Raw genomic sequence first — 144,179 nt, 5'->3', positions numbered from 1 at the left:
GCAGCCTTCAGCAAGGAAACTCCCTTCTTGCACTGGGATTGCATACACAAGTAATTTTAAACTAATCCCCACCTATAAAAGTCGAGTGGATTTATATCAAAGTCAAAGAATACACACAGTTTAAGTATTACATATGTGAAGTTTCATGTTCCAGTGTTGCACAATTGGATAGTTTCATTTAATTTCGAAGGCTCACTGCCTTCATTCACTAAGGGTACGGCATCTAGAGCAGAGATCTCTTTTTTAATCGGAAAACAAAAAAAAATTGTGCGATGTGGAAACACAAAACTTCATGCATATGAAGTATATATATTTCATATCAGTTGAAAAAGAGCTCCAACATGGATATAACACATTTCTGGACCCATGTTCACATCATCTAGATGTGAGGAATGTTTCCCTAGAGTTTTCACGTGCTTTTTAGTTAAATCTTATATACACACTACACATTACACATTCAATTTTAACTGTCCGAACATAGAAAAATATAAAATTTTCCTCGATTTTACATTTCCCGCATTTTAAGTTCCTTCAGCTTGGTCCTCTGAAAAACTTGAAATCAAGGTTCCACTGTATATGCTTCTTTTCATGCCAGTACAATATCAGCTCAAATTTACACAATATTGGCCAGCATTTGTTGCTTAACCTGTAGCCACCTGAACCTGCTTCGAATGTAACACCCTTGCTGCCAGAGCTGATTTTCAGCAAAATGCAGTTTTTTATAAAAATGACTAGATCGGATGCTAATAGCCATAGACAGACAAATGATATATCATTTTACTCGAAATGAACCATAGATTCGGACTATATAAAATTTATGCACATTCGGCGTATACATGGAGGGAGGGGGGAGGAAACTGAAAATTCCAAAGAATTTTTAAGAAAAAATGGGGGTCGACTATAAGCCTTTTGGAACCACTAATGGCACTTGAACAGCTCGTTCCCACAAACTAATTGACGAAGTCATATAACAAACTTCACAGAGGAAAAAAGCCAACTGATGCACGCACGAAACAACAACCACCACCGCTGAGCTACGGGATGTTGCTAGAACGATAGCCAGGAACGGGGTGACGAAAGCATGCCCTTTCTTGCATCTGCGGCACCTTTCTATTTTTTAGACAATGCAGGTGACATTGCAGCAACTTGAAAAACATGTGCTTGGCAACAAAGACCTATTTTCGTCTTGCTTTCGAACTTTTCTTTGTAATAGCGCAGTTTTCCTCAACCCCTCCCCCCCCCCTCTTGTGGCGACATGGGGAAAACTCCTTGTGACCTTGGGTACAGAGAAGCAAACTTTTTACCCATCTAGTTTCCAGTGGTGGAAGAAAAGAATTGCTAACAAATCTGGTCTTTGTTTGTCTGAATTCTTTTGGATCGAGATGCTTGGGATGCAAAAGGTTAAATTTGAAGCAATATTTGCTTATGTCTACTGGTAAGGATACATTTAATATTTACCCCACAAGAGTTCTCTCTCTCAACTTTATGTTCACAAAAGATCATTGTCAAGCACATCGTTACAGTTGTTCACATTTTGGAAATGAAGAATGTGGTAATTGATCTTGGAAAAAATACTTACGCAGAAAGAAGTATGTACATTGTTTGTTGCTTTTTATAACAAAGACTTGGATTTTATTGTAACATTAACATGAAAAACTTCAATTATTATTTAATATCTAATTTTAATTACATTTACATGAACAAATACTGTATAAACAATATTCTCCCTTTTTCCACACACACATTTTACACAATAAATACACTCACTGTCTTTTTTCCTCATGTATTTCACAACAAAGTGAAAGAATGTAATTCTCCTGACACTATGTCTTTCTAGGCTTCACTTTCCTCTTTCCAATTTGCTCCACAATCACGGTATCCCCACCACCATTGTTCCTCACCGGGGTCACAACCGAGTGCATCATGACGCTCACCTGGCTAACAAAGGGGAGGATTTTCTGGTGGTTGAAGGCTAGTATGAGCAACATCACAATCAGGGGAAGTGCAAAGTATGACCCCTGGACCATATCTTGTTCCATAGGCTTCAGGACTGGCTCAAATTTCACTTTGAGATGCTTGTAAGACACGTTGGCATGGAAGTGGATCACGATGTTCTCGTACACATAAATGGAGCGTGGAAGGCTGGACTCCAGCTGGAGGTAGTAGCTGCGCCCGTCCTTCAACAGGGCTGGGAAGAAGATCAAGGTGCTCTGCTCCAGGCGGACGACATGCAGCGGAGAGTCGGGAATGTCTTCCCTGAAAAGCTTCATTTTCAATGATTTCAAGTGGTCTGCACTGGTGTACACTCGCACGGTCAAGTCCATTTGATTGAAGTATCGGAACACAATGAACTTCATGTCTCTCACATCTTCTGCTTTCACCTGGAGACAAAAAAGCACCATCAGTCACAACTGACATCATATGGACAATGGTTAAATATATAATTTCATTCAAACATCCCCCCCCCCCCCAAACAATCAGCATCCTGTAACCATTGCTGCTTTCTTCTCCCTCCCTTAATGCAGTGTTCCTCAGTTTTGCTGTTCTACTATGTTTCTACCAACTGCTTGGTAGAATTTTTATGGGATAAAGTTGTCTGAGAGAAACGCAATGTTTGGAACAGAATAAAACAATGTGACCAAACAAGTATCTCAACAAGGTATTGACTGAAATGTCACAACTAGAATTCAGTTGGTCACAAGATCTTGACATGCAGTAATGTTTATTTCAACAGATTTCTACTTCAGTCATTTTATGGTACATGTTCTACTTCTGGGGTTAATCGTGACAATAAGGTAAGGTAAGTACCGTGCCATGAAGGCACATTTAGGGGATGTGGAGGTAGCACCCCACCCACATTCTCGATCTGCCAGTTTGGAGGTGATGTGATCAGCACCATGCTCCAGCCACCTTTACACCCCAGTTGAGGCTAGGTGAGCCCCAGAGCCACTTTAAGCAGGCTCAGGGATGAGGCCAGAAAAATTCCGACATTAGATCACCTTTTATGTAATATATAATACAATGAAAGCCCGATTTTACATTTTCTGTATTATATATTCGATCTTGGTCGCAACATAGCAAAATGTTATAAAATTTTGCATTTTCCCACATTTTAAGTTTCAGCTTGCTCCCCTGAAAAACATAAAATTGAGGTTCCACTGTACTTTGAATATAATCAATGTCCAATGTAAGAGGTAAGTGAACTGATGTACACACCTTGACTCTCCGTGACTGAGGGGTTGCACGTTCAATGTGGGAATTAACATCGTGTCCCTGCTTCAATTGCACTTCGTACTCACACTGCAAAAAAGACAAAAACAGAAACTGATATAGATTCCAACATATTTTGGTAATAACTATGGGGCATAAATTAACAAAAGTGTATTTTCTCTCATATAAGGAAAAACAATTATTTAGGCTGTGTTTGTAGTAAAAGGACTTCATATTCTAATTGTGATGAACCAGTAGGTTTTTGTTCATGTTGGCAAATATTAATTTTTACGTAACGAATGTTCCATTTACTAAGGAGAAATTCTATACATTTCCCTGCTCCCACAATAGCTGCAGATCCTTGGTTTGAATTTCACCGTCCCCTTTCCTCCCTAGCAACAGGGATTTTCTCCTTTATGTACAAAAGAAAGTTAAAGCAGGGTTGTTAAAGGTTTAGGAATTTTATATAAATTCAAATCTGGTCCAGGAGAGAAAACCAGCAAGTGTAAATGGGTTGTAGACCATAAAGAACCTTTTTTCTGAATCAATTTCAATACAATCCAGGAACTGCAATAAAGCAATACACAACTTGGACTGAATTTAAATTGTGTGAGAAAAAAGGTTCCATTCCTGTTGCGGAACTCTGTAGAACCCATTAGAATTTACGGGTTCCTGGACCTTGGAACAACCTTTAACCCCTTTTACATACATTATTCTCACTATTACTGTAAAGTTCCCTTTCTCAGAAATTTATATTCCTCCTCATATTACACTTAACCTTCTTGATTATAATAAAATAACACACCACAAAACTTTTTCTCCATACAGTGGTGCCTTGAATAACAAATGTCCTGGTCCCTTATTCACACGTTTACTTGACCTATAGACATAGAACAGAATGCTAAGTACCTTAGGCTGTAAGCCTCTGATTCGGAAGTGGCCGTTCTCTTCGCTCACACTCTCTTCCTGCAGTTGAACACAGTAGTCGGCATCCGTGCCTTCGGACAGACCCACCACCTCCACAACAATCCCTGGTTCAGGCTCTCCGCTCAAAGATGTCACAGTTCCAAAACAGCTGAATGCTACCCTCTGGCCCCTGTAAAAAATAACATTATTATTCCATTGGCCACCAAAATTAATAGAACCAACAATGATGATTTGTTTTGCATATAAAGGAATAAATGTTTACTGCATTTTACGTACCTTGAAACACGAAAATAAGAGTTTCTAATTCATACTTTTGTACTCACTACAGAGTACTTGAAATTCTGAAATTAATCAAGTGCTTCCGACTTCAAAGAGCTTTGTTACTTGCAACAAAAGACTTAAAAAGTTTCCTTGTTCTACTTAAAACCTGAAACAAATTACAGTTTTTCTCTTTATTGCAAGATTGATGGCTATGGGTAAAAAGGACAGTTAGCAGACCAAAAAATTCACAAGCACATGGGTCATTCTGCACAATTTCAATCAATTTTAAATTAATTTGCTGCTTCACCATTATTAAAAATATTACAAATTTAACCACATATTTCATTATCCTTTAAGTGTTACAAACCAATATTGACATTTTTCAAGGCTTGCATTTGGATCTGGTGGCCATTTTCAATAAGCCACATACATATCCTAATTTTAAGGTTTTCAGACGTTTATGAAAGTTGCTGTATTTTCCATTCTGTAATTCCAAATGTAATTATTAAAAAAAAAAAAAAAAAACATTTTCTTCAGAAATAAATGCTCTTCTTTTTTGTTCATAATACCTTTTCTCTTAAGATTATACTACAATGAATCTCATGGACATTTTTCACAATTTCTAATTTTTGGGGTAGAAAATAACCATGAAGGAGGACACAACACCCTAACTTATGACATATTTGAGATGCTTGGGGGGCCTTTTCTTTTCAACCTTTAAAAAAAGAATTGTCACTGACTAGGTGATATAGGTAAAAAAAAAGCTTAAGCTGTACAAGTTTGGCAGTACTTACTTCACTGGTACCTGCACTGTTGCTCCTTCCTTCACTTCGATTATCTTTGACGAAGGATGAAACTGGTATTCCTTCATCATTGGCCGCAAAAAGTATTCACCAGGGCTCAGTGACTTGAAAGACATTTTCCCGTCTCCTCCTGTTTGCGTGTTCTGTCTGTAGCTGTCGCCACCTGACAATGAAAGGAGGACTCCAGGCAAGGGCTTTCCATCATCGTCCACCACTTCCACTATTATCTCTGCCAATTTGTATGCACCGAACGTGCCATATTTCTCAAGCTGCGTCAGCACGTAGCCTTCCTTCTCTGCAGAAATGGAATACCTCTTGTCGCCATGGAGTGGACCCACCACATATTTCCCACTGCCGTCAGTTTCAATTACAATTGCAGCATCCAGAGATTCGCTGGTGATGGTGATGGCAACACCTGCCAACGGAGGGGTCACATGTCCAGATATGAAGTGGCCCTTTTTTGCCTCAAATGCAACCACGTTCATCATGCAGTCATTCTGGACTGTAATCTGAACTCTTGGTGGATAGAACAACAATTTTGTGGTTTGTGGTTCCAACGTCAGCATCTCGCCAGGAGTTCCCCAAAAATCAAATAAGTATTCATAAATCCCATCTCGTAAGTTGGGCTTCAAAGGACCGTATCTTGTGGAGCTTCCATTTTTAGCTTCAATGTTGATGTAAATGTTCGGATCTTTCTCCTTAGACAGCACGGATCCAGTTATTAAATGAGCAATTGCCACGAGTTGAACAATGGAAGGTTTCCCAGATTCCCACTTCACTCTTGGCACAGAGTACCTGTGGCATCCAACTGGGGTGAACATGTAGGTTCCAGGGTCCGAGATGCAGGTCTTCGAAGCACCTTTCTGGACGGTCACCCTTCCCATCTTCCCACGATCCGAAGTGAAATCAACGTTGGTCTCGTGAGATGAAACGAACGTTACAACGAAGCCAGTATGTTTAAAAACCAAACCACTAGTTTCTGCTGAATTTACGGCAACCTGAAGTTCCTTGTGGTCCCAGCACCATTCTTCTTTCTCAACGTGGAGTTTGTAGTTGCCTGGAAGAACATCCTGGAACGCAAAAGCATCCTCCTTGGTGGTGGTCGTCTTGGGTGAGATGTAGGCATCTTCCATGGAGGTCAGGACAACCGGAATTCCGCTACAAGGACTCATGCACTGGACTTTCCCTAACACTTTGCCTCGGAGCTGAGTAAATTCAATGTTACTAATTGGCTCATCCTTAACTTCAACCTCTTGAAATGTAGGAGAGAACCTAAAATAAAATTCAGTAATAATTATTTCCAATTACAATAACACAGATTTCAAGCATTCCAAATACATAAAACTTGAAATACAATCTTCTTCACAGTATTTGCCAACCTCCGTGGCAGAATGGTTAGCAGAGCACTCTTATGATGCCAGGACACCCAGGTTAGAATCCTGGCCTGAGTGTGGGCGTTCTTTGTGAGTGTTCCTTCATCATGTCATCACTCATCCTCATATTTGTGATTAGCCAAAAGTGGCAGAAAGTGAAGTAAAATAAAACAAAGTAATGAAATCAGGGAGGAAATGCAAAATAATATGTAGCATTTCTTCAAAGATGCACACACAGTAGGATAACATTTCTCACTCCTCTTGCCTGTTTGTCGCAAAGCGGGAAACATTTCAAGAATTCCAGTCACCAGAACTAATTCAGGAGAAGGATATCCGGATATTTTACAACACTTTTCTACCTCCAAACGTAATTGCAAGAATGAGAATGGCTGTTGAATGGATGAGAAAAAACAAGATACACCCACTAGTGTACATGGAATTTGCTTTTGGAGGAAGCTCGAATTGTGCATTCTAGGCAGAGGAGGAATACACTATAAAATATTTTGTACATTTCTTTTAAAAAGGTTGTTAAAAGACAAAATGGTAATTGGAAGCAATTTTAAGGGGGTTTGCATTCACCACTTTGGTTTTTCCCAAGTTTTTAACTGCTTTCATTTTAACATTTCAATTTTCTCAGGATTTCAGTAGGGGCTGTATCGCCACCAGCTCCTCTTAGTGTAAGCCAGTGGATGCAATCCAAGGTTCAAACCTGCAACTTCTTGCTTCGTAATACGAGGCGTATTCGGAAAGTAAGTACCGAAATGGTGTAAAAAATAAAGTAAAATAGTTTCGTACCGTTTTTTTTTTTCCATTGCATTCTACAGACCTTAAACTACTTTTCTACGTAGTTTCCACCATTGTTCAAGCATTTGTCGTAGCGTGCCACTAGTTTTTGTATCCCATCATCATAGAATGTTCCCGCCTGTGACTAAAGCCATCCATGCACTGCTGCTTCGTCGTCGTCATCCTCTTCGAAACGCTGACCAGCAAGAAACTTCTTCAGATGAAGAAAGAGATGGTAGTCACTTGGTGCCAAGTCAGGGCTGTTTGCGGATGGACAAATTATTTCCAGCCGAATGATGTGATGAAATTTTGAGTTTGTTGGGCCGTATGCGGACGAGCATTGTCGTGAAGCAACACAATGCCTTCGCTAAGCATTCCGCATCTCTTGTTTTGAATTGCACGATGCAGCCAGATTAATGTGTCACAGCAGGCATCTTTGTTGGGGGTCTGTCCTCTAGGCAAGAATTCAACCATTCTTGCCTTGAGGAAACAAATCACAGACCGGACTTCACAGTCGGCAGGCCGATTGATTTTCTTGAACATTTCAAACCTTCAGAAAACTACGAAGAAAAAGCATGACCTGCTCCCACGCGTGCCTGTGGCTAACTAACAAATGAAGGACGTCGGCGAGAACTCACATGGTCGCGACTGCATCGCTACAGCAGCAATATTTGCAAACGGTACTTACTTAATGAATACGCCTCGTATGTTACACTTACCACTCCACCGCGGAGGCTGGCAACTTGAAACTCCATGAACAACATACTCTAATATGCATGATATCATCCAACCAATTCAGGATTAAAGCTACGTAAGCATAAACTCACTTAACACCCTTCTTGAGCTCCTCGCTAGAGACAACCACCTGCAGCTGGTAAATGCCTGGAGCCAAGTAAGTGGTGAAGCTCCCCGAGCTATCTGTCTCCACCACCGTCTTGTCCTTCAGCCGGGAGGCGATGGCTACGGAGCGTGGCCCCTTGTAGACTCCTGCCGGAAGCTGCTCCTGCACCACCTGCCCAATCACCCTGAAGCTTGCGGCCACCACGTCGGGAAGCTGTGGGGTATTTGGTGTGATCTTCATGGAGACTTTATTAAATTTAACATCATCTGAAACGGCATGGAAAAGAAAGGTAGTGTTCAGAATGTTCCTTGCCGTTAACTAGTAGCACAAACTTATGGCAATAAAAACTGGAAAAAGCAGTAAAAAAAATTACATCAGCAGTGCAAAACACATTGTAAAAAATATATTTTTTGACATTATTCTGCATGATAAATTAGCACAACATACAAAAATGACTATTGGAATGATTATGTACTTTCTGAGATGTGTAAATAACTTTTGTGCCTAAGTCTATAATTTATTTCTTTAATCTGAAAGTGATTTGAATCATTAATAATATAAAAATCTACCACAGGACTTAAATTTAAATTTAACAGCATTGAAAAATTTAAATTTAAGTCGAGCAGCCTTGAATTTCATCAATCAACTATAAATTTTTATTCTAAATTAAGTTCTTTGTTATTGTCTTTGTTGCAACAGTGTTCATGTTATGATCTTTGATGTGGCAAAATCAACCCTAGAGGAAGGGCTCGGGTGTAAAACATGGTAAGTGACATTTTGGTCATTTCTGAGTTTATTCAGAAAAAAAGGTTATTAGAAGCTATACTGTAGATAAATTGTTTTCGTATTATGTTTAACAACTTCACAAGGCTTCACTGAGTCCAATGCAAATTGTATGACATGGCAATTTCACTCAAAAATTGAAGGATGGCACATTTTACTTTGTAACTTAAAAAATTACCAAAATGTCACTTTCCATGTTTCTCACACCGAGCCCTTAAAATAATTCCTTCTAAAATTAATGCATCACATGCATCAGTAGAGCATCTAACAGAGAGTAAAAAAATAGTGCAATTGAATGACTTATTCTCTCAGCATTTTTAAGTATTAATTGAAATGTAACATTTGAAAGTAATCTCAAGAATATTCAAGTGATGGTATGGTAAATGTACTTTAGAGGGAGTGGAGAGTTTAAAAGAAAATCACTTCTACCTGAAACAACATTAAGGAAATAACTGCCCGTCTGCATGTTCTCCAGTTGGTAGCTTCCATCAAACTTTGTCTCGCACTGGAACTTCCCGTTGACATAGACCTTTGCTCCTCCAATGCCCCTTCCTCCTGGTTTCGTTGTTACTCTTCCATTCACACTGAAGCCTTTTACCTGCCACAAAAATTGCACCCTTCAGTTGAAATCCTACCACTGCTCTATTACAAGATAACTGAAACTCTGATGGAGAGAGAAATTTTCCATTACATCTTGTACAGTAAAATTATATATACACTTCAAACTATAAAAGGAAGGTTACCAATTACTAAATTTCTTATGCATGTTTCAATTAATGACTTTTAGAAGTAGTATGGGAGAAAGGGAAGGAGTTTCGAATACTGGAAATGAGTGTGGAAGTTTAAATACTATTAAAGTTACAAGAAATTATGTCAAAATGTTGGTAGCACAAGTGACCACAGGCATAAATTTGCACTGTAAAATTTTTTGTATACACGGAAAATGTTGCATACACACAGGATTGAAAGGCAACCAATCCTAATCAACTCAAATATGTATATACTTATTAATATTACAAGGATGTAAAAATGCAATTATAATGGTAAGAGCACTAACCTACACATGTAAACAAATACGAGCAGATTGGAAAAATCATTCTGCACAGGAGATGCAGTAAGTAATCAGTCTGTGCTTATGTGCTGATGCTATTGGAATTATATGTATGTGTTTAAGTACATTTTATGCTTGGAAGGGTTAATCAAGAGTGAGTCTACTTTTAAAGTGCAAACTACCTCCACCAGGAGACTGAACATTATTGTACACTTGATTGCATTACAACTACACCATCAGGCAGGAATTGGAACTATGCACCGGCACTTGGACTAACGCTCTTCAGAGGTCCAGAGTTTGAATCCTGAATTAACTGCAATAACAATGTCTAATGCTCAAAAGAATGTTGATGTTCAAAAACAAATATCTGGGTGCCTACTGACTCAAAACATATTACATTGATGGTAATTCCACAACTCTATTAAGTTCTTCTCAATATATATACTCACCTGAAACTTGGTTGGTAGGGAGATGCTATCCTGCAGCACTGAGAAGTCCAGCTCGGATGGCCTCACATCGAACTTTATGTTCTCTCCCTCGTAGAAAGGAATGACTTTGTAATTTCCAGGGGTGAGAATCGGAAACTGAAACATTCCTCCGTCATCCGACACAGCATGGCATACAATCTTCCAGGGGCCAACGGGAGCTTCAAAGCCTGGTATCGGGCTCCTATCGCATCCATAAGCAATGTTTTCGCCACCTTCTTTCGAAAACAGAACAAAACTCACTCCTCTGATGGGTTCTGCATCGCTCGTAACGTACCCCGTAACGTCAAAGCCAGCCACCACGAGCCCACTCTCGACGTTCGCATTGTCGTTTGCAACGTTTACAGCGACCCTGGAGTGGAGCATCTGCCATTTGGGATGAGAGGCTTCGACCACGTAGCTGCCTGGGAGAACTGGGGTGAACAGAAACTTTCCACCCTTCTCTGTCGTGGTCTGTTGCAACACTGCATCTTCCTTTCCAGTCCTCAAGACAACCTTTACACCAGCCGGACCATCGCTACTGCCCTGGCTTAACACCTAAAAACAAAGGGCACCTTGATAAAGACATCTTCAGTTGACAGCTGATAAACATTACATGCTACATTAAAACAAACTTAAAATCTCACTCAGCTGTACAAGAAAGAATAACAGGCCCAATAAGATTTTTAAAGTATCACGGAGAGAATGGAAAGCATTAAGAATCCTGGAAATGTGTGTGGAAGTTAGTATGAAGTTCAGATAAATTAACCAATTCATGTGAAAGGTGTAAATAGCACTAGAAAATTATGTCGTGAAAAGTAGGTTGTACAGTGACTGCACTTATAATTGCTAATGCATGGAAAACATTGTATGCACATGAAGGAGATAAAAGGAAGTGTGGAAATACAAGCCAACGAAACCAAATTATCTTAACTTACACTGTAAGCATAGCAGTGTAGTTATGCCAAGAGAATCAATCCTAGCCCACCTAACCTACTCATACAAGCATATTTCTCAGCTGAATGGGAAAAAATATGTTCTGCACAAAAAAAAACATGCTGAAGAAAACATACTGTCACCTTTCAACATAGCTTTCAAAATATTTGAGGCATTTGTGACATGTTGCATACTTTCAGGTTTCTATGCTGTACTTTTGTAAGTGCTCTGATAATTAGAAAACAATGTTCATGTACCTTTCCTGCAACAGCGAAACCCTTGAATTGGAAGTTGATATCCTTTCCTTGGCTGCACGAGTCAGCGGTGCCATCCACAAGCAGGTTCACATCATTTGGTTCAAAGCTCCACCCATAGGGAGGATCGATCTGAAAATGTAATTGTTAAGAAATAACATTTGACATGCACAGGGTGGCTACTCTACAACTCACGATAGAATTTAGTATAAACCTAGGCACATTTTCGACAATTTCAAGGCACGAAATAACAATTAATTTGCATCAACATTTTACACTGGTACAAATAGTTCTTTACACTTCTTACCAAGTGTGTATGTGAATAATGTATTAGCCCCTCTGAGATATAGAAAACAAATTGTTTCCTGCTGACCTCACCAGCAGAAAAAATAGTGAATTAATGCAAGTGTTTTCAATGATCACGACCATCTTCCTTGAAATCTGAATAAACAGATTATGTTGAAGATTTCCAAAGTAGTAATAAATTGTTCATTAAGCAGAGATACCATATCGACCAACCCAGACTCTATTTTTATCATCTGAAGTCATGACCCCACCCACTATCTGACGATGTATCAAAGCAACAATATAAATCTTCAATGAAGTTAAAGGGCAACAGCAAAAAAAAAAAAAAAATGGCCCCCTCAAAAGTGCATTTTGAATTAAGTATGGTTAATTTTCATGTCACTGAAGAAAAATGATGCTGCTGCGACGCCAAGGGTCCCGGGTTCGAATCCCGGTCGGGCTTAGTTGTTTGTGAATGTCCTTTCATCACTTTCATCATTTCATCCCTCATCCCCATCTTCGCAAATTAGCCAAGAGGCACAAAACGCGAAGTAAAATAAACTAAATCAAATCAAATCAGTTAGTAGGCAACCTGTACATGTGTGAAATTTGAATACAGGCAGTTACAACATGATGTAATAAACTTCCAGAAACCTCACATTTAGGTGATCTACTTCAATTTATATTTTCATGTTAGCTCTGTTGTGCTTCCAAAACAAGAATGTCATTTTAACTAAAATAAGGTAGAAGGAAGTTATTTTTTAAAAAAATAACAACAATATAAATTATTTTATTCGCTATTCATTACCTACACAGCACTTTCTTCCTTATTACAAGTTTGTGGAGCATCATCACTGGCAATAAAAAACAAAGAATGTGCTCCTTAAGGTATTAAATAGTGGTTAAAAAGTATTTTCCAGGACAAAGTGTAAAGTTAATAAAAAAACCTCATGTCACAATATACATTACATTTGAAATCAGGACATTCCTGTCTCAGGGACATTTCCCCTGCCCACCCCTCCCCCCTTCTCTCTCACACAAAGTAAAAAAAAGGTAAAGTGCTCCCCTGTGCTTAGCACAACGCCAAGAAGGCATATAGGGGGTGTGGGGGTAACGCCCCACACTTTCATGATCCGGTCGTGAGTGGGGGTGATGTGATCAGCATCATGCCCCTGACCGCCTTTACCCCCCAGGGTTTCGCCCAGGTACCCATGTTATTCGATGCTGGGTGGGCACCGGGGCCGCTTCCATCGTTAGAAAAGTTCCCGGATTTGAACCGGCCAGGGATCGAACCCGGGACCTTGAGCATGGTAGTCAGACGCGTTACCGACTGAGCCACTATGGCCACACCCTTCTTCTCACACATGCAAAGTAATATTTGCAGCTGGATTGCAAAGACTATACCATGTGAAGTCTCAAACACTGCCAAGAAGAGAAATAATTCACTATGAAACTAAATTTATATGTTCCTTGTTATTATATTAAAGTTCTACTGTAACCATTCTTTGAGTACAAAAAGGTGTATTCAAGTTCAGGTCCAAAAGAGGATGATCAAAGAAGAAAGGAGTGAAGAATTTAGTTAACCTTTAATGGGCAGAGCCCTGTGTGCTTTTCAAACTTGCTGTGAAGTACCAAAAAAAGGTAAAATTTTAGTATGCCCGAAACATATTTCTTCAATTTTACAGGAGAAAGCAGTGGAGGCTGGTAGCTAGTATGAAATCGAAAAAAAATCGCTAGCATATGTCATAGAAATTGAATGAAAGAGGTAATTTTAATGGAACTTTGTTTACTAAAATTGCAGATAAAAATTAAGAGTTCCTAAGATTGCTTTATTTTACTTCGCATTTGTACTGATTTTGGCTAATCGTGAAGATAAGGATGAGTGAACACCCACAAAGAACACCGATGCCCAGGCCAAGATTCGAACCTGCAATCCCTGGCATTGTAGCATGCTGTGCAGAGGTTGGCCAGAGTTTCTAGGAAATAAATGCGACTATTAAAATTTAGACACCTGCCACCTTTACCATTTCTTTGATATTTTTAAATAGAATTGATGTTTAAATCTGGCATGGGACAGCCAAGTTGTTTAACTTTTAATTTAATAGCGTATAGTACCTTGGAAAACGGTGTATGTAATAATGCTATAATCTGACTCATATTTCCTAACTACCCTTCCTTTCACACACCATCGGACACTTTCACTTCACTAAAAAGAAAAACACTGAACAATTAGAGACACCGAGTCGATCACGGTATTCTCGCCTTGCTTTGTTTATAACTTGCAACCCCAGCACGGCAGACGGTACATCAACAATCGGTGTTACTAACAACTGAAATATGATTATCTGCTAAATGAACTGTAGATCCACAATTTTTAGAATTCAATGCAAAATTATATCTCCAAGTGAAATTCTTATACTGATAGATTTTCCATGTGAGTTTTTACAAATATTAAAGTAAAAAATCCCCTGGTGATGCAAATTCCCTTTGATATTTAGGCAATTCTTTTGTACAGAAAATGTCTTCAATGTTGTCAACGTCAGTTGCAACACGAGAGTGTCTGTGTGTGTGATAGCAAGGGATATATATTTTCTTAAGGAAGAAATCAATAAGAAAAAAAGTCTGGATGGCTCTTTAGATGCATCTAATTAAATTGTTATATAAATTTGGGTAAGATATTACATTCGTTCTTGCCAAGTAGGCAGGAAAGTATCTTTCTCGCGAATTACTTCTCCAACGAGTATTACAAATCGTTCAGGATTAGTCACTTCTCTGTGAAGTTTGCAACTATGTCAACAGAATGTGAAAGCTCTCGCGTCATGCCAGTCGAAAAGAGGCATGGCCTCGCTTGTTTCCCGTGGAGAATTTTTCATGCCTCCGCGCATAGGCCAGATTATGCTGGCCCAGGGCAAGTGAGAGAACAGCTGGGGATGCGGCGCAGGAATTGAGGCGGCTGTAAGCTCGGACGCTTACGAGATTTGAATATCCTCGTTCGTAAATGTATTAATTTAACTATATTTTGGCAAAGCAAGTGCTTTTTCTTTTTCTGAGAGCAGAGCCACGGCACAGAGGGTCGCGCCGCTGCTGGGAGAAAGTACTTACCGAACTGACTTTCAGTACACGTGGAAGTGTTTTTTCCAATCGCTTAATTTATTTCGCTAGTAAATCATGTATTTTTGAAGATTAATGTCTCTCCAATGCACAAAAGCTGTTGCCTCTATGTCCTTCCACTACGTGAATCAAATGTTGTGTGAATTCAATGATGTAACCCCCAGTCAGTGTTTCCAACCACACCATTGTTTTCCAAGATGACAATTTTAACTATGTTTGCCTAACCTAACCTAACCTTGCCATGCATGGTTCGTGGGGCTATCAGTGAATGGTTCATGGGGCTTTCGAACCTGGAAAAAATACAAAATCAGTAACACGAAAGTAGGTATTTTTCGATGAAGAAGGTTGCAACACTGCATAACCACTGATCATGGATAACGCTAGTCAGGAATTCTCCGCCATATTGTGTGTAACGCAAGCGAAAAGGAACAAACAAGAATTACTCGTTATATTGAAAATTGAGATTATTTGCGTGAAAAAAACGAAATGGAACCTTCAAGAATCCTTAGGAATGCAGAATACGTAAGTACCAATGTGAAAAAGAAGAAAATAAAGGAATTTCAGACATTTCAGGGATACTAAACTTTTAATCCAAAAATAAAAAATAAAAAAAAATAAAAATAGTAAGCTCGAGACCTAATAGTCGTAGAGAGATGAAATAGATTTTGTTTTCTTTCATAAAAGCAGGGCTTTTTTTGGAGGTAAAATTTATACATTATGCTTCTCAATTATGAGTGTTAAAGGAAGAGGAAGAAGACAAAGATGAAAATTTTGATTTGATTTGTTGTTTTAAGTCCACTTTATGCACAGTAACGCTAATCGGGGCTGGACCTACAGTTTTAAGTGGGATCCGAACCACTTGTGCTACCACCTGGTATTGAACCTGAAAGATGAAAATTTAAATTTTCCAAAAAAATTGGCATATGGCATGCCTCTGTGGCCCTCACAATAAGACTAATGTCAATGAAAAATGTAGTATGTGGCAGCCATGCCAAGTTTTGCTGAAAACTAGCTGATACTTTCTTGTAAAAAAAATAATAATAATAATAATAATGTTTGAGAGCAGCAGCGTTGCCAGCTAACAGAAACAATTTCCTGAATTTTGCTTTTACGTTGGCCCTGTGGATGCTGGATGAACATAATCTGGAAGGAAGAGTTACAAAAGACCACTCTTTGACTATATGTAATGCCCGTGCCACAATGGTAATCTCTGCATTAATTGCTGCCACGTAGCGCAGGAAAATTTTAAAAAATTGGGCCTTTGGCCGCACGATCGGCCCTGGACTCCTAATTGTCACTAATTGCTAAAGTGTTGCTTTTGTTCAATATTTCTTGTAATGGTGAAATATATCAGAAATAAGTAGTGGTTTAGCTCTTTATAAAAATCTATCCCATAATATAACAAAGGCCTCCCAATAGCACAGTGGTTCGGATCCCACTTTAAATTGCAGGTCCAGTTCTGATATCCTTACTGTATATAAAGTGGACTTGAAACACAAACTCGCTTACTCACCCATAATATTTCAAGGGTAAGAATTGTTTCAATCTCCCCTTGTTAATAATAGTAACAATGGATATGTTTCTTAATTTGAAAATGTCGTACCTTTATATGTATTCTAATGAAAAAAAAGAGAATTAAAATATTATGTGTAGTTTTCAAGAAATGGTGCATTAGTTTGCTGCCACCCATCCTCATTGGAAATACCTGAGCAGGATATAAGTATCCCATCCGTCCACTAAAGGATAAAGCTGAACGTACCTTGAGAATATATTCTCCTTTATCATATAAAGGCAGAAAGTAGTATCCATTTGTTGGTGCACAATCAGTTTGATATTTCAAACTGCCTTGCTTTGTGTACCTAAAATGAACAACAGATTCAAAAAGCTATTTCAATCACTCCATGATGAAACACATCATCAAACATGTAAACAAAGATCTTTTACAAATACAGATATATTATAATTTTCAGAAAAAATTGCATATCAAAATACAAAATTAGTAAATTTACTACCATAAAGTGTTTAACAAAATGTTACCTAAAAATTATGGTAAAAATGTCATGCGGGAAATTGATTTCTTAAAATTTAGAGGAGAAAGTACTTACGGAATTGAGTTTCTGTGTAATTTTGTTTTCTCGCATTTTTCAAACTATTTTGCCGCTAAATCATGTATTTTTCTATAATAATGTCCATCTGATGCACGAAAGCTGTTGCTTGCATTTCCATCCATGTACTTGAACTGGATATTGCGAGCATCTGATGACGTAATCCCCGGTAAGTGTTTCCAAACACAGTTTTTTCACTATATTGCCCAACCTAAAGCAACCTAACCTTACCGTAATGGTGCGTGGGGCTATCGTGAATGGTTTTTGGGGCTATTCATGGATAGTTATAAGATCCAGAATGGTTTTTGGGGCTATGCGGGAATTTTTCTGTTAAGAAGGTTGAAACACTGCTTTGCCATTTGAAACACAACGCTAGTCAAGATTTGCCTGCCATTTTGCTTGTTCAGGAAGAGAGAAAAGAACGAACAATAATTACTCGATATGTCTACAATAGATACTAATTTCGTTGAAAAAAGCTAAATCCCTCGTTAAACAATCTTTCGCAATGCAGAATACGTAAGTACGAATGTAAAAAGTAGAGAATAAACGAGTTAGAGCGATTTCCCGCATATGACAGTTTTACCAAAATTATAAAAGTACAGTTACAGTCAAATAAAAAATGTATATTAAATTGAAATGTGTAAATTATTGAAATAATGTAAAAAATCAAATACAGTACTTAATTTGGTAACACTTTACTATACCGGAGATGGATTTCTTCAAATTTACAGGAGAAAGTACTTACGCAAATCATTTTCTGTAGCGTTGTAGATGTTCGGGAATGTAGTTTTGATCCATTTTAATGCGAATGCATGTAGTTTTCTACGAAAATCTATTTCCGACGTGCTATTGCTGCTGCCGCCATTTGCTTTCTGCACGAGAGCACAATACGATCTCGTATTGTCCGTATATGCTAAATTGAACGAAAGGAGTGCTAATGGAACCTAACCTAACAGGCCTAACCTAACCTTGTAGGCATACCTCGTCCCAGTGATGGTTCGTGGGGCTATCATGAATTTTTGGGCTAACGTCAATGGTTTTTGGGGCTGCCCGTGGAAGGTTTGTGGGAAATAAGGAACAACAGTAAGTACTCGTTATTGTAAGAAATAGACATTACTTTCGTTAGATATTCATTATTTCACCTAAAGAAATGTTCCACAATGCAGAATAGTACGTTAGCAATGTAAAAAATTGCGAAATAAATCATTTATAGGTGTCTCTGGTATAGTAAAGTAGTACCAATTTTTCTCCACAGAGATGCAAAATAATCAAACTTCAAGAACATAAAATCCATGGAGTGAAAACACGTAAACAGATGTCTTAATATTTTATGTCTTAATATAATAGACTATTAGTTCCCTAGTCTTCAAATGCAGAAACTTTTCAAAATAAAAAATACAACAAAAAAATGGTAACTCACAATTTTACTTCTACGCGAGAGAAATTGATGTCGACATCGCTTTTGACAAATCCACCACAACCTAGTATATCATCAGCCACAACGTGCCAAGCAAAACTAGGTAAAAACAGGTATAACAATTCGTTTCTTAAAATCATCTTTCGAGTTCCTGGCACTCCTATTACATATTTCTAAAACGGCATGACTATATGCGATAGAAGTGGTGTTAGTGAATATTTTCCGCCCTTCTTGCCAAAAAGTATAATCTGTGGTATAATCCTATTCTCGTTTCTTGCATAATAGAATTGTACCGGGTGTGGGGCACGTCCAGTTGCTATCACTTTGCGAAAATCAGTTTTTCAAACATGCCGGTTGCACAAATTTAACCATCCTAACCAACTTGTAGGCACTATTTTCAGTTTAAACAATTATGACGTTGTTAGATTAGGCATTTAGAGAAGGCCCGTAGCCAGGCAGGGGCCAGAGAGGGCTCAGCCCCCCCTGAAACTACCGTCAGCCCCCTGGCACAGAGGTCAGCCCCCTTGACATTAGGTAAAACTATTTTGTGTAATTTGTTTGCAGTGAAAATGTAGACAACAGAAATTATTTTGCTCACAACTTTGGTGAAGGATAAATTCAGGGAACATGAACAGCAGCTATTACATCCGCTCATGTTATTTATAAGAAGATGTCTTAAGTAGAGGCAAGTAATTTAGGAGATTCTCTTCTCTATACTTCAGAAAGTTTATTCACAGGGGAGCTTCTTTATCTGTACCTTCGGGGTGCAAGGGGTGATTATTTCACGTAATACAGCCAATTGTCAACCTCACTTCCACGTAGTACACCCTGGACTGCTTTTTGCAGACTAACGAGTCTCTGGCGACAGACCCTATGGCCAGTATAATTCTGTATGTTGTCCCTATATGTGCTCAGTTCCCAGAGGATTGGCGTGCATGTAGCCGCTGTTACCGCAGGTAACAACAAAATATAAAGAATTGAAGAACCTGTCTTAAAATATTATTACATACATAAAGTGGTAATATTGTCGTAAAGTAAATATTGCAGACTGACATTTTTTCTGACACCGTCAAAAGCGAAGAGGAGGACTGATCCGGTACCCTCACTATTCTATGCCCTCGGGATTGAGTCTGTGGTTACAGATGTGATTGTGTAAGTGATTTGTTGCAAGGATAATTTTGTGTTCTAACTTAGAATTTGAGACTTTATAGTTTACTGTTTGAATATTAGTGTCGTTCTAAATATATGTGCGACAATGTGAACATTAATTCATGAAAAAATCTAAAGGCCGTAAAGCCAAATTTGCTGGTACAAAACCAGCTGAATCCAACATGGACACGGACATTAGTGCCATGGAACTTTCCAGCAACGTGGAAATCATAACTTCTGTAGAAGAAGTTAATAAGTTGAATTCTCAGTGTAATAATATAGATTACACCCAACAAATTAGTAAATCAAGTTCCAAAAAAGTTTATGAGCAACAGGTATTGAAGTACAGAAGTAATCATTTAGGTCCGTATGAAATATTTGTGAAATCTAAACATCAGGATGCCTCAGGTGGAAATGGCAAAGGAAACATTGGTCAACTTCACATTTTAAAATTAGGCCAAATAGTCAGCAAAGAAAATATTAGAGGTTTGAAAGAGATAGATAGCCTTGGGAAAAATCTAGCTAGACTTACATTTACGACATCTAATTATGCAAATGATTTCCTTTCGAATCCATTACTGTTACAGAATAATTGGGAAGGTTTTGTTCCATCACACCGAGTACGAAGAATGGGAATTATGAAAGATGTACATCAGTCAATAAGTGAAGATGAAATTTTGCAAGATATAAATTCATCAACAGCCAAAATAATAAAGGTAAAACGCATTGTGAAGTATATGTACGAGGAGGGTACTCGCGTTGCTGTTCCAACTCGAACGGTAATTGTAACATTCGACTCGCAATCCTTACCACAATATGTCACACTGTTTTACAAAAAGTTTGATATTGATAGGTACATTCCCTTGATTAAACAGTGCACTAATTGTTTTTATTATGGGCACTTCAGGGCTAATTGCAAAAGTAAATTAAAATGCAAACGCTGTGGTGAGAATCACGAATCGTCCTCTTGCACAAATAAGATCAAGTGTTTCCATTGTAATCAGGAGCACACTGCAATTGACAAAAACTGTCCTGAAAAACAACGCCAAAAGGAAATAATCAAAATTATGACAGTTCAGAATGTTACGTTTAACGAAGCTATGAAGAAAGTCCCAAAAATTAACTATATGTATGGATATGAACAGATATCTACTGGCCATGTTCAGGAAATAGAAAAGACAGTAATGCCATTTACATATGCTTCGATATCTAACAATTCGAGTAGCACCTCATATCATAATAATATAATACAAGATCAATACAGTGTATCTAATAAAAGGCCATTGTACAGTTCAAAGAAAGCTGGAAAATATTTGGAAGAGACTGAGTCTTCTCAAGGAAAACGCCAGAAATCTTCTCAAACATTGAAACCATTTGGACAAAATGAATATAAAAAGAGAATGACAAGCCCTGATTATTCTTTGTCAGGATCTCGAAAAGACAATGCTCCGGATTTGTCGACAACATGCCAACAAAATAAATTATTTGTTCTTGCAGAGGCGGCTCAAGCTATCCAGCCAAATCGGGCACAAGAACAAAATTCTACAAAATTCCTAAATAATTTTTCATTATTTATAGAACAATTATGTAGCCTAGCAGGGACTTCGACATTGAACGTTAACCAGGACTGGACTTGCATTGCTACAAGTATTTTGCAATACTTATTTCAACAACCAGCATGCCAGACAAAGTCTTGAAAATATTACAATGGAATATACGAAGTTTAATTCCTAATAGACATAATTTACAACATATTTTATCTTATTTTTCTGCAGATGTCCTTCTTATACAAGAAACGTGGTTGAAAACTGACTTAACATTGAAGTTTAAAGGTTATAATTGGATAAGAGATGATCGTTTAGATGGATACGGTGGTTCAGCTATAGGTGTTAAAAGAAATATACAGTATGACATTATTTTGTTTCAAAATATAAACAGTCAAATTCAGATTACAGGTGTTCGGATTGCTGATACGTCTTATGTATCAATTTACTGCCCTCCCACAGTGCACCTCCCTGTTACAGTGTGGCAGAATATCGTTGGGCAGCTTCCACCAAACACTTCATTTGTGCTGGCAGGGGACATTAATGCACACCACCCTATGTGGGGCTGTTCTCTAACTGATCGATCAGGTAAAGATTTGTATAATTACTTGCATGATTCCTCAGCGGTATTACTCAACGACGGGACACCTACAATAATCTCAAGACCTAATGAACAGCCAAGTGCTCCAGACATAACTATTACCTCAAATGATATAGCTTCAAAAATCCATTGGAGTGTATTAGAGAAGTGTTACAACAGTAATCACATGCCAATTATGATAACCTTTCAACATAATAAAAATATAACGTGGTTTACTATGCGCTCTGAACAAAACAATAGTCAATATATATCAAGGAGGCAGGCGCGTATATTCTAGGCTACCTAGGCTATCGCCGAAGCCCATATTAAAATACAGGAAATAATAGACTAGCAAATTTAACCGATGCTTCACTCTCACGTAACGGCCACGGTGGAAAGCGCTAGTGTAAGGTCGTCTTTATTTATCGCCAGGCTTCTTCGTCTGAGGGAATAGTCTTTGAACCAGCAGGCGGTCCTTTCAACCCATGACGTATTTGTGCTGGCAGGGACGACCTTGGTGGTCCCTGGTGCTGGCTTCCAACCCCAAGCGCTGGAGAGTGAAGACTTCGCTGCATCCTGGCGATGTTGTAGTGTTGCCAACAATGGAAATACGAAATTCGCTAAATCGCTGGGGAAAAAAAATATAGGCGGGGGTGCCAATGCAAATTATTCAAGCTAGGGGGATGCCTCATGAAAATTACATCACCTCCCCCCCCTCTCCATCCCTTCGAGCATTGACCGTCTCTCTTACAGTTCCATGAATTTCGTCACATACAAGCATTATAAATCCGCCAAATTTAGTGATTTTCCCCTGAAGGTGGCACTCTGCTTCTCCATGAAATTCGACTGTGGTCGCAGCCGGTCGCTGATGACGTCAGCCATGTTGCCATCCTGTTTACTTCTGTTTCAAGCATACCCCCTCCCACATCCCCCCGCTGTCAAAATGTCAAAACCTTCGCCCTCGCGGTGGGGGTTTTGGCCCGAGTCATCCTAATGAAATACGTTTGGCAACATAAACAATCCATGTTGTCATAGCAACCATTCACGCACGTGTTTTCAACCACGCGGGTCGGTGGTGGTTTCCGCAAAAGGAAGGGATATATGGTCAAACTTGTGTCAGAGATCCGAGTTCTTTGTGTCGCCCGCGTATCGTGTTCATGGATGGGAATCCTTTTGTTGTGCTGTGTTTTTGTTCCGTGAGCGTGTGAAAATGGATTTAATCACCGAACTTGTCTCCAAGACGCGATTCTCACGGCTTCCTTACGAGGATAGGATGCAAATAATAGAGACAGGTAGGCCTCTTCCACCTCCTCCGGACCTTACAGTCGTGCAGAAAGACAAAAATAAGGTATATATTAGGCGTTTTCACGAGACCAGCTACCAAAAATATCTTTGGTTGACTGGGTCGAGTGCACTTAATAAGTCGTATTGCTGGGCATGTTTGCTTTTTTTCTACCGACAAAAGTCCTTAGAATACAACAGGATTTAGTAATTTAAACTATTTGGTAACTGCTTGCGATAAACACCAAAAATCACTTAGTCATATACGTGCGTTCAGTAACTTACAGACATTCGGTTCTCAAAGAATTGATCATTCCTTGAATTTGCAAGAGAAGATTGCCGACAGTTTGCATAAAGAAAAAGTGAAGGAAAACAGAATTATTATAAGAAGATTAATTAATGCAATAGCATTTCTGGGGAAGCAAGAATGTGCATTTAGGGGCCACAATTAGCAACACAGGGACAAGCGCGGCTTAGCAATTTAGCTATAATGTCTATTGAGAAAGGGGTTCTAATGAACATCAGAAATTCATGTGAGGACACATTCTTCGATAAAGTGACAAAAAAAATTCACGGAAAAGGAGAGAAGAATGGAGTTTACCTTCAAGTAAGGTAAGAAGTTAATTATTATTTCATACTCGCATGAAGGTCCTACATATTGCATGTTATAGACCGCTCCTCTTTATAAATAAGCATGAAATACTTTAGTTTATGTCCATTGCCTACTATTGTTGTTTTAATGGCAAGATATCGATGTAAACAAAAAAAATCGAAAATGAATGCGGAAGAGCCCCCCCCCCCTCTTTTTTGCCGGACACATTTTCATTTCAAATTCAAACACTACTATATTTGGAGATAGCCCTGATCTTGGTCTCAGCATACGCCACTGCAAGGAGGGTTGAATGGCAGAAATTCTCCGGAAATGTAAACAATGCAATAAAGAATGAATTGTTGAAACAAGAAGTATCGTATGACACATTGGTGTCTCTCATTCGACAAGAACAAATAAATGCAACAGTATCTAATTTTGGATCTAGAAGAAAAGTGACTCCGTGGTGGACAACGGATTGCCAGAAATGGGTAAACGAACGACAAAAAGCATACATAAATTATAAGGAGAATCCTACCATCAATCATTTTATTAGATATAAAGAAATTGCAGCAAAAACTCAGAGGTTCCTAAAGAAATCAAAATCATACTTTTGGAAGTCATTTTGCTCTACATTAACTAAAGATTCTTCTATTTCAGTGACTTGGAAAATAATAAGAAGTATGTCCAATACTAATACTTGTCATTATTTTGGAGGAGATATCAATTCAGCCTGGATAAAAGAATTTCACCGCAAGTTGACACCAGATACGGTTGAAACTAATCTTTGTCAATTGTTAAACTCTATGAAATATCCAGAAACATCTACGTTAGAATCGCTATTCACTATGGATGAATTAGAATATGTTGTTCATAAACGGAAGAAAACGTCTCCGGGTTTAGATGGTATTACATACGAATGTATTCAACACTGGCCTTTGAATGGATATGAAATTTTACTAAATACATACAATTCAATATGGAATAGTGGAGAAATTCCATCACAGTGGAAAGAAGTGGTGATAATACCCATATTAAAACCAGGTAAACAATCAGGAATACATACAAACTATAGACCTATTGCAATGTCATCATGCCTTGCTAAATTATATGAACATTTAATACTCAACAGACTCACATGGTGGGTCGAATATAATCAGAAATTACCGAAACATCAGATGGGATTTAGGAAAGGAATTGGAACAGTAGATCTATTAGCGACACTAATTTTAGATATATGGCTATCTTTCATACGGCGAGAATTTTGTATCGTAGTTTTTCTCGATCTAAGTAGCGCCTATGATTCTGTCCTTCCAAATATACTGTTACAAAAATTGGAGAAAATGAACGTTCCACGTAATTTTATAAAAAGTATTCTTGGATTATTATTGGCACGTAAGTTGTACATTCGATATGGAGGACAGTTATCCACCGCACGCTATACACATAAAGGTCTACCACAAGGCGCAGTGCTGAGTCCCATGCTATTTAATATGTACACGGCAGATTTAGGCTCAAAAATTCTTCAACACACTCGTCTATTACAATATGCAGATGATATTGTTATATACACTAGTAGTAAAAATATTCAAGAAGGGGCTCAAAAAATTCAAAAATCTCTGGATGAATTATCATCATGGTGTGATATCAATGGAATTGAAGTAAATCCAGACAAGTCTTCGGTGGTAGTTTTTGATAAGAAGAGATCTCATTCATGCATATCAATAAATATAAACGGAAAAACTATTAGTCAACAAAGAAGTCATAAATTTTTGGGACTTTTATTAGATGAAAAACTTAAATGGAAGTCACAAGTAGAACTGGCACAATGTAAGGGATCTCAAGTGTTTAACATAATAAAAATGTTGACAGTTAAGAAAAAGTGGGGTGCTGATCCTAAATTATTACATCAGATCCATAAACAGATGCTAAACTCAAGACTAGAGTATGGTTCCTTTATGTACAATGATAATTTAAGTTGGGCCTTTAACACGCTATCTTCTATCCAATATAGCAGTTTATCCAGGATTTATGGCCTTTGGAAAGGAACTCCAAAACAAGCAACTTTCGTAGAAGTGGGAGATCCACCATACAAACTTAGTTAAATATCTTGCGAGCAAATTTTTACTTAAGAAAATTGCCAACACGACATCTCCGATCATACCAAAACTTCAATTGTTAGACTCTTTGATGCTCAACAGACGTACAGCAAAATATAAATCCAGATTACCTATACTATATTATGCTTATAAGGACATTAATAAATTTCAAGCTAATATTATTCGTTTACCTAATGCACCATGCTTCATGACAGACTACTTTAATATGATATCTCCCATGAGGATTCATTTTCCTGCCTACCCAAGTAGAGTTTTCAGGACGACAATCCCTACAATTTCAAATAATATATATCAAGACTACATACATTCGAAATTACAATGTGAATATCACATATATACAGATGCTTCAAAATCAACGTCTGGAAAAACAGGAGCAGCATTTTACTGTGATAATTCTGCAGAATTCAAAATTTTTCCTTTGCCATCGTATCTGTCAATTTACACTGCAGAAGCTTTTGCAATACGACAGGCATTGCTTTATGTACAAAAGAAGAAGTTAATTTCAGTTCTAATTGCAACCGATTCAGCCTCTGTGCTAAATTCTTTACAGTTTGCATCATGGTCATGTCATACGGAATGGTACATTGTTAACATAAGAATACTCACACTGAAATTAACGAAATTGGGATATGATATCAACTTTATTTGGACACCTGGACATTCTTTAATAGAAGGGAATAATATAGCAGATACTTTGGCAAAATATGCAGCGAATCAAACAATCCAACGGCCGCTTTCAATAAAGATTCCGTCCGTAGTTTTGGAATCACACACTAGAAAAATACTATTTACTGACTGGCAAAACTTGTGGACAAATACTGGCACTCAATGCGGTAAGGCCTACTATTCTATACAAGAAAGAATTCCAAAGGAATGTTGGTTTAAACAGATTCAACTCTCCCGGAGTTCCCTCACAACTATAATGCGCTGCAGGTTAAATCACACTATCGCCGCAGCTCATCTGTACAAGAAGAATTTAGTGACTTCACCAGTTTGTTTGTGCAATGAATATACTGCAACTCCAAACCACATTATATTTCAATGCAAACTTTATGAAACTCACAGAGAACCATTTTTACAGGAATTGTACAGGAGTGGACATCAAGCGCCATTGACACTGCCTTGTTTACTGACTTCACCTTCATCCTCGGTAATCTATATTCTTACAAAATATCTTAATAAGTCTAATATAATTCTGTAAAAGTGTAATGAAATTTGGAAACTATTTATTATGAAAGGAATAATTGTGAGTAAATATTATGTGCATACATGTATATAATACCAATTGATAAATTGTTAACTGGTGCATGGATTTTGTCCACAACCAATAAATGTTTTATATATAAAAAAAAAAAAAAAAAAATATTCTATGCCCTCAGCTTGTTGCTGCGTGTTAACACCTGAATGTGCCCCGCACCCGGCACAAGGACCTTTATAATCTGTGGCTTGTTGTTGCTTTCTGTCCCTGTTCACCAAACACAAACTTGTTTTGAGTTTCCCAAAGCCGAAATAATAACGATGATGGTAATATATAATACGATGAATTTCAGTTGACATAGCATTACATGTTACTCTATGTTTTATAACAAAGCTTGATTCGTTAGCTTGTTATTTTTATAATTGCATTATCGTAATTATGAGCATACTCGTGATGACTGATCATTCTTTATGTCCTTTACATCAAGAAAACTGTTTTGGGTTTTAAAAAATATTGAGATAGAATTTAGAAATGCAATTACTACTTGCTGGTTTAGGGTAAGAGTCTAGTTTACGGCCTTTTCCTAAGGAATACGTGTCATATATCGTTGGAAAGGTTATTGTCTAAGGAATTCAACAAAGTAAATCCCAAGGCGAGGAAAGATTTCGTGGAGCAGAAAATCGAGAAAAACCGATGTTGTCCGGATATGCGTGATTGAACGTACTGAGGACATTTTTCGATGATGAAGCACATATTTAGGAGTGAAATGAGTGCTAATGGAACCTAACCTCGTAGGCATACCTCGTTCCCGTGAATGGTTAGTGGGGCCATCGTGAACAGAAAGTGTAAAAAGAAAAACTTACCCTAAGAGATGCAGGAGCGCCGGCTGTTTGCTACTCTAAGAGATGCCGGAGCACCGGCTGTCTGCTAGCATGGTTTTGAACGATCCACTGAATTATCACTGGGGATAAACGTATTTTACTCTATAGAAGTTTTTGGAACCTGTTCTTCTTTAACACGCATTCACAAAGCGGATACAAAGACGAGCATGCAGTGTTGTTAACTCCCATCAGTTACCACCAAAAGTCAAGAAGGACGTAAACTAGACTCTAGCCCTCAACTCTGACACATCAAATTAAAAAAAGTCGCTGTTGATCTGCAGTAGGGTCCCAAGTTTAATTTCGAACTAATGAAGGTACAAATCCACCTTTGTACGTGGTTGGTTTCTATTTATGTGTGCTAACTAGGGTGGACAGATGTCCTGATTTTCGCAGGATAGTCCTTTCGGTAAGGTAAATATGTGATATCGCCCGAACGGATTTCTTCAAATTTACAGGAGAAACTACTTACTGAAATCAGTCGAAGTTCTTCAAGGTATTTTTTTTTCACGGAAACTGAAAACTTCACCATAGAATGCTGCAGAAAAAGAAATAATTACTTTTTATGTAAGGAACTTGCATTTTCTGACATTATGCTGTTGTTTCCATTATGTACCTGCAGATGGCGCGAACGTCGAAAGTCACGTGGTCTCGCCAGTGTTTCCAAACGTGCCTTTTTCTTACAAGAATTTTTTTCTTTCTTTTTTTAACTATGCTTACCTAACCCAACCCAGCCCAACCTAACCTAACCTAACCTTTCCCGAAATGGTCCGTGGGGCTATCGTGGATGTTTTTTAGGGCTATCCGTCAATGGTTTGTGATGACATAATGAACACGAAAGTAGGTATTTTTCGGTTAGGAAGGTTGAAACACTGCATACCCACTCCAAATCGACAAAACACAAGCACAACGTGCAATGATCCATGACAAGTGCACGCCATATTGTCTGTTACCCAAGCATAACAAGGAAGACAAATAATGACTTGTAATATGAAAACTTGACACTATTTTATGGAAAAAGGCATAACTACACCTTGAAGAATCTTCCGCAATGCAGAATAGGTAAGTATCAATGCTAAAATTAAGGAAATAAACGAGTGAGAGGTGTTCGGGCCTTATCGGATAAGTACCATAACTAAATTTGGCCTTTTAATCATGAATCTGTTGTTAAAATGCCACGGACACATCTGGAAATTGTGAAAAAAGCTGATGTAAGTTGATTTATTTCTTTTTTTTTAAAAAAAAAAAGCTTTTTTGCGTTGTTTTACGAACAAAATTTTAACTATGCTTGCCTAACCTAACCTTGCCGGAAATGGTTCATGGGGCTATCCGTGAATTTTTACATGCGTCCACGGCATTTTAACAAGAGATTCGTGATTAGAACTTCAAATTTAGTTAGTATACCAAATATTAACGTGATTGGAGACATTCTCTACATTCTTCATTCATACCTTAAAAGGCACTGACAGTTTCAAAGAGTTAAACAATTTGTCTGGATATTTTGTTGGACATTTCACAGGATGCTGTTGAAAGATAGGATATATATTTGGTTCTTTTGGAGCAGCATTGCAGATCGCGGGTCATGACCCTCAAAGAAAGGACAGTAAATATGCGATATCACCCGAACACCTCTTACTCGTTTATTTAGTTAATTTTAACATTGATACTTACCTATTTTGCATTAATAATACCTACTTTCGTGTTCATTATGTCATCACAAACCATTGACGGATGATGTCCAAAACCATTCACGATAGCGCCAAAAACCATCCACGATAGCCCCACGAACTATTGACGGATAGCCCCAAAAACCATTCACGATAGCCCCACAGACCATTTCCGGCAAGGTTGGGTTAGGTTAGGTAAGCATAGTTAAAAAAAAAATTCTCGTAAAAAAAAGGCACGTTTGGAAACATTAGCGAGACCGCGTGACTTCCGACGCTCGCGCCATCTGCACGTACATAATGGAAACAACGGCCTAATATTACAGAAGATGCAAGTTCGTTACGTAGCAAGTGATTATTTCTTGTTCTGCAGCATTCAATGGTGAAGTTTTCAGTTTCCACGAAAGAAAATACCTCCAAGAAGTTTGACAATGCTACAGAAACTGATTTCAATAAGTAGTTTCTCCTGTAAATTTGAAGAAATCTGTTCGGGCGATATCGGATAGTTACGGTACTACTTCCGTTTGGTTAAAACAGCTATAACTCACTTATTTTGTCCTTTTTTTCATTGCTACTTACTTATTCTGCATTGCGGAACATTCTATGAGGTGTAATTATGAATTTCTCATGAAAATAATTTCAACTTTTCATGTTATGAGTAATTATTGTTGTTCGTTTTCTTCGCTTGCATGGTACACAATATGGCACGAGCGTTCTGGATCATCGCGCGTCGTGCTTGTGTTTTGTCGATTTGAAGTGGTTATGCAGTGTTTCCACCTTAGAAACCAAAAAAATACCTACTAATACCTAAAATGTGGGGTCGTATTACCATTCCCGAATAGCCCCCACGAACCATTCACGGTAAGGTTAGGTTAGGCAAACAGTTAAAATTTGGGGTCTTACCACAAAAATGCCCCACAAACCATTCACGGAAGATTAGGTTAGGCAAACATAGTTAAAATTTGGGGTCATATTTGTTTTTTTCATCATCTTGCAAAACAACGGCTTGTTTGGAAACACTAACACGGGGACTATGTCATGAAATGCACGGAACATCCGCTTCGCGTATAGGAAGTACCGCTAAAAAAGATGAAACAATAACAGAAAATACGTTCGGGAACATCAACAGAAAGTGATTCGCGTAAGTAGTTTCTTCTGTAAAAATGAAGAAATCCGTTTTGACTAAACAGAAGTGTTACCATTAACAGTATTTGCTACGCCCCTTGGGGGTACGTACTTAAATGTTATTTACCATGGCTACAGATAGCTTAATCTCAGGGGGGATAGGTTCTTTGTTTGAGAATTCCAAATAAGAAAGCGTTTTATAGCCATGAGGATATAGTTAAATGCGGATCTATATTCTGAGAACTATACAAAAAACAGAGAAAATATATAACGAAACTTGTATATACATTGAAATATATAATACATATATGTATAATTGAAATGAAATCTTCTTCTTCTTTTCTTCTCACAATTTTGGGGAAAAGGCTTCTTCTTCTATTCTTCCTTCTAATTTGGGAAAAAGCTTCTTCTTCTTTGATTATGGAAAAGGCTTCTTCTTCTTTTCTTCTTTGATTATAGAATAGGCTTCTTCTTTGATTATGGAAAAGGCTTCTTTCTTAATTTCTTCTTTGATTATAGAATACGCTTCTTCTTTCTTCAATTTCCACTTCTTTTCTTTGGTAAAAGGATAATCTTATTTTTCTTTCTTCTACCCTTTATGGCAATCTCTTTCTTCTATTCACAAAAAATAGTCATCCCCTTATATTCATCGCTGTTCTTATTTCCTCTCTTCATATCAGTTCTTATTTCTTCTTTCCGCAGCAATTCTTAATATCTTCTATATTCTGCCGCCGAGATATTCTTATATTCTCGATAATTTCTTCTATTTATTCTTTCCACAGCAAATTCTTATTTCTTCTATTCTTCTTTGCCACTGGAAAAAGTCTTATTCTCTCATTTATCGCAAATTTTTCTCTTTACCATATCTCTTCTCAATAATATCGACAAATCATTATGCTGCATTCCTTGTAGAGAATTGAACCAAAGCTATAGAGGATTTTTAGGAGCGTCTAATCTGACAATAGCGCCTCCTCCTAAAACAACAACCAAGGGAAATAACCAGGATCGCTAATAACAAGCGCTGCCAATGGCCCAGTGCAACTAAAAAGGAGCGCAACCGTAAAGTGCTTTGGGGCATCTAATTTGACAACAGCGCCACCAGGGACAAGCAACCAAAACGTGGCGACGTTCTCATCGCCAGAGAATCAAAAAGAGAATAGATTTCTGAATTCATTCGCTTACTTAATAACTTTCCTAAACGTTTCATATGCGGCCATATTCTTAATTATTTTAATTTACAATATACAACATTCTATTTATTTCTTTTATAGTATTTGAACTCTTCTTTTATATATTTCTCAATTTACTATAATATATATATAATCCCTCTTCTCCGCTCTAAGTTTTTTATAATTTCCTTTGCTCCTCTTTATATAGTGTGTTGCCATCTTTCGTCGATTCCGAGAAACCATTCCTCCTTGCAACTTTCATTGTGTCATTGAAACTGGCACGTGACATATTGTTAGTTTGCTTAGAAATACTTGTAGATCTAATAATTTTCATGCTCACTTTGCTCATGACCTTAGTCTTACTGTAAAGCTTATATGGTACTACTTTCGTATAGGTGAAACACCTAGAAATCATTTATTTCGCAATTTTTTACATTGCTAGTGTACTATTCTGCATTGCGGAACATTTCTTTAGGTGTAATAATGCATTTCTAACGAAAATAATGTCTATTTCTTACATTTACGAGTACTTACTGTTCTTCGTTATTTCGATTCTGTAACACACATTATGGCGATAGCGTACTTGTTCATCGCTCGTTGTGCCAGTGTTTTGTCAATTTATGCAGTGTTGCTACCTTGTTCACCGAAATATACATTCTTTCGTGCCTGGATTTGAAATTATGCTAATACCTCGCAAACCATTGATGTTAGCCCCACAAACCATTTCCCATAAGGTTAGGTTAGGCAAGCATAGTTTAAAAAAAAATTAAAAATTAAAAGTACTCGACACATCATGTTATAGTGAAAACACAGTGAGGTTTGAAACACTTACTGGGGATTACGTCATGTAACACACAGAACATTGTGCTCACGTGCAGAAAGCAAATGGCGGCAGTAGCAATAATGTGAGATATTTTCGCAGAAAAACACATGATTTTGCATTAAAATGGATCAAAACTACATTCCTGAACTTCAACAACGCTAAAGTACTTTCTTATGTAAAAAGTGCAAGGTCGTGGAAGTGTTTTCTCCCTTCGTTCAATTTATTTGGCCAGTAAATGTATTTTTCCACATTGTGTCTCTGATGCACAAAAGCTGTTGCCTCTATGTCCTTCCACTACGTGAACCCAATGTTGCGTGCATTTGATGATGTAACCTCCAGTCAGTGTTTCCAACCAGTCCGTTCTTCTGTAAGAACATGACAATTTTGAAGATGAAAATTTTAACTGTTTGCCTAACCTAACGTAACCTAACCTAACCTTGCCATGCATGGTTCATGGGGCTATTTATGAATGGTTCATGGGACTACCCGTGCATAGTTCATGGGGTTTTCGAACCCAGGAAAAAATACGAAATCAGTAACACCAAAGTACACTAGCATGCAAAAGTCTTTGCCCAAAGTCATTATCTGTGATTTATGTTGTGAAACGCAAATAAATATCAGTTTTGACTCTATTCTGGAATGTCTTTGATGTATATCAACAAGTTAGAACAGACTCCATTTTAATTCGGAGAATACACAATCGTATTTTATATGAAAACATAATCAGACGTCGTGACAACGAGGAGTTGAACCTTTATGTGTATACTGAATGTTGCACTTGTTCCTTGTTTCATATCAAATTTTGGTGTGTATATTGAGGAATCAATATATACTTAACATTAATTTACATTTAATGTACATTTTGTAATTATAATAGATGATTTGCAATTATATCTTTCTTATTGCTGGTGAAATAATATAATATTCATGAAATGAAGAAATGACACGAATATTCAACTGAATTGCGTGGTAAAATACAAATTTTATCAGAAGAAGGTTATACTCGTGCGAAAATTGCAAAATGTTTGAATATTCCAAGGAGAAGTGTTACATATACGTTAGCTCGTCTGAAAGCAACAGGGACAAATATGACGAAGAAACATTCTGGATGGCCCAAAAGCACAACAAGGATGGAAGATAAACATATTATCGTCATGAGCAAGCGAAATCGAAGACTTCCAGCAACTGCAATTGTAGAAGACATAAAGAAATAGAAAAACTCCAATTTCGGTTGATATGGTTAAGAGGTGACTACGTAGCATATATTTAAATGGTAGAATATCCTGTCGAAAACCTTTCTTGCGTCCTCAAAATAAAGTGAAACGTCTGAACTGGGATAAGACACATCAAACATAGACATTAAGACAGTGGAACAAAGTGTTTTGGACTGATGAATCGAAGTTTGAATTGTTCGGAACAAAAAGACGATTATACGTTCGAAGAAAGGTCGTAGAACGAATGCTTGACAGTTGTTTGAGTCACTCTACTAAACATGGAGGAGGTAATGTCACGGTCTGGGTTGGTTTTGGAGGAGGAAAAGTTGGAGATTTGGTGCAAATGAAGTCAACTATGGACAAAAACATGTACCATAATATCTTAGTACGTCATGCAGTGCCATCTGTAAAGAAGACTATTGGAAAGGGATTTATATTTCAACAGGACAATAACCAAAAACACACGTCCAAACTGTGTACGAACTATTTAAAAACAAAGGAGAGGCAAAAAATTGTCAAAGTGATGTGGCCTCCACAATCTCCCAATCTCAACCCGATTGAAAAGCTGTGGGATGAGTTGGACAGAAAGGTTCGTATGATGGCTCCAACGAATCTTCAAAGTTTGTGGCAGTGTTTAGAAGATGCTTGGAAAAATATTGGATACGAAACACTGCAAAATTTAGTGTCTCGAATGCCAAAGTTATGTCAAGCTCTGATACGTGCTAAAGGGGGTTTTATCGATGAGAGCAAAATATAAGTTTATTGGCGTTGTTTATGTTAACTAATGAAGCTCTATGTTTCTATTTTGTTCCAATGTGATATAATATTACATTTCAAATAAAATTTATATCTTTTTTTTTTTCGATATATTTGGTTCATTTTTGACAGATATTACCTTTGGGCAAAGACTTTTGCACGCTAGTGTACATATTTTTCAGTGAAGAAGGTTGGAAACCCTGCAAACCCTCTGATGATAGACAACGCTAATCAAGATTGCAAGCGAAAAACAAACGAACAATAATAACTCGATGTGTGGAAAATTGAAATCGTTTTCATGAAAAAAGCGAAATTCCACCTTCAAGAATCCTTAGCAATGCAGAATACGTAAGTACAAATGTGAAAAATAACAAAATAAACAAATTTGAGACGTTTCGCGGAGATTGAAATTTTAATAAAGCCTGGAATTTTAAAACATCCCTAAATGCTTCCAACACCTTATCACATACTATCTTCTCTCAAAGCCACATTTGCTGTTACACTTTTTCACTAGGCTAACTCACGAAAAGTAGAAAGAAGACTGTCATGGAAGATGATATTGAAGTGTGGCAAGAAAATTACGAAAAATACAGGAGTCTGCTCATTTCATTTTTCGAAAGGAGATTATATATTACCAGCAGTACCAGGGGGGGGGGGGGCAAGGCCAGTTTACTTTTTCTTTGTGGAAGGCTTAGCATTAAGATGCTATAGTGCAGAGGCAAAAAGTGCCAGTTGGGAAGTGTTCCCTCCCCCCTTGTCACCACTCATTACCAGGGTAGTAAAGTTTTAAATTGTACTTTATAAATAAAACAGCCCCCCCCCCCCCGAAGTCATGAATCCTCTCGCCCAATGCATCCAAATAAATAATGTGTTATGTATGACATTTGGAACAAATGCAAGTCAGTTAAGTGCAAAGCTGAAAATAATTTTCAAATGAATTTATGTCTTGAAAGTAACCAGAAAAAGAAAAGAGGCATGTTAATATTGCTGTTTCATTAAGCATGATGTCTTTTTTTTTTAGTGTAGTTAGGCTGGTTTTTAAATTCTGATTATTATTAGGCAATGATAGGTTTGCATTTTTATCTTGCCCCAGCTTTACAAGTACGGGTTAACTGCTTTATTTTGAAGTCCTCTTTGAAATTTCCATAAGTGAACTCAAAATATTAAAAATATATATTTTTTTAGCATTGAATTAGAAATTTTTCAGGTGCCATAGCAATCCAGCACTGTATTTTTCTAACCCTCAGTTTAACTCTGAGCTTTGCTATGATATGCACCTCAGAATGGCCTGGCAATTTATTTTTCAAAGTGCGTGGAAAAGTCTGGAGATTTTCTTTTTTCCTCAAAATGACTGAGAACCTTGGTTTAGCCCACTCATAACATGGCCTCCATAATCTAAAATCATGATACTGATGTTGCGTTAATTATGTTTTATTCTTTGTTCCTTCATCTTCATGTAGACTCTTCCTGCATATTATGTCTAGTATTTTCTATTAGTATTACTATTGTTATTATGCAGAATTGGACATTTGTGTTGATGAAAGTGTATGTAGCATAAAAAAAATCTTAGATTTGTTGTATGCACTTACAAGTTTGAAAGTAGTTGTAGTGCACATTGTAGTCAGAATTATAATTTTAGATGTTTCATTTTTCTGTGGAAGAAATTTTGCACATAGCCTACTTCACATTTTATTATTTTAACACTTCTTGTCATATTTAGATCTTTGTTTGTAATGTAATTTTTTTATTTTTTTGTATGAAGATTTTGTTCAACTTTTTCTTTGCAGACTTCAGGCAAGCTGCAGCTCTTCTTAGTATTCTATGTAACCATTGTTTTTGAGAAGGTCAGAATTTTTGTGTTTTGTTTTTAATACACTTTATATTTTGTTACATGACAAGTAGTATGTAATATTTTTAGAGCAAATTTGCAAAACTAAATGACTGTAGTAACTTGAGCCTTCTGATTCTTTGTATCCTGGCATCAATTCAATCTTGACCCTCTATGCCACTTTCATCCCTGTATTGTCTCTCCCTCCACTTCTTGGCCTCGCTACTGTGTAAATAAATCACTGACTGGTTTCCCAAGAAGGGTCTTGTAAACTTATTTCCTCTTCAGTACATACCACACAGCCGGCCATGCAATTTTCTTGTAGGTGATGTAGTTAATTATTATGTGATGTTTTTCTGCCATCTGTTTCTTCAGCTTTTAGGTGCCTAGTAAAAGGGTCTGCATTTCACATCTTTAGATTCGATGATATTACATGAGACGAGAACAGTCCATGAATAGAAAAGTTACATGCGTTATCATAATTAAATGTGCTTAGGTGAGTTAAAAAGTGTTGGCTACTAAATACCACTTTCTATTGTAATAGAAACTTGAACATATTGTTTCATACATGTAAAATTTACATGAACTATGAAAAAGTGCATCAGAGAAGAACACCTTATCAGGTGTGTCAAGAAACTAAGCAGTAGAAACAGACACGAATACAATTTAACATTATTTGCTTTTGATTTACTTCTGTTAACACATACTGTGGAGTTTTAGCGATTACTTAAGATTTTGTTCAATATATGCTTTCGTAGTTGGGTTAGGCAGGCCAGGTTTGGTTCTCTTAGCAAGAAAGAAAATAAAGTCCCTAAATGCATTCTACTAAGGTTCTGATTTACTTCTACATTCATTCCCACTAGTCTACGATACTTATAGTCGCTTGTCAACGGAAGTGCACATGCTTGTTTAAGGTAATTTTTAAGTTGTGTTTTTTTTAACATTAATAACTTTTTTCGAAATCCAAGCACTACTCATTACTTTAAGGAAGGTTCAAATTTCGTGACAATTATTGCCATTATAATAAGTCTTCCTGCTAGGAGAATTTGAAAAAAAATCATAAAACAATCGGAACCGTTGCCAACTGTTTTGATGGTGGTAAGCAATGATGTATCTAGTAAGTTTTAAAAGATAAATACAAAAATATGCATATTTAAATACCACCATGCACCATCTAACTAACTAACTAACTCCCTAGCCTTCTTAAACCCAAAGGTTCATGGCTGCAGCAACACAGGCCTTCCATCTTTCCCTATCTTGAGCAAGTTCTATATACTCTTTTCCATCCCTACCGATTTCCCTTAGGTCCATCTCAACGTTGTCCCTCCATCTTCGTCTTGGCCTTCCTACAGGTCTCTTACCATCAGGTTTCCCAACAAGAATCCTGTAAACTCCTCTTTCCTCTCCCATTCGTGCCACATGGCCTGCCCACCTAAGTCTTCTTGATTTAATTATTCTAATAATATCTGGACATGAATACAAATTATGTAGTTCTAAATTATGTAACCTTCTCCACTCGCCTGTCTCCTCATCCCTTTTAGGTCCAAAGATTTTCCTAAGGATCTTATTTTCAAATACTCTCAATTTATGTTCCTCTTTCAATGTAAGGGACCAAGTTTCACACCCATATAATACTACAGGCAAAATTACTGTTTTGTATATTTTAACTTTTAGTTTCTTAGATATTAAACGAGAAGACAAAAGTTTATGAAGAGAGAAGTAACATGCATTTCCTAAATTAAGCCTACTTTTTATTTCCTCTTTAATATAGACGGGTGGCGACAGACCTGGAAAACCTGGAAAACCGGGAAAAGTCAGGGAATTTGAGGTGTCAAAAAAAGTCAGGGAAATGTCAGGGAATTTCGTCATCATTGACTTCGAACACTCTGTTGACGAAAATTGTTATAACTCGGGCACTATGGGAGCAAGCTACTTCGGATAACTTTTGTTTTGCAGCTAAAACATCAGTGCATGCAACGGTGTACAATTTCCAAACCGGACCGAGGAAGGGGGTTTTGGGGGGCACGTCCCCCGAATTTCAATGGAAAAAACAAAAATCTGGAGTTTGCCCCCACTTCTCCCGCTATTTTGGGAAGAAGTAGCAAACTTTAGTATTATTTTCAAAGAATGGACACTTCTCAAGAGAATGAAACATGTTTTAAGTTGTTGGGTGCCATACAAGTTGAATAATAAGCCAATTTTTTTTTTTTTATTTTTTTACGAAAAATAACTATTTGCATTTTTGGAGGAAAATTGTTATAACTCGTGTACTATGGGAGCAATCTACTTCGGATAAGTTTTGGTTTTCAGCTAGAACATCAGAGAATGCAACGGTGTACAATTCAGAACGCTGAACCGAGGAAAGGGGGTTTGGGGGGAGCGACTACCGAATTTCAATGAAAAAAATAATAATTAAAAATCTGGAGTTTACCCCCTCTTCTCCCGCTATTTGGGAAGAAGGTGCGAACTTTAGTATTCTTTTCAAAGGATGGACATTTCTCAAGAGAATGAAACATGTTCCATGTTCATTGGTGCCATACAAGTTGAATAATATGCCAAAATGTGATTTTTCTTTTTTTACGAAAAATAGGTAATTTGCATGTTTGGAGGAAAATTGTTATATCTCGGGTACTATGGGAGCAATCTACTTCGGATAAGTTTTGGTTTTCAGCTAAAACATCATAGCATGCAACCGTGTACAATTCAGAACACCGAACTGAAGAAAGGGGGGGGGGGGGTTGTGGGCGCGACCACCGAATTTCAATGAAAAAACAACATAAAAATCTGGAGTTTACATCCTCTTCTCCCGCTATTTTGGGAAGAAGGCGCAAACCTTAGTATTCTTTTCAAAGAATGAACATTTCTCAAAAGAATGAAACATATTTCATGTTCTTTGGTGCCATACAAGTTGAATAATGAGCCAAAATGTGAAAGAAACTCTGTTCGGAAATGTGGCATGGATATATTGCAGAGAGCGGGGGGGGGGGGGGGGGGTGAGGTTGGTCATCAATATGAATTTCCCAGGCTTGCTCCAGACCTGTGTCCGAGTTTCCACACAAACATAAGAGTATGAAGGTCCAAAAAGCACATTCATTTCGTAATCAGCACCATGATACCATATGGTATCATCGGGCCAGTACGACCTTACTCTGATGATACCATGGTTGGTATCATCGGAGGAGTAAAGGTTAAGCCTCTAAATATTATGTCATTATGTGGAAAATGCATTGAATTATCATTTTTTCTTGTCCGTATGGGAGTAGTAAGGGGACCTGTCGACAGATGGAGGGGATAAGAGCGGGTGGCGCCGTCCGATAGTTGTCGGACATCGTAGTAAGGCATTTTGTTGGGCAAACTGAAGGAACATGGAAACAAATATGTTCCATTGATACATACGATTTTTGTTGAATATCGCCACCCGACAAAGTATCTCACTACAACATGCAACAGAAATTGAATGGACTGAAACATCCAACAAAAATCGCATGCATAAACAAGAAGAGCTTTAGACTGAAAATATGCTGCTGGAATTTTATTACTCTTCAGGCTCACTTCACCTTATTGAATGTAGCAGTGCTTGCGAAGGCTTTCTTTTATAATCCTGACGTATTACTGGTTTCGCACAAGTTAACATACGTTTACAATGACATTGCAATATTCTTAGATATCAAGAAGAATCCAACCAAACGGGATATATATTTAATACTATCACGAAAAAGTGAAACATAAAACTGCATTGGTGAACGTTTTAAAAATTGACAAGTGCATGCTCCCAACCTCAAATATACTGCAACACTAGTATTGCAATGAAATTAACGCCACTCTCTGTCCTGTCTGTTTAATCTCGTGAGAGATGGTCTTAAATCTCTCACTGAGTGAAGTTAATGTCCAATATTATGAAATAAAATACTAATAATAAATACGTAAATATTCTAATATCATATTTACTCAAATTATTCAATCATAACAGCAAATCACTTTCTTCAAGAATTGACTTTTCTCTGCCAGCCCTGCTAAATTTTCACTTTCCATCTACTGATTTATACGAGGGGTGGCCAGAAAGTAATTACTAGGTACATTGATTTTTTGCAAACTCCAAAACCGTGAAAAATGGTAATTGCTGCGAAATTATGTTTAGGAATGTGCAGTGATGTCTGGACACATTTTTCGCCCATTCGAAATAATGCGAATTATAGGCATTTTTAGCGATTTTTTTTAAAGAAATGCCCTAAAACAATGAAAAATTCCATGAAATCCAACACCCTTGTCTTTTCTAGGTCATGTTTGTGTACATAGAACATGTAAGTTTTCCAACATTTTACTCAAGAGTAAACTATAGAGTTATACGTACGTGGAATAATTCCGACAGCCACATTAAATCATTTATTTCCCACGATTTTTTCAACTTCTATCAAAACGATTTGCATCACAGAGCAAAGTGGCAGGGTTCTAACAGGAGATCGAGTGTGTATCTACCGTCAGACGGGAGCCACATCTTCGTACTTGTCGCACGAGATGTGTTTTGAATTACCAAGCTAAGTGCGCACTATCGGCATTTGTCGAGTGAGTAATAATGGAGCTCAGTCGTTAGGGCATCTGACTACTATGTGAGAGACCCGGGGTCGATCCCCTGCGGGGGAGAACCGGGATGTTTTCCACCTATTGAAACTGCTCCGGCGCCCACCCAGCATCATATGAAGCTGGTACCTTGAGGAAACTTTGAGGGATAAAGGTAGCCAGGAGTGTGGTGCTGATCACATTACCCCCAACTTCAGCCGTGATCAAGAAAGTGTGGGGCCCTAACTCCACACCAAAATTCCATTATCTAAAATCCTTACCTTAAAATTAATAAAGGGGTATGGAAAATAACTTTCCCAAAATAACTTTCAAGATATCAAACTCTCGCGAAGAGGCATAAGCCATGTGACTTACAATTTGAAACAGTAGTTTAAAAACACCATGAAGGTATAATTTTAGATATTTGCCAGAAAATGTGCTAAAATGAAAATGTGAATTTTGGGAAAAATTTTCGGCATAATCACCACCGTTGTTCTGGCATGTGTCGCAGCATGGCACTAAATTTTGTATGCCCATGGTATATGTGTCTGACAGCAAAGACTGGAACTATCTCTACAGCAATGTAGTTGTCAAATCGTTGCCTTGCCAGAAACCTCTTCAGTTAAACAAAGAGATGAAAGTAGGTACATTCAAGGCCAGCGCTGTACAGGGAGTGGTCTAAGATCTCTCACCTGAAGTGATGCAAAGGGCCCGTGTGTACTCAGCTCTATGGGGTTGTGCTTGTGCACATTCGATTGGCCTTCCGTGAATTGTCTGCACAATCGTCTGACCATACTATCACGCACGACGTCCGGTCTGCACAACTCACACGATTGCTCTGTGCCAAATTCTGAGCGTGCAATGTAGGCTACATCGCAGTCGCTGAGAGACTTTATGAGAGCTGCAATCTTTAACCTAGAACCGTCCTAAACCGGCTACATTGCAACTGTACCAGATTACAGCTACATGCCACTTCTTCCTGCCTGTATGTGTGTGTGTCGCTCTCCGACCACTAGTGTTGCGTATAGGCACTATGGGAGCTTTTTCAAGATGCCCCTCGTATATGAACTTTCAGAAGCTTTTATTATTAGTGTGTTCCTGTTTTAATGTGTTGGTTAGCTAAATCAGCTACCTATACAATGCAATTCTATAAATTCCTTGCGTTAAATTTCTAATACTTACATACCCTTTTCGTCAGCATTAATGGTATAACTGCATGTTGTCAGTTTCACAGCACTTCACTTGGATATACTGTACTGAAGCAGAAATCCCATCGATAATGTAAGGAAATATGACACTTTCTTTTGTTTGATTCAGTTGTTTCACTTATATGCAAGAGTTAAGTTGTTTGCTTTACAGAGAAGAGAGAAGTAGCTTTATACATTGAAAAATGAGTCCGCACTCATAGTTTTTGCAAGCAGAGGGTTCCAAACCTCAGTGGAAATATCAGCATATAATACAGAGAATGTATAAGGAGACTGATAAATTACAAATTGTATTTCTTAATCAATCACTCTTATCTCATTTAGTCGTAACTTTAAAAATAATCAAGTATTTTATTTTAAACTTACTGCGTATGACAAAATTCCATAATCCTTACTTAGCTTGTGAATTGTAATAATTTTCCAAATTCATTATTTTGCAGTTTGAATTGAAATCATAGAGAATAGAGAAATTAAGTCAATTTAATAGAAGATAATATTGGTACTTAGCAAAACCATACGTGGATCTGTATGAGTTTATTATTTCCATTTGCAAAAACATCGATTTAGTTTAGTTTGTAATTGTCAGGGAAAAATTTAAATTTTGTCCTGGAAAACCTGGAAAAGTCAGGGAATTTCATTTCTGCTTGTTTGTAGCCACCCTGATAGTTTTCATTTGTTAATATTACTCCTAAGTATTTGAATTTGGAAACTGGTTCAAACGAGTTGTTATCAATAATTAGATTTTGAGTATTACCTAACACTTGGTTTCGGCCTGTAAGCATATATTTAGTTTTCTCTTTGTTAACTTCCAAACCTATCTCTTTAGCAGTTTTGAAAAATATTTTAGCATTATTCTTAATTGTATTCACATCATCCCCCAGTAAGTCTACATCATCTGCATATGCTAACAACTGAGTCACACCATTTAATTTTAGTACTTCTTTAGTTTCTTTTACCTTCCTTACAGCATATTCTAAGGCAAAATTAAAGAGCAATGGAGATAATGCATCTCCTTGTTTTAACCCATGCACCATTATCAAAGTATCAATTCATATCATGTACTTGATAATTTGTGCTATATTTCATTGATTTTTACTTTTTAGTAGATTTTTAGTTAACTGAGATGATGTAATGATCCATCGTTCTGCACTGATGCTAAATATACAGTTCATTGTGTAGGCAATGATTTGTTGAGGTTACTTTTGCATATTGTGTACATGTCAGACAACCTTATTGGATGAACAGTTCCAGTCTGTCCTCGGGCTTGTTGTATAGGGATGTTTATTTAATGGATAATGTAGATCGCTTCAATGGGTAATAACTAATTATTATTATTTATTGTTGATATTTATTATTGAAAGCTCAAAGAAGGAGACTCATATTATCGTAAGTAAGTGACTTTTTATCTGATATTTTTTTTGTTTTATAATAGAAATATTTTTGTAATATTTGTCAAGCTGTGAGTAATTTGCACAAAACAAATTATGAATGAAAGCTCTATATGGTTCTTGCTATTTAATTGTCTTTGCACATTACTGCCCATTCTTAGGGAAACATTTAAGAATTCATTTCGTTGTTCAACACTGTGAATATTTCATTTCAGACTGATGACGATTTTGGCCGTTACACGTTTGTTGCTGAATGGTATGATCCAGAAGCTTCTTTATTGCGCAAGTTTTATTTATTCTTTTTTACTGGAGATAACACCTTAGAATTGGTAAGTGCACTTAGTTTCATTTTATAAAAACAAAAATTTTCACTATACTTTCTTAAAAGAGCTGCTGTTAGTGATGAACAGTTGATGGGTATTTATATTAGGGATAGACCAATATGAAATGTATCTAATAATGACAACTAGGATGCAAATTTAGGTATAAAACCTTTGTAAAATAGGCACTATAAAATTAAAAATATCCCAAAATCAAGTTAGCGTGGACTTGTTATTAATTTTCGTAGTCATTTGCACCCTTATGGGCCTGCTATTTTTTATTCTATTATAATAAAATCCAAATATTCCAGTTATGGCTATTTACCTTATATACAGGGTGAGTCACCTAAAATTACCACCGGAAATGTTTTGTGAACAACCCAAAAATATTGAAAAACTACTTTCGCAGATATAAAGGTATGAGAGGTGCTTGTGTGGATACAATATGTTCAACTACGTAAGGATGTACGATTTTCAACACAAACTGGAAACCTCATGTTATTTTTAGTGCATTGAAAGTACAACGTCGAGATGGACCTAAGGGAAATCGGTAGGGATGGAAAAGAGTATATAGATCTTGCTCAAGATAGGGACAGATGGAAGGCCTGTGTTGCTGCAGCCATGAACCTTCGGGTTTAAGAAGGCTAGAGAGTTTGAGTTAGAGCATTGAAAGTAGGGGAAAATTTTATTATTAAGAATGGCTTTTGTTACATTGTAATGCATGAAGTAATTCTAATGTGAAGGTGACACATGAAACAAACATCTCAGAAGTAGGACTGTGTAGCCATTCTAAATGATTTTTTCCCCTACTTTCAATTGCACTAAAATAATATGGGGTTTTAAAAAAAATGTAAGTTTGTGTTGAAAATTGTACTTCGTTACGTATTTGAACGTAATATGTCCACATGAGCACCTCACATAACTTTATATCTGCGAAAATAGTTTTCAATATTTTTTGTTGTTCATGAAATATTTCCGATGGTAATTTTAGGTGACTCACCCTGTATATAGTTTGTTAAGATTTTTCCACATGTAGTCCAGGGGCATATGTAATCCCGTGGATTTATGGATGTCCAAAGGAGTTTTTCCAGGGAGGGGCAAGGAAGGTATTTTTTTCCAGGGTGGGCAAACAAGGCACATTTTCTCCAAAAATAGTGTTGTTCCCTAAAAAAAAAAAACATTGCTTAAATTTGAATTTATGATGTTCATGCAATAATTAACTCATATTATTGTGGCTAAAATGAAATTATATGTGTGAAATACATAATTTTTGGTTAACTTTCATTTTCAAGGGGGTGCCATATGTGACTACCGGTAATACATTGTTAGTGTGGTACACAATCATGTACTACCAGGTGTTTTTGCCTGCAATTGTGGCATGTGGCCTGTGTGATGTCATAAATCCAAGATGGCTGCCACTTCATGCACTAACAAAGAAAATCGATCATTACTCCTTTAAGAGTGGTTTTTGATAAAATTTTATAGATACATTTCTTGTTCAGAATTAAAGAAGGAACAAAATTTATCCTTACAGGTTTTTCATATCTGTTATGGAGAGATATCCAGAGAAACTATTTTGTGTCCTTTTCTGAAGGATTCAAAGCATATATTACACTTTACTTGACATTCTGGCATATAAAGGGGATATTTTGTTCATGCCTAATATTGTAGCAAATGGCCTATGTCACGCCATACATACAATATGGCTGCCTCTGCAGATATTAACAAAGAAAAATGACCATATCTCCTAAACTCCTTTGGAAGTCATTTTGACCATTTGTAAGTTTGTTGGGTTTTTGCACGAAGGGAAAACATGTGTATGGACGATGCCTTCATTTGGAGGCATGCAATCATGTATTTCTACAGATGTTTTGTAATGATGCGATCATTACTGGATCCTTTTTTATGTTATAAATTGTGTATGTCTATGTATTCCTGTACGTTTGGGTTCTTGGCCGTTGGGGGAGCGGTAAGTTTCCAGTAACGGTTTAGGTCATTAGCGGGGCCTATAAATAGGAAGGGCAGGGGAGCAGTGGGCCTCAGATGTTTGGCGGAGTACAGCAATGTAAGAAGTATCTTTTTCTCTGAGGGGAGCGGCTGGCGAGCTTTCTTTCATTATTATGTGAACCGACGGCAGGGATGTTAACTTTCTTTCTTTTAATACACACACTTGCTCTTTTCACATTATTCCAATAGTTTATTTCATGTGGGAAACCGGGTACACAACACACATACCTTCAGCCACCTTTTTTGGTACTGAGGGTTATATATTTTTTTTACTCGTGGAGCCAGTGGCTACGCGAGTCTACACACTCTCTTCGGGAAGGGGGACAGGGTACACCGGAATGTAATTTTGCGAATAATGGCCAAGAATTAACTACTGTAAATATAATATGAATAAACCCATATATATCTAAAAGGAAATGGGTGTTAAGTTGTAATTTGAAGAGGTATGTGTATATTGCCTAAACTAGCATCCACAGAACTTCAGGTACTGCAAGTTTTGAACCTCGGGACAAGGATTCAAAAATGTATGGTTGTGTATATTGTGTATGTTGCTGAGAATCAGCTTAAAAGCACAAATTATACTGTTACAGTTTTGCTGGAAAATGTGTCAGAGACCATACATGACGTCCAAAATCCAAGATGGCCAGCATGGAGCTTCTGCGCATAAAATACTGTCCATATCCTGATTTAGAGTTCGTTTATCAGAATTTTCCAGATGCATTTTCTGTTAATAAATAACAAGTGAATATTCATTATTATCAGAGGTCATCGGGAGGTGCGACGATGACCAAGCAAAATAATAAAAATATTGCATTTTATATATTTTAGAGAAGTAGTAAAAATAATAATTCAGAATACTTGCATATTTGTGCGAAATACACCAAGTGACAGCATGAAACAGCTTAAAATACCCAATAGATTCGCTAATCTTAGCGCATCGAAACGAGGCCCCTGTACCACCCCTCGTGCCAAAACCTCCCGCCAAGTTTCCTATTGAAGGCAATTAATTGCATAAACAACTGATTCAGATCCCCTCATTCTTTAGAATGACACGAAGGCAATGTTGTCCGTCGGCCCAGCTCATCGCAGAATGGTGCAAATCTCTCTTCTTGTCTCTGCCGGTGCCGATAACAGCCGAACGCTTCCGAACAGGCAGACAGGTCCAACGACCTGTACTTTCCCCCTCTCTTGAAGGTCTGGGTCATAACAGGCCCTTTTTTCAGCCCCATCCCCATGTTTACAGCAACGGCAGGGTTTGTCTGGAGTCATCAAGATTCGTCCGTGTGTCCAGTGGAGTGCTCAAGGAGGGGTTGTGAGGATCATAATTCTGCTTAGGCTCAATATTATTTATTTTCTTAAAAAAAAAGAAGAAATAAAAGACAGGAAAAGATGGCAAAATGTGGACTTCAGGAATGACTACTAAAAAGTACACGTAACCCCCTCCCCCCTCTTCAAAAATCCAGAGCACACCACTCGAATGTGTGCTATTTTCACTTGTTAAGAAGAGAAGCACACATTGAGTGATATGAATCTGCTTTTTATTATCAAAACAACAATTGGCAGCTAACCATAAATGTTCTTCTTACCTTTAAATGCGACAACTGAGGTGTTTGCATTTCAGTCTCCATCATATTTAATAATTCTCGTCGTATGGGATAGAATTATGTGTCTTATGTAGTCATAAGGTCTGTGGTATGATCTTTTACATCGAATTGGCAGTGACCTTGGCATTTTCCACAGAGAAATATTGTTCCCCCCCACTCTCCTCTCTGTTGAAAGATCGACTCTGACGTTTAGCAAATCACTGACATTTGGCAAATCTTGCGATGACTACGTAAAAATGTCACGCTTCGCCACTGATTATTATTATTATCATTATGATTACTATTATAGTGAAGGAGTAATAACACCCCCTGTGACTTCCACATTATCTTTTGAAATTTAAGCAGCTTACCTGTTATCAAGATTAAAGAGTTGCTGTAATCATTTTGGAAAAATTATGTCATCATTACAGTCACTTTAGTCAAATTCCTCGTCACTCTTATCTGAATCTCTGTCCTGTAAGTCATAGTTTTCACAATTTCTTCATCTGCACTACAAAGACACAGTTCAGTACGTCGCATGGCATATGCATGAACAATTCCTCTTTCTGCAACCACATGTAAACTGTAATATTCTCTGAAGCTCTAAGCAGTGTCACTATGACAGGAATGATCTTCTTGTCATCCTCATTTTCTTCTTTTTCAATTCAACAGCCTAATAGGTTGTGTAGTTTTGGATGTTCCTTTTCTGCTTTTATTTCACTCCAATACTTGGAAGCAACTCCTTCTGGTGAAAGGTGTAAGGGTTAAGGTGAGTTTTTTATTTTTATTTTAGAGTTTACAGGAAATTTGTTCTTAGTTATATAAATTAAAACCTTGGATGGTCAAAGTCATGGTAGAATAGGGGATCTTGGCTCTAGTCTTGAGCGTGTAACTTGTGTGAAACCAAGGGGCTAGCTGCTCTAATGGTATCCCAGTTTGTGTTTGTACTTGCAAAGAAGGCAAAGAAGTGGTCGTTAAATGCCTCGCCGTTCTGAACACACTATCCCACAGGGCAGTAACCGTTTCTGACCAGGAGGATCTACAATCAGAATTCACTCACCTCAGAACCAGTCTACAGCAGAATGGATACAACACCAGAGATATCAACAAGGCAGTTTCATTTCAGCAGAGACCAAACACGGACAACAGTGTGGCCCTTAAAAGGGCTGATTCTTCACAACCCAGAGAAGCCAAACATGAGGGTAAGGCCCTTACAAGGACCGATACTGCACCGCACAGCCCCTCTGCCAGTAGGAACACAGGACAGGAACGCCCAACTGTTACAGTTTTACCATTTGTAGGACACACCTTCGGGAAGTTAAGCAGAATTCTAGCCAGGCACGGGGTGAAGACTATTCACAGGTCACCACTGAAAACCAATGCCCTACTCCGTTCAGTCAAAGATGACCTGGAACTCCGCATTCCAGGAGTATACCGAATACCTGTGAGTGTGGGACACCATACATAGGCCAAATGGGATGCACCATTGAGCAGCAACGGAATGAACGTCAATGTAATATTTGATTATTCCAACCGGAAAAGATATTACTTGTGGAACACAGAATCACCGAGGGACACAGTATTTTATTTGCTGATACCAAAATAATAGCCAATGTGCCGGTTACTGGGACCGACGGCTAAAGGAAGCCATATCCATTTCACTGGAAAGCACAAATCTCAACAGGGATGTGGGACTCCAGCTCAGTCATGCCTGGAACCCATTCCTCCGTAAAAACAAGACACCAGCCAATGAGAACACCAGGATCCAGAGCGAGCCGATAGGAAGACAAGAGTCCACACCACCACATTATAGTCATGTACACTGGTCTCCATTTCTACATCTGAAGATGAAAGCAATGTATGCCCTCAAAACGTTGGAAGCTAACTCCAATTTAACCTGGCTGGTAACCCGAGAACACTTGTTCGAATCACGTCGCCAGGAAAGCTACAATTCCGACAGTCTCTTTGTAAGGTGTACAATGTACAGTAAGTACATGGCACAAAGACGTCAGTGAAGAATCATCGGACACCTGGAAGTAGGTCAAACACAGACTGAAGTCACAGTTGCATTGACTATGCCACAGTCATTTCCAGGCTTTGGCGACGGTTTCAAGACACAATAGACATTCATAGTAGGCCAGAAAGTTGTCAACGAGTAACAACACCACAACAGGGCCGATATCTGGCATTAACTGCATGACGAAAACAATCGATGTCTGCAAGACAACTGTTCTCAGAGCTTGCAGCCACCTCAGGGGTTAGGGTTTCTCTCGCCAAACTGTGTACTGGAGACTCAGGACAGCTGGTCTGTATGCCAGATGTCCAGTAGTGTGTGTCCCGCTTGATCCATACTTAATTTTCAAAGGTGATAATACAGGATGACAAGAAATAACCCGTACTAATGTTTGTGATCATAAAGTTATTAAACCGAAACAATTGAGCAAAACAACACTGAAGAACAATGGCGTGGGACCTTAGGAACAAGATGTTTAGCCAGTTTCGAAGTGGCCTCCCTGGGTGGAGATACAGAGGTCCAAACGGGCTTTGAAATTTTGGGCGATGGGCCACAGGTCATCGGGCGACAATCGGTTCCACTCATGACGCAGCGATTGCTTCAGCGACTCCAACCTGTGGTGGCGTTTAGCACATACCCTGGCCTCCAAAATCGACCAGACACTGTAGTCCATTGGGTTGAGGTCCGGCGAGTAGGGCGGCCATTCCGTCGATGCGATGAAGTCCGGAAAATGGGTTCTGCACCACGCTTGCGTCATTTTCGCCCTGTGGGCCGGAGCGGAGTCTTGCTGGAATGTCCACTGCATATCGCCGAAGTGCTGCTGGGCCCACGGAAGGATGACGTTCTCGAGAATGTCGCGGCGGTACACTTTTTGGTTGATTTTGACCCCTTGATCCACGAAAACCAGGGGCATCTTGCCCCTTGCGCAAATTCCCCCACACCATGACCGACTGCGAATTTTGAAGGTGTTCGACGATGGCTGATTTACCGGGAGCCTCTGCAGATCAGGTCCTGTTGTTTTGGTGGTTGTGCGGCTGCTCCACGGTGAACAGCTTCTTGTCTGTGAAGAGAATGCGCTCCCATCGCTGACCTGCGGCCCGTCGCTTCAGAGGGCGGCATCTTTTGAGTCGCAGGCGCTTGCTTTCATCCGTGAGAAGCTGAACTTTTTGGAGCTTGTACGCCTTGAGGTTGAGGTTCCTTTTCGCCATTTGCCGCACCGATTCGCGGTTGATCCCGATCTCATGGGTGACTTTTCTCATGGAGACCCTCGGATTTCGCTGAACTCTCTTTTTGATGATCTTGTGGTTCGGGGACGTGTTGATTGTAGGCTTTCTTCCTCTTCCGGAACGGTCGCCTTCATGGCCGAGCTCCTTGAATCGCCGAACTGCATCTGAGACTGTCATTTTTGGAACACCCAGCAAACGAACAATTTCACATTGACGCTTTCCTTGATGCCACAGTTCCAAAATTGCACTGTGTTTGGTTGACAGTCTGAAACACAAAGACTGTAATCGTTATGAAGCCGAAACAACAGGTACAGTTACAAAAGACTATGGAGAATCCAATAACACAACAATTATTTGGCTAGGGTACACTACATTCTTGGCTGGATATGCCAAACTTTGTACGGGTTATTTCTTGTCACCGTGTACATGTGCATATTGAACCAAATTGGTGGATGACTTTCTTGAAGGTGAAGAAATCCACTGCTTGGTCTGGCCACTGAGGTTCCCAGACATAAATCCAGTGGTGCCTTAAGAAGATGAGTTAACCCACGATCCTGCACCAAGGACATTTCAAGAGCTCCGCACTGCTCTTCGTGGGGAATGGTACCAGCTACCCGTATAGCTCTTGAACCACCTTGTAAAGAGCATGCTGCGCCATTACAAGGTTGTGTAGCTGTTAGGGGTAACTTCACCCCACAAACATCCTTTTTCATCAGTGAAGTGATCTTCTATTTTCTTATCTTTTGCATATGTATCTTTGTACTAAAAAAGCAATTGTTAATTTCATGCATTCTACTCTATTGTATATGAGATAACGTTTTGATTACTTTTCACTGTTTATGCAGTTCTGACAGTTCATTAATAAAACATTTTCTCATACGTTAGTCATGCCTAACTTTTGGACACTACTGTAGTTATAAAAACTGTAATAATATTTTTCACTTTTTAATTATTAGCATAAAATGCCTTTAGGAAATTCTGTTAATCAAACTCTAAATCAGGATATGGACAGTATTTTATGCGCAGAAGCTCGATGGTGGCCATCTAGGATTTCGGATGTCATGTATGGTCACTGACACATTTTCCAACAAAACACATGTAGTAATACATGATTGCATGCCTCCAAATGAAGGCATCCTCCATATACATGTCTTCCCTTCGTGCAAAAACCCAACAAACTTACAAATGGTCAAAATGACTTCCAAAGGAGTTTAGGAGAGATGGTTGTTTTTCTTTGTTAATATCTGCAGAGGCAGCCAGCCATATTGTATGTATGGCGTGACACGGGCCATACACGACATATTAGGCATCAACAACTTATCACAGACACTAATTTGCCCCCTTCATATGTCAGAATGTCAAGTAAAGTAGAATCCTTGCAGAAAGGACACAAAATAGTTTCTCTGGATATATCTCCATAACAGTGCAAGATATGAAAAAACCTGTAAGAATCAATTTTGTTCCTTCTTCAATTCTGAACAAAAATTTTATCAAAAACCACTCTTAAAGGAGTTATGATTGATTTTCTTTGTTAGTGCATGAAGTGGCAGCCACAATTGCAGGCAAAACACCTGGTAGTACATGATTGTGTACAATGTATTACCAGTAGTGATATACAGAAGGTTGTTCGCTTTATATCCGACCATTGTCAATTTGGTGCTGCCACCTGGCATATCATGCTGGAACTATGGGTCTGCTGGCGGGAGCAGTGTTGTGTCTGACCTTGTAGGTATGTGAGTGTTGGTAGTGAATGTTATCAAATGGCGCTGAAAGTCAACCGGTATTGGGAGGGTTACATAATTGCACTTTTCCATGCTAAGTTTTCATACGTACACATTGTGAAACACTCGGGGTGACTACTGCGAAAGCTATTGTGGCCCGTTACACACAACAGGCTCTCCTTGCAAAACATTCACCCACAAAAACTACCAGGAGAAGGGCTGTAAGCAAAGTGTCACCCGTAGTGGTAATGGGGATCCGTCGATTGGCGTGCCAAGAAAATCCCCCGACTCAACGTGATATGGCCCACAGATTTCACCTCGCACCGTCAACTGTGAACAAAACAATTTGCAAACGCCTCAGGTAGAAGTGTGTGCGGAAGGCCCGTGTACACCACCTTGTACCGCGTCACATTGCCGAACGTAAGACGAACTGCAGGAAACTGTATGAAAAATAGCTGATGGGTTCCAAATGGAAGAAAGTTGTCACAATGGATGAATCATATGTCCATCTCACTGCTGGTGGTCACATTCGGGTGAACACATACCGTGACATTGACAGCAAGTGGCGCAGCAACTTTGTTCGTCAGTGTAGGGAAAGTTTCCCTCGTAGCTTTATGGTTGTGACGGGATTCAGATATGAGGGTAAGTTGATGATACGCAAGGTGGACAAAAACATGAAGGTGAATGCCAGATACTTGCAAGACTCCATTCTGACACCTATCTATCGGAGTGACATCCCAGAATTGTATGGAATGGGTGGAATGGACGCGAACCACGTGATGATCTATATGGACAAGGCTTCGAGTCATACCGCCAGAACATCACTACGTTTTTATCAGGAAATGGCAGAGGAATTAGGAATTCGTGTCATTCCGTTTGAAGACATTCCTGTGAAAAGCCCAGATGCCAGTCCAATGGATTTTTGCACATTTGGACTGTTGAAACGACATCTTCAACATCGCCGCCTGAGCACCCTGGATGGTCTATGGTTAGCTTGCAGGGAGGAGTGGGACAGAATTCTCATGCCTGTCCTGCGCTGGAGCTTGCTGCAATGGAAACTGCAATGCCGAGCAATAGTCCATAATGTTGGGGGTCCAATAGAACATGATCGGTGGTGGCGGCGGCACGGTATCTCTTAAGGTGAGTACCCGTCAAACATGGTTGGATATAAAGCGAACAACCTCTGTATTCCCTTCATTCAAAAACTCACGGACTATAGAAATATTGACATAGGCCCCTGGACTATTGTTAGTCTGTGAAATTTCTGCATTATCTTTCAGTATGATATTAAAAACAGGCGCACTTTTCTCAAGAGAACGAAATGTGAGGGCATAGCAGACAGAGACATGTACGTGGGCAACACGGTCAATGTGTTTTCCCGCCTTATGAGCTTGGTGGAGTATGGAGATGCCTACACAAAAAACAAGTTGATGTCGAAAACTGAGAGGTTGGTACTTATGCACTAAATTAACTACTTAGTAATGAAAAATACAGTATTGAAAGCAACGTAGTTTCCATTCGTCTTAGCAAATCTTCAATCCAAAGTTTGTTTTCAGTACATTTTGTTCTCAGATGAAATAATTAAGACTGGAAATACAATGTGGTGTTTTCGAAAATGTTGTGCCAGCATGCAGATAGAGTGACAACTCTGAAATAATCCAAACCCTCTTAAATAGCTTACATGAGAGGTTTTCAAATAACGTAAATATTTGTTGTAACAGTTTCATTAAGTGACCACTTCCGCCTTCCTTTTTGGAACTCGTTAATAGAACTATGAAAAATAGCTTCACGGAAAAATTGAGTACTAAGGTTCTCTGTATTTATAAGAAATTGCATTGTAAAAAAAAAAAACAAGTACATTGTGAATTTTTGAAAAATTGTCATTGTTACACGTAAAAGTAAAACCTATCAGCAAGAAATGGTGGTGGATACACTTTTCATATGCTATGTTTAAAATAACAGCGCATAATTTTTCTTGGTAAAGAATGTTAACATTTTCACGTCATGATTGATGTGTTAATTGCTGCCACGTCTTGCTGTTTTGTTAAAACCTCCCATTCTGAGGTACATAACTTGGGTGGTTTCATTTGAAACCAGACATCCTGAAAAGGTTAAAACAAAAAACGTTTTGTTTCTTTTGAAAAAGAAACCAGACTTTGCTCTCATTTTTCTCTTTCTTCCCAGGACATTTGCTATGGTGAAACCAGATGCAATACACAAGTTTGGACCAATTCTTGAAATTATCATTAACAACGGTTTTAAAGTATCAAAAGCTAAAATGGCAAAGTTTACAAGAGATCAAGTTGGTATATTTTACAAAGAACACCTAGACAAACATTTTTTCCCGTAAGTATGAATGTCATTCTTTTTTTATTGTATTCATTAAGGTACTCTAATTGTTTCTCCATGAAACTACATAAAATGCATGAACATTAGTCCTGTATTGAAATTATCTTATTTCTCCATTATTCTATTGTATTATCAACAGTTATAGAATAGCCATGGTTTCAGTGCTGTGACAGTGAGCACTGCCAAGAAAACTTCTTGCATATTATATTACTCCCTGATTTGAATAAAAAAGGATAATGGTTTTCAATAGATTAACATGTAGTTGTTGAAAACTATTTGATAAAATTCCTGAGTTAACCTGTGGCATCTGAAAAATATGTTATTTAATCTTCTAGCGGGTGCGTTCATAATCGTGTACACCAGCAGACGCGTGACACATTTTTTACGTCATTTAGTATCATTCATTATGAGCAAGAATTTTTATAATATAAACGAAAATGTTTTTGGGTCTACATTTATTTATATCATATCTGAGGTTAATATAAATGAAACATATTGAAATACAAGTTAGAATGCTGAAAAAGACAAAAAAACAAAAAACAGTACGTAACTTATTACATATTTATAGCGCACCATGCTTTTCATCAGCAGACGCGTGTCGTACTTTTTACGACAGATATTCCTGCTGAAAACCTAAATATTACAAGTTTATGTACACACACTTTACATTCCAAGTTCAAGAGGGCCCGAGTCGAGTAAAAATTCTCTACGTCATATGAAAAATTATGGGCAGACTATGGCAATATCCTGTGTGCACACTCCCGCCTCCCCCTTTCCTCACCGCACGCACGCACACACACACACACAACACAAACACACACACACACTATATCTCGTATAAACTAAGTAAAATAAACCAAATAATAAGAACTTACTTTCACATTTTCGGATATGTCCTTCTCCTCAAAACATCCTGGGAACGAGCCTAGCTACCAAAGTAGGTCAAGTCGCGATTAGCCTTTCTGTGCATAAAGCGGACTCAAAATGAAAATCAATCAATCAATCTATTCTATTCGAGAAACTTGAAGGATACGCTGAATTTCGCTAACGTCTACGTTTTGTCGACTTATTTTCAACAATGACCTGATGAAATAATTACAGAACAGGAGCAGGCACGCAGCGCAAACTTTACGACACGGTGTTCTGATCTGAAATAAACAACAATTAACAGAGTATAACATATGGATTAGTAACAATGACTGCTAATATGCAACACAAAATACCTCTTTGAGGAATACATAAAAAGCATAGGTCGATGAATTCAAAGGAAACACAAGAAAATTAAAGAAAATTACTTTTGGCGTAAATTTTGCGCAGGCGCGCCCGCTCAAAGATTAAAAATGTTATCATGCTTAATTCCTTTTCATACCTTGAAAAGTTTCATAAAATAGAACATATCATTCTTAATGGTGCATTGCGTACTGTTTACACTTAATTGTAATAAAATTGTGTGTGTTATGAAATCGTGTGTTATGTAAACAATCTGTTATTTCTTAAATTAGCCCATTTAAATACACAAGTATTTTTATCAAGCCATATATCTCATTGCTACAAGTAACAATGTTTGTCCCTCACACATGTTAATAACAAATCGTAGTAATGGTAGTTCTAATATAAAGTGGTAGTTAGTAACATGTAAAATCTGTTGAAGCATACAATCTGAATTTTTGTGAGAAAGAAATGTATATACTATGTAAAAATAAATCTACAAAATATATTGTTAAAATCAGTTTTCACATTCTAATTGTATCTTTATTGTAAATTTTAGCTTTTTTTTGCATTGTAATTGTGTTTTCTTAATTTTTACCATTCTTGTTCTGTACTGTGGACAACTGTGGTAGTGTGAACTCACTAATAATTTAGTGGTTGAGGAGTAAAACTTGATAACCCACAAAAGTATGGAACCAAGAAAAAGCAAGTTAAAGTTTGTCTATTGCATTGTAGCTTGAGTAGTACCCAAATGATCCTGTGTGTTTTTGCTATAGATCTTTTCAGTTCTTATGGTGGGTGCTATGGAAGCTGGCAAGGGAAGTGGGGAACAGGGAAGCGACCAATCCAGCACGATAAGAAATGCAGCAGCCTGTAGAACGAGGTTCACATAGTATTTATTTCTGCCATGCCATATCTCTCGGTGCCACCGCTATTGTCTAGTTGGTCTGCGGCAAATTCCCTGCTCCCCACTTCCCTCACCAGCTTCTACAGCACCCGCCGTAAGAACTGGAAAGACCTATAATTACCGGTTACTGAATGGACCTTGTTCTCCAATGTATGATCAACAGGAGACTGTGCAGCGACTATACCTAACATTATTTCAAGTTTGTATGGAGTGTGAGTTACCCAATTTTACTTCCGAGCTGCTCAGTTTTTATATTATTATCACTTTTTCTGAAATGAAGTTCTCTATTTATTATGACATGCAATTGTTGATGATGAACATCTAAATTTTGTTTGTATTTTTCCTTCACTAATGTTCATACTTAGGTTCTATTATCACAAATCCATCTAGCTTCAGCTGTTTTTTTTTTTTTTTCAGTGTTATGCTCCTGCTTTTTATGTAATTTTGCATCTGTCATTATCAGGAGTGCTCTTCCCCCCGAAAGCCAAAGGAACATTCTCCCACCAAAAGAAATCATGCCATCCATCCCCCCCAAATCATATCATTTGCACCTTCAAACCATATTGTAATCCCCACAAACTATTTAATTATGACAGTGTGTGTACCAAAAGTAACATTTTTCTTAGCTTTACTAAATAATATACTTGATGTACCCCTCCTCCCTAAACAGGGGTGCCCACCACTCAAGACCAACCCTAAGATCGTTCATCATAATCCCCCCAAAATAGTTAAGATGAATACGCAATAATTGATGTCTGTTTGAATGAAATACCATGCCAAACTGTCTATATTTTGTAATAGTTCGATTTTCTAAAAAACTTAAAGCTAGCACATTGATTGGATAAATGTAGTAAATTAAATTATGTAAATATACATATAAACAACAATTTAACACAAATTGTTACACAACTTAAGATAAAAATAGAAAATTCAATCTTGGCACACCAAATAACATGCTCCAGCCGTATGACTGATTCAATTATTGTTTCACGAGACATTACAGAATTTTAGCTAGAAATTCTTAAGCTCGGGGCGACAATAATTACGTGTATTTTTATTCAGTGCAAATTGAACTTGTTAAAGTGAAATTTTCCTGTAACAAGAAGTTAGAAATGCGGATTCGATATATTTTTGTTCCAAATGTTCAAAATTTTTGCACCTGCTTTAAATTATGCAATATACCAACACTAAGCATTATATTTTAAGAAGTGATGTTATTAATGAATATCGACAATATCACTTATGTCTTGTAATGCAGCTATAGTATAAGGGTTGCCCAATTTAAACTTAAGACTTTTGTCGTAACGTCGTAGCTTAACTATGCAGAGCTTTGTTTTTGCTCTGGTAGGTGGCGTTGTATGTAAGAAAGCATACGTCATATGCATACCTGGTATGGTCTGACGGCACAGTGTGTTGTTTACATGCAGAAGCACATTCAGAACATGGATTCGTCCAAACGGGCCCAGTGAGCAGTTATTCAATTTTTGAAGGCAGAAGGTGTTACTGGAATTGAAATTTATTGTCGTATGAAGAATATTTATGGGAATGCGTGTCTTGTCATGCAGCACAGTGTTCAGATGGTGTGCTGAATTTCGTGATGGACGTGTATGCACTGAGGACATGCCTAGACCTGGTCAAGCACACTTAGCCATCACCTAGGAATCAACTTTGTAAGGGAGAATTGCTGAATCACAACCCGAGAGATTACAGAAACATTGTCATTCAGCAAGGGAACTGTTCACACCATTCTCCATCGACGGTTGGGATATCACAAGGTGTGTGCACAGTGGGTCCCGAAGCATCTTTCTGAGAAGCAGAAGGCTGGACAAATGGATGTTTGCATGGAGCATCTGCTGCCAAGCAGAGGGAAGTCCGTTTCTTTCCAAGATTGTGGCCGCAGATGAAATGTTGTGCCACCACTTCGACCCAGCCACAAAACGGATGAGTATGGAATGGAAGCATTCCAACTCACCATGCCCAAAAAAGGCTCACTCCTCCATCAGAGCTGGAAAAGTGATGCTCACTTTTTTCTTCGACGAGAAGAGCCCATTGCTTTTGGATTACCTGGACGTAGGTGGGACTGTCAACTCAAGCACATACTGCACCACCCTAAACAAACTGAAATCGGCCCTCAAGAGAAGGTGACCTGGCATGTTGTGAAATGGGGTTCTTCTGTTGCACTACAACGCATGCCCTCATGTTGCACAATGTGCCGTGATCTGCTGCGGCGTTTCTGCTGGGAAGTCCTCTACCATCCTCCCTACAGCCCCGATCTCTTGCCCTGCGACTACCACATCTTCGGACCACTAAAAAAACATCTGAAGGAGCGCTGGTCCACCAACGATGCTGAGGTTCATGATGCCGTTAAAGATTGGTTCCGCAGTCAACCATGTACATTCTTCACTCAAGGTATCCATACCCTTGTGATGCACCGGGACACTTGCTTGAACAGACAAGGTGACTTCCTGTATGTTCATATATATATCAAAACATTAAATGGTAAAGAAGTAGAAATAATCAAGCAAATGGAAAGGTACAAAATAAAAATACTTGAAATAAACAAAGTAAAGAAGAAAGAAATGGGGAAAAAATGCTTGAAGTAGGAAATATATTGAGCTATTCAGGAGTACCAGTTGGAAACAGAGCAAAAGAGTGAATAGGAATTACAGTAACAGAAGAAATAGTCAGAAGAGTAATCAGCTGGGATCCAGTAAATTCAAGAATAATAACTTTAGACATAGACTAAGAAGAAACGATTACACTGATTCAAGTATATGTACTAACCGAAGATGCTAATGTGAGAGACAAGGAAGAATTCTACACAGAATTACAGTCAAAAGGGGGAAAAGCAGAAAGAGGAGGAAGAAAAGTTATAATTATGGGTGACTTAAACGGAAGAGTGGGAAATATCACTTGAGTGGATTCGGAACACTTGGAAAGTATGGAGGAGAAGTTATTAGAAATGGAAATGTACAGAGAATCATAGATTTTTGCATAGAAAATGCATAGAGAATGCAATGCTGATAGGAAACTACAAACATAAAACAATACATCGAATAACGTGTGAAGGCAAGGGAAGAAATGCCAAAAGCATCATAGATTATATAATATACCAACAACAAATAAGACAACATATCCGAAACATAAAAGTAATAAGAGGAGCAGAACTTGCAACCGACCACAGCCTGCTGGTAGCAGAAACACGGTTTTATGCAGGGATGAAGAAGGAAAATAAAAATACCTACCTATTACAAAATAAAAACAGAAGAGTTGAAGAAAAAAGAGAAAAACCAAGAATATCAGAATAAAGTAGGAGAACAACTAAACCAAGAAACATTTGAAGATGAAGATGTAGAGGAAATGTAGCCAAGAATCAATGATATAATACTCAAGTCAGCAGAGGTATGTGGGAAAAAAAGAGTAAATACAGGAAGGAAAATAACCAGATGGTGGAATGAAGAGGTAAAAAAGGTAGTACAGGAGGAGAAAAAAGGATGGAAAAAATATATTAATACAAGAAGAGATAAAGACCAATTGGATTATCTAGAAAAAAGAAACACAGCTAAAAGAATAGTGAGAGAAGCAAAGAGGAAAACATGGGAAGAATTCGGAGAAGTGGAATCACAATACAAAGACAATAAGAAAGGATTTTGGTGCATAATAAAAAGAATAAGACAAAATGGTTGAAGAAGACTAAGAAGTGTAAGAAACAAAGCAAATATTGTGGAAACTTGAATTGCAAATGTGTTGGAAAACATGGAAAGAATACTTTGAAAGTAAATTTGAAAGGGAAGACAGGAACAGCAGACAGGAGGATTGGAAAACATAATAGACAAAAACAGGGAGAAGCCCGACCCTGTGGCCGAGTGGTTAGCACATCGCGCTGCGACGCCAAGGGTCCTGGGTTCAAATCCCGGTCGGGTATGGTTGTTTGTGAATGTCCATTCATCAATTTCATCATTTCATCACTCATCCCCATCTTCGCAAATTAGCCAAGAGGCACAAAACGCGAAGTAAAATAAACTAAATCAATCAATCAATCAAAAACAGGAAGAAGTAGAAGAAGAATACAAGAGCAGGATAAGGAAGAGGATGGGAATGAGATAGGAGAGCTAGTAAAGGAAATTGAAATAGAACAAGTATATGAAGCAGTGAAAAGAGTATGAAATGGAAAGGCAGCAGGAATAGATGAAATAGCTCCAGAACATATAAAATGTTGATGAAATACACTCTGGAGGCAAGGACTAAACTGTATCAGAAGATCTGGAGAGAAGAGAAATTACCAGTAGATTGTGAGGAAAACATTATTATACCACTGTATAAGAAAGGAGACTCAATCAACTGTAAGAACTATTAGGATCCTGCGATATTTACTCTTTTCCAGCTTTGCCAAAAATGTGTGGTTGAACTTTCCCCCACTACAGAAATGCATTGATAATCTAAGATTTAACACTTGATCAAGAGCTTCCTATCTCCCCCTTTAAATTTAATACTCAGTCCTCCCACCAACAGTTCCATGCCAATTTTAGACTTACTGTTGATATTGAAGAGTGGATATTGCCTCCTCCAAATAATTAATTCTCAGTCTCCACACCAGAATTTCCGCAACAGTCTAAGACAATAGTAATACACAAGAATTGGATAACCCTCTCAATTTAATGCTCAATCCCCTTCTAACTAAAATACCTGCCATAATCTAAGACCAAGAATTGGATACTGCCTCCCCCCAACCAGAATCCCCCCCCCCCCAGAACCCAGGTGTTAATTAAGGTCTAATATGTAAGCGTTAAGCGTTGGATTTTCTCCCACCCCCTTCGATAATACCCTTAACCACTTTCTTTTCTTTGTCTAATGCATTAAATATGGTGCATTTAAGGTGTAAAATTTTCACATGTATTTTGGAAAAATATATAAGTGTTCAATTTTATATTATTTGAAGGAAAAAAATCCCCCCCAAAATCTCGATGACGCAGCCTGTGCCATAATCTTCCCCTGTGGACACTCCTGGTCATTATGGTACATCTATGATACATGATTAGAGGCATTCATTTTTTTTTTCACGAAAACACAAAATGTGAAAAAAAAACACTGTAATGTTCATTTTTAAATTTTTCAAAAAACATAAGGTGTATTTTCCTACAATGTCTTGTGAAGAAATGATGTGCAATGAACTGCAAAATGTGAAATAAACTCTCATACTCAAAATTTAAAGTTTATTTGCTATAACACCATTAAGCCTTGTTTCCATTATTATGAAAAAATATAAATATGCTGACCAAGGCAGTAATTTATTTTATTAAAAACATAAAGTAAACTTAACGTTTCAACCTTCTAGCAAGGTCTTCATCAGACTCTGTATCAAGTACAAAAGTCTTGATACAGAGTCTGATGAAGACCTTGCTAGAAGGTTGAAACGTTAAGTTTACTTTATGTTTTTAATAAAATAAATTACTGCCTTGGTCAGCATATTTATATTTTTTATTTGCTAATGTAAAGCCTTCTAAAGTCAGAATTATCCTGTAGGAAAAATTTACTCCTTTACACAGGAAAAACTTAGTACTCTGTTAACTACATAAATGTGTTGTTAGGAAGAACATGTTTATTTTGTATAATAAGTATAGTTTTTAAATTAAGTTTAGGGTTTTATTCACAATTTTAACACCAAAATCTCATTTTAAATACTCCTTTTGATCCCGAAATGTGCCCAGTTTTTGTACCGAAATCTTTATCTTTTATCCGCCATGTGTACCTATGTATATATACAGGGTGTTCCAGGAGGAAGCGGCAATACATTGAGAACTGGTAGTATTGGTGATTCTAAGGAAAAAAAGTTCATATGAACATGGGTCCGATTTTGAACGATAATGAAGAAATAACAGAAATAAAAATGATGTAGGAAAATACAAACAAAAACAGAAACAAGTAAAACATGCAATGTAATGGTATGTGTGTAAGTAAATACGAGAAGGGACATGCTGATACTAATTTTTATAGCATGAATTTGTGGTGTAGCAGTAATTAGTACACTATAATTAAGTAATGAAGCAAGCAATAAATGTAGAAAAATGAAATGTTAACACCTGCTGGTCAGTCAGTATTCACATGAATGAATGTAAGGAGGGAAAAGACCACAGAAATGATAGCAGGTCACAGCAGATTCTCAAAAATACCACCACCAACATCAATGCACTTCTGATCACGTCGGAGGACATCTAGTGTTGCACTACAAAGTTCCTGATGATGTTCCTAGATTAACGCAGCAGCATTCATAATGCGAATGTGCAGTTCATCCCTTGTATTCACCCTTTCCTGGTAAACCTCCTGCTTCATCCACCCCCCCTAAACTGAAATCAAGAGGGGTTAGGTCAGGAGAACGAGGTGGCTACGGAACCAGACCACTACCACAACGACGACAATGACCAACCAATCGATTAAGGTAGGTGGAATTCAGATGTTGAATGATCAACCAACTGGAATGAGCATGTGCTCCGTCATGCTGCAAGTTGAGGTTCCGCCTTGTGTGCAAAGGAACATCGTCTAACTGGTCCATCAAATCATTTTGTATCAGATGAAGTTACCGCTGTGCATTCATGCGTTCGTGAAGGATAATTGGGCCAAGAAGAATTTTGCCAACCATTCCACACCACACGTTTATGGAAAATCTGTCTTGTTACCCTGTGACAAGGGTTTCGTGAGGGTTGTTCCGAGTCCAAGTGTGTGTATTATGGGTATTATTCACACCATTACAAGTGAAGGTTACCTCATCAGTGAATAAAATGTATGGCACTTGTACTCCATGCTGTAGTAACCAATGACAAAATCGACAGCGGGAAGCGTAATCACCAGGACGTAAGTCCTGCACTGGTTGGTGTTGAAATAGATACAAATGTTCCCCATGCAATGTCCGCCACACACGAGTATGTGGAATACCCAGATGTGTTGCCATTCGTCTGGTACTAGTGGTAGGACTTTGTTGCACCATGGTAAGTATTTCCTCCCGTTCGTCAACAGATTGTCTGGTTTCACGTTCGGAAGTCACTTTAGCACTGGAAAGTGTTCCACGCTCTCTCAATGCATGAAACGTATTAGTAAACACTACCTTGTTTGGTGTCCTTCATAATGGAAAATGCCTCCTGTATTCTTCAACAGCCGAGTGTGTACTTCAATTACAAAACTCGTACACAAACACCATGTCCGCATACTCCTCATTCATGTATGTAGGTGCCATTTGACGGTAACTGTCTGTGAACTGGTACGGAAACAACCCAAATAACAGCATCTCACAAATGTGCACGTGTTCTAAGTACACACTCTCGCAGCATGCAGGTAAGACGCTTCGATGAGTAACTGTGTCATGTGTGCTGCCTACCACCTGTTGGCAATCTTGTGAAATTGTCACAGAACGTTATGGTTTACTAAGGGGCCATGGTAGCTCGGTCGGTACGGCATTCCACTACCAATCCAAGGGTCGCGAGTTCGACTCCCGACCAGGGGAAACCTGGAATTCTTCTGACTGGAAAGGCTTTGGCGTCTATCCAGCATCGAATAACAGGAGTATTTACTTACACAATTACCATTACATTGCCATGTTTTACTTGTTACTGTTTTTGTTTACGTTTTCCTATATCATTTTTATTTTTGTTCATATCTCAGTTATCATTCAAAATCAGACCCATGTTCATATGAACTTTTTTTTGCTTAGAATCACCCATGCTACCAGTTCCCAACGTATTGCCGCTTCCTCCCGGAACACCCTATATATAATATAGCTACTGAGTGCACTTTTATTCCTTCCTTCACACATCTCTGTGTTTCATCCATATATTTCTTTTTGCACATGTAATGTCATAAACTCCTGCTTCATCTAAATTTGAACTCTTACTAATTTTTGTATCTGCTGAGGTATTTTTTCCACAATGAAAAACAAAAACACATCAGTGTACAAACATGCAGGGAAAATCAAGAACACATTTAATTATTAATAAGGACTTATTTCCTCATTCTTTACACTTAAAACAGTGTTCCACGAAACTTAATGCAAAGCCACCATGATCTCTAGATTTTTTTTTGGAGATAAGTAAATTCCACATCCATCCACTTCCTGCAACTCTCAACCAGCTATGTCAATAAAGCACAGAACCACGTATGGTGGTAGCAATTTCACCAAGTGACAAAAGAAAGCCATGATCATTTGTGAAAGAAACTAACGATGTGGAATTATGTGTTTCTAAATAAATTATGTAATTTAGAATAACCCTGTATATGAGAATCTGTGAAGTGCTGGCACTTAAATTCTCGTAAATAATCTTCATGAAGGTAATTAGTAATTATTTCTGAATCTTTGTGCAGAACTCTTCGGGAATACATCATCTCGGGGCCAGTGGTTGCGCTGGAGCTGATTGGAGAGAATGCCATTGACAAGTGGAGGAAGCTCCTCGGCCCAACGGACTCCAGGAAAGCAGCCACAGAGGCTCCAGGCAGTATACGAGCTCAGTTTGGGAAAGACACAACCTTGAATGCTGCCCATGGATCAGACTCCCCAGCTTCTGCTCAAAGGGTACAAATTGTGTAGTGAAGACAATATTTCACATTTCATAATTGTATTCATTTTATCAGGATGCTTTGTTGTGAAAAAGTTTTGTGTTTCACATTCTTTTATTATTGCAATCAGTTAATTTAGAAGATCCACCTACTTCATTGTTGCAGGTTAATGGTACATGGTACCTTTAAAATTAATTGGTAATGAAGATAAGAACAGCAATGCTGAGACACAAACGTTTTTTGTAAAATATTTATCACACCATGAAATAACTTGTTTGTATAGAATTGCAAGAACTATTTTGTTCTTGTATTGATGCAAACAATTAATCAATATATATATGCAAACGCACACAAACATATATAGCTTTGTTTTAGCATTGCTTGACATGACCTACAAGTTCTACTTTTTGCAAGAATGTAACAGATTACTTAGTACTCTATGTACCATACCATATTAGCATATATTTTTGTAATTTTACCAATCTGACATTTCTATAAATAACATGTAATTTATTGCAAAAACCTGTTTTTTTTTTCAGGTTACATGTATCAATTAAGCAGGTAATTAAACAATTCATTAAATTTTTGTCACATCCTTATAGTAAAACTATCAGTATTTAAGGTTGAGATCTGTTCATCCCTAAATTTAATTTATTCTGGCAGCTTTCAAAATATGTATTTGTGTTTATTTTATTTTCCATGTGATGTTTTAAAGTTAGGCTAATTGCAGTGAAGCAAATTAAAGTTTTTTACCTAATAAATTGAATTTCTTAATTGCAGGAGTTGAATTTCTTTTTTCCAAGCAATCCAACAGATTTACAGAGTGTTCCTGCAACAACAGCGACTTTCGACAAGTGCACCTGCTGCGTCATTAAACCTCATGCCATTCAAGAAGGTAATTGCCATAAGTTTGGGTTGACCCTGTGCTCTTCCTCATTTCCATGGACCTCCGTGGCAGAGGCCGGGGGTCCCAGGTTTGGATCCTGGCCTGGGCATAGCCCTTCATCAAAATTATCACTCAACCTCATCTTTGCTATTAGCCAAAAGTGGCAGAAAAGCAAAGTAAAATAAACCAAATAAATATTAACAAAACCAATACATTGAAGAATTTAGCAGTTACAAGTTGTGTGAATATTTAAAATTATAATAATTGAGGATGATCCATTTGAGATGCTAGGAAAGTAAACCATTGTATTCAATAATTTAATGTACGTAACTAAGGAAGTTTGTTTTAAAATGAATAGGAAGATGCCTATGAAGGGCAGAGCCAGACAACATGGTGATCCCACTGCAACAGTGTGCACAATGCATTGCATGACATGCGAGATTCTCTGGACTCGACATCTCAAGACATTTTCTGGTGGGGTGTATGTCAGTTCGCTAATGTACAGATGAGAACCACAGAATAAAATTGACCTCTGTCAGATCACTCGGGAAATGCTTCACACGATGCGTGACAACTTTCCCATGGGGCATGAACTGCATAGCTTCTGCCGTGGCAATCATGTTGAGTGTTAATGAAGAAGGGTTAGTGTGTCAGTGATTTGGACAAAAAAGTGGTGTCCCTGATAATACAGTGGTTTTTTAACTGCAATTCTTTCATTTCTTTTGTGACATCAAACGGATCACCTTGTATATAGTATTCCAGTGCAGTTGTACCACATCCACAACCTGACAAGCTATATTAATGGGATCTTGGTACTTATGATTTAGTACAAAATACGTACATTAACTTGGACAAATCTATTTGAATAGTTAGAAATGTAGTGGAACCCTAATTTCATATTCACAGAGTTTACATTTACCTGCATTAAATCCAAGCTTCATGATGTCAATATATGGTGTAAGCTTTTTTTGCATTTTAAGTTTTAGCGTTGTGGCTCCCTAAAATTGAAATATCAAGGTTCCACAGTAAATCTGTTGCATATCAGAATGTTGAATCCTCAAATTAAAGTTCTTTGAGGTCCTGGTTTCGATACCCGGTGGAGGCACATGGTGGTTCAGAGCTCACTCTAAAATGTAGGTCCTATATGTGCTTAAAGTGGACTAATACAATCCAAACTAAAGTTCTTATTGAAATAATACTAATCATACATAACATAATAAGATTTTTTTTTATTCATTTTTACAATTTTAAATCTGAATCAAGAGGGTGATTTTTCATTTAAAGTACTTTAAGCAGAGAATAGTAATTACATTGTACAGAGGTTGACTATAATATGGTTTCCATATTGTCTAATGTGTTAAAAGAGATTTCTTAACTTTTCAGGTCTGTTGGGAAGAATAGTTACAAAAATTCAAGAGCACAAATACAATATTACAGCCTTCCAGATGTTCTACTTGGATTATGTAAATGCAGAAGAATTTCTTGAAGTTTATAGAGGAGTTGTACCTGAATATTCTGTAAGTTTGAAATATAATTTGTTTCAACATAAAACTATCTCAAAACTTTTCAATAATCAATACATGAAGGCTATGCAGTAAAATGAAATGGAAAGAAAACTGAGAGGTACACATCCATATCTACATCACTTCTCAACATAATCACCAGGGCTAGGATTTATATGTAAATACATACTTTCAATTTGACGAATTGCCACTGAAATTTTGTAATATCTTCATCAATAATAATGTTTGTTGTAATTTATTGTCAATATTTTTCCATATTTCTACCTTTAATACATATTTAAGGAAAATATACTTAATTGTACATATTTCAGCAGGTATATTTCACATACTGTTCATAATTAAGGTACTCACGTTTTCCGCAAAGCTGTTTTACATTATATTCTATTCATTTTGGTAGCCACTGCCACCATCCTCGTTGGAATTTGTTGTGTTGTTGCTTGGTGCGTTTCTGTTATTTTTTTCCTAAATCGCCGCTAGGTGTACTGCTGTCGCCTGCATGTCTGCGTATATGTTGTCTGCTATTCACCGGTGTTAATTGCTGCAGTAACGGAAGCCAGGCATGGTGTGCCTGACCACTATCTATGTTCAGTTCATGGTTGTAGTGCATGATGGTGTGTGTTTCTTTAAATTTTGTGTCTATGAGAGTGTTTGCTTTGTATTTGACATGTACTTTCTCAATTTTATGGTTGTGGAATTTGATATGCTTGGCAAGTCCGGTGTTGGTTTCGGCAGTTTTTGCATTTGATAGGTCCTGCGGAATTCTCTCACTGATGGGACTGATGGATCTGCTGATGTAATGAGCCTTGCACTCACATTCAGCATCATAGACACCTGGATTGTTGAGGGGGGAGAGGAAGTACCGTTTATGTTTGTTTAGTTGGTCAGCTATTTTGGAGGTTGGTTTGTGTGTTATTTGTAGGGGTGGAGGGCTTTGGTAAGGTGGTTGGATGTGGTAGGATGGTAGGGAGGGCAAACCACTTGGTTTTGTTACTGGGATCTGGTTCCGATGATGGAGCAGGTTGTGTTGATGGTGCAGGTTGTCTGACTTGGATTTCAGCTTTGCTACACCATGTGGAGAGTTGACATTCAGTATATCCATGTTTTAGTGCCAGTTCCATGATGGTTGCTGTCTCGTCCCTCAGGTCTTCTTCTCTGGAACAGTAGCAGAAGGCTCTTCGGAAGAAGTTTAGCCATACGTTGGCCTTTTGCTTGGATGGATGGTTGGATAGTGCATGGATATATTGGTTGCCTGCATCTGGTTTTCTGAAAACTGTGGTTGTAAATTTGTTGCCCCCGCGGCTGATGGTGAGGTCCAAGAAATTGATTTTGCCCTGCTTTTCATGTTCTATGGTGAATTTTAGTCTGAGGTGGATGCTATCTAGTTTTTCCAACAACAGGTTGATCTCGTCTGGTTTTTTGTATATGACTATGATGTCATCAGCATATCATCCATATCTGATGAATTTGAGTTCCGGAGTTTGGAGTATGCTTTTTTAAGCCAAATGCATTGCTATGGGAGCCGATAGTGGGTTTCCCATGGCAAGGCCTTCAGATAAACTAACTAACTAACTAACTCTGTAGCCTTCTTAAACCCGAAGGTTCATGGCTGCAGCAACACAGGCCTTCCATCTGTCCCTATCTTGAGCAAGATCTATATACTCTTTTCCATCCCTACCGATTTCCTTTAGGTCCATCTCAACGTTGTCCATCCATCTTCGTCTTGGCCTTCCTACAGGTCTCTTACCATCAGCTTTCCCAACAAGAATCCTGTAAACTCCTCTTTCCTCTCCCATTTGCACCACATGGCCTGCCCACCTAAGTCTTCTTGATTTAATTATTCTAATAATATCTGGACATGAATACAAATTATGTAGTTCTAAATTATGTAGCCTTCTCCACTCACCTGTCTCCTCATCCCTTTTAGGTCCAAATATTTTCCTAAGGATCTTATTTTCAAATACTCTCAATTTATGTTCCTCTTTCAATGTAAGGGACCAAGTTTCACACCCATTTAATACTACAGGCAAAATTACTGTCTTGTATATTTTAACTTTTAGTTTCTTAGATATTAAACGAGAAGACAAAAGTTTATGAAGAGAGAAGTAACATGCATTTCCTGAATTAAGCCTACTTTTTATTTCCTCTTTAATATAATTTTCACTTGTGAATATTACTCCTAAATATTTGAATTTGGAAACTAGTTCAAATGAGTTGTTATCAATAATCAGATTTTGATTATTACCTAACACTTGGTTTCGGTCTGTAAGCATATATTTAGTTTTCTCTTTGTTAACTTCCAAACCTATCTCTTTAGCAGTTTTGAAAAATATTTTAGCATTATTCTTAATTGTATTTATATCATCCCCTAATAAGTCTACATCATCTGCATATGCTAACAACTGAGTCACACCATTTAATTTTAGTCCTTCGTTAGTTTCTTTTACCTTCCTAACAGCATGTTCTAAGGCAAAATTAAAGAGCAATGGAGATAATGCACACGAATTTTACTTTCTGTTTCACTGGTGCATACTTTTATCATACTAACAAGCTTCTTAGGTATTCCAAACTCTACTAATATATTATATAATTTATCTCTTTTGACCAAATCATATGCTTTTTTGAAATCAATGAATAGCTGATGGACATTTTTGATTATATTCCCACTTTTTCTCAAGTGTCTGTGTAATGTGAAAAATTTGATCTGTAGTTCATCTGTTACGTTTAAATCCACATTGATAATCACCTATAATTTCATTAGCATATGGGGTTAGTCTTGTTAAAAGAATGTTAGATAATATTTTATATGTTGTTGAGAGTAGATAAATTCCACGGTAATTATTGCAGTTCATTTTATCACCTTTTTTAAACACAGGAACAATTATGGATTCTTTCCACTGTTGAGGGATTTCTTCTTTATTCCATATTAAACAAATTGATTTATGAATTTGACATATTAACGAATTTCCACCATATTTAATTAACTCAGCTGGTATTAAATCAATGCCAGGTGCTTTGTTATTCTTTAGCCTTTTAATAGCATCTTTAACTTCAGTCAAGTTAGGTTCTGGAACTAAAGGTTCTGCTGTGTGCACTTCATTTACTTCTGATTTATCTCCTACATGAACATTTAAAAGGTCATTAAAGTAGTTCTTCCATCTATTTAGAATATCGCTTGGGTCAGCTAGAAAATCACCGTCTTTATCTTTTATCAAGTTTACTTTAGGTTGCCACCCCTTTCTAAATTCATTTACACCTTTATATAACTCTCTGATGTTTTTGGTTTTGCTGTTTGTTTCAATTTCGTTAATTTTGCTTTTCAAGTAATCTCTCTTTTTACTTCTAAACGTGCGGTTAACTTCTCGCTTTATTCTATTATAATTGTTTAGATTTGTATCATCAGAGTTATTTAACCACCTAAGTCTAGCCTGATTTCTTATTTCTATTAGATTATGACATTCATTATCAAACCATGGCTTACTTTTTCTCTGTTTATGGTATCCTATACTTTCTTTAGCTGCTGATTCTATTGCATTATGTATGTACTCCCAATTCTTATTTACGTCTGTTTCATTTATATTTTCATCATCATTTAAATCCTGCAAAACATCGAATTTATTGGACAGTTTAATTTGGTAATATTTCTTAATCCTTTCATCAGCAAATTTTCCTGTATTAAATTTTAGAACATTTAGATTTTGTTGCTTATGATTAAAGCCCGGATTTTTATGTAATATCAACCCCTAAAATATGTACATAAATATGTAATAAAAATGTCTGAAATATGTAAAAAATATGTAAATTCATAATGAAATATGTACTATAAATATTTATTCCAAACGTTACTTCCTATTTTTGTTACATTTTTTCCTCACAAAGGGATATGTTTATTTCAAAAAGACTTACAAAAATTGAAGTTACAATATTACAATGCTTACATTAAGTATTTTTTATGTTCTTATAGAGCAAAAATATTAACCACAATTTCAATATATTCAATATTTAATATACAATGTCACCAGGTACCATTCAAAATGTTCAGTAGTAAATTTTCGTTGCCCAAATTTTTCACTCAAAAAGCACTTACAAAAATTCAGGTTACCTTTGATCTTGGGGCAGGCACTGTATTTAATTATTTAACTTACAATATGTTACCAGGTACATTTCCAAATGTTCAGAAGTAAATGTTTGTCGCCGATCAGATAATATGTTCTTGTACGCAGAGAAACTTCTCTCCACGTCACAAGAAGTAACCGGAGCGTACTTCAGGAGGTGAATGTGGTCGGGAGAAATATCATTGGGAGGGTTAACTGTTTCACCATTGAGAATGCGGCTCACTGTAAATAAGCTGACGTAACCTGGGTTTCTTTCAGTCACTGCGTCAAATTTTCTTCGAGCTTTCTCTCCCACATCTCCTCCAACAGCAGACAGTTTCTTTCTTGCATCCTCATATATATCCATGGCTTCCAGGAGAGGAAGCTCAACAGTTTCAAGTTTTTTTATGCTTGTATCAATCCAACCAAAATTGCTGTTTATGTATGCCATATCTCGCAAGCAAGTTTGGTGTCCTTGAAGAGATTTTGAGCAGTGCGTACCGATACAGCTGAGTCCGCCGAAAATGAGTCAAGCACAGATTTCACTTCTTCAAAATGTTCGTTGTAAAACTTACTTGCCCGGATCCAAGTGCCCCATCTAGTAAGAATAGGTTCCGGAGGAAGTGGTACACCTGGCAATTGTTCCTTGTAAACTTGCACACGTTGTGGTGCCTTCAGAAACACCTTTTTCGTGGAAGAAATAAGTTGGTTGACTTCCGGGAAATTTCCTCTCACCTCCTCAGCAATGCGTTGGAGAGCATGTGCCAAGCAAGTAAAGTGGATCAAGTTAGGATAAAACACTTTAAGTGCCGTAGCAGCTTTTAACATGTATGACGCACTGTCTGTGAACATGAGAAGAACTCTCTCTTCTTGTACGCCATCCGGATACAACAATTGAAGACTGTCATTCACAAATCGTGCTATGGTGGAATGATTAGTACGCTCTAGAACTTTGCATGCAATGAGATGTGGTGTAGATGGAGAATCAGCAATTAGCGTTCCAACAATGAAATTACTTACATACCGTCCCAAAGCATCAGTTGTTTCGTCGATGGAAATCCACACATAGGAACTGCCTACTTCTGCCCTAATTGATTCTAAAGTTTCTTTGTAGGAATGTGGAAGATATCGCTTTCGAAGGGTTGACTCGTCAGGAAGTTTACGGCCACAATATTTTTCCAGAAAATCCCGGAACTTCGGTACTTGAATTTTATACCAAGGAATGTTTGCTGCAATCATTGCTTCGCACATTTCCTTGTAAAACACACTGAATGAAGAATCCTCTTGCATCTGGGTTAGTAAAACTTGCTTCTTTTCACTCCGTAGTTGTTTGTTTTTCACATGAAGTGAAGTGCGAACATGTTGATCTAATTGAGACTTCATAGTGCACCCAACTTTTTTATCGCACACTCGACAAAAAATAACTACCATCCGTAGTAAATGCATCATCGACTGCTATCCAAGATCGCAACTTTTGAGATAACGAGGAGGTAGGCGGAGCCATTCCAGCTTTCTACAGCTAAAACACTGTTTAAATACTGAGGCAAGCTCTTCTTAAAACTCCAATGGTTAAAATGAAAAGGCGACGAAATATATATACGTAATTCTACGGTTGAGTTAACAATACTTCATTCAAGATTTGTCGCCACCGGCTGCAAAAATCAAAATGATCACAACAATGTACGGATGAAAGGTAAGTGCCTCTCAGCGTTGTACTTGCCGCCTTCCATTGTTGGTTCTCTTCGTTCGCTGTGTGTTGCTTGCCGCTCCATGTTACAAACTGGAAACTGAAACACTGTCGAATCTTGATGTAATTGTTACGATGCAGCGAATCAACGAACTGCTATGTACGTACAACGAAGGCAAATCACACTTTTAAGTTACTATATTTTTTTAGACCTGGAAATGGGGAGGGGAAATGAGAAGATACTTTTTTAACTAGTAAGCCAAAAGTTCATTGGATTTTCCTCTTAAGGACTGTTTTATGTAAAAAATATTTCATATCTTAGGAATATGTAACATTTAGTAAAATATGTAAAAATATGTAATATAAAACTTCACTGTGACATCTCTACTGACGTAATTCGTCAATATATTTTAATTCCACGCTTGTACATATAAAGGAAAAAATATGTAATTGCATAGAAATCCGGGCTTTACTTATGATTTATCACTGCGAGTCTTTCTCTTAATTTAGCAATTACTAAATAATGGTCACTGGCACAGTCAGCACCTCTATGTGTACGAACGTCAATTATACTAGTATGCCTTCTCTTATCAATGAGAATATGATCTATCTGATTATGAGTTTTACCTTCTGGAGAAGACCAGGTATATTTATGGATATCCTTATGTTTAAAAGTGGTACTTTTCACAATTAAATTCTTTGAGGTTGCAAAAGTAATCAATCTTATACCATTATCATTACTTAATTCATGAAGACTTTCTTTACCAATCGTGGGTTTAAATGTATCTTCTTTGCCAATCTGTGCATTACAGTCACCTAACAAAATTTTCATGTCATACTGAGAAAATTTATCAAAGATCTGTTCTAACTCTGCATAAAAATCATCTTTAGTATTATCATCTTTATCTTCCGTTGGTGCATGTATGTTTATTAAAATAATTTTACACCACCTACCCTGTAAAACTGCATATGATATCCTGTCATTAATAAATTCTACTGTTTTAAGAGCCGAGATAATTCTATTATTTATGAAAAAGATAAAAAAGGTAAAGTGCTCCCCTGTGCATAGCACCATGCCATGAAGGCGTATAAGGGGTGTGGGGGTAACTTTTATGAACTTTTATGAAAAAGCCTGTTCCAAATTATGATTTTCAGTACCACCATAGAAAAAAGTATAATTTTTAGTTTTACAATTCCCTTCTCCTGGCCACCTAACTGCCTGGACAGCTACTACATCTAATTTATACTTAACTATCTCATTAACTGTACACTGAAATGCCCCAGGCCGGTAAAGGCTCAGAACATTCCAGGTGCCTAATTTAATATCCTTATTCCTAATGTAGATCTTATCCTTAGTCCAGGGACCTCCCAAAGTAGTCCCCACTCAGAGATCCGAATGGGGGACTATTTTACCTCTGGAATATTTTACCTTGGGAACATCCATGGCCTCATATTGTTGTTCCTTGACATGTCTTTTTACAGTGCAGAGTTGTCAGCTCTACGCCTAACCCCCAATATGAATGGAGGACCGCACCTGTCATTGGTCAGCGGATCCCTCGGATCTAGCTGGGAGAATTACACTGTAGTCCACCAACCATAACCCACTTCTGCCGATTGTGGGACCCTCATAGAGCCGTGACAGGACAGCTCTGTAATCACAACAGAGCCTGTTGGTTGACTAACTGCAGTGAACACGTCACTGGGCGATGAGTCAAGTGGCAGTGATGGCAAGTTTAAACCGATGCTTAGGTTTACTAAGGCCTTCAGATTGCTCATAGAAATTATTTTCAAATTGAAAATAATTGTGTCTTAAGCACACTTCTAGCAAATTGGCAGTTTCGGCTACTTCCAGTGTGGGGACTTTGTTTATGGTCAGGATGGTGGCAATGGCTACCGAAATTAATAGAAAATAATGTAAAACAGCTTTGCGGAAAACGTGAGTACCTTAATTATCTATTACCGTGTCTCTCATTCCCATAGTATGAATACTGTTCATATTTCATCATTTTGGAATTGTTCAAAAGAAATAAATTATGTGGCTCCATGAGCATTTCAACTCTCGGCTCTGGCACTTGTTCTTGTAGGAATTGCATAAAGGAGGCTGTCATCATTTTTGCTGCTTAATGCAATGAATATTGTTTTCTTTCTTAAAATTCTCATGCTTTGATGGGTGACAAGTTCAAAACCGAAAATGAATAATCGGAGGTTACTGTAGAACATTTTTGTATAAATAAAATAGTGTCTGCATAATTTTAATATCAGTCTATACTGAATTAATCATTTTAGAAATGATTGTACTGAAAGTTTTTTTAAAAATTAATAAAAAGAATGAATTTATCAAACTTGTTTGTACAATCTTACCTATTCGATTAGATTAAGATAATTTTCTGTGGCTTGTCATTTTTAAACATTAACAAAATGGATAATAATAAATTGTTTATTTTGTTTGAAATCACACAAATGAGGAAATCACTATGAAGAAATCTTCTCTTCTTTGCGTCGTTCTGGGTCATTTTATGCATGTGTTAGTCAATATTTTAGTCCATATTTTGCCAATTTTTAGTCCATATGTATGTACATATTACACATAGGAACTTGGAATGTAATGACACTTCTGAAGCCAGGAAAGATGCAAGAATTGTCTGCGCAAATAAAGAAAATGCAAATTGACATAGTTGCTTTGCTTTGAGTGGAAATGTTATAATAAATAAAAGGGACTACACAGTATTCCATAGTGGTGCAAAAGATAAAAGAGAACAGGCTGGTGCAGGTTTTATTGTACAAAAAATAATCCAAAACCACATAATTGGATTTGTACCTTACAACAAAAGATTATGTAAACTGAGAATTAAGGGCAAGTATAACAATATAACCATAATCAACTCATATGCACCAACTGAAGATAAGGAAGAAGAAATACAAGAAAACTTCTATGAAAATATACAAAATCTGGTAGACAATGTTCCAAAAAGTGATGTAATGATTATATTAGGTAACTTTAATGCAAAGCTGGAAAAAGAACAAATATACAGTGGTCGCGGTGGCTCAGTCAGTAACGCGTCTGACTATCATGCTCAAGGTCCCAGGTTCGATCCCTGGCCGGTTCAAATCCGGGAACTTTTCTAACTGTGGAAGCGGCCCCGGCGCCCACCCAGCGTCGAATAACATGGGTACCTGGGGGAAACCCTGGGGGGTAAAGGTGGTCAGGGGCATGATGCTGATCACATAATTTTGACTGACGACGACCGGATCAAGAAAGTGTGGGGCGTTACCCCCACACCCCCTATACGCCTTCTTGGCCTGGTGCTATGCACAGGGGAACACTTTATACAGTAAAATATCTGGTAGGCACACATTACATGCTGTAACAAGTAATAATGGAGAAATATTGTGTGAATTTGCAGCTGCAAATAACCTGATACTTATGAGCACCAAATTCCAGCATAAAGGAATACATAAAGGAACACGTGGATATCACCTGACCAGAGCACTATTAATCAGATAGACTATGTGTTGATTAACATCAGCAAAAAGGATCTGATAAATGATGTAAGATCTTTAAGAGGCCCAAATATTGACTCTGACCATATATTGGTGCGAGTAATCCTAAAACAGTCTATCCCTGCAATGTGTAAGATAAAATCATCGCAGAATAGTAAATGAGATAACCTGCAAAACCTGAAAAAAAAATTAAGGAATATCGAACGGTATTACATGAAAAATTGAAAAATCTCCAGAAAAGTAAAAATGCTAATGAAGAATGGGGTAACATTCAAACTGTAATAAATGAAGCAGCTAAAGAAGTTATACAAAAAGAAAGAAACATCACCAAAAATGAATGGTGAGATGAAGTTTGCAGAAGGATTATTCAAGAAAAGAACAAAGGAAGAGAGAGAGAGCAATTCAAATACAGACCAGGGCCAGCCAAGAAATATATAATGTAAAAAGGAAAGAAGCTAATAAAATGTGTAGAGATAAGAAAAAGAAATTGTTGAATGATAAGATAATACAAATAGAAATGAATTATAAGAAAAATGAACAAGAAATTTTTTCAGAGATGTGCAATCCTTTAAACAACAATGATGTACAAAGATACAGAAGGTAACATCGCCTCAGAAAAAGCACTAGTCCTAAATAGATGGAAAGAATACTTTAGAAAGATTCTTAATAATAATGTAACAAGAAGTATGCAGTTCCGAATAAAACAGAATGACAGTAATCAACAAGAACTACATCCTCCATCGTGGAATGAAATAAGTCACATACATAATACAAAATTTAAAAACAAATAAAGTTGCAGGATCAGACAACATCCCCCCAGAATTAATTAAAAATGGAGGGAGAACATTGAAACAGAAGTTGCACAAGCTGATATAAAGTGTATGGAATGACAAAAAGTTACCAGCTCAATGGAATGAAGGTATAGTGTTCACAATTTTCAAAAAGGGAGATAGATTAAATTGTGATTAATTACAGGCTAATTACACTCTTCAACATTGTATATAAAATACTGGCTATAATACTAAATAAAAGGCTGATGGAAAACACTGAATACAAATTTGACGAATATCAAATGGGATTCCTAGCCAACAGATCAACTATAGATAATATATTCATAGTAAGACAGATATTTTTAAAAAAACTAAGAATTTAATATTGGACTCTACAACTTGTTTATAGATTTTACCCATGCATTTGACTCAGTGCATAGGAACACAGTAATAGATGTTTTAAAATCATATGTAGTACCATCTAAACTAATCAGACTAATTATGTTAACCTTAACCAATAATAAAGGAAGAGTCAAAATTAACAGGGAACTGAGTGAAGAATTCGAAGTAGAAGGTGGAGTCAAGCAAGGTGATCCCTTATCTGCAACTTTGTTTAGTATAGTGAGAGACTCTGTATTGAAACAGATGAAATTGAGAGGAAACATATCAACAAGATTAAAACAATGTATTGCATATGCCGATGATATCCTTTTAACAGCAAGGACAAAAAAGACAATAATGGAAACATTTGAACAGCCAGAAAGTGAAGCTTTGAAAATGGGTCTCGTACTTAATATGCAGAAAATGAAATATCTCAGATGTGTAAAAGGTAAAAGCTGATTACAAAACCTAATTATAAACGGAGATAGAATAGAAGAATTGAGATCTTTCAAATATCTTGGATCAGTTGTAAATGGTGACAACGCAATTGAAGGATAAATTAAAGAGAATTATTCTGGGTAATAAAGCATATTTCGCCAACTTAGCTCTATTTAAGAGCAAACTAATATCTAAATCTGCGAAACTGAGATTTTATCATAGCATAATACGACCCATAATCGCATATGCATGCAAAAATTGAACCTCAAAGACTCTTGCAAACAGAAACTCTCAATATTTGAAAGAAGAAGAATTTATGGACCTCTGAAGGAACCTGATGGAAATTGTAGAATACGAACTAACGACGAACTCAACAAGTTAATCAGGAATGAAAGCATTGTAAATTTCATAAAATCACAAAAACTAAGATGTTTTGGGCACGTAAATAGAATGACTGATGAAAGATTAGTAAGAGAAATATATAAATGGAAACCACTTGGGACACGAGCCTTAGGCAGGCCAAAGAAACGATGGGAAGATGAAATAATTAAGGATCTGAAAGACTTGAAAGTAAAGAATTGGACGAAGAACATCCAGGATAGGAAAAAGTGGAGAGATGTTGTTGAGAAGGCCAAAACTTTCAATAAGTTGAAGTGCCTCAAGAAGAAGAAGAAGAAGTATGTACATATAAAGCCACTTGTACATATTAATCCCAGCCCTGATAATCACAAAGCAAATTGAGACACTTGTCAAATATGTGCACAAGCTTTTGCTTACCATCATCATAGAAAGTTCCTTCCAGGGAGTTCAGCCAACCTCGAACAATATTCATCAGCTCGTTGTTGTTCTCAGCCATATTTTCATCTTGTGAAAAGTGAAAATTTCATGGTGAAAGGTTTGGACTGAAGAAAGAGTGATGGCTCACATGAAACCTTAGACCACCTTATTCATTCTTGCATGTTAATATCAAAATTTTTGACATCATGCCCAACCTTGGCTCCTAAGGTTTTGTCCAAACACAACACATCCTCTGTTGAATATCAGCTGACATAGTCTCTTTCAGTTTGCACAGAGCGAATTTCCCACTGGGTAGGAGGGACTTCCCAATGGTGCAGTGGTAGCATTGTCACCTTGTAATCAAGGGGTCCCTGGTTTGATTCCCAGTGGAGGCACATAGCGGTTCGGATCCCACTTTAAACTGTAGGTCCAGTCACGATTAGCCTTACTGTGCATAAAGTGGACTTAAAATGCCAACTCAATCAATCAAACCCACTGGGCAGGAACATTCCTTCTTGCTTGCCACAGAAAGCAACGGATCAAATGAAATCGATGCACAGGTGGTTCTATTCGTGGCAGCAGGTTACTGATCATACCTGTGCAAACACTTTGTTGCTTATACAAACTCATATTTGTCTTGTTGCATGTCTGCCAGAGAGTTGACGAGTCTCACATAAAGTTGGTGGGAACTTTCTATGACAGGGTCATAAAAATGCTTGCACATGACTTGGTGAGATGTTGAGAAGTAATGTTGACATGCACGTAATAAATGTACATCCTAACTCCCATTCTCTTTCTTTATCTTTTATTGTGCCAGATCATTGTCATTTCCAGACAACCCTCGTAATATAAGATTTATTTCATGAAAAGCTTGAGTGTTTCCTTGATAATTTTAAGTGTTAAGTTTGACGTAGAAGAAGAAATCATAAATTAAATTTATTAATTTATAGGAGTAATAAAAAATGATAGTATTGGTAATAATATTCAGGATAGTATTTGGTAATAATATTCAGGATAGTATTTGGCAGTAACATTCAGATAGGCTTTAACATTCCGAACTAATATATATGCTTATACAGTGGAACCCTGATATTATGTTCCTGCATTTTACATTTTCCTGCTTAAGTGTTCAACCATCCAGGTCACAGCGAAAGGCCATGTTAAATAATTGGTTATATACCTTAATTACCATAATGCCCTTTGAAGTTTTATTCATTTTCCCAAATTTCCCAATATCATAAAATATACAAGAAGGCTGTTCTGTTGGCCACGAGACTGTTATGTTCCCCGTTCCTCTTCCAAGCAACCTTGACAATCTGTTAACCACTTGCCTGATTAACCCGAGTTAACTCGGAATTTGTTTTTGCTTTACATATTATTTACCCGAGTTATCTCGTTAAAATCGTGCAACTGCAGTGCACTTTTCTGCCTACCCGGACAGACTCGTTTGAGCTTTAAAAGCTGTTAATTCCCATTTTGGCCACTAGATGGAAGGTGTAGATAGCTTGCCGAGGTACTGCTGTCATCTACTGGATTCCCATGACACTACGTAGTTGTCACCTTTCCAGTGGTACTTGTGGTCGTTGTGTGAGTGTAGTGCCAAAACTTACAGAGCAATTTTTGTGTTGTGAATACATTCTGTTCATATTTTTGTGTTTTCCATCGTGTGCAGAACGACAAGATGAGTGACAACAAGCTTACAGACAACTGTGTAGAGGAGGAGGAGGAGGAAATGGACGTGAGTGGAAGTGATACAACAGTGGACCGTGTGTGTACTGACGAGACAGATACAGATAGTTGTGGTGGTGTACAGTCGCCTTCCAAAATCTTTGCTTTGGTATATGATTTGTTGGGAAAGGGGTACTGTTTGACAATGGACAATTATTATAACTCACCTCAACTTGCAGATCTGTTCATTTTGAAAAAGACTGATGTATTTGGAACACTGAAACGCAGTAGGAAAGGTACCACAGGCTCTAAGAACAGACAAATTGAAGAAAGGTGAAGAAGTAGGGTTGTAATGCGGCAAAGTGACAGTCATGAAATGGAAAGATAAGAAGGATGTAACATTGTTGTCAACCATCCATTCTGTTGAAATGATGACTGTAACACAACGTCACAAAGCAAAAATTAAACCACGAGTGGTGGTCGATTACAACGACAAAATGGGTGGTGTTGATCAGCATCTTGCTTCGTACGTCACAAAAAGGAAGCATGGCAAAAAGTATTATAAATATAAAAAGATTTTCTTTCATCTGTTGGATCTGTCTCTTTGGAATTCAACATTAAAATGTGAAGACATTTTATTTTCCACAGTTTATATGCTATTTTGAAACATTTGAAGTACTTTCCATGTATGTACGAGTTAACTCGGGTTAATAATTATGGAGGTTTTTTGAATAGTTTGGTAACCTTATTTGACCCCAAAAATAGAATTTCATTACTGTTCCTTAATTGCCGATATTGGTACATTACAAAGACACAATAAAAAAAATGTGTAAAATATGGACAATTTTTTGGAAAATAATGTGTCAGGCAAGTGGTTAAGTAGGCTTTTCCAATGCCTTTCCTCCATACCATTGCACTCTCAGCAAGCACACTCAGGTCCACGCTCGTGTGCTGTTCCACATCAGCCAAAGTGAATCTCCCAACTTCCTATGTCGGGAGAATGAGACACTTCAGTTTACTTGGTGCTTACTGGGTTAAATCTTGGTAAAAGTTTGCTAACATTTTATTAACAGTTAGTTTGCTTAACTGACTTTCTTAATATGCTGTTAGCACACATATACAGTAGTCTCACATGGACACCTCACTGTTACTGGTGGGCCATCTACACGGACACCTTCGCACGAGACTGTCCCATTTGAACCCACAATACACAATGGAATGGTTCATAATAATATTGCAAGGGACCTGCATTGTGCATTGTATCAAGAGAAGCTACAGGATTACATTGCAGTTGTGTTGTTTGTTAATTTTTTCCAGAGCATGGTCAGTCAATTCAGTTCAGGGCCCTGCGTTGCCATGGAAATCACCAGTGAACAGAAGGAAGAAACGCCAGTCAAGTTCAGGGTGTTGACAGGACCAGCAGACCCAGTAAGTGTTGGAATATCCTCAAGAATATATAATATTGAAATTAAAATCTGTGCTGCTTATTTAATAAAGCTGTAATAAGGACAAAGTTTCCAAATTACAGTATAAATTAAGTGATTACACAAACACACAGAATGTTGATTTGATTCCAAGCAATATATATAAATATGCTGGCTGGTATACAACATAATTGATACTGTATTAAGAGAGTTTAATAAAAATGTAGATCATTACTGATGATCCTAAATCCGTTTCTTTAGTTGATATTTATTTTTATTTCCAAAGTATAAAAATTGAAAGAAAATCTGGAACATCATTGAAAATAGGAATTGTAGCTTTTCTGGCAACGTGATTCGAACAAGTGTTCTCAGGTTACCAACCAGGTTAAGTTGATGTTGGCTTCCAACGTTTCGAGCACATACGTTGCTCCCATCACAAGGGAATGTAGAAATGAAGACCAGCATAGGGTTAAATACGAGGGTCACTATTTATATTTTGAGCCTTGGCAACACTGATTGAAGTTAGGCGCGATTTGACGTTTGCACGGAATCGTCTGTCATTGTTGACCATAACGTACTTCAAATGTTTTGTCAATAGCTTGATTTGTGTTGTTTATGTTACCTTGGAGATTGCGCGACAACAATAAAATGGAATTAACTCGTGAACATTTTTGTGCGATGATTTTTTTATGATTTTCGACGTGGATTATCAAGACAAGAGTGCATCGATCAACTTACTTCCACATTTGGCGATGAAGCCCCATCCTTTGCCACTGTGAAACGCTGGTATAACAAATTTAATCATGGCCGCCATTCGCTCACCGACGAGATTCGCGAAGGTCATCCAAAATCAGTTGTTGTTCAAGAAACATTGATGCTGTGCAAAACCTAATACTGCAAGATCGTCACGTGACATACTGTGAGATTGAGGCAACCATAGGCATTAGTTCCACCAGCATATATAAAATATTACATGATCATTTAGCTGTGAGAAAGGTATGTTCCCGTTGGATCCCACACAATTTGACAAAAACTCAAAAAAACGCTCGCGTCAATTGGTGCAAACAAATGCTCAATAAATACAATCGTGGTGCTTCTAAAGACGTATATAAGATTGTAACAGGTGACGAATCATGGATATATATATGCATATGAGCCGGAACGTAAACAGCAGTCGACTGTATGGGTGTTTCAAGATGAACCCAATCCAACAAAAGTTGTTCGCGCTCGAAGCACATCGAAACAAATGGTCGCCTGTTTTTTCGAGAAAACTGGTCATGTGGCAACTGTGCCTTTAGAGGAACATACAACGGTCAACTCTGAATGGTACACAACAATTTGTTTGCCAGAGGTCTTCGGTCAAATACGGAAAACAAACAAACGCCATCGGATCATTCTTCATCAAGACAATACCAGCTGTCACATATCTCGTCTAACAACCTACTTTATGAACAGTCAAAAAATCGAATTGATGGTTCATCCGCCATACAGTCCTGATTTGGCACCCAATGACTTCTTCTTGTTCCCGAATGTCAAGAATAAATTGCGTGGACAACGATTTTCGTCGGCGGAAGACACTGTTGATGCGTTCAAAAACCATATTATGGAGGTGTCTCAAGAAGATTGGAAAAACTGCTTTGACAAATGGTTCGAACGAATGCAAAAGTGTATTGTCCATAAAGGAGAATACTTCGAAAAACAATAAAGCAGTTTTCAATGCCAAATTCCTGTTTTTTCATTGTTAGGCTCAAAATATAAATAGTGACCCTCATATAATGGAAGCCAACATCGACTTAACCTGGCTGGTAACCCGAGAACACTTGTTTGAATCATTCAAAATATTAAAATCAACAATATATCAGTGGTGCTCCAAATTTATAGATTAAATGGTGCAAATGCAAAGTACTCTTATCAGATGAATCTCTCTTGGATTCCCAACTAAACTTTCTTATTCCACACTAGACCTAACCATTCTTATGTACTGTCTGGTAAATGCTTGTTCTTTGCCTGTTAATGTTAACGATTCTTAATTTGCATAACATAAAATGTAAACATTTCCTTCTTCCATTTCTGTGCTCCTTGGATGTTAATGCAGTTTCAACTTCAAAATCCATTTGTGTTGATAAACATAACTAATGCAATTCGCTCTTAATTTTGGACTTTTAACCACTGTGTTAATTTTTAAAAAATACCAACATTTCGTCTTCAGGGTATTGTGTAATCTGCTAATCACATTGCAATCCCTGGGCACATTATGTGTTTTGGGATGGTGTCTATTGAGAACAACCAACATAGAGAAACAGTCTTGGCGTGACCACCTGATGAAGTGGAGCCTGGGCCACTCATAACTCTCCCTGGCAACTTCATGTACAAAAGCTCCTTGTGACCGACAGACGAGGTGGATCCTTGGCCACCGAGAATAATCCTACAAGGCAGCAATTTGTTCTCAATAGACACCATCCCAAAACACATCATGTGTTTAGGGATTTCAATGTGATTAGCAGATTACACACTATCCTGAAGACGGAGGCAGAATCAGCCTCCGAAACGTTGGTATTTTTAAAAAATTAACACAGTGGTTAAAAGTCCAAAATTAGAAATGAATGAATCAGCACTGCTCAGCTACAAAGAAGAATAACTAATGCAAGAATGTTATTTACAGGAAATAGCACAGCAGCTGCGTCCTCAAAGCCTTAGAGCAATTTTTGGCAAAGACAAAATACGAAATGCTGTCCACTGCACGGACCTTCCGGATGATGGCATCCTTGAGGTTAGTAGACCTTTCATACCTTGTAGTTGTAATCAATCTAGGGTACAACCCACATAGGTCTGACCCAAGGTAAAATGCCTAATAATGCAAGGTTTGCACCTTGTACCAACACAATTATATTAAAAATAAATATGCAAAAAAAGGTAAAGTGTTCCCCTGTGCATAGCACCACGCCATGAAGGCGTATAGGGGGTGTGGGGGTAACGCCCCACACTTTCTTGATCCGGTCGTGAGTGGGGGTGATGTGATCAGCATCACGCCCCTGACCGCCTTTACCCCCCAGGGTTTCCCCCAGGTACCCATGTTATTCGACGCTGGGTAGGCGCCGGGGCCGCTTCCACCGTTAGAAAAGTTCCCGGATTTGAACCGGCCGGGGATCGAACCCGGGACCTTGAGCATAGTAGTCAGACGCGTTACCGACTGAGCCACCGCGGCCAATAAATATGCAAGGTGTTCCAATAAAATCTTTACAACTTTTACTCTCAGTAAAACGTTTTTTTTTTTTTGTTTTTTTTTCATGTTGTTGTCACACTAGTAGAGCTACGCTTGAGCTGAACAAAATATACCGGAAGATTATATATTTTTTGTTGCACAAATAACATCAGAGCATGGGCATCCAGATTGGGGGAGGGAGGAGGGACACATGTATATTTCATTTCATTCACTAATTTATTTTAATTATTGGAAGGGTGTTTCAGGAACTTGATAGCTTCAATCTTAATAAGTGTTTTTAGGGTGCAGCACTATTATGGGGGAAATATGTCTGTTGCCCCCCCTCCCTGGAGAGAAAATTATCATACTTGCCCCTCACTGGAAAGAATCCTGCGGATGTCACGGCATTATTTGGCATCCTGTCGTGTTCTCCCAGCATACCCTCAGCAATTGTTATGATAACAGCTCTAATCTGTGTTTCAGTTCAACCACACCCCCAACCTTTGTGTGGTACATGACATCTTTAACGTGGCCCTAAGGGGCTAAGGTCAGGTGAACATGAAGTGTTGTCAGTACACAAATAAAGACTGATTATACGAGTAGATTTTCTCATGTATTAATTAAAAATAAATTGTAAAAAATTGTCCAATTTTTGGTAAAAAAAATATATATATAAGTATGGCCTGTGGACAGTTATTTGAAATTGTTTCATTGTTCAAATATTAGTTCAATGGTGTTGGCTCAGCTGTAGTGTAAATGTAGTAAATTTCCAATCTAACATTTTTCAAAACTAATCCTTAAGTGTAATGATGCTGCAGTTGACTTATTTCACTTTTACTTCTCTTTAATAGGTGGAGTATTTCTTCAAATTGTTGGCTGACAGTGTTGTATCACAGAGGTGATGGAAGAAGTGTTTAATTCTACCTCCATTCCAACTAGTCATAAAAGAAAACACATCTGGCTGCTGAGAACAATGGTAAACATCGAACTTGCCTTAAAGATACATTTTGAATTTATTTTTCTAACATTTCAGTTTGTTTTATACAATTGTGTAATACAATAAAGACATACCTTTGTTATTCATTCTATTTTGATACAAGCACATTCTTAGAACAAGGAACAAATTTTGATTGTTATTTTTGTAAGTTTTAGTGTTTCTGTGCATGCAAGAAGTGTGTTATGTATTATAAGTAGACTGCTTTGGTGAAAATTAATAGTGATTGTTTAGCATTTCTTATTCTTTGTACTTTGGGATTTGTTAAATTTTCCATTGGTGCTGGACTTACCTATGTAGTATTATGAAAAATGTTAAGGAACAACATAAAGATCTCACGTGTATTACTCAGCTTTTATTCCAATTTGTTAAATGCACGGCCATGAAAATAGGCAGCTGGACTGAATTGTGCTGTTGCCACATGTGGGAAAAGCAAAGCAAGAGCGGGACAAAAGTCGCTGGTTTCCAATGCAGTGTGTGGCAACGTCAACTGGGCTGTGTTGCTTAGTTCAAGCATCAGACCGACCTCTCTCCGGGGCACTTTCAAATCTCATTCGATACAGAGCCGGTGATCACGTGAATTGAAAGTTCATTACAGGCCCCAGATATGGAGTCTCACATCTACCTCCGAACTCACAGGGTTGTGGCAACAGCGCAAACTTCCGCCATCTGCCTAATTTCATGGCCTTGTGTTTAGTTAGAAATGTATTTTGATATCTGTAATATATCATGATATGTTATTCCGAAACCAGGTAGCAGGTTTTAAATACAAATTCATTTTCATTCATGTTTCGGGAATTAAAGACGCAGAAGCAAAATAATGCACTAACTTTAACCGCACAGCATATTTATAAAGGTTCTAAGGTCGATGGCCCTTGCCACCATCCACACGAGAACTTGTTTCACTGCTTGCCCAGTTTCCGATTCACGTTGCTTTTCTGCACGCTGCTAGAGGCACTGGTGTAGTGTTTTCATCTGCTGCGTTTGCCGTTAAATCTGGGTTCCATTTGCTGCGGTACTGGGAGCGAAATGTGATGTACCTGTCCACTTACTCCCTGATCTTGGTGTCAATTGGTGTGTGAGATGCACACCTGACTGAAACCTTTTTTGATTGTGTGTGTTGAATCTGAGGTGCTTAGCTAGTGAGCTCATTGGCTCCCTGGTCATGAATTCAAGTTCCAATTGTAAATAATAGGGATCTATTAATATACATTTTACTGATATTAGTAAGATGCTTTGAAACTCTTTGAAACTATAGAGATAAGTCACATTGTCACCGTTCACTTGGATGAGACCATTTTTTTGTGACACATCCACTCCGTCTGTCCATTGCACTGCGCAATGAATGAATGCTTGTACTTGACTCGAGGGTGAAGGTTCTACACGGTGTGAGCAGTTTGTGGTCAAGTGCCACTTTGGTAGAGGACCAACATAAAATCTGCAGGTCCTGATAAACTAAAAGAAAAATTGACGCATCCACAATTGCAGTGACACGTTAGTCTCTCAGTAAATGTATGTGTCTAGATGACTCTGATGTGGACTTTGCCCAAGACTGTTTATTTAGAGATGTACCAGGTGGTTAGAATTAAAACTTGCCCTACCCAGAGCCTTTCGAAACAAGCAATTGTGGTAAAACTTTATATGAAGGTCATGCATATCACAGTAGGCGCAAATACCGCCAAAAGAAAGTTCAAATTTTTGCCACCAGGTGGAAATGTTGTGCTGAAACAACTGTTGGCTTCTGACTATGGACTGAATTCTGTGGATTCACCACTAATTTCACCTCTATTCCAAGTTTCACTACACTTCGTTGCTTTCAACTGGCTGAAGAGGGCTCTTCAGTAGAGGGAACTTTAATTCTAAACATCTGGTATTTAAGGAACACAAATGTTCCTTGTGTATTCATTACACCAAAGTCTAAACGACAGAATGGTAGAAGTAAATCACATGGTATTTATTAGGGATGGACAGACATGGATGTTTTATCAATACTAATAAAGTATAGATACACAGTTGCAAATTCACCAGAAAAACTTGGATAGTTCATTTGTCTTCTTAATCAGTGATCATTTAATCAGATGACTGCTTGAGAAAAGTTAATCCACATTGAAACATTTACTTTACAAAACCAAGGTAAGTGAATTGTATCCTTGTACACTAAATTTATAAAAATGTTGGATTGATGTAATTTTTGACAGTATTACCAGTATGCTCTATCAAATTGATATGAATGAACGTATCATAGTAAAATGGAATATTAGTACTTAATGTTTAAGGTTGACAGATCCTCCTTGTTGTGAACTATGTAAACAACAAATATTAGATTGAGATAATGAGTGTGATGATAATGAAAGGCAATATCCAATTTGTTATACTATTGTTGGTGCATAAAACAAAATCTTGAACAGTACGTTACATAACATTGGACTATATATTGTGAAATACCCATGGGAAATTTCAAAGTTTCCATAACCATGTTGGTGCTGGCAGTTGGTACTCATCATCAGAGTAGATCGCACAGTGCTTGTAGCTGCAGGGCATGTCCTTCCAAAGATACCTCAGGACGACGATGGGGTTGCAGTCAGTGACATCAAGAGTTACAGTCTGGTCATCCCATTTGACTATGGTAATGTCCTTCCACGTGTCATCACACAGAGCCTGTGGGTGTAAACAAATATGTAAACAAAATATATTCTAAAAATATTCAACAGATAAATTAAATAAAATACCTCTTATTCCCATTATACTGAATGCAACTCCAACTGGCAGCTGGGAAACAGCAAATCAGCAATCAGTTGAATTTTCTTCGACTGAAATTGGGTATTTTCGAGTCACAAGGTATCGAACGTTTGTTTCGGGACGAAACAGATGAGTTTTGGGTCCACCGCACGTTGCCAAATGTACTGTCAAGCACGAGAGAGTGTTCTCGATCAACGATATTTTCAGCACCAGAAATCAGCGGGGGTTGATGGTACAACTGTGAACGTGGTCCTGCACAATGAAGTGTCCAGAACGAGGTCGGTATGCAGTCAAGACTGTGTGAAGAAGGATGTTGTGTAATAGAGCGGAGAGTTTTCAACTTTAAATTACTAGTAAGCTCGACTAGATCTACACTTGAAAGTGGGATGCGAATCACTTGTACTGTCACTGAGTATCGAACCCAGGACCTCTTGATTACAAGGCAATGATATTACCACTATACCACCAGGGAGACCCCGTGAGTAATAAATTAATTATGACATCGTGACAATGATAGAATTGGTGGGGAATAGGCAAAACATTATTAATTTATATACTGTCATAGCAAGGAAAATTTCCTGGGGAGTGATATATTGTCTCATAACTGTATCAAGAGAATTAACCAACCCCAAAATTTCTTCAACACCCCTTAAATGTTAACAAGTGCCCATTTTTACTCTAAATTTACTTTCAGTTGAAAAATACCATATGTGCATGAGCACCAGCAAATTTAATTGTGTATTATTATTAATATGCATTTTAGACTTAATGGTTGGTGCTATATTAAATGCACCCCCCCCCCCTTGAAAGTTGCCCCTGCTCCCAGCTACTTTTTCCTGGTGTCGTTACTGGATATAAGTTCTGGCAAAGATAATATAGTACACAAATTGTCTATCAATTTTCATTATTTTTATTCTACATCTTATGTTGTTTTAAGGAGTATTATTAAGAGTGTTGCCCTCTCCTTTCTGGTGTTTGTATTCCAATTCATGACCATCACATTGTGGAAAACAGACAATGGAAATGGTGATGGACAATTTGCCTACCGTTTCTTTTGGTGTTGGGTGTACAATAACAGAGTACAAGTACTGTACACAAAAAACAACACACAAGTTGCAAAAAAAATACTACCCAAAGCATGCAAAAACAGTGCACAAAACATGCAAATAAAGTCAACTGGCAAAAACAGAAGTACGCTTGGCATCGTTGCTTCGGGAGAACGATGTGATCCCTTCAGCAATTAATTTGTTGACACCCATTGGAGCACATGCTCCCGAAAATGAGTTGGGGGAAAGAAAGTGCCAGAAATAGCCATCAAGGTCAACTGCCAGTCGGAGTTGCGTTCAGTATAATACCCTTGAAATAATACAGGCATGGTTCAGTTAGGGATCACCCTCAGGTGCTTCTATGATATAGTGGTAATGCCGTTGCCTTGTAATTAATGGGTCCCAGGTTCAATACCTGGTGGAGGCTAATAGTGGTTCAGATTCCACTTTAAACTGTAGGTCCAGTTCCAATTACCCTATCTGTACATGAAAGAGAACTGAAAAACTCAAATAATGTCCTTTCATCTAATCATCATCCATCCTCATCATTGAAATTAGTCAAAAGTGATGTAAAATAACAAATATAAATATTTTAACGGAGTTGAATTAATGAATCATATTATCACCTGACTATAATCAGTCCTATCTTAGTATTTTTAGACATATACTTTTTTCACTGAGTGGTGCTCCAAAACAAAATGTTCTTCCCTTTAGGATTGGATAAATATTTGTGTCATTTGCAGGACCAGTTTTTGCATAATAGTAAATTACGTGAATTTAACACTGAAATATTGGTTATCATACTGGATAACAAAATTTCATGGTTAGTTTCATTTTAAAAGATGCCAAATAATTTAACAGTTATTTTTGCTGGTTTTTATTTTATTTTATCTGTGGCATTTCACCCCGGTTTCCCAGAACTCCATAGAAGTGTAGAGTGACTATCCATGTGAGGTGGTGGTGTTGTATGTAACATTATATCTTGGTGTAGTTTGAAAAAGTTCTGGGAAACCAGGATGAAACGTCGTAGATAAACTAAAATAAAAAACCCTAAAACTAACTGTGTTAGATTATTTTCCATCTACAAAAAGTAATTATGGGAACCTTTAAGAAGAACATAGATAATCATTTTAAAAGATTGAAGATACTTACAGAAAACCCGTTCCGAGTGTGCACTTTAATGATTTTGTTATACGTGAGAATCATCAGCCTGCTCGTATCATTCCTCTGCGTAAAAAATTGCACCACCTGGAAATAAGGGTAAACTTTGTAGAGTCAAGTTCAATGTAGCCAAATTGTCCATCACCACGTCCATTCATTTTGATTTGTTGAATGCACAGTTCAACAATTCAAGCGAAACCTTCACCAAAATGGAGGATGCTATCCTTAACGTTAGCCTGTAATATCATAAAAGTGGTTCCTCGATTTTTAAGTTTTTTGGGGAACGAAGTTGAAACAAACTTAAAATAACATTTTGCTCTATTGGGACCACAAAGATTTAATGTCTAATGCAGGAAGAATTTTAAAGTCAGGGTGCCACTGTATAAATATATAAAATGTACCGACAATGTAACTTACAAACAATCAGTGCGGTACTCATAATCTGAAGTCACTAAAATATCAATTTACTATCATTTTCTTACAAATGTTAATAGATTCAAACAATCAGAATATTAAAAGGATTGTCTAATCAAGAAATGATCTTTCACTGCACACAGTAGAGAGAAAATAAAATTAAGTTAAGGAGTATATTTGGTCTCTGCATTGGTGTTGGCCATCACTTTTGCATGCCACGTGGGATATCCGCATTCTGGTAATGTATGTGTATTGGCTCACAATCATTACTACTGTTAAGGTCATCATGGCACTACAACTTAAAACCTTAACCTCACACAGGTTTTTTTCTGCAGAGAAGATTGGTGCAGACGTCAAGTTGCTACCTTCCTTCCACCTGATCCATTCCTTGTTAGAACCCTGCCTGCTGAACCTGTTTCTTTCCTGAACAAGTGGCATGAATGTTGAGATATGTTAAGGTAAGACCTGTGTTTACGTAACTTTTAAATGCTAAACCAGGACCTGTCATGAGGGGGATGTAGGTGAATTTGGGAGCATTCTGTACCTCAGTTATTGATATCAAATTTCGTATTTGGATCGCTGCGTGAGCATTAAAGTGTGAGTTATCACTATCATAGCCATGCAATGTAACGTGAAAAAATGATATAGGTTTTTAAAATGTAGAATGATTCTTCAAGATACAGTAACAGTTGGGCTGAAAAGTTCGTAGGCTAACATAGTAAAAAATATTTTTTTGACAAAATTCGATTTTATTATTCAATATAGTTGCCTTCGAGGGCGATAACAACGATTATAGTGGTCATACAATTTTTCGATGCCATTTTTATAGTACGATTTCTCTTTAGCCTCAAAATAGGCCTCAGTTTCCGTGATTACCTCTTCATCAGTGCTAAATTTCTTTCCAGCGAGCATTCTTTTAAGGTCTGCAAACAGGAAAAAGTCACTGGGGGCCAGATCTGGAGAATATGGTGGATGGGGAAGCAATTTTATTACGGTTGAATATCGCTAAACATTGCTCCGAATCATCAAAACGTTGTTGCTTTTGATCGATTGTGAGCACGCGCGGCACCCATTTTGCACACAGCTTTCGCATGTTCAAATATTCATGCACAATATGCCCAACACGTTCCTTTGATATTTTTAAAGTCTCAGCTATCTCGATCAACTTCACTTTACGATCATTTAAAATTATTTTGTGGACTTTTTTGATGTTTTCGTCGGTAACAGCCTCTTTGGGGCGTCCACTGCGTACATCGTCTTCGATGCTCATTTCGCCTCGTTTAAATTTAGCAAACCACTTCTCAACGGTTGATTTTCCTGGTGCAGAGTCCGAATAATGTTTATCAAGCCAAGCCTTGGCTTCAACAGTAATTTTTTTCGCCAAAAAGCAATGCTTTATTAACACACGAAATTCTTTTTTATCCATTTTTTCACAATAACAAAAGCTGCTTCACTCACAATGCTATATCTCACGAACTAATTATCCGGCAGCTGTGAAATTTATACACGTATCTTTTGAAGGTTAGTACTAAGTAAAAAACACATGGATTTAATTCTAGTAACGCCATCTATGAGTCAGCCCAACTGTTACATTGTCATTTATGAGATTAAATCGATCCGAACCTTAACACCAGCACCAGACATAAGTGTGTTTTGCAGTTCCATATTATTTTTTTCCATCTATCTCCACAACTACACAAAACTTAATAACTATGATTTATTTATGATGGCTCTGTGGCTGAGCACATTAGGTAGTCGACTTCCAGTCTTGCCACCAAAGTTTCTGGGTTCAAATCCCAGCCAGGGCATGGGTGTTCTTTGTGAGTGTCCATCAATTTCATATAACTATGACTCATCTTCAAAATTGGTAAATAAAATGGTGATCCTAATGATAATTTTTCAGATAGAAAGTTACGTAAATCTTCTGATCATCACAAAAGAGAATAACATTGTCGAAATAATAACAATAATAGGGTAATAATATAATTGCATGATATCAACTTAAGTCTCTGCTAATGGTTCATGTAGCCACCGCCATCTTGCACATAGAATTATAAATAAAAACTTTCATTTCTTTATCATCATCTTAATAAATGCAAAAGTTATTTATTTAAGAATTAATTGTTTATGGTTACTTTCAAAAAGCAGAATGTCTTGTATGTGAATTGGTGTAACATTGTTGCCCTTTATCTTTTGTAACTGACAGATTTCATTGTATTCTTACTACTTCAGAAACAGCCCCGTGGTGGAGTGGTTAGCACATCATGCTATGACACCAGGGGTCCCAGGTTCTACTCGTGGCCTGGGCATGGATGTTTGTGAGTGTCCACTCCATCAATTTCATCACATCATCACTCCATCTTTGCAAATTAGCCAAAAATAGCACAAAAAGCAGGGGCATCTTTGACCAAGCAAAATAATAAAAATATTGCATTTTATATATTTTAGAGAAGCAGTAAAAATAATAAGTCAGAATTCTCGCATATTTGTGCGAAATAAGCCAAGCGACAGCATGAAACAGCTCGAAATACTCAAGAGATTCGCTAATCTTAGCACATCGAAATGAGGCCCCAGCACTATCCCTCGTGCTGAACCCTCTCGCCAAGTTTCCTATTCAAGGCAATGGTGTTTGTCAGCCCAGCTCATCGCAAAATGGTGTGAATCTCTGGTCTCTGCTGGTGCCGAGAACAGCCGAATGCTTCCGAGCAGGCAGACATGTCCAACGACCTGTACTTTCCCCCCACTCTTGAAGGTCTGGGTCATAACAGGCCCTTTTTTCAGCCCCATCCCCATGTTTACAGCCACGGCAGGGTTTGTCTGGAGTCATCAACATTCTCCCCCCCCCCTCTTTCCTCTTCGAAAATCCTGGGCACACCACTCAAATGTCTGCTATTTCCACTTGTTAAGAGGAAAAGCACACATTGAACAATATGAATCTGCTTTTTATTATCAAAACAACAATTGGCGGTGAAACATAAAGGTTCTTCTTACCTTTAAACATGACAATTGAGGTGTTTGCATTTCAGTCTCCATCATATTTAATAATTCTCATCGTATGGGATAGAATTATGTGTCTTTTGTAGTCGTAAGGTCTGTGGTATGAGCTTTTACATCGAATTGGCAGTGACCTTGGCGTTTACCCCCTAGAAATATCATGCCCCCACCCCTCCTCCCCTCTGTTGAAAGATCGACCCTGATGTTTGGCAAATCTTGTGATGACTGTAAAAATGTCACGCTTCGCCACTGACAAAATGCAAAGTAAAATAAAGCAAACAATTAATCAATCAATCTTACCACTTGGGGAAGATGAGCAGATTAAAGAATAAAGAAATGCAATTTCTTATTAATGATATTATTTGTGAGTGATATCATTTTTCTTATATTTCAAAAATGATTTACATGTCTTTGAACAGGAAGAATTTATTTATTGGTCTAATCAAAGACATCTGCACTGTATTGAAAAAGTATAGAAGAAAATAAGAGTCAACTAGGAGTAATACATTATCAACCAATTAAACTGTTTTGGCCCTTAGTGGCTGAAAAGGTTGGGTGGGCTTGGCACCAAAAGTCTGAGGTTCAACTCCTGCAAAGTATATTTGATTGTGAGAGTGTTTTCATCTATTCAACATTCATCTCATTGTCACAATTATCCAAAACTTGCCGAAAAGCAATACAAAATAAGAAAAATAAGTAATGAATGAAAGTATTTTTTTAAGATACACTGTGATGCATTTTTCTCTTCACACATGCAAAGAAAAGCTCTAAATGCTTTTGAAATTCTTTCCCGACATTTCATGAAAATTGACAAACTGTCGGTATTTGAAGAAATGTCTGCATCCAAACTCAAGTTTTATTTAGATGTTAAAGCATGGGTACGTCTTACTTTGCTACTAAAACACACTAGAAGCATAAATGCAACATACAATATTTGCTCGTAAAAAACTCCCTTCCTTGCTGCTATGAAATGAGAAAAGTATATGTGAGAAATATATACCATTGGTCCAATTGTTGGATAGCTGGAGTTCCTGTATACAACATTCATGGCAGCCCAGAAGAGGCGTTGAGCGATTGTCTGCTTGTCCCTGGGATGTATACTATAATAGAAGATAATTTGAAGATTACATTCACAGATAATCCAAAATAAAAAGAAAATCTGTGCTTTCTGATACTTGTAATTTTGCAAAAAGAAGTAGTGAAAATCGAGCAATTATTTGAATCTCATTTGTAACATTTAAATTAAAAGTCCTTGTCTGTAACGACATACATTTCCAGGATAGTAACTTCTAAATTTCCCTAAAACCATCCAATATCATTGCCTCAATATTTATTTTACTACTATTATTGCATAGACTCTATTAGTTGTATATTCAGTAAGTACATAATTTTTTTTCATATTTCATCAATATATTCTATTCACTGAATATTAATCTTGTTTGTTTGAGTTTTTGTTAAGTCTGCTTTATGCACAGTTAAGTTAATCTGGACTGGATGTACAGTTTAAAGTGGGATGTGAACCACTATGTACCTCCACTGAGTATTGAACCCAGGAACCGTTGATTACAAGGCGATGATCCCATTGGAGAGGTTACTATTAATCTTATTAATACAATAGTATGAGGGTTGCTCCAAGCTGAATTTTAACTGGTTTAGAGAAAGTACCAACACAGAATTTGCGATTATAGAAATGTCAGGTTTCTCAGTCATTGACACCTGTACCAATTTGCCATTATTCAGCCATAATCTCAGTAATCCCAACCATATCACAACACAATATTTGCATTTTAATCCACCATAAATTATTTCTGAGTATTTTTTGTGTTGATATATATTGTGTAAATCTTTCATATTAACACTATTAAATGTTTTCAAATTCATTGGTAAACCAGCCTCTGTGGTGTGCTACAACACCAGGGGTTTTGGGTTTGAAGCCTGGGCATGTGTGCTTTTGCGATCATTTCATCATATCATCACTCATCCTCATTGTCTTACCAAAAGTGACAATAAATAAAAAAAATCAAATGCGTTGAAACATAGATATTGCTAAATCGAAGATATTAGGTAGTTTCTGGAGCATGATGCTGATCACGCCATCTCCATTTACAGAATGTGGGGGTAGGGCCCCACACATTCTCGATCTTGGTCATTTTGGAGGTAATGTGATCAGCAACATGTTTCGGCTACCTTTACCCCACCATGGTCACCCTAGGTATCCATTAAGACTGGATGAGCCCCAGAGGAATCGAACTTTGGTCTCCTGCATGGCAGTCAGATGTCTTACCAACTAGGCCACCAAGGCTCATATGAAATATATTATTTTTGGAAACTGACGTATGAAACCTGATGTAAAATATAACATCACAATTAAGAAGATGCAACTGAATTAACTATGCATTTCTGCATAAAAGATGCAACATTCATAACATACCAAAAGTTCAGCAATGAATTTGTACTCAATATTTAGAGAAATTAATTGTGAACTGAGAAGGAAACATAAGTGAACTGCAACATACCTGCCAAAAGGTGACCTGTTATCTGGGAGGTCCAGAGCTGCAGCCATGAACACATCTGGCAGTAAAGCATTGGGGACGTAGCCCAGGTCTGCTGTCTGATGCCACCGCATGTCCGGAAGACCTGGTAGAGGATGTGGTAGACGGGACTGGTTGAAGGGTGCCAGCTACTGGTTAAAAAAGTAAAAGAGTATAAATACATATTCTGATGCAGAGAAGGGTTTCAGATGTAAACTGAATTTTTCCACACTTTTCATATGTTTAGTACATTTTTGGCACCTACATTCCCTATTTATGAGAATTTTGCACTTTTTACATTGATTTGTTTCTGTTGTACTACAGGTTTATTTCTTCAGTTGGCATCCTGAACCTCATTGATTACTGGTTAGTGCACATACACACATTTGCCTCATTTTTTTTCTGTAAGTCACTGGTGCTGTATCAATATAAGGGAGAAAATTCAGGAACATACCTGAACAAATCCAAAAGGAACAGTGGATCCATCAAGTGGCTTCCATACTCTTCTCCAATCAGCCACCATAGCAGGGAACGTGCAGGAGTAGAGTAGAGAGTTTTTCATGATGTTAGCTTCACCTTGAAATATAAAATGTACACATGTATATTATTTATGTAATTTATTATACAAAGTGTTGTCAAACAATACTGACGAAAAGCCACATCATTTAGAGAACATGAAGGCAAATAACTTTTCTTTGCACCATCATGCCTCATTTCAATGCCACAAGCTATCAAAAGATACCATTTTCTATGTAGTATACAGCATATGCAGGTATCCAATACCTGACACTGTCATTTCTTTTTCTGCCAAATAATATACTAAAAGCATTAATATCCTGCAGAAGAGACTTCCTCAGCCTTACGTTGTATCATTTAATGCAGGACTCGGCACACTGACTACACATCACCCAATGAAAAAGTTGCACTATGGAGTTTAGTTTAATCACATTTATCAGTTTTTTTTGTTTTTTTTTATTTATAAATATACTTGGTACCTGAACCAACTTTCTCACAGCATGTTTCAAACTGAATTTTCTGTGAGAATACCTTATGACCACATGGAGGATTAAGATCAATGGCTCAGTCGGTAACGCGTCTGACTACCATGCTAAAGGTCCTGGGTTCGATCCCCGGCCGGTTCAAATCCGGGAACTTTTCTAACGATGGAAGCGGCCCCGGCACCCACCCAGCGTCATGGCTACCTGGGGGAAACCCTGGGGGGTAAAGGCGGTCAGGGGCATGATGCTGATCACATCACCCCCACTCACGACTGGATCAAGGAAGTGTGGGGCGTTACCCCCACACCCCCTATACGCCTTCATGGCGTAGTGCTATGCACAGGGGAGCACTTTACCTTTTTTTTACCTTTACCTATTGGAAAGTTAGTAAGTAATTTAAGGATCAACCAGGAATCAAACCTTGCTCTTTTGCATTCCATGCCAAACCTATCTCTGCAACAGAGCTACAAAACCAACCTCTGACTTCACCTGGCGTTTCACTCCTTAAATCTACATGCCATATTCATTCCAGCTGCCTCTGTGGCTACCTTCAGACATGGGGCAACTACTTCCATCTCGCTGCAGCAGAGGGAACTGTTTCAGACTGAGTTCGTTCTTAGAGCTTGGTTTGGTAGCTCAGTGGGTTGAAATGCCAAAGTCCCAGGTTTGATCTCTGGTTAAGCCTGAAATTTTCACTAACTTTTCAATAAGTCAGTTTTAATTTTCATATATCATTGCTTGTAATCAAGATGCCCCAAGTTCAATACCAGTGGATAAACCATTAAAATGCTGACCAAGGCAAACTTTTATAGTATAAAAACATAACGTTTCCACCCTCTAACAGGGTCTTCTTCAGATGAATATTCACAATAAATTTGTCTGAAGAAGGCCCTGTTAGAGGGTGGAAACGTTACGTTTTTATGTATATTTTTTATACTATAAAAGTTTGCCTTGGTCAGCATTTTAATGGTTTATTAACATGGAAACAAGGCTTAACAGTGTTACCAGTGGATGCAAACAGTAGTTCGAATCCCACTTGAAAATGTAGGCCCAGTCCCGACTAGCCTAGCCATATTTAAATTGGGCTTAAACCCAAACTCACACTCATTTTGATAGATGGCATGATACGGAATGTGTGTAATCTCATGTATACAATTAATTTCCCAGTACACACTTTATCAGAATTTTTATTTTTTTCTCAATTTTTGAACATCTACAATTTCATTTCATTATTACACAGGAAATCTTACTTCTGTTTACTGATTAATGATTCAGCTAATAGAAGTGTGGTGCTCTGGTACTCGTTAAGGAATCATTAATCAATATAAACAGAAATAAGATCTTCACTTTGCCTTTGTTATTTTGCAAAAAATTGCACAAAATTTGTCAACATAAGATATGAGGCATTTACTGATTTTAGCCATATTTTAAAAATATATGTAGATCATTTCTAACTAGAGTAAACAATGTATTTTCAATGTTGCAAATATTGTAAAAGAAAATGTAACTGTAATATATTTACCTTGATACCAAATAATTCCTCGAATAGTCATATTGACTAAGGGATGTATCATTGCATTCCACAGGACAGAAGACATGTTTCTGTGAAGAGGTATGGACCTGCAAAATAATAAAGTTTTGATCTATAATTAAAGAAGCAAATCCATCTTAGGCTTAATCATGTTTACTTTTATAGAGATTAAAATATTTAATTTCTCGTTTTTCTGCAATTACAAATTACAAAAATACTTATTAATTTATTTAGCAGATGGTACAATGTTTAAGATGTCTTCCTGTGTCCATTTACACTATACATCTGTATTCTTTCTTCATCTGTGAGGCCTTTCTTTCTCACCGTGTTCCAGATTCTTTCTATTCCTATAATTTTTTGTTGTCCTCTCATCCTATTTCTGTGTTGTTGTATCTTTTTAACATCATGTCCAAAACATTTCAGGGCCTCCTCAATGGCATAGTGGTAATGTCGTTGCCTTGTAATCTAGGAGTCCCGGGTTCGATTTCTGGTAGAGGCACATGGCACAGTGGTTCGGATCCCACTTTGAACTGTAGGTCCAGTCCCAATTAGCCTTTCTGTGCAAAAAGTGGACTTAAAACAACAATTCAACCAAAACATTTCAACTGCTTTGATTAAGTAAAATCCAGTATTGAATGCTGCACATAATATTCTCTCTAAACTCATTGTTCCTTATTTTTTCTTTTCCTTGATATTCTTGCAGATTGTTTCTGGTTATCTTAATTTTGATTCTTTCTCTCTCTTTTTTTTAAAATGACAGTCTTCTACTCCATATATTATTTTGTACATATTACTACCACATTTACATTTTTAAAAAAAAATATTCTATTAGAAGTTATGTTACGATCTACAAAATAACCATTTAATTTTAATAGTGCTGTTCTGCCTTTATTTATTCTTTCTCTTATTTCAGCTTTATGACTTCCATGTATACTCATTTTTGAACATACATTTGAAATTCCTTAGACTTTTTAATGTTCCCGTTTCTATATTTTAACATTAAAGTTTTCTCCAATTGCCATGTTTTCTGAGCATTTACTCTTAACCTCCTTTTTTTAATGTCACATGAAAGTACATATTTGGAAAACTTTCCTTTCATTACCGAATTTGGGATACAAGGGGTGACCCTTTGCGAAGACATCCAACCGTCAACCTCACTTCCACAAAGTACACCCTAGACTGCATTTCGCAGACTAAGGAGGCACTGGCATCTGCACCTGCATCCTCTATGGCACTTTGTTGTGTGCTGTTCATCTTATCACCCTTCATCCTTATCTTCACTATTAGCTAAAAGTGGCAGAAACACGAAGTAAAATAAACCAATCCACTTAGTCATTCAATTCTAAGTTTGACGTGTCTGTTGAGGCGGAGGGGAAGGAGTTGTTGAGTGGTAAAAGGGGTAACTATAATTCCATTCACTTCCATCACTGACTTGGAAACTTAATTTGTCTCTAACGTATATAAACAGTATTATTCATGATTAAAATTCATTTAAACTGTGCTTCTTAACACTTCGTGGGTCGTGCAAGAAAAGTTACGTCGATTGTCGTGCACGGTGCCAGAGACTGGGTTCTTAAAATATGTTTAATTAATGGTCTAAATTATTACGATTAGATCTTTTCTTGCACAATTGAGATTCTATAAAACTATAAAATTGAAATTCCATATAACTATAAAAAGGCAGTCTTCGTTAGTCGGGCACAGAATGGCAGACTGGATTTTCAGTAAAATCTAGGTATGCCCATAGTTGTGCATGGACTCAGACAGCAAAGGGCTTCAACAAACACTGAAACAAAGTTGTGGTGTAAAAGAGGAAGGTTAGAAACTCAGCTAGACAAAACAACCATTGAAAAATGACTATGTTAAAACCACGCACCCGGAACTAGAGACCGTGCGCAACCAATGTAGGGTTAATCCAGACATGTGAGTAAACTTAGAGTATGAAAGAATAGATGCAAGTAAAATTTTAATTAAATGTAGTCTTATGGTGCTGATGTTCATTGTATTTTGTAACAATTTTCTTGTAAATAATGGGAAAATTACATATATTTGAACTTCGGTGTGGCACAAGAATTCTATTTAAATGCATCCAAACTTACTTGTTCTGCGTAGGCACTCCACATTCCTTTATTACTCTGTCAGAACTCCAAGCTTCAATAACAGTTCCACCCACAGCACTCTCAACCAAGCCAATGGGCACCTTGAATGCATCGTACAAATGGCGGCCAAACAGGAAACACAGGGCGGAGAAACCTTCCCATGTTTGATTAGCCCCCAGGGAATCTGTTGAGAAGAGAGTGCTAGATAACTATTAGCCCTTGTATTTGATATGGCTTTCTTTCATTGTTACCTGTATTTTATATACTAGGGATGAAATGGACTGATTTATCTGTAGACAGATTTTACATGGATAATATTGGTAAAATTACCAGTAATTTTAGTGATCCAGTATTCCCATACAGAGCTCAAAGTGTTAGGGGAATAGTGTCCCCCAAGATAGCAAAATCTGCACAAAGCATCCCCCAGTTGTCTCATTGTCACCATGTTAAAACATTTTTTCACTTCAGGGTGTAATGTGTAACTTGCTTCTTCAGTTCTGTCACTTTTAGTACTTTTTTCTATATAGAGAGTGAGTAACCTAAAATTACCACCGGAAATATTTCGTGAACGACAATAAATATTGAAAAACTACTTTCGTAGATATAAAGGTATGAGGGGCTCATGAAATTAGTGGACACAGTACATTCAACTACATAAGGAAGTACGATTTTCAACACAAACTTACGTTGTTTTTTTTAATGGAAACCCCATTTATTTTTAGTGTGATTGAAAGTGGGGAAAAACCATTAAAAATTACGTTTGTTACATTTAATACGTCAAGTACTTCTCAAGTAATTGTAACGTGAAGTTGACACTTGAAACAAACATCTCAGAAGTAGGGCTGTGCGATATGTCCATATATCCATGTAAAGGCGATATTTTTAAAATATTGAAGCATCAATATTCGATATGTCGATATTCAATATCCGATATGTCCACTAATTTCATTAGACCCTCTCATACCTCTATATCTGTGAAAGTAGTTTAATATTTATTGTTGTTCACAAAATATTTCCAGTGGTAATTTTAGGTGACACCCTGTATAATAACCCATGGCGCAACAGTCCGTGAGGGCCAAGGCATACCTACCGACTGCTGGTATTACTCGCACATGCCTCAAAAGAAGTGATCAATCATCCAACCAGTTATGGGGTGAAAGTGCGGTCAGCACGATGAACTCCCAGTCATTGTTCTGGGTTTCCATGACCGGGTTACAGTACTCATTCGTAGCTGCCAAATTTCCTCACAACAGTGAATGCTACCAGTTCCATACATTAGCCAAAATTCCAGAGAAAAGTTGTTATACTTCTTCCCAGGAGAGACAAACCAGCACACACACACTGTAGCCTGAGCCCAGAACCTTATGCCTTAGACCACATGGCCACGGTGCAGGACCACAGTGCTTTTTTTTTATAGTTTTATATGTTTTGTATTTTGGAATTTTTGTTTATAACTTTACTTTTGTCTCGCCTTTGGGTAATTGTAATGGTGAGGATGAAAGGATTAATTGAAATGGACGTTCACAAAGAACAACCACCTTGGCCAGGACTTGAAGATATATGGCACGATTGAAGGTTAACTACTTAACACACTTGGTCACTGAGCAGTATTTTTAAAAATAAATTTCTAAATACATATACCATTCATTTTTCTATGGAAAGTCATTTGGTTAAATATGTAGGTATGTAAGTCACATGTTAAGCTGAATGTTTGATACTTTGTATAAAAATAATAAGACTCTCAGTGATGAGCCAGGGTGATCTCGGACAGGACAGTGACCCTGCATACGGCAGCTCTGGGGCTCACCCAGCACCTAATCAAGTAATACATTCCATAAGGTGGAGCAGTGTTGCCACTTAAAAGAAAATATCCTGTGGTGCAAGGCAATTTGGGTAAAAATTTAGCCATGTATAGTGTAAATTGAACAAGCATTGTGTTTTCTTGAAATAACAGATTAGCCCATTGAGTCTAATGTGACATATGTCATGTAGTGTAAATGCAAAATGTCATTGTTACACATTCCAAACAACTCATTTGTGGGTGTTAGTTCCAGATTTTGCCACAGCCAGCACACATTTTCATTCTGGACACTGTGGTGTAACTCAAGCTGTGGTTCACATACTTGTTAGAACAAACCCTCAAAAACCCATCTAGATTTGGGAAACAATGAAATTTATTCAGATATATTGCTTCTACTAATTACCATTAGATGGCTGGGACCAAGTCCTATTAACAAGAGCAAGATCCAAACTCTCTGTTTCTGAATAGGATTCACCTACTTTGAAGAGACGGATTTGTGTGTAGTTCACAGCTCTTGTGAATTCTTCGCTTGCATTATAAACCTGAAATGGATAAAAATTAACGCTAGTAAGCCTTGCTTCCATGTTAATAAAACATCTAAATACTGACCAAGGCAGAATTTATAGTATAAAAAGTATATACCCTAAAAAGGTAAAGTTTCTATTGTGAATATTCATCTGAAGAAGACCCTGTTAGAGGGTGGAAACATTACCTTTTTAGTGTATATATTTTTTATACAAGGTGTACAACTTTGCTTCTGCCGTTTTCCGACAGGTGGCAACAACAGGAAGTAGCGGTCGAAAGAAGCAGATCGCAGACGTCATGCAGTTAGCTTGGACCTCTGTCAAGATAACCCCATTCAAACATTAGTCGAGTGGTGTGTGCATCGTGAAGTTGTTTGCGATTGAAAATGTCAGTGTACGAGCCAAATTCTCGCCATTTGCAGGAGGTTCTACTTTTTTGTTTCAATATGAAGAAAACTGCGGCTGAGGCTCATCGAATGCTCTCCACTACGTATGGTGAGGACGCTATAAGTGAGAGAACCTGTCGTGAGTGGTTTCAATGCTTCAAGAATGGTGACTTTAACGTCGAAGACCGGCATAGTGGTGGAAGACAGAAAGTTTTCGAAGATGCAGAATTGGAGACATTGCTGAGTGAAGACTCGCGTCAAACTCAAGAAGAATTGGCACGATCATTGGGAGTGACACAGCAAGCCATTTCAAAACGTCTGAAAGCCATGGGTATAATTCAGCATGACAACGCACGACCCCACGTTGCCAAAGTGGTGAAAACATACTTGGAAACATTAAGATGGGACGTCCTACCCCACCTGCCTTATTCTCCAGACATCGCTCCCTCTGATTATCACCTGTTTAGATCAATGGCTCATGAACTGGCTGACCAACACTTCCGATCTTACGAAGAAGTCAAAAAGTGGATCGATTCGTGGATCGCCTCCAAAGATGAACAATTTTTTAGACGCGGCATTCGTACGCTGCCCGGAAGATGGGAGAAAGTAGTGGCCAGCGATGGACAATACTTTGAATAATGCCTGGGTAAGCAATGTTTTTCATTCCAGTGTCATATTTTTGGGGAAAAACGGCAGAAGCAAAGTTGTACACCTTGTATAAATTCTGCCTTGGTCAGTATTTAAATGTTTATAAAAATTAACTTCAGAAATTACAAAACCTGTCAAAAGTGCCTGCAGAGAGGCAGTAAGTACATAACAAAGATCCCTTCATCAGTTTCATCATATCATCACTCATCCTCATCATCATGATTAGACAGAAGTGGCAGAAATGAAGCGCTAAATAGCAAATATCAATTAAATCAAATTAGAACATCCTGAAAGGTATACCTGTTTATATTTTATTTTTTACATTGAACTATTCTAACTATTTTTAGATTATGAAACTTAATTATTTCCTTTAAAAAATGAGTCTATACTCAGTCTATATACGTAGATTATATTCTTAGAAATGTAAAACTATTGAAATTGGTGTTTATACATACCATATTTAAACTCATCACCATATTACTTTGACCGCTGCATACCCATACATCACCAAAGTATATGTCCTTCAACTCAAGAATTGAATCTTCATTCTGTATCAAAGAAATTAATAAATATTTCAGTTAAAGTAGTTATTTTCAGTATGATAGCAGATTTACTTACAAAAACATTTATACAATTTCACTGGCCACAGCTAAAATTTATTAACATAGTACCAAAGTTGATTCTGCAGAATGCAGCATAAGTATCATGGTATTCCTTTTCTATTAGTTGTAGGCTTTGTGAGAAGAGACAACAACAATTTTCAGTGTCTCAGAATTATAATTCACATGTAGGCTCTTAATATTATGTAAGCAGAAATATTAACATAACTTATTATATAAGTTGTAGTATGGGCCTCCCCGAAGGTGCAGTGGTAGTGTCGTTACCTTGTAATCAAGGGGTCCCAGGTTCAATACCCTGGGAAGCACATAGTGGTTCAGATTCCTCTTTAAGCTGTAGGTCCAGTCCCGATTAGCCTTGCTGTGGATAAAGTGGACTTAATACAGCAAATCAATCAATCAATAAGTTGTAGTATAAACTACTTAGCTTATTCTGCCCCTCGGGGCAAGGAAATGGCAATCCACGAGAAAAAGGAGATTGGATATTTGGAAAATTCATTAATTTCACAGATATCTTTTAAATGTCTTGAAACTATGATTTAGATATAAAATAGACTTTCAATGATCACATAACACAATCTGTATATTGCAGTAACAAAATATTTTCACAATAAAATAATTTTGGAGACAAGTTGTGAAAAGAATGATGTGGCATACCATTGTATTGCACGCAAGTGTGAATTGTTTATTGCAGCTTTTAATATAATAATTAAGCATGATCCAGCGAAGTTCAGTACGCACAAATAAATAATTTACATTTTATTTACAATTTAAGGACTTAGTGTAATCAGTCTCATACAAGCTTTGTCATTTTCCATGTGATTTCCCTTGAAAATTAAACTTGAGATCTGATATAGAAGTAACTTTATCATCCAAGGTCATGGGAGGAGTCTCTAATAGCAACACCAAAACATTTTTCAGAGAATTTAGGAGCAAGATAATGGTATTCAACATATTTTTTTTTTTCCAGTGCAACATAATGGCACGCAACACAATGAATGAAAACAAAAGAAACAACATCTCTATCTGAGGAATTTCCACTGCTTGATGAATCACTACTTCAAAATCAACTATATATCCAACAAGTTCAATTTCCAATTGCTTTGATGGACGTTCACACTTCCCCAGCAAGGTGGCCATCTTGCCTTGTGGGTTACCACTATGTTGCTACAAATATATGATGATTTGATGGTGTCATTTCGCTCACGCCAGAAAACATACATGGCAGTATCACATGAGAACTCTGATAAAACAGGAGGGAAGATAAGCATAGTAGGCTCGTGGAGGAACTGGTACCTCAATTTTGGTCAAACTGTGGGTTACCATTATCTTGCACCGAGGGACAGAATTCTTTGTGGCATTGTCAGCAATGAAAATACTTTAATACTGAAAAGCATTTCATTGTTGAAAGTTCAAGTAGCTGGTTAAATGCCCTAATACATCCACCCACGCACTAACACCCCCAACATTTCATGAACAACCCATAAAACTTTTTCATAAATTTCCGATTCATGACCATTTTGGCTCTAAATTTACTCTTACACTTCCAGATGCTATTGACTGCAGGGTAGTTATTCACACACCGATGTGCCTTGGGCATCATGCTTTGTGCTCCGGCTACGAGATGCATGCAAGTTCGAGTCTCCTGGGGGGAAACAACAACTTTTCCTAAAATTTCAGCCAGTGTATGGGACCAGTGGCCACCCACCATCGTGAGAAAATTGGGGAGCTACAAATGAGTAAAGTAAAGTCATGAAATCCTACAACGACGACGTGTGGTCAGTATATATGCTTTGACCCTCAAGGGCTGTTGTGTTACGGGTTATGTTAAGTTATCAATAGAGTGCCAATTATTCTCTTCCTAGGATTTACACTTGGAAATTGAGAACACAGAGTAACACCAATGTTTTAAACTGGGAAGAACAGTATAGGGTGCTAAAATTAAGAAAGACAAAATATTCAATTGCCAATGCAATATAATTGACCGAATTTGTACTTACATTATAAGTATGCATTGCAACAATTGTGTGCGGTCCACCTGCCTCATGGGGTTCCAACGGTGTTCCCCAGATGCCACGTGCTAGAAGACAAACCGTAAATCTAAAAACAATGTTAAATGACTAGTCTCAAAAATAAAACATGGTCAATATCAGATATGATGAAGTGAATAGTTAGTTTCCTAGGCACTGAAAGTTCACTAATCACTGGCCCAATCTACCACAAGATTTGACATACAGCTCCAACCAAACAAAAAATTCCCAAGGAGCGCAATACATTAATAGAAGACAACAATAATTCTTATCATGAACAAGTTGCACAAACTCAATGACATGTCTGAGAATAATAACATTTTCAGCAGTAACCTAGTCCATGGTATAGAAATGCTTGAATAAGAAGAATAAATAAAGAATGAAGATAATATGTCACAAGATCTGAACTATAGTTGAACAAAATTAGCAACATAAGACCCCTTCAAATACCACCCTTCTGCCATACATACCATCAACCGTTACATTTACAGTGTTGCCATCTACTTCAACAATAACATCACCAGATGGAATACCATATCCCCAAATGAAAGCTTGATCTGGTGACATTTGAAGAACCATGTGAGATGAGTAGTATGAAGCAAATGAGAAAGGGGTGTCTGAAAAAAGAAATAGCATTTTAATGCCACCAATATAATACATAATATATAAATATATAATACATTGGGTAACTTTATATAATACTCTACTTTTCCATGATCTTTGCATATCTGTCACAAATGAAATATTTGTATTTTGAAGTAATCCATACTAATAATGATGAGTGCAGCTTGACCAATATGAGATAACCCCACTGGTGGTAGTGGTGTCAAATTTCAATCGTAAGCAAGTGGAGGGAGTGTGAGTGATGCATTCAGTGGTTTACGATTTAATCCTATCCTTGTGTTGCCAAAAATGTGTGGCATTCTTCAACACATCATCCTCACTGTTTCAAGGGTGCGCACACTTGACAACAGCTTCTGCCACACTGATCCATCAGGAAGTGCCAAGCACTAGCTGGGAAATCAATATTCATGCAAACAAAGGTAGCTGTGTTACATTGGTTTCCATAATAACCGGAACATTACTGCTTGTGCTGCATGCTTTGTCATTATGTAACTGAAGAGAGACAGCAAACAAAGCAACCTACTGCCTGCAGTTTGCCTTCAAGGTGTTGAACTGAGTGTTTCCTTTTGTTCAGTTTTAAGAGAAATATGAATCATGTTTATGATTTAGGGTGTGTTAGAAACCCCATTTTCTAGTTGGAAAGATGAAGATAAGAATAAGTTTACCAGATGTCCTCTTTTTCGGATCCTAAAAATGGTCCGGGCAGGTTTTTACGAAAATGGGGAACTACTTCAACGTCAAGATTCATAACGAACTTTTATATTTGGAAATAATTGTTACTATTGTTTCCTTGTTCAATTTCAAATTAAGAAAATACAACATTCTCAGTTGCAAGCGCAAAGAGAAGAAACCTTTCTCCAACAAAGAAAATTTGTTGGACGTTTGCGTCTCTCGTGTTGTCGCTGCTGAGCCACATGACATTTTCATTTCAAAGCATTTGTGACATCTACCATGCTTGCGGTGAGCCGCAAGTTTATTTTTTATTGAGTTGGTTTATTTTACTTCGCTTTTATGGCTCTTTTGGCTAATCGTGAAGATGAGGATGAGTTATAATTTGATGAAGGGGCTGTCACAAGGAACACCCATACAGAGGCGGGGATTTGAACTCACAGCCCCTGGCATCGTAGCATGCTGTGCTAACCACTCTGCTAAGGCGGTCGGGGCAAGATTCTAAGAATAGGTAAGAATATTTGAGACTTTGATTTGAGTTTCGAGACATCAGAATTCATAAATAATGATACACAACACAAAAATTCAGAGTCTAGTTTTGTGTTCTTTTTTATTATTAGTTATTGAAATACCTAATGTTTAAATAAAATGTGATTAAATACTACACATATAAATTTAAATTGCAAATTATACAATTGATGTTGACCTGAAGCACTGCATTAATATATTCGTAATAGTAATTATATTTTCTTGCCATGCCATTAACAGAGTTGTTGAGTAGTCTAACACTTCTGTAAAATCTTTAAAGAAAAGTCCTCTATTTTAAAGTTTGTTATCTCGTAACACTAGATTTTCCTTACTAGACCTTCTCCTAACTCCAGAGGCAATTAAATGTTTTAAGAAATATAGATCAATTTGCATGAACACAAAATCATGTTTAGTTTGTTGGTTGCTTTAATGGCTGTGTGGGTCATATGGCTTTATAGTGCTAGTCATAAGTGTTGTGACCTTTGAATTATTGCAGGATGCTACCCACTGTCTCCCTGCTAATGACACTTGCAGTACTAGTAGAATATAAGAGCTCTTTTTTTAAAAAATTAAAAAAGCGCTGATCATATTTTTTTTTCAGAACATAAGCTTTTCAAAAGAAATCAAATAGAAAAGTGCTTCAATAGGATATTGTCAATTTTGTGTAACAGAAAAAAATCGTATTAGCAAAAATACTAGAGTATTTACTCACCTTGTTCAACATTGTTGTTTACCTCAGGAGCATTAATAATAAATATCTGAGAGTTGCAACGGGACCACATAATCACACAACAAACAGCAAAATAAACTTGCTTTATTCTTGAAATAGGTTTGTCATGAAAACCTGCCATTGCTGTATTTTCCATATGGTCTTGTATCACAGTCACTTGTGTGAAGTGTTCAGCCTAAGGTAACAGAGGTAAAGTATTGCAGGCATGCTGAAAGTAATAATAAGTTTTATGCAACGCAGTTAGATATTCACATGATGCAAACTTTTAAGTAACATTAGTTCATACATCAATATCAATATGTTTATTTATCATTAAGCATTATAATAATGCAATAGATGTCGTCTTCAGTACAAATATAAAACGTAATACAAGAATAGCAGAAACATACATACATAAATATATAGGGTGTATGGAGAGGACAATGTAACATGCATTAAGAATTCTAGATCATCTTTTGAGTGCAGAATAAATTTATCTATTGAGTAGAAAACCTTTTCTCTTAGCCAGTCTTGCAGTACCCTTCTAGATTTGTCAAGGGGTGTACAGTAATTGTAATTTATTCTCATTCTGTTGACTACATTGTTGATATTTCTAACACATCATTTTGTTACATATAGCATTAGTATGATTACAGTACAAATACATCCACTTGATTACATATATGAGAAGCAGCATAATTAAAGTTACAAGTATATATTATTATTACATTGGTTACATTACATACATGGGATGCAGCAGTTATAGTTACAAATATATATTGCATACCCTTGATAACATATTTGGGATGTAGATCAGCATAGTTGAGTTACAAATATATATTACATCCACTAGATTACATACATATATGGGATGCAGATCAGTGTAATTAAGGTTTCATGCATGTTGATATATGTATTGTATCAGATTGAATATGTACATGGGTGAGACAGAGAAGATAGTTTTAGATATGCTGTAGAAATTCTTCTATGCTGTAGGGTGATGTTTCTTAGAGATAGCTTTTTATTTTATTTTTGAATAGCTTATGCTTTCTTTCCTCCTTTATTCCACATGGAAGTTTATTGTATAGTAGTATTCCTTTTGGCACTCCTTTTGCATAGGTTTAGTCTGTGGTTGTCTATGTGTGTACAGTATTTGCCTTTGTTCTTGTGTTATGATTATATATATTACTATTTTTATTGAAGATTTTGATGTTGTGCTTTACAAATAGGAGGCATATATATATATATAGTATTGAAAGTGATATGTTTTCATCAAAATGTATGCCTAGAAATTTTATTCTTGTTGTTTTTTGTATGATTTTTGAGTCTATTTCGAGTCAATCTTTGTTTTTCTGTTGTGTCGTGTGGAAGGCCATGTTGCTAGTTTTTGTTGGATTTAGTATTAGTCTGTTTTCCTTGCATGATCCATTTAATTTTTTTAAAGTGTTATTAGAACTTCTCTGAATACAATACTAGGGAGGTGTCATCTGCGTAGAGTAGTGTAGTTGATGTAGGTACAGCAGATGGGAGATCATTCATATATAGCAGAAACAACAGGGGACTTAGTACACTTCCTTGAGACACACCAAGATTATTTGTATTGGTATTTGAAATGTGCTTGGTAATGTTGCCATACTTATCTTCATGTGATGTTTCTACAATATGCTTTCTGTTTGTCATATAAGATTTAAACCCATTTAGAGGAATTCCTCTAATCCCAAATCTTTCTAGATTTTTTTAGAGTATATCATGATCTATGCTATCAAAAGCTTTTATTAAGTCACAGAAAATTTTTGTGTTCAGTAGTTTCCTTTCCATGTGGAGAAGTACATGTTCTGTGAATTCAAGAAGCACTGTAGTTGTACTTTTGTCTCTTAAAAAAACATCTTGGGTTTATGTTATAATATGGTATGTGCTATAAAAATTCCTTAGTCATTTCTCAACTGCATGCTCGATTATTTTAGAGAATGATGACAGTAGTGCAATTGGCCTGTAGTTTTTTACATCAATTTTTTCACCTTTTTTATAGATTGGTATTATTTTGGCTGTTTTTAGTTCTTCTGGAAAAATTCTAGTCGAAAAGGACTGGTTTATAATATGTACAAGGGGTTTTACTATTTGAAAATGGCATGCTTTTATAATGTGATCTGTTATTTCATCAAGTCCTGCTGTCTTTTTGTTTTTTTAGTTTCCAGATAATTTGTATAATTTCTGAGTCATCTGTTGGTTCCATAAAAAATGTTTTTGGGTTCCAGAGATTGTCAGTGATGATGATTTATTTTAGGGGAAGAGGTTTTGTGGGTATAAGTTTCTAACACTTTATATGAAGCAGGGCTGGCAGAAAGTGGGGGGGGAGGCATGCCACCGCCCAGAGCTGTAAAATTTTCAGGGTGGCAAAATTTGAAGAGAAGAAAAAAAAATAAGCCTATTGAAAACTTGAAAGTCATAATATTATATTATAGCTATAACTTGGAAATTAATACATGCCAACCCACCGTTTTGAAGGAACATATCAGTAGTCTCACTTTAAAACCACTGAGTGCCACAAGGTGGGAAAGCAGATTTGATGCCTTAACTCCGTTGAGATATCAAGTGGGAGAGGTCTATGATGTGCTCCTTCAAATAATTGGCGACAATAAAACTGTCGGAATGGTCCCACATGAGGCTCAGTGTATTGCAAACCAGTTGCATGGCTTCATATTCCTTTGCTCGCTAGTGCACTTTTTGCTCCACTTAATGTAATGAGCAAATATCTTCAAAACATTAATCTACGATGTGTTAGATGATTTCTTGCAAACATATCAGCGTTTTGAAAAAAGCAGGAGTGATGAAAAATTTCAAAGTTTCTTAGACGCCACTTGGCAGCCTGGCAGAGCCTCCCTTCCCCCACTCGTGGAGGCATCGGAGAGCGGCGACAAGAAAGAAAGATAAGAAAGAATTGGCATCGAATTTAGATATTCCTAGATGATCCAAGGATAGGCAACACTGTACACGGCCGATATCGAAAGAAGAAGCAGTTTCAGAATTATGAAACTGTTCAAGATCCACAAAAACGGTATAAAGTTGATTTTTATTACCAGGTCCTAGACGATTATTTTTAAGAGAAAGATTTGAGCAGCTTAAACATCATATTTGTTTTATTTGCTCCTGTCATACTGCTGTTTTCTTGCTACTTTTAGAACTTTTCTGTAATTTTTTCTTGTATGTTGCATAGTTGATCCAGAAGGTGGGAGTGTGGGAGTGTTATTGGTTTTGCTTTCTCTGTGAAGGGATTTCATTTTTTTGCTTGAGATAGTAATTTCATTTGTAATCCAGCTTTTGTTTTCTTTATTATTAAGTTTTCTACATTTTCCAGGAAAGCTTTTTTATATAGAGATTTAGTAATATTAATAAAGTTGTTATATTTTTCATTTGTGCTGTTAGCTTCATAGATTTCTGTCCATTTTTCATTTGACAGTTTATGCTTAAAACATAGTACATTGTTTGGGTTATAATCACGCATTTCTGCAGTGTTTGTATATTTTGTATTTTTATTGAGTAGCTGAGCATCATGGTCTGAGAAGTATATTTCAATTCTTTTACATACTGTTTTGTTCAGGTTATAATTTGACATAATTTGGTCTATCATGGACTGTGTGGTTTTGATACTTCTTGTATAGAATATATATATAGGCATGAAACAGTCACTATTTTTAAAACATTAAAATACTGACCAAGGCAGAATTTATAGTATAAAAAATATATACACTAAAAAGGTAACATTTCCACCCTCTTCTTCAGACGAATAAATATTCACAATAGATTGAAACTAGACTGAGGTTTCAAATTGAAGGACAGCTGTGGTGCAGGAATGGGGGGGGTATAGGGGTGCATTGTACCCCCGAAGCTGTACCCCCTAAAATTACTTGAAAGACTCAAGGTTCGGCTGTAAAAAGAGTTTCTAATAGCTCAACACAAAATTTATATTCTTTACACACATTACCTTCCTTTCAAAAAAATTCAAAACTCTGTAAATCTATTCTTGTATATTGTGGTACTCTAAGTTAGTTCACTTCATCTGTGCTCTTGGAAATTATTTTGAGATGAAAATTGTTTAAAAAGGAGTGTGAGAGATGGAATACGATGAAGTTTAGTTTCAGGAAATCATGCTGCAGGCTAATGTTCCTTAATGTTAAGGATGGGGGGGGTACACTTTTCTAAAGTAGTAGTCTACTGATTGATAAGATATATACCTGGGTCAAGTGAGTATATGACTGACCTTCTTTCCTTTCATTTTTTTTCAAATAGAGTTTTCCTAGACTAAATGCTTCCACAATTCTCACAAAAGAAATTGTGAAAATATTTACTACCCATGAAATTATATAGAACTTCATATTCCATCACTATAAGTAGAATTTATATTTTTCCCAATTTAACACATATAAATGCATTGAAAATTGTCATAATTTTATCAGACAAATTATTTGCAGATTTTTCTATTTCTTTTTAAACTGTAGATCCAGTTCCGATTAGTCTATCTGAGCATAAAGTTAATCTAGAATAAGTTTTTGATGAACTTCTGAGTAGATACCGAGACAAGAACAAGCAATTACAATAACGAGAAGAACCTCATCACACAGGAGTCTTGACTCGTCTGATCTCGATACTATTCCTAGTTGACATAGAGCAGCAATGTTTCCTAGACATTAAAGAAAGGTTGCAACCATTGATTTTTTCATGGGGAGTGATGGACTTGGGTTTAGTGTCTCAATAAACGTAGAGATATTTTCCAATAGTTCCCCCGAAACACAGGTTTCCATTAATTTAAACCTAGCATACACTTTTTTACCTACATACCAGGCGAGGCGTGCATGTAGCCGCTGTTACCGCAGGTAACACCAAAATATAAAGAATTGAAGAACTCGTCTTAAAATATTATTACGTACATAAACTGGTAATATTGTCGTAAAGTAAACATTGCAGAGTGACATTTTTTCTGACACCGGCAAAGAGAAGAGGATGAAAAAGAAGAAGAAGGAAGAAGACAGAGAGGAGGAAGAGAAGGAGATTATATATGAGGTTCAGTGCAAGGAATATGATAGTGTGTACATAGGGGAAACAAAAAATAGACTGAAAGACAGATTGAATCAACATAAGGATGACATAAGACTAGGTAAAGAGGAAGAAAAATGCTATATTCAAGCAGACAAAAGAAACAGGACACATCATAGAATGGGAGAAGGCTAGGAGAATAGGGAAGGAGAAGAGTGGAAAGAATGAGAGAAAGGAAGGAGGGAAGGAGTCCAGTAGATAAGGAACTGTCTAGGTCCATTGGTGGAGGAATTGATAAGGCACAGACTCTCACCAGGTACCTGTCAATCATCTGTCAGGTAGTGTCAATTACCTGTCAGGAGATTCCACACTCAGGAATTCCTGACAGGAAATGTTCTAAGGTAAGTACTAGTGCCTTCATGTTGTTTTGTGTATGGACCCTGTCTGGGAGTGTGAAAAAAAGAAGATCAATCTATTGTGAATATTCATCTGAAGAAGACCCTGTTAAAGGGTAGAAACGTTACCTTTTTAGTGTATAGTATATATTTTATACTATAAATTCTGTCTTGGTCAGGATTAATGTTTTATTAACATGGAAGCAAGGCTTAACAGTGTTAGTCATTATTTTATATTTTTTGCCAACTGAATACATTGCCAGCAGTTGACTAGTTGCCCCATAACAAAATCCCGTATGTTAATTGGTTATGAAAAAAGGCGTAATAAGATTGTACCAATAAATTCTCACTTATGCAGGCCCTACGTTTATTTAATAAGAAGATGACTCTGGCTAGTTTGCAGCATAATTTGTTTGTTTGCACATCCCAGGATAATTTTAAATCTTCTGTAGTTATAGGCCAAGAAGCTTTACTGGGGTACATTCAATGTCCTTATTTAGGGTGAAGATTCTTTTCTCTGTTTTGTTTTGATTAATAGACAATTGATTAGTTTCAAACCAGAAAGTGGACTTCTCTTCTACTTCTTTATCCAGTTCTTCAAGTATGCATTTATTGTTACTAATTGTGAGGAAAGTAGTATCATCTGCATACAAAACTCTTATGTGGGGTATGAATCTGGGTAGATTACTTATATAAATGTTAAAAAGGGGAAAAAAAAAAAACATGGACAGAATCTTAGATATGATTGTTTACTGTTTATACTGATCATCTGCTGTCTATTGTCACACTGAGGGATGCGCAGATCAGGCTAACTTCACGAACATGCCTCGGCGTTGGTGGCGCATGCATGGTTCATTTTTTTTTGCTTCAGACTGAACGTGCCCGTGTCGCTTGTGGTCTCAGATAATGTAGTTTTCAGATCTAATACACGCGACTCATGTCGCGTCGGAACGAGCAAGCCAACGTTTACACCTGCCTTAGCGGCAAGACAGGCCGCACAAGCCTGCATTGGTGAAATCGTCAAAGCGACACGTATCGCTTGTTGTTTCGGTATGAAATCTCTCTATTCAGACCGAAGTGACAAGCAACACGTGCCGCTTGGAAGCAAACCCTCAGAAATCAATTCAACTTTTCGAACCGAAACAACACGGCAAGCTGCATGTGTCACTCACTCAGAGTGGTCCGTTTTCCCAATAGTGTTTATCGTGTCGCCTCGGTCTCTTTGTAGCGCATGCGCGGTGAATGCTTGCTTTTAGGGAGATTTTACACAGAAAGTTTTTCTTATAAAAAAGGCTAGATCCGAAATTAAAAAGAAATCTCCATTGTGGAGAATGTGCACCAGTTACAATAACTTGCTAATCAAGAATAACACCATTGACATCTTTTCTATGAACCTAAGGGACTTCAGTAAAGCCACTATTAACACAATGGCCTAAGCTTAAACACATAAGTTCGTATTTAAATTGTGTGATAAAGTGTATATATATATAAAAATATTTTTAATATTATATATATATATATATATATATATATATATATATATATATATATATATATATGTGTGTGTGTGTGTGTGTATATATATATATGTATGTCTATATGTATATATATATATATACATATATATATGTATGTATGTATATATTTATATATAATTTCTATCTCTATATTATAGAAATATATGTAATTGTAATGACTATGTATCCTTCATATGGGCTCTGTAATTAGGTATGTACCTGTTGAGTTCAATAAATAAATAAATAAATAAATGTGATACGCAGCATGTGTAGCTTAAGGATTTCACGAAGGCAGGCTAGTGCGACCTGTCACGCCTCTATGGTGTTAAACGTTGCTGTTTATAGGCTCGTTCGTTCCCAAGCGGCATGTTTAGCGCGAGCACCTGAGAATTCACACCGGAGTGGCAAGCTACAAGCGACACGACATGTCGCTTGAAGATTTCACCAATGCAGCCTTGTGCTGTCTGTCTTGCCGCTAAGGCAGGTGTAAACGTTGGCTTGCTCGTTCCAACGCGACACGAGTCGCGTGTACATTAGATCTGAGAACTCCATTATTTGAGGCCACAAGCCACACGAGCCCCTTCAGTCTGATGCAAAAAAATTAACTGTGCATGCGCCACCAACAAACCGAGGCGACACGATGGACTGTATTAAGATAACGGCCGAGTCTGAGCGACACGTGCAGCTTGGCGCGTCGCTTCGGTTCGGAAGGTCTCATTTATTTCTGATGGTGCAGCTTATCATGTCGCTAAGGTGTGAAACGTTTGCTGTTGATTGGCTCGTTCCCAAGCGACACGCGTTGCCTATCGCTTCGGTGTGAATTCTTACCACACCAAGTGTTGCAAAAGTGTCGCAGATGCGCGAGCAACACACCAAAGCGACACTATGTATGGTATTGGGAAAATGACCCAGTCCGAGTGACACGCGAGCGACACGTGCAGTTTGTCATGTCGCTTCGGTTTAAAAAAAATTGCATTCATTTCTGAGAGTCGGTTGCCAAGAGACACTTATCGTTTGTCGCCTGTCCTTTCGGTCTGAATGCTTCCATTGAATGAACGGGCTCCTGTCTTTTGTCGCCTATCGAGTGTCGCGTATCGCCTGATGTTTGGGTCCGAAATTTACGCGTACCTATAATCTCGACTTAGGCTTAGCCTACTTATTGAGGTGGCGTAAATTGTGTTATTTCGTGTTAATGTACATAGCTCATATTTTTATATAATAATGTTTTGTGATGCAGTTAGCAGTATAGGAGTTATAATGCAATTCCTATTTTGATTCTATTGTTATTTCAATAAACTCTTTCTGGTATACTAACGTAGCATTACATATGGTAAATGAACACGTTCCAGTACATGAAAAGATGTAGATCTCTATATGTTTCTTCGTCAAAACTAGTTATTAAGAGCTGACGATTTAAACATTAAGAAACATAACAAGCAGCCTTAATTTTCCCGACGAAATTCCCTCTCGCTGAATGTTAACAAATAGACGCAACAGCCGGGTGGCACATCGCAACATGGCGGCCGCCGTAAGCTATTTTGGCTTCAGCTGACGTCACACACGCTCTCTCTATGCCTTCTATACTCTAAGGTTTAACCTAATTTGTTGCCGTTTTCGCATGTATAAAGAAAGAACAACATGTCAATTTATGTCTGAAGCAGCATGTTTTTCGATTTTCTATAAGTGTGTTAATCACAATGAAGCTACAGAGATAAAAACGTGTTCATATATTTGGAATATTTTTGCATGTGAGAGTTTTCCTAAGTTACAAATTCCACATGCTTTACCACAGATTTATTTTAGTTGTTTTATATGATTTCTCAATTGCATTTACAATTCTATAGATAATAATTTTTCATAAGCAATATATTGAAAACAATAAAATACTTTCCAATAGAAACCAAATCATTACAATTAACCAATCGGTTCCGAAAGTGTGTCTAAAAATTCATATTGGCTATCGGATCTAATTGGAAAAATTTCCAGCTGGGTGAATCATACATACATACAGGATATAAAATTCTTATGACCCGAGTTGAACCGATGGAGGGGAAGGTGCGCGGATACTTTTGGGCAAAGGTTCTTTTCTTTGTGGTAGCTCTATAAGTAAAAAGTCAAAGTTTGTTCTTAAGTCCACTTTATGCCCAGGTAGGGTAATTGCAATTGAACCTACAGTTTAAAGTTGAATACGAACCGCCCGACCCTGTGGCCGAGTGGTTAGCACATCGCGCTGCGACGCCAAGGGTCCCGGGTTCGAATCCCGGTCGGGCTTGGTTGTTTGTGAATGTCCATTCATCAATTTCATCATTTCATCACTCATCCCCATCTTCGCAAATTAGCCAAGAGGCACAAAACGCGAAGTAAAATAAACTAAATCAATCAATCAATCAATTGAATACGAACCACTGTGCAATCTGCCCTCGCCGGCAATGGAACCCAGGACCCCTTGTTACAGAGTAACAGTGTTACTACTCCGCATCAGGGAGCAAAATGTCTTCTCGTTCTCTAAACTTTGTGAAAGTTTATCGGCGATATAATGTATACACTCCCCCCTATGCATGCAAGCCCGCGGCGCGTGTACACACATTCGCACATAGCTTACAGCACATGCTGTGCACCCTCTTCACTCCGAAACAAAACAAAAAAACAGGCATTGCTGATCGACGCAAACCTCCGATCCTACTTTTGAAGAGTTTTTTGTCTCAGTACGAGAAAAAATATTTTGTAACAATGGTTTTTTTTATATTATATATCCTGTTCGCAGGTGAAAGTTTCGAGGCATTTCCTTTAGCATTTTAAAACCATTTTTATTGAAGACTATTTTTCACGAAAGCATTTCACACAACTCGGGTTAGCATTTGAGATTATAAAGGCATGAAAGCATATTAGTGCTATTAGTCCACACAGTCATCACCTCACTAAAGGGGAGGAGGGGAATTTGCTTTCGGTTTAAACCGACCCTATTCGGAAGCAGTGACGACGCCAAATGTTGTTATCCCAAATTACTCACTAAATAGTAATTAACGGAATTCCTTTGGGGCAGAAATTCACTCTTATTTTGAACTTGTCTACATGTGTTTCACACTGGCAGCCCAACAGAGGGAGATTTATAAAATTTGGGCCCTGCCGACAGCATTATTATTTTTATTATTATTAACAGTTTTGTTTCATGGTGCTTCACTTCCACTAATTGCATGTTCTGTATTAGTATTAATAACACTTGCAAACTTTAATATATAGACACTATACTCACTAAACTCAGATTTAACAAGGGAACGCTCACCTATAACTGTTTCATTCTGGCTTTCATGGCAACAAACTTATGTATCAGCATTTGCTGTAAAGGATGACAAACTAGAAAGTCTGCTATCCGACGCTGAATTTCTGAGGGCAAGTTTTAGAGCTCCTGAACGACTGATCTCCACTTGCATTTAGTGGTAAAATAGTCACAAAAATGCTCAGGGCAATGCCAAGGTCTGGGGAAAGCACTGTTAAATGTGTTTTTACGAATAAGTTTTATAATAGTTGTTTTATTTTGCTGTTATCGCAATATTAAGGAATTTCAATAGGCGATGGTCTTTGTCACTTCTGCCTCTTCAGCGTCTAATTTTTTGCGCCCCCTGGAATAGAGGTAGCCGTGTGTACTAAAGAGGTAGCTATTCACATTTTTTTCACCAGTTCATTTCATGTACTCTTCAGACAAATGCAGAGAAGCGATCGCATAAATCTCTAAAAAGGCAATTCTCCTTTAAGCAACCACCCGATCGCCAGGGTGTCTGTAACTAACAAAGCCATCGTCGAAGGGGATAGCCACCTCGCTAATGTCTAAAATTAAGCGATTACTTTCTCCTGTAGTCGTCTAAAACTAACAATAAATTATCAATTAACACAACAGCAAATGGCGATCACCTCTCCATATGATATCTAAAAATTAAATGATCACACACACACACATATACCAGGACGTAGCAACAAATCGTCTCCCATTGAAGTCTAACATTAAGTGATCACCCCTTGAGACGTCGTCTGACACTAACAATAAACCTCTAACGAATCTGCACGAGAGAGTCGCTGATCCGCCACTGTCTTGAGACAAGCGAAAAAAGTTAGTTCCCTTTGGTAACTTCCAGAGGCGTTTGTATTACAAAAGAATTACATAAAGAAAGTTCACCGAACAAGAATCCCATTGGTAGAAAAAGGAGTAGTTTAATTAAGAGATCCAAAGGAACTTACCCACCAGTTGATCGCCTGACCCAGCGCTGCGACTCTGTGACGCGTTCTCTGACGCGATATTAAAGCAATGTTTATATTTCCTTATCGCATAAAATGCCTGAATGTTGGACTCGTGCTTTTCCTTTCTCTCATTTTATTTGACTAACAAGATATGCCAGCAACAGCCGAGCATATTGACTGAAAACCGTGGGCGTCCGCAAGGCGATCACTTCCTCTCCTGCTTCTTCCCTACCCTTCCCTTCTGGTTTTTTTCCTCCATCGTATCTTCTAATTTGATATTTTCACCTTCCTTTCTTCTCTAACATTCATTCCCTTCTTGATTATTTCATTTCCCTTTGTCTTTCTCTTCTTCTTCTTTTCCCTCTCTCCCCTTTATCTCTTGTAACATCTAGCCGGCCCCCGTGGCGGAGTGGTTAGCACATCGCGCTACAACGTCAGGTGTCCCGGGTGGGTTCGAATCCCGGCCTAGGCATGGCTGTTTGTGAGTATCATCACCCATCCCCATCTTCGCAATTAGCGAAAAGTGGCACGAAAAGCGAAGTAAAATAAAGCAAATCAATCAATCAATCTTGTAACTTATTTTATATCGCTCTCAGTTCCTCCTATGTCGCACTTCTTCTGTTTCTGTCGGTTTCTCTGTTGTTTCTTTATGTGCCTTCCTTTCTCCTCGATATATCCGTTCTATATATTTTTTTCTCTCCCTTTTTTGACCCGAAAAATGACGTCATTGAATGTCTCATCTCAAAATTACATGTATGCTCCATTAAAGAATAAATGTTGCAAGTTTGGTCTCAATCAGAGAAGGTGGAGAGGCAAATTTACTTTTTTTCCCCTTCTGTTTTGACATGGAATGCTCCTGCAGCTTTTTAGTTTTTAATTTTAAATACAAAGTTTGACGCTACTTGATTCAACTTCGCACGATCACTGACACTTCTGGATCGTTACGTAAATAAGTAAACAAATAAAACACCAGCTAAAATATTTATTTCCAAATAAGGTCACTTCACAGTCTGCATGACACTGTAACAGTTGCAATTAAACATTAAATATCCCAAATCCAGGTGGGTGCCGGGAGGTTGTAAGGCCCCATCCCGTAAATGGCGCACTGCTTGTATGCGCAGGGGGTTTCCCTCCACTCGTACGCCAGCCTGTAGGCCTGGGGGCAGGACGAGATGTCCACCGTCACGGAGTTCGAAGTGTAGGACGTTGTCGGGACGTCGGAAGGTGAGTTACTGCCTTGGGTGCAGTAAACCTGCGAACAAAAATGAGAGAGACTGCCTGGTAGAATGTCATGTCATAAGCCAGGGACCGGGACTTTATGTCCTATAAAACTGTACAATATGTATGTAATTATATGATAAGAATTGAAAAATATGTCATGAATAATTAAAAATATGTCAGAAAATGCAGAAATATTCCCAGTGAAGCCAAAAATATGCACAGCAGTACTTTCGAATTTCTCTTCATACGGGAAGTCAGTGTCTTCCAGGAAAGATCGACTAGGGTGAAGTCAGAATCCCTATAACCGAAGAATGTAGTGGGAAAATACCGAAACTATCGTGAGGTTCGCTGCAATTATCCTAAGTTTAATTTACTATCATGTCAGATTTACACCTTTGTGGTAAATCTAGGCAATCAATACACAAACATAACTTTTTAGGCAGATCTCAACTATATAGAATCTGAAAAACTACCTACAAAATTTTTGTCAGAAAAGGTTACACTCAATATTATTTCCGTTCCTCAATGCACATATCAGCTTGTGCCAGGAATCAATAGACAAGAACAACATTTTAGGGGGAATTTAAGTATAGAATTTGAAAAACAACAATGACAAAGAATATGATGTTCGCACGGCTATCAATTGTCGACGGGATATAAAAGAGGGTGTTATTGTTCTGTACTAGTTGGTAACAAAATATGGAATCTGATTTTAATTTCCTCATCCATCATTTCCTTATCCTGCCATCGATAATATAAACTATTTGTTGCGCCAAAGGTACGACGAAAAAAATATAAAATAACAGATTATACGCAAGGCAATTACGAAATTATACAGAAATATGTCTTATTACGAGAGAATTAAACAAATATGTTGTAAAAATGCAAAATTGGTAAAATATGTCAAAATATGCCTTATCAAGTTCGTCTATCTATCTGATTTCCATCAGATACGTACAGAACTCTCCCCAGTATTCAATCAGATGCCAAATAAAAAATATGTTATAACATAAAGTTCCGGGCTCTAGGCATAACTAACATAAAATAAATTTAATTTAATTCAGGGGCCGAATGGCTCAGTGGCAATGTCGCCGCCTTGTACTCAAGGAGTCTCGGGTTCGATACCCGGTGGAGGCTCATAGTGGTTCGGATCCCACTTTAAACTATAGGCTCAGTCCCAATTAACCTTACTGTGCATAAAGTGGACTTAAAACACGAACTCAGTCAATCAATCAATTTAATTCCGACTATATATAGCTTTGCTCTTACGTTTGCTGCTTACTTAAAAGGATAGCCTATAGTACATAATTTGTCATATTTTTTTTTTAAAAAAAATCACAGTCTGTACGAATCTCACTGTAGGATCAGTTGTAGAAACTTATTTGAAGGACGTGGAAATTCATGGATTTCATCGTCGCAGTGTCGGCGATTGAGTGTAAAAACTTGGTCGGGGGGGGGGGGAGTAAAAAAGAGTTAACTTTATTTTGGTAGACAAGGTTAGCATGAGACCTTGCGGGATAAAAATGGGGAGGGCAACTGCCTTCCCACACCCACCCCAACCTAATCGCCGCCACTGCATCGTCATCATCATCATCATTATGATAGCTTTTACATTGCTTTCAACATTGCAAAAATTAATAAAGACAAAAGGTTTCGATCAATTTCTAACTGAAATTTATGAAACCCACACAAAATTGGATATCCTACCATTAATAGCAGAGAATACTATGACAAATATCAGCAACAGCAGTCATCACAATGCGAAATAAAATAAGCCAATTCTATCAATGAATCATGTGATAACTACTACTCTATTTCAGTTTTATTTTTGAAAAATAATAATAAAGTAAAATATAAGTTTCTATGACTGAAGGGCAAGTTATGCAATCTTACTCTGTCTCCTTGAGAAGAAATATCCTGCGGGTGGCTTTAGAGGACAGTGCAGTGCAATTCTAGCAGAGATAGACAGTATACCAATACTCTAGCTGTCAATCATGGCACCAGCCAGGTGCTTGCGGCTACCGACCTCAGGTGCCTGCAGATGTCGCTAGTGTTCCCCGCTCCACTGCCTTGTTCCTCGACTGCACGGAGCATAGACGACAAAGTTGTGCTAGAGTTGGGCAAATTCATCATGGGCATCGGACTAAATGGATATTATTAGGTACGTGTTTTAACATATTTTTATTTGCGAACTCTCTGTTAACAAGTGGAATTCATAATCGAACTATTCTTTGTACTTTCGCGAACATTTATCAGTTTACTTGTGAGAAAACCTAATTCACTCAACTTTCTGGCAAAAATGACTGACTGTTCCGTCAGATGGAACTCGAGGCCGTGAAAGTAAGAATCTTCGCGTTTTCTGCCTAGAAAATCAATTGAACTCTCTGTCTCGAACACTCGACGTTTAGCAATTGCCCGTGTATACCCTTCGATAACCACCTTGCGAGTCCAACTCGCCTCCTCGATGGCACAGTGGTATCGTCATCGCCGTGTAATCAAGGGGTCCCGGGTTCGATACCCGGTGGAGGTACATAGTGGTTCGGATCCCACTTTAAACTGTAGGTCCAGTCCCGATTAGCCTGTCTGTGCATAAAGTGGACTTAAAAACAACAAATCAATCCAATCCGAATCCAACCAGGCTATTCTTGATGTTGATAACTAATATTCCTATTCAATAGTTCCCCATGTTTACATCTCAAATCACAATAAAGGAAAACTCCCACTTTAAACTGTAAGTTCAGTCCTGATTAGCCTTTCTGTGCATAAAGTGGACGTTGATGAAAGTCTCAGATAGATGTAGTGGAATTCATGGCTATCGGTTCCTCGGAAAAATTAAGCAATAATTGATGAACATCATTCACATTGGCGCGCTATAAATGGAGAACACAAGTTTCCTCAAAGTCATTTGGAGTGTGCTTACACATGAAGTCACACCAAAATTGATTTCAAAGGGAATGGAATACAATAAATTGATCGTCGCTAGCTTCTTTAACAATACTTACCTGAAATCCATTATTATTCAGAACACTGATGGTGGAATCGTACGTGAGCACTACGTTGTTGCCTTGTTTTGATAGGCCTGTTACCTGTAAGAAACGAGAGAACATACTACGTTATCGAAAAAAAGAAGAATCCACACGTACTTTCAATTCTGTTAGCATTAACTTGCCACAATTTTAATCATGCTTAAGAATATGCGAGCTCATATCCACCAAACACAACCAAGAGAACAATTAATTTCATTTCCTACTTGTTGATACTTTCAATACATGCGGGTCATTCCACGTCAATTCATCCAGACCATGTCACCCACCATCCCCGATTTTGATGAAATTCGGTATGCTTATAGAACTTTTGATGCTGATTACAAAAATGACAACTTTTTTAAAATTGGTCAAGGAGTTCAGAAGTTACGCGCTTTTTAAGATCTCCGTGTACGCCACATCCGGCTCCGCTTTGAATGACACGCATTAGGTTATAAACGATCGTATCTTCCCTCGGGTTTGCCGTAGAAACTTCGAATTAGTTTTCTTTTGTTCAGAATAATATAAGCTTTCATTTAAATAATGTTTCAGATGAATGCATCAGTAAACATGTATTTTTATATATAGTTTTATGTATTTTTTTAGAAAAAAAATGACTAACTTCAAGAGCGAATTTCATGCAATGCCCCCCCTTCAATTTCCCCCTACTTTTACATGTAGGTAGCTCAGAGTGTGTACTAATGCCTGATGAAAAAATTGGGATGGGCGGTTCAGAGACAGGGTGATAAAAGAATCATTTGCATAAAATGACATTAAAAGTAATTCTTCTTAAAAATTAGCACAAAACCTGAAGTACAATGTTTCAAGCTACAATATTCAAAATTTATGTTCACTATGTGTGAATGTAAGCATAGGCGTAAGCTGGTAGGGGCAAAGGGAAGCTCTTGCCCTCTCCCAAATTTATCGATTAATTTAAAATTTGCAAGTAATAATTACAGTGGAACTCCGATTGAAGTTCCTCGATTTTACATTTTCCTTCATTTTGCATTCAATCTTGGTGGTCCCAACATAGGAAATTGTTTAGAAATTTTCCAAGATTTTACATTTTCCTACGTATTAATTTTTTTCAGCTTGGTCTCCTGAATAACGTAAAATTGAGGTTCCACTGTATCTAAGTTAGTTTCAACAGTCTTCATTTTTTAAAAAAATATATATTATATAATTATATATATATAATCATTATTAACATTCCCAAGTTTAACAAATTTATTTTCGAGAACATTCTTTTTGTGCATTTTATCTCAATATGGAAGTTTTTTTTTGGCTACTCTTCATGGGGATATGTAATATGAAGTAAGAATTATTACTACACATTTGTGCTGATTGAAGTTTTTTTCAAATTCAGCTTTTTCGCCACATACCACAGAAAATATCCTTGTGACGGGATGGTTGGAACAGAAAAAAATACTTGTAATGACTTATATAGTATAAAGCAACAAGTACGGCAATTATGTACCAATTCCGTAGAAATAGTATTCAAGGCATACATTTCTTAGTAATCATCTAGGGTGAAATGACAACAACCCACAGTACAAGGTGTCAGCGATTGCAAAGTACTACAACAGTACCAGGAAGTATGCACTATTTTGAACTTACAGGTTCCATAAGTTACTTTTTATAAGTAACTGGGTTTCTTTTACAGTTACTGTAACAGTAACTTACTGTTAATGATCATCGATTTGTGTAAAAGTTACACAATATCAATGATCATGAACACTTCCGTGTTTTACTTATGTTTCTACGCATTCATATATTTACATTATTACTGCTAATAAATTTTGGAAAACACAGTTAGCTTTGCTTGAACGATTATAATTAAAAAATAATTTGTATGCTGACCACGTTATTTTGAATATGGTGTCATTGATTCCACTTGCACCTATTTCTTTCTCCTCCATTCCAAGTTCAACAAGATCCAAAGATCCACTCCCTCGACAATGACTTTTTCCTAGCTGGACAAAAACATTCCAAAGGAACACAGCAGTCTACCAAAAACAATGGAGTTTTCACATACAATTAGAAATGAATTACAGTAAAGCGTGGATGCTCTAAATTTAGCATGCAACAAAGCATAGCTTCCTTGCCAGCAATTCCAAGAAAATCCTTTCACGTAGCATCCGGAGAAGGTACATATTTTATTTTTATAGTCTTGAACAGAATTGTCCAATTTAGCTATTTCCCTACTGCAAAAAGTAACTCTGTTACCGTTGTTAACGTTACAGGTACTTACTTTTAAAAGTAGCTAGTTACAGTTAGAATTCCTAAATAAAAAGTAACTGTACTTGTAACTTTGTAACTATTTACTTCGAAACACTAGTTGTTTAACAGTCAGAGCAAAATAGTATGTGCTGATGTAATATGTTTTGTATAACTGTATGGTTTGACTTTTGTGAAGAAGTGGCTTTCCGAATTCCAACTGTAAACAGTTATGTAGTAGCATGTGTGTGCGTGACTCAAACTGGTTGGTAGGATTGCTTCAAAAGTCCACGTGAAAATGGAGATGCAGATATTAAATTATCGCATCCACTAGATCCATCAACTTCCTACTACTGGCCACAAAATATTCTGTGTCCTGTGGACATTAACAATACAAATGGATGGACATATGTACTTAGTGATAAGTCAAATACTTAAGTGTGTTTGGAATGGTCAAAATATCCATGTAAAATGTGAACGGCACAATTTATAGTACATGAAATTTTGGCAATGCATAGAGTACAATTTTTAGATACTATCTTAATGGGTGTCACTTGGAAACTATCTTCGGGTTGAGATAATCACAAAGTTTTCCATCGCATAAAAATAGTGTCCAGGATTATTTGATAAATACATTTGAAAAACCACAATTATTACTATTTATTCGTTTGTTCCTCAAGTGCCAGGAGAATCACAAAATATATTTAACTTGTAAATTTTAATTAATATATAAATTCGATAGGGGCAAGTGTTTCCCTTTGCCCCCACCAGCTTACGCCTATGCTTACATTCACACATAGTGAACATAAATTTTGAATATTGTAGCTTGAAACATTGTACTTCAGGTTTTGTGCTAATTTTTAAGAAGAATTACTTTTAATGTCATTTTATGCAAATGATTCTTTTATCACCCTGTCTCTGAACCGCCCATCCCAATTTTTTCATCAGGCATTAGTACACACTCTGAGCTACCTACATGTAAAATTGGGGGGAAATTGAAGGGGGGGCATTGCATGAAATTCGCTCTTGAAGTTAGTCATTTATTTTTCTAAAAAAATACATAAAACTATATATAAAAATACATGTTTATTGATGCATTCATCTGAAACATTATTTAAATGAAAGCTTATACTATTCTGAACAAAAGAAAACAAACTTGAAGTTTCTACGGCAAACCCGAGGGAAGATACGATCGTTTATAACCTAATGCGTGTCATTCAAAGTGGAGCCGCATGTGGCGTACACCGAGATCTTAAAAAGCGCGTAACTTCTGAATCCTTTGACCAATTTTAAAAAGTTGTCATTTTTGTAGTCAGCATCAAACGTTCTATAAGTATACCGAATTTCATCAAAATCGGGGATGGTGGGTGACATTTTCACAAAATTCTGGATGATTTGACATGGAATGACCCATCCGCATTGCACATTGTGCAAACATGCAACTCGTAATTGTCTACTTGTAGACATTGTTTGGACGTCAGTATAGTTCGTACTTACCAATTATGTATTGCGGAACATAGTTCAAGGTGCCATTATGCGTTTTACACGAAAACAAACACAATTTTTCACATACAGAGTGATTTTTTTTATTCCTTTCTTCGCTTCCGGAACACACAATATGGCGGGCTCATCTTGACTCACGTTGTGGGGTATGCAGTGTTTCAACCTTCTTCACCGAAAAATACCTACTATCGAGTTCGTCACCGGTGGAAATTATACATTATGCACGGGTAGCTGACCGATAGCCCGGATAGCTGATGGATAGCCCCACTAACCGTTGACGGATAGCCCCACGATCCATTCTCTGATAGCCCCACAAACCATTCACGGATAACTCCACGAACCATTATGCACGGTAGCTGACAGATAGCCCCACGAACCATTTCCATAAGGTTAGGTTAGTTTTGGTTGGGTTAGGCAAGCATGGTTAAAAAAAAAAGTTTGAAACACTGACAGTGGGTTACGTCATCGAACGTGCGGAGTATGCAGTTCACGTACGGGAAGCATGGCAATTGTGCGTCGGTGGGATATTTCTCTTGAAAAATATATTATTTGCCTGTCAAATAGATTCCACGATGAAAGAAAATACCTCCACGAACGTTGGAAAGCTTGGAGAAACTCATTTCCGTAAGTAGTTTCTTCTGTAAAAATTAAGAAATGTCTCCGATATAACGAACTGTTACCATTTTAGGAAAGGAAGAAAGTGGCAGATTGAACCTACACAAAAATTCTCAGAACTTCGGAAGTGAAGAGGGAGGGGCACGGAGGCACGTGTTCCTTCCAAAATGGATGCTCAAGTATTACGAAATACATTGATTATATTACAAAGAACAAAATAAAACAGATAGTAAAATAATAAAATTAAGTTTAACACAAATATGTTAATCGGGACTAGATTTACTCTACACTTAAATTAATCGACAACGGAAATCGAATCCTCGGCTTGTTCGTTTCGGGGAAATAACTTTAACTTGTGGAAACAAAGCGAGAGCGAGATTCTAGATATAATATTTTCCATGTTTGTGACAAAATCAATTCTGAAACTTCTTTCTTTCTTTCTGCAATCATTGTTAATACAAATATCGCAGCACTGCTTCTATTTCAGAAAAGTCTAGTAATGCTTTCGTCGTATAATAAAATATTAAAAATTTGTAAAAATAAATATTCCCTGAACCCTCCCTCTAAATACGTCCTTCCCTAAATAAAGGCTGTAGAAAAGAGACATCGGGCGTGATAAGAATATAGCGTACCCAACTAATCCAAACCACCGATCAACACAATGTTGTTAGTGAATCAGTATGAATAATCCATGAAATGGCATCTTCTCACCTGTGGCCCATGCGTGGGATACTGCGTCATCTGGTAAGCAACGTTGAGGCCAGCCCAGCCCAGCCTGTCTGCTACCGTCGTCTTGTCCCGCGGATGGATTCTGGAGGCAAACGATAAACATGTTAAGCTTTTGTTGTGACCATCATCTTCTCGCTGTGGCCTTTGTATGAAAGAACAGCGTGTCTGCTTGTAAATTAAGAAGTTTCACAAAAAAATAAGGCCATTAATTCATGTTATTTTATGTTGATTTGACGCATCATTTTAAGCTACCTTGTAACTATAAATGTTGCAATAAGAAAAATAATTTCTCGTGCGGAATTTTGGAAAGGTAGATAGATGTGTGTCCGCACATGGCCTTCACCAGGCGGAGAGGGACCGAGACATCCAAAAGTAGCAACAAATAGGAGTAAATAATAATCACTCGTAGCTTAACGTCTAAAATTAAGTGATCAACCTTCTAAACCTAAAGGTAAGTCCCACAATCAATCGTGAATTTTCAAAAAAGTAAATGGGGTAGTCCTTTTTAATGTCAAAAAATAGTGGCCTCCTTATTTAACATGTAAAATCAAATGTCCCCCATTTGACGTGTATAAGGAATTATATCCATAATAATCCGCGGCACAACAGCCCGCAAGGGCCAGCACGACGGCCAGCCTACCGACTGTCGGCCAGCTAGTCACGGGCTGACATGTGGTCAACACGACGAAACCCCAGCCGTTGTAGGTTTCCATGACAGGGTTACGTTACTCATTCCTAGCTCCCCAATTTCATCACGATGGTAGGTGGCCACCGGTCCCATACACAGGCCGGAATCTCGGGAAAAAAATTGTTACGCTCTCCCAGGAGACTCGAACCTGCGCGCTCCGTAGCCGGAGCCTAAAGCTTGCGCCTTGGAACGCACGGTCACGGTGCGGGACAACTATTTCATTGGTGTTTATAATTATCGCCCCCTTGATGTATAAATTAAGCGATCGCCCTTTTAAACGTCTAAACCCAACAGTCAATTGTCAATTACGGAAAGAGTAAATGATGTCCAAATATTGAGTGAGGTCATTTGACGTTGCAGAGCGATGAACAATTTGACTACTATTAGCTTTGCCATTGGCTGTACAAGAAAGACCCCACAAGATAGAATAATTAATCCGACTTTGAATTGGCTTTACTCACGTTCCATTTGGAGAGTTGTCGTCCGGGAGGTCAAAGGCCGCCGCCATGAAGGACTCCGGCATCGCAGAGTTCGGGGCGTAGCCGTAGTCCGCCGTCTGGTGCCATCGGAGCAGAGACCACGGGTCGTACACGTTGTGGGCGTTTGGAGCCAACTGCGGCGACAAGAAACAGGGGCATTAGGTATCTTGTGATGTCCTGAGTCGGAAACAACCAAGATTTTCATCATGTCGCCATTTGAGTGTTCCTAGCCATGGGCGTCTTTGAAAATTTTGATAGGGAATATGTTCTTCACATAAAAATGAATAGTAGAAATAATAATAATAATAATAGTTAAATTACAATTATTATTAAGTCAATTTATTATTATTATTATTATTATTGGTGAACAACTGTCCTTTATTTTGCACATTTCACATCGTTACTGCACAGAAATGGAAGATAAGGTTATTGGTTATTCTATTTTGTCATTAACATTTACTTACCTCTTTCAGTACAAAAATTAAAGTTTGGGAAAAATTTTAGTCATGAAGATTATTTTTGTCACCTTTTGGGAATTTTCTTTTTTCTATTTTTCTTATTTTACATCCTCTAACCGTCGGTGAAGACCGTGACCACCTAGGCGGCTTTTTTTAAAATTTATTATAATCATTTGTTTTCTGAATTAAGCAGTAGAATATGAAAAATATGACGTTTGACTTGGTTCCTGCAATTTACATTTAATTTTTCGAGCTCATTATTTTCTTTGGTTAATCTTCTGGAATTCGATTTACACTTTTCTCGGGCCTTACCTGGACGAAGCCGAAGGGGAAGGTGGGGCTAGGTCCTACGGTGCCCTCGAACCACTTGTTCTTCCAGTCGTTGATCATGGTTGGAAACTCGCACGAGTAGTTGTTGGATGAGACTACGTTGCTTTCACCTGAAACACAAATACAAACAGTCAAAAGTGGTCCAAGAAATTATAATATTGGTCTCCCCAACAGGATTATAAACGGTTTATTTTTTACTAACTTATTGTGCAGTTAACTCGTAACAAACTAACGTCAATATATATTTCTTTCAACCTAGTAACGGTTATATTTGGGACATTCCAGCGTTACATGCGAGATATTTTACACACAAAATTTAAGGTTCTAGACATGAAATTTGATTAAAATATTCATAATGAACTCATTTCATAGCATTATGAAGTAGTTTGTGGTGTCTGCTAACAAATGAAAAACACTTGAGTATGTTGGCATAGGTTGAATGCATTAAAAGCAATAACGAAAGTGCGTTACGTGTGTGACGCTTTAAAAATGTAACAAATTTTGGCTTCATTTGTCTGTGAAGCATATAGGTTGCAGATGCTAGTAACTTTTATTAGTGAAATGTGTAAATTACATGCATTCACAAATATCTAAAGCTTAATGCAATTAAAAACAATTATAATTTCCATAACAATTCCTTTTGCTATTTATATAGAGTAGGACCACTTTTCGTGGAATGTCCCATATATCTTTTGTTTAGAACTTACAAGTCTATGAATTTATGTAAAGAATGATTAAATCACCAAACTATTTAAATTATTCTCATACACACATACATCAGAAATTAAGTTAAAATTCACAGTTTTGTGTTTGAGATTAAAGAATGAAAGACTCATTATATCAGACTAATACATCCAAATCATAATCAAACGATGAGATGTCAAAGAATTTTGAAGGAAGAGTTCAAGGTTTGTTCTCTTGATGTGCCAGTAATAACAAGCTGAGAATGATAATTGTATGTGGTAACTGCTACTTGAACACTCATAAAAAATTAGAAACAACTTACTCACCAAAACACGAAATCTGGGATAGGCCCAGTCAGATTACGACTTTGAAAAGCCAAACACTTAAACATCATTAGTTGTGGTTGCATCTCCCACATAAGTGCCCTCCTCTTACCTTGGTACCAGATGGCTCCCCTGACGGACATTTTGAGCAGCGGGTGGATCATGGCGTTCCACAGCACAGACGGACTGTTTTGATCAACTTTTGGAGATCTGAAATTCAGAATATCTAGTTTAGGAATGATTTAGTTTCTGGACTGGGAATTTTACGTATTATTGGTTGTTGAAAGTTGATTGATAATAGTTTCTAGTAAGACTGATCCAATGAAATTATCCATCAAAGTAAAATTGTTAGTAACACACAGGGTGATATTTGAAAGAGAATGAATGCGAATTTCCCCCTCTAGTTTTTAATCTCGAGGTTGATACGCTATTTGTGTGTCGGTGCGTTTTGTATGTGTACACAACACGCACAATTTATATAAAAGCAGGATACTTGAAGAGAAGCAAATTGAATTTTCCTGTCCAAAAAGTTTTCAAATACCACACTGACAGCAAATAACAAGTTCACTTGTTTTAAGCCTATACCAGCATATAAACATTCGAAATGCTATCATACAAAACTATAAAGGTAGAGAAAACAATTGTAAACGAACTTGAAGTATTAATAATAATATTTATGACGTAAAATACAACACATCTGTCCTTGGCGGAGTGGTTATGGGTGTTCTTTGTGAGTGTGTCTTCATCAATTTCATCATATTGTTCTTCCTCATCTTCACAATTAACCAAAAGTAGCAGAGAAGTGAAGTAAATAAACCAAACCAATAAACAATTGATCACGTCTAGTTTCTACCGATGTTTAGTTGGTCGATTGTCATGAGCATGATTCTCCATGATTTGTAAGTGAATATTACAACAACTTTCCTCTTTTTGAAACATTTTAGCAGGCTAGATTCTGATTATTATATGTCGAGTTTCAACTTATTATTTTCCCAATGTTTATACAGTGCTTTTCACGGTCAAATCGTCCGCGGAGCGGCGGCAAGCGTACCTGGCAGCGAGAGCTCGTCTGCCGGCAAACTGGATGCAACATCCGCGTAACTGGAAACGCTAGCTATGTAATGAAATAAGATCGTACAATTACATGGACATTTACAATTAGAATAAACACGTACGTTGTTACAAGAGGCGTTGGAAATGTTCTCCTCCTGCATTCACACATTTACGGTATCATTTTAGGAAATTTTCACTAACACGTATTAGTTTCTCTTTCGAAATTTCTTCTCTTTCGAAATTGCTTCAATATCTCTCCTGATATTTTCTTTCAATTCTTCTAATGTATGGTAGCTCGCCACGCAGACGACTTAAAAATGTCTGTTTCTTGTGCAAGGCGCCGGGGGATTTTTTTTAGGATTACCATTATGTTCCAATCATACTTTTACGTCGTCTACTTCCTCCTCAGTAAACACACGTCGTTTCACCCTTCGCTTCTTAACAAGAACAAACCCTGTGTGGAACAGGAACATCTGGGAATTCTGCTGCGAAACGCCTTATAAGTTCCTTCTCTACAAGAATTCGTAATGACTTAAGAGTAGTACATAAAAAATCGTTGTTTTAAATTGTACGGATTATTAGACTGCAGTTCCAAATGCACCAGTAATACGCAAAGTAAAACAAAGCAATCTAAAACACTTGTTAACACCTTAACACTTCACAAAAACGTGCCAACTGGACACTAGCTATCTGAATACCGAAGCACTGACGCGTCCAGTGCCAAAGTCAGCGTTCAGCTGTGAATCTAAATACCGACATACGCCCTCCCACCTGCGCGGCGATCTGGCCGCCGCTCCACGGACGACTCAACCGTGAAAGGCACTGCATAAGATTAAGAGTAGACCCTTTTGTTAAGATCTGTTTTAGTGTATGGCGCTGATTTGATTGTGCAAGAAAGTTCCTTCATTTTCGTTGGATGCTTCCACTTAAGCCCTTACATGTCCACGGCGGCGTTGCAGCTCTGCCGGGCCTCGGGGGACATCCAGGCCTCGATCGGGGTCCCCCAATAGTTGCTCTCGATGAGGCCGATGGGCCGCTTCAGCTGGTCGTAGAGCCGCCGGCCGTACAGGAAGCACAGCGCAGAGAAGGTTGACAACGTGCCTGTGCAACAAGAAATATGGGATTCATTTACACAATTGAATATATGTATTATACAGTGTGTTCATTTTCGCTCTGGGCCGAGATAGCGCGTCACTGCAGACGGCGCAGCATAGCGTGGATGCCGGCATTTTCGACCCGTGACCTCCCGCTTATATTTACCCACATATCTTGAGCATGCAGACAATTATATTTATAACGAGTACTATTCTGCGCGTTGCCTCGCCGTTCTGCAGTCGCGTGCTATCTCGGCCCGGAACCAAAATGAACGCACTGTTGAAAGTTGATATTGATACACAAGCAAAGATTCGAATTCAACTCTATGACTTAGAGATACACCGCTGCGACATTTTTTTACGTAGATGCTTCGAAAAATGACAATTACATGAGACTTTTCCAACGCCTAACAGCAAAGAGCAAGATTTTAAAATTGCTGGTTTCCGCCAGCTTTCTTCTGCAGCCACTTAGCCCAGTTCTAAAGCACGTTATACTGAAAAGTGAGCGAGTGCAGAAAAGAATTACACTAGCATTAAACAACAATAATAATAATAACACTGTTAAGCCTTGTTTCCATGCTTAATAACACTAAAAATGCTGACGAAGGCAGAAATTTATTTTAAAAAACACTATACACGTGGCATGGGCGTAACGTGGGACTTAACTTTGGGGGGAGGGGAGCAGGTACGAACTTGAGGCTGAACTTTTGGGAGGGCAGAGTCGAAAAGTTTTTCATCCCATGAAAAGTTTTTCATCCCATAAAAATAGTGTCCAGGATTATTTGCTAAATAACTGTTACATTTGCGGAATCAGAAATATTATTATTTATTACTTAGCTCCTAAGGTCTCAGGATGTTAACTTAAGCATCCATAACTTGTAAATTTTAACAAACCTGAAAATTGGTTTCCGGGGGGGGGGGGGACAAGCGCCCAACCTCCCCCCTTGACCTCGCTAAGTTGCGCCTATGACACGTGGTGTTTCAACCTTCTAGGAAGGTCTTCAGACTCAGAACAAGCTATCAAAGGTTGAAACTTAACATGTATAGTGTGTTTTTTATAATAAATGTCTGGCTTGGTCAGCATTTTTAGTGTGTTAATAATAAACATGCAGAATGCCAATAAAAATAACCGTGTTGTGATAGAATCATTACAATACGCAACCATAAAACAAAAGTTCAATGAGTGTCTCGCCTCGTTGTTCGGTTTCGTCTCAAAGGTTCTTATCTCGTTCTCGTCTAGAATTTTACAAGGCAGTGTCTATCTCCGTCTCGTCTCGCTACCACCCCTAGGACTGGCAACAGCAGCAATCTAGATTTGTATCCGCAGATGTCGAAGTATTGAGCATAGAATCTCGTAAAGACAAAATAAACATCCGTACCTTGCGTAGGAACACTCCAAGGGGTGGCGATGCCCATCAGGTCTTCCTGTGGCGTTTCCGAGTACGTCAGTTGGACGTAGAACAATCGGACTTGGTTGTACGCCAGCCCCTCTTGGATCTCTTGGCTTCCGTTGTATATCTAGAGAGAATTCATGTTTTATTTTGAAAGATTGGCATTTAAATAACTAATTAAGGGGTTGTAATACCTAGTGCAATGGCACAGGAACTTATGGTTTGTGATATTTGAAAAGTGGCTATGAATTCTAAATATCAGCAATAGTTTCTTACCCATTGTTGTTTTTTTCTTGCGAAGTCCTTTTTGATCATCTCTTGTGACCAGCATCAACTCCTCATCACCCAGATTCACCTGTGCTGCTGCTGCTACGGCAAAGAGTTTACTGTTCTTTCGGTATAGCAATTACCACTGTCTGTTGCGAGATTATGAACGGTAAGATTTTAAATGTTTCACGGACTTATGCATAAAATGTACGTTGAAGTGAGTTCAGAATTTTTACAACCTCAATGATTGATTGATTGAGTTGGTGTTTTAAGTCCACTTTATGCACAGTAAGGCTAATCGGGACTGGACCTACAGTTTAAAGTGGGATCCGAACCACTATGTGGCTCCACCGGGTATCGAATTCACAACTTCAATGTTAGCATAACATAATTTTTACTTACTAAATCCCTCTTTCCTCGTAAAGGTGATCGCTAAATGTTAGTATTTCTGCAGCTATTTCATTATATTCGAATATAATCATGTACTCTCAGGTGTTCAGTTATCATAGACTGTTAGGAACTGCATTGTATTCTATGAAGAAACTGTGGTGGAAAAGAGACTAGCTAACTCTTAAGCCTTCTTAATCCCGAAGGTTTAAGAAGGCTGCAGCAACACAAGCCTTCCATCTGTCTCTATCCTGTTCAAGATCAATGCAAGCTTTTCCATCCTTACCGATTTCCTAACTAACTTGCAAAATATTTCTGGGAATGTCAACTTTTTCTCTCAATCTTCGTTTTGGCCTTCCTACAGGTCACTTACCGTCAGGTTTCCCAACAAGAATCCTGTAAACTCTTATTTCCTCTCCCACTCGTGCCACATGGCCTAACCCCCTTCATTTAATTATTCTAATGATATTTGGACATGAATGCATATTGGAAAGGAGAATATATTTAATTTAGCCAGTCGTATTGGCTGAAGTATGTCCTTACGTCTTTCATGGCCATCCACATGTTGCTTTGTCCACTGCAAACCCACACGTCACCGAAATACACGTCGTTCAGTTGGATAGTTTCACCCTGCAAAGAGACACATGTTAGTGCCAGTCTGTTACCTCCTGCATGCAAAAGGAGCATCAACTAACAACAAGATGCATATGAAAAACCGCTGAGAAAAACTTGTGAAGTTTTGAATAAAATCGTCTACAGATAAAAAATGTTAGGGAAAATTCCCAACTCTTTTATGTACAAGAGAAATATTAAAGTAAAGAAGAATAAAATTTGTTTGAGAAGCTTATGCAATAGAGCCTTTAGTAAACTATTTCTTGTGAATGTGCCATATAGTTAGTGGTTTTCTGTGTCTAAGTACTTGACTATTATACTTCAAGTATTAATCTATGGTACGATATTATTTTCCAATGGAATTAATTATCTTTTAAGACTCATACCGTGGCTGCCTGCGTCGCAGTGACAGTGTAAGGACCACCTTGGCCGTGGGGATCCAACGTCACACTCCATACGCCATTCCCTGGAATACAAGATGAATTTATCAATCAAAAAATTTTTAGTCTCTATATACATAATCATTGCTGCCCAGCGTCAACCGAAGATTTTGTGTCTTGGCCGAGAGAACCAAAGTTATCCTCGCAAAGTGCATGGCCACCTCCATGCCAAGACATCCTTTTATGCAAGTAGGCTGACGTTGGTTCAGTACAAAAGAAGAAGGATCAAGGAATGTCCGTGATAGAAGTCCCAAGATAGTTCCAAAAATTGAGTGTAAAATGCGGGAACCAGGCCATAACTTCGCGTTTTTATACTCTTGCACCTAGTACAAACAGTAAATGGTTCCACGAGTCTTCAGAATTCCAGAAAAACCTCATGAACTCAATTCCCCCTAACCTAGAAAGATTTCTCTTGGAAGATGTGCGTGAAAGTTAATAACGAAATAGAATAGTTATGCATTTCAGTATAATTAATTATTAACTGTATGAAATGTAAAAACAGTTGTGATGGATAGTGAATATTTTTGTGTCTCCCTCAAGAACATAATAATAATTATTTAATTGTATTATTTCTATTTATGTCAACGGACTAACTTGCAAAATATTTCTGGGAATGTCAAACACAAATAAAGCGGAGAATGAGAGAGAGAGAGAGAGAGAGAGAGAGAGAGAGAGGGAGAAATGGGGAAAGAAAAGAAGAACATGAAATCGAGAGACAGAGGAGGAAGAGAAATAAAATTAAAGGAGTGCGAGAGTAAGCAGAGAAGTGAGAGTAAAAATTACTAAAAGAAAAAGAGAGGAAGTAAGCAAGGAAATAGATTCTAAGTCTGAGAGAAAAGCAAGAATCTAGAATGTAAATACGAGAAAAGAAAAATAGAAAGAGAAAGTTAAATTCAAAGTGGACGAGGAAAATATAATCATATTTCCTTTTTCAGAAGTTCAATGTAGGCTAATCGGCACTGAATGTACTTAAAGTAGGATCCGGATCACTGTAGAATATGCCCCCCACTGGGATTGGACCGGGATATATTGATTCAAAGTGAACAACGTTGCCACTACGCCATGCGGGTGGCTTATTTAAGGGCTTCTGTTCCTGAAATTACCTTATACTTAAAAATATTATTATGAATATATCACTGCAATGCTGTCCTGGGGTGTGTGTGCACAAGAACTTGAACGGAAATATTTGTTTGTATGATTGGTATTACTTCATCTTAGAGCTATATTTTTCTTTGCAGATATTTAATCGTACTTTCTGACAGTATGAGAAGAGTAAGTCTGCTCACCATTCACCTGCCCTTGGCTTTGGGTTCCATCCACGCTTACGGTGACGTAAGAGCCTGGACTCCCGTAGCCCCAAACGGTGGTCGCCTTTGGAGACATCTGAAGGACCATGCTGTTCCCATAGTAGGAAGCGAAGCTGAAAGCGGCTGAAAGAAAGGTATTTTTTCGTTCATTTTATTTCACAAACTATGTTGCATTCAGATCAATAGAGCACAAAGAATTAACAAAAAAAAACTAAAAGTTAAAATACACAAAGCAGTATTGGTCACTTAATTCTTTTACATTAAATCCTTAAGGCTATCATTAGAACAAAGATCATTTCTCTACAGGCTACAAACCACTTACAATTCACTAAGAGATGCTCCGGGCTACCATTTATCAAAGCAGAACGACGTGCATAGCAGATGAAGTGTAAATAATATTCTTTTTGCCCTAGTTGTTATTATTCTTGTTATATATGTACGTATGTGTGTGTGTATGTGTCTATCTTATTATTTTGTTTATTTTTTTCCGGTTGATATCCTGAGGTAACGTGGTTTTTCTGTATTCAGGACTTTTCAAATAAATAAAAAAAAAAGAGAAACGTAAATTAAGAGTATTTGAAAATGAAATCCTTAGAAAATTATTTGGACATAATTTGTATTTATGTACTGACTCTAATGAATAATTAAATCAAGAAGACTTGGGTGGGCAGGTCATATGGCACGAATGGGAGACGAAAGAAGAGTTTACAGGATTCTTGTTGGGGAAACTTGATGGTAAGAGACCTGTAGGATGGCCAAGACGAAGATTGAGGAATGATGTTGAGGTGGAGCTGAAGGAAATCGACAAGGATGGAAAAGATTGGATTGATCTTGCCCAGGATAGGGCAGATGGAAGGCTTGTGTTACTGTAGCCATAAACATTTGGGTTTAAGAAGGCTAGAGAGTTAGTCAGTTAGAGCACAAATATCCTCTCAGAAACATTGCATAGATTATAGAGTCTTGAAGAACTTGAAGGGGTAAGTGATAAAACCAATAAGTTGCTGACCAAGGCAGTTTATTAAGATAAAAACACTTAACACGTAACGTTTCGACCCTGTATCAGGGTCTTCCTCAGACGAAGAACTAAACTAAAAAAAAGTTGTTTTTTTTTTGTTTTTTTTTTAAGTTTAGTTCTTCGTCTGAGGAAGACCCTGATACAGGGTCGAAACGTTACGTGTTAAGTGTTTTTATCTTAATAAACTGCCTTGGTCAGCAACTTATTGGTTTTAATATGGAAACAAGGCTTAATTATATTACAATTGGGTAAGTGATGTGTTAAAAATTTTCAGTTTTGAATTTTCATTCGCAACGTCATCAATCGAACATTTACTTTTTGGACACACAGTACATAAATTGCTTACGTAAACAGTTCCTCTTACCTCTAGGGCCACAAGTGGCAGCCGCCACGCACGCTAGAAAAATGACTATTTCTCCTCTCATCTGAAAACAATGAAGTAATCAAAATTTTAGTAAGCGTTGCTCTTGGAGCTTAAAACTAGTTGTTCTAACGATGTTATTCAATACACATGTTTTGCTTCTCAGGTTGAATTTATCTTTGTGATGTTGAGTTACAAGGGAGTAGGATGTAATAAGTTTTAAAAGTAACATAAGGAGGAAACGTTTCTGAAAAAACAAAATCAGTTAATTTTAGAAATGAGCCGATTTCAATGTATCTGTATCGGCCGATACCAGTGGTATCGTTATCGGAAAGTATGGGTTGGAATTTATGTACCTGTCGATACTTTAGCGGAATTTTCGTTTTTCACGGGACACCTTCGCAAAGTCTAATTATCCTAGAAGTTATGCTAAGTTTGAAATTATCATTTATTTTGCTGCATCATTGGGGGAAAAATGGATTTGTGCATATTTTAAAATTTGATGTAATTCTCGAATATTTTAGAGCAAATTGATGCACATAATTGGAGTGGAATACACACAATAAATAATATTAATCGGTATTTTTGAACTTTTTGTAATTGATACAATTTTAAAGAATCGGTATCGGTTGAACGTGGTATCGGCTCGGCCTTAGCCCTAGTTAATATCCTTCAAAAAGGAGGACCTAGTTTCCAATATGCTATTCGTTGGCGCTACCTCCCTGTAACTGCGGTTACTGCCTAGATCTCCACATAAAAGTGGTGATTACTAGAGCTCGGACGTGTATGTAATTACATATTATATATATTCCTTTCTACAGGGTGGCTCAATAAGTCACTTAACACCCTCAGTACAAGGCCACTGCGGCATGGAATTTGAAATTGGCGATGACCAATCGTTATCTGGACAAGGGGGAACCACATTGACGCCACCCACACGGTCGGCGGCCATCTTGATGTCCGCCATCTTGAATTCAACTTCAGAATTTTAAATGGGAAGGGGGTCGTGCGACATATCAAAATGGGCTAGAATTTCACGAGAAATGCAATGGTGAAGGTTTTTTCGACGTATCTTTAACCAGTAAAAAGTTATGACTGAATTCTTGTACCAATTTGCTCCTTTTCGAGGTGTTAGAAAAATGCCTTAAAATTTGTTTAGCGCTTCGGTAATGCATCGAGATCAAAGTGACGTCTATGGAGAGACGTTCGCATGCCATTGCACATTATTTTAATCGGATACATCCATGAAGAGCTGTGCATTATGAATGGTTGTCGCGAACAATTTACAGTGTGACGCTTCCATTGAATTAAAAGTCCTTCACAGTGACAAGGCTAATGTTACCACCTATGCGAAACATTATAACCATCTTTAACCACCTAACATTACTGCCTTGCACGTCCAGTACCTACCTGTGCTGCTCACTCAATTCTTGTCGCGAGAAACTGTTTTTTTTCTTATAAGACGCACCTTATCAAGGAGATAAAAAATATGAGAAGTTTCTATAAATAGCTGAATCAGCAGGTCATCTCTATGCTGAATGCACCTTCTATTATTCAATAACAATAGATGAAGGTGTGCTGTGGGTATCGTTCGTAATAATTTTTTAAGTGCACTCATACTTAACAAATAAAACAACCTCCATATCAAACAATAGATAAACCACAAAACAAACATGAAAATCAGTCTGAGAAAGTAAAACAAAATAATAAAAGAAATTAGATGAAGGATCAATGCCTGTTACGCGCACATCTATAGTGAGTCATGGGTTAAATTTCACTTTCAAGAGTTTTTGCTTTGTTTGTCTGCAGGTTTCAGAAGTTAGTGGTTACATAAACAAGAATATAGCCAACCAACATCATATCTCA

The 144,179-nt window shown here is 37.5% G+C and overlaps 4 protein-coding genes across 8 annotated transcripts; 1 reads left to right on the top strand and 3 right to left on the bottom strand.

Annotated features, from left to right (window-relative positions):
• Positions 1 to 1,653: 1,653 nt before the first annotated feature.
• LOC145991318 (BOS complex subunit NOMO1) lies at positions 1,654 to 18,822 on the bottom strand. Its single transcript, XM_083127324.1, has 10 exons — positions 18,608 to 18,822; positions 16,842 to 16,941; positions 11,690 to 11,818; positions 10,482 to 11,054; positions 9,411 to 9,579; positions 8,185 to 8,464; positions 5,193 to 6,473; positions 4,120 to 4,306; positions 3,217 to 3,300; positions 1,654 to 2,381 (listed from the first exon to the last, which is right to left on the bottom strand). Exons 1-10 carry the CDS (start codon positions 18,742 to 18,744, stop codon positions 1,824 to 1,826), a joined length of 3,498 nt encoding a protein of 1,165 aa, XP_082983450.1. The 5' UTR covers positions 18,745 to 18,822; the 3' UTR covers positions 1,654 to 1,823.
• Positions 18,823 to 27,317: 8,495 nt separating this feature from the next.
• Positions 27,318 to 87,235, top strand: nmdyn-D7 (nucleoside diphosphate kinase homolog 7). Of its 2 annotated transcripts, XM_083127322.1 has the most exons (11): positions 27,318 to 27,391; positions 36,482 to 36,538; positions 43,888 to 44,001; positions 53,824 to 53,990; positions 54,728 to 54,889; positions 65,358 to 65,565; positions 66,330 to 66,444; positions 67,819 to 67,952; positions 82,589 to 82,699; positions 85,358 to 85,465; positions 86,749 to 87,235. In XM_083127322.1, the coding sequence occupies exons 1-11, from the start codon at positions 27,386 to 27,388 to the stop codon at positions 86,797 to 86,799; spliced, it is 1,233 nt and encodes a 410-aa protein (XP_082983448.1). In that variant the 5' UTR covers positions 27,318 to 27,385; the 3' UTR covers positions 86,800 to 87,235. The 2 variants fall into 2 exon arrangements, with proteins under 2 accessions (XP_082983448.1, XP_082983449.1); XM_083127323.1 differs by lacking the exon at positions 36,482 to 36,538.
• LOC145991316 (sialate O-acetylesterase-like) lies at positions 87,227 to 122,240 on the bottom strand. 4 transcript variants are annotated; one of them, XM_083127317.1, is made up of 13 exons: positions 122,117 to 122,240; positions 110,944 to 111,169; positions 108,881 to 109,027; positions 108,381 to 108,460; positions 106,219 to 106,311; positions 104,609 to 104,747; positions 102,405 to 102,588; positions 100,297 to 100,394; positions 98,231 to 98,352; positions 97,762 to 97,925; positions 96,246 to 96,345; positions 91,829 to 91,924; positions 87,227 to 89,549 (listed from the first exon to the last, which is right to left on the bottom strand). In XM_083127317.1, the coding sequence occupies exons 2-13, from the start codon at positions 111,095 to 111,097 to the stop codon at positions 89,349 to 89,351; spliced, it is 1,578 nt and encodes a 525-aa protein (XP_082983443.1). In that variant the 5' UTR covers positions 111,098 to 111,169; positions 122,117 to 122,240; the 3' UTR covers positions 87,227 to 89,348. The 4 variants fall into 4 exon arrangements, with proteins under 4 accessions (XP_082983443.1, XP_082983444.1, XP_082983446.1 ...); XM_083127318.1 differs by lacking the exon at positions 122,117 to 122,240 and adding an exon at positions 121,843 to 121,966; XM_083127320.1 differs by lacking the exon at positions 122,117 to 122,240 and adding an exon at positions 121,921 to 121,936.
• Positions 122,241 to 123,083: 843 nt separating this feature from the next.
• On the bottom strand, positions 123,084 to 143,753 carry LOC145991315 (sialate O-acetylesterase-like). The gene is made up of 13 exons (XM_083127315.1): positions 143,724 to 143,753; positions 142,317 to 142,377; positions 140,917 to 141,060; positions 139,577 to 139,656; positions 139,122 to 139,208; positions 137,913 to 138,051; positions 136,378 to 136,540; positions 134,499 to 134,596; positions 133,362 to 133,489; positions 132,574 to 132,725; positions 131,407 to 131,506; positions 126,340 to 126,423; positions 123,084 to 123,368 (listed from the first exon to the last, which is right to left on the bottom strand). Exons 2-13 carry the CDS (start codon positions 142,375 to 142,377, stop codon positions 123,159 to 123,161), a joined length of 1,446 nt encoding a protein of 481 aa, XP_082983441.1. The 5' UTR covers positions 143,724 to 143,753; the 3' UTR covers positions 123,084 to 123,158.
• Positions 143,754 to 144,179: the final 426 nt, after the last annotated feature.

This window comes from Lepisma saccharinum, chromosome 8 (genome assembly GCF_977018435.1).
Source record: "Lepisma saccharinum chromosome 8, izLepSacc3.1, whole genome shotgun sequence".
NCBI lineage: Eukaryota > Metazoa > Arthropoda > Insecta > Zygentoma > Lepismatidae > Lepisma > Lepisma saccharinum.
Note: the sequence above shows the minus strand (reverse complement) of the source record. Positions and strands in the feature narration are given on the sequence as shown.

Bases quoted from the DNA above. Each gene is read 5' to 3' on its own strand.
- LOC145991318 (XM_083127324.1), bottom strand. From the start codon at position 18,744: ATGATTTTAAGAAACGAATTGTTATACCTGTTTTTACCTAGTTTTGCT. The intron at 6,474-8,184 runs GTGAGTTTATGC...ATTTTATTTTAG, and splicing joins GAGCTCAAGAAGGGTGTTAA to GTTCTCTCCTACATTTCAAG. The intron at 2,382-3,216 runs GTGTGTACATCA...TTTTGTCTCCAG, and splicing joins CTCAGTCACGGAGAGTCAAG to GTGAAAGCAGAAGATGTGAG.
- LOC145991315 (XM_083127315.1), bottom strand. From the start codon at position 142,377: ATGAGAGGAGAAATAGTCATTTTTCTAGCGTGCGTGGCGGCTGCCACT. The intron at 139,209-139,576 runs GTATGAGTCTTA...GTCTCTTTGCAG, and splicing joins CTGCGACGCAGGCAGCCACG to GGTGAAACTATCCAACTGAA. The intron at 132,726-133,361 runs GTAAGGCCCGAG...TTGTCGCCGCAG, and splicing joins TCCCCTTCGGCTTCGTCCAG to TTGGCTCCAAACGCCCACAA.
- nmdyn-D7 (XM_083127322.1), top strand. The intron at 44,002-53,823 runs GTAAGTGCACTT...ATTATCTTTCAG, and splicing joins GAGATAACACCTTAGAATTG to TATGATATTAAAAACAGGCG. The intron at 82,700-85,357 runs GTAAGTGTTGGA...TGTTATTTACAG, and splicing joins TGACAGGACCAGCAGACCCA to GAAATAGCACAGCAGCTGCG.
- LOC145991316 (XM_083127317.1), bottom strand. From the start codon at position 111,097: ATGGAAAATACAGCAATGGCAGGTTTTCATGACAAACCTATTTCAAGA. The intron at 108,461-108,880 runs GTATGTATGGCA...TTTGTCTTCTAG, and splicing joins TGTAAATGTAACGGTTGATG to CACGTGGCATCTGGGGAACA. The intron at 100,395-102,404 runs GTAAGTTTGGAT...ATTATTTTGCAG, and splicing joins GGAGTGCCTACGCAGAACAA to GTCCATACCTCTTCACAGAA.